General features: G+C 38.7%; 9 protein-coding genes, 1 long non-coding RNA gene and 1 pseudogene across 10 annotated transcripts in view; 5 read left to right on the forward strand and 6 right to left on the reverse strand.

Moving 5' to 3' along the window:
- Positions 1-3,072: 3,072 nt before the first annotated feature.
- Positions 3,073-5,776, forward strand: LOC122666988. Its single transcript, XM_043863129.1, has 4 exons — positions 3,073-3,385; positions 3,546-4,433; positions 4,917-4,923; positions 5,739-5,776. The coding sequence occupies exons 1-3, from the start codon at positions 3,335-3,337 to the stop codon at positions 4,920-4,922; spliced, it is 945 nt and encodes a 314-aa protein (XP_043719064.1). The 5' UTR covers positions 3,073-3,334; the 3' UTR covers position 4,923; positions 5,739-5,776.
- Positions 5,777-31,368: 25,592 nt separating this feature from the next.
- LOC122666822 (BTB/POZ domain and ankyrin repeat-containing protein NPR1-like) lies at positions 31,369-40,461 on the forward strand. Its single transcript, XM_043862899.1, has 2 exons — positions 31,369-31,565; positions 39,976-40,461. Exons 1-2 carry the CDS (start codon positions 31,394-31,396, stop codon positions 40,248-40,250), a joined length of 447 nt encoding a protein of 148 aa, XP_043718834.1. The 5' UTR covers positions 31,369-31,393; the 3' UTR covers positions 40,251-40,461.
- A 6,740-nt stretch (positions 40,462-47,201) lies between these two features.
- Positions 47,202-85,600, forward strand: LOC122669067. The gene is made up of 4 exons (XR_006333961.1): positions 47,202-47,278; positions 65,988-66,253; positions 72,843-72,849; positions 85,588-85,600. It is a non-coding gene; the product is annotated as an uncharacterized LOC122669067 (long non-coding RNA).
- Positions 53,773-55,168, reverse strand: LOC122669064 (heat shock factor protein HSF30-like). The gene is made up of 2 exons (XM_043865701.1): positions 54,833-55,168; positions 53,773-54,754 (listed from the first exon to the last, which is right to left on the reverse strand). The coding sequence occupies exons 1-2, from the start codon at positions 55,166-55,168 to the stop codon at positions 53,837-53,839; spliced, it is 1,254 nt and encodes a 417-aa protein (XP_043721636.1). The 3' UTR covers positions 53,773-53,836.
- LOC122669062 (DEAD-box ATP-dependent RNA helicase 47A) lies at positions 62,343-66,250 on the forward strand. Its single transcript, XM_043865699.1, has 2 exons — positions 62,343-62,536; positions 64,210-66,250. The coding sequence occupies exon 2, from the start codon at positions 64,262-64,264 to the stop codon at positions 65,930-65,932; it is 1,671 nt and encodes a 556-aa protein (XP_043721634.1). The 5' UTR covers positions 62,343-62,536; positions 64,210-64,261; the 3' UTR covers positions 65,933-66,250.
- LOC122669066 (5'-nucleotidase SurE-like) lies at positions 82,961-92,174 on the reverse strand. Its single transcript, XM_043865702.1, has 10 exons — positions 91,695-92,174; positions 91,461-91,555; positions 91,145-91,212; positions 91,016-91,059; positions 90,679-90,756; positions 90,430-90,583; positions 84,419-84,571; positions 84,113-84,220; positions 83,662-83,727; positions 82,961-83,579 (listed from the first exon to the last, which is right to left on the reverse strand). The coding sequence occupies exons 1-10, from the start codon at positions 91,982-91,984 to the stop codon at positions 83,481-83,483; spliced, it is 1,155 nt and encodes a 384-aa protein (XP_043721637.1). The 5' UTR covers positions 91,985-92,174; the 3' UTR covers positions 82,961-83,480.
- Positions 92,175-99,080: 6,906 nt separating this feature from the next.
- On the reverse strand, positions 99,081-101,887 carry LOC122668763 (annotated as a pseudogene).
- Positions 101,888-106,440: 4,553 nt separating this feature from the next.
- Positions 106,441-108,716, reverse strand: LOC122669063 (protein IQ-DOMAIN 6). Its single transcript, XM_043865700.1, has 5 exons — positions 108,510-108,716; positions 108,163-108,408; positions 107,455-107,682; positions 107,252-107,365; positions 106,441-107,160 (listed from the first exon to the last, which is right to left on the reverse strand). The coding sequence occupies exons 1-5, from the start codon at positions 108,573-108,575 to the stop codon at positions 106,465-106,467; spliced, it is 1,350 nt and encodes a 449-aa protein (XP_043721635.1). The 5' UTR covers positions 108,576-108,716; the 3' UTR covers positions 106,441-106,464.
- Positions 108,717-113,376: 4,660 nt separating this feature from the next.
- On the reverse strand, positions 113,377-116,441 carry LOC122666617 (IQ domain-containing protein IQM1-like). Its single transcript, XM_043862642.1, has 9 exons — positions 116,345-116,441; positions 115,592-116,166; positions 115,388-115,502; positions 115,229-115,294; positions 114,762-114,850; positions 114,557-114,644; positions 114,246-114,476; positions 114,041-114,142; positions 113,377-113,909 (listed from the first exon to the last, which is right to left on the reverse strand). The coding sequence occupies exons 2-9, from the start codon at positions 116,113-116,115 to the stop codon at positions 113,436-113,438; spliced, it is 1,689 nt and encodes a 562-aa protein (XP_043718577.1). The 5' UTR covers positions 116,116-116,166; positions 116,345-116,441; the 3' UTR covers positions 113,377-113,435.
- Positions 116,442-125,227: 8,786 nt separating this feature from the next.
- LOC122669753 lies at positions 125,228-126,506 on the forward strand. The gene is made up of 2 exons (XM_043866601.1): positions 125,228-125,349; positions 125,904-126,506. Exons 1-2 carry the CDS (start codon positions 125,310-125,312, stop codon positions 126,230-126,232), a joined length of 369 nt encoding a protein of 122 aa, XP_043722536.1. The 5' UTR covers positions 125,228-125,309; the 3' UTR covers positions 126,233-126,506.
- Positions 126,507-137,397: 10,891 nt separating this feature from the next.
- Positions 137,398-144,179, reverse strand: part of LOC122669752 (mitochondrial carrier protein CoAc1-like) — a 7,689-nt gene continuing 907 nt past the window's right edge. The window contains exons 2-7 of the mRNA XM_043866600.1: positions 143,753-143,838; positions 143,450-143,657; positions 142,561-142,693; positions 138,174-138,358; positions 137,620-137,751; positions 137,398-137,516 (exon numbers count right to left, since the gene is read on the reverse strand). Of these exons, the coding sequence (XP_043722535.1) occupies positions 137,418-137,516; positions 137,620-137,751; positions 138,174-138,358; positions 142,561-142,693; positions 143,450-143,657; positions 143,753-143,838 (843 nt within the window). The 3' untranslated portion in view covers positions 137,398-137,417. The remainder of the gene's footprint in view (positions 137,517-137,619; positions 137,752-138,173; positions 138,359-142,560; positions 142,694-143,449; positions 143,658-143,752; positions 143,839-144,179) is intronic.

Consider the following 144,179-nt stretch of genomic DNA (forward strand, 5'->3'; position numbering starts at 1 on the left):
AAGAAATTTAATTCACCCATCAAACTCATCTCAAATTCATTTTTCATACAGTTGCTAAATTATGATTCATCAGTAGCACAAAAAATGACATCATCTACATATATTTGAACTATAATCAAATTTGAGCTTTTATGTTTAACAAATATTGTTGTGTCTACCTTACCAATAGTAAAAATATCTTTAATCTATTATACCAAGCTCTAGGGGCTTGCTTGAGTCCATACAAGGCTTTCTTTAATTTGAAAACATGAGATGGAAAAGAAGGATTTTCAAAACCTGGGGGTTGAGAAACAAAAACTTCTTCAGCAATAAACCCATTCAAGAAAGCACTCTTGACATCCATTTGATAAAGCTTGAAATTTTTTATGATAAGAAAAGGCTAGTAGCATCCTTATGGCTTCTAATCGAGCAACAGGGGCATATATTTCGTCAAAGTCGATTCCCTCTTGTTGATTATAGCCTTGGGCAACTGGTCTTGCTTTGTTTCTAACAACAGTTCCATTTTCATCAAGCTTATTTCTAAAAACCCACTTAGTACCAAAGATAGATTTATTCTTGGGTTTTGGCACAAGTTCCCATACATCGTTTCTTTCGAATTGATGCAATTCCTCTTGCATAGCCAAAATCCAATCATTATCAAAGAATGCTTCTTTAGTACTCTTAGGTTCAGTTAATGATAAGAATGCGGCATAATTACAAATGTTTTGGATTCTGGATCTTGTTTGAACACCTGTCTCAAAGTCTCCAATGACTTGTTCTAAGGGATGGTCCCTTATAGGTCTGATTTCCTTAGGTAGTTCCATTAAGTTTTCCTGAGATGATTTTAGGGGAGAATTATCATTTTCTTCTAAGGGAATGGTCTCAACTCTTTTCATGATTTTGGATATAACATGCTCATCATCATCACCCAATGGTCTGTATTTTTCTTTGGGAGGGGATACATCAAATCTGATATTCATAGATTCCTCCATAACCAAGGTCATTTTGTTGAATACTCTATATAAGTACGACTATTACTAGAGTACTCAAGAAAAATGCCTTCATCAAATTTTTCATCAAACTTACTTTTGGAATTTTTAGTATTTAAAATAGAACATTTACATCAAAAAATCTATGAATAATCAACTTTTGGTTTCTTTTCAAAATACAATTCAGAGGGTGTTTTTGACAAATTTTTTCTGATCAAAACACGATTCAAGACATAGCAAGCTGTATTTACAGTTTCAGCCCAAAAGTATTTTGGTAGGGAATACTCACTAAGCATGGTTCGGGCAGTCTCTTGAAGGGATCTATTTTTCTCTTTACAACCCCATTAGATTGAGGAATTCGAGGGGCTGAGAAATTGTGAGTAATACCATCATCACCACAGAATTTCCCAAATTGATTTGGGTTATCAAACTCACCACCATGATCGCTTCTTATGGTAGTTTCCAAGTAACCTTTTTGGTTTTTAATTTTCTTGCATAGGGTCATAAACTCATTAAATGCATCATTTTTATGTCTAAGGAATAGAGTCCAAGTATATCTAGAATAGTCATCAATAATAACAAAAGTATATACTTTACCACTCAAACTTGGAGTAGGTATAGGACCAAAAAGATCTAAGTGAAACAATTCAAGAGGTCTATTTGTAGAAACAATATTTTTTAATGTATGAGACACTCTTACTTGTTTACCCTATTGACATGCATCACAAAAATAATTTTTGTCAAATTTTAATTTTGGTAAATTTCGAACTAATTCTTTAGATGCAATAGATTCAATTAATTTGATATTTATGTGACCAAGTTTTCTATGCCATATATTTGATTTATCATGTGAGACTAAGCATGTGTTGCTCATGTGTTGCTAGAGCTAGCTTCATCAATAACACAAGTGTATATGTTGTTTCTTCTAGATCCTTTCAACACTACTTTATCATTTGCTTCTACAACTAAGCAATGAGATACATCGAAGTTTACCTTGTAGCCAACACTACAGAGTTGACTAACACTGAGAAGATCGTAGGCAAGTTTGTTAACCAAACAAACATTTGAGTCACGGTTGTCGTTCCTACCAAGCCCATCAACAACAGAGGTGCCAATAGAGACTTCAGAGTCACCCATAATGCAGCAAAAAAAAAAAAAAAAAATCGCAAAGGAGGGCTCTGGTGACAAGAAACATAAGAAATCCTTCAAATTAAAGGCTGAAAATTGGTGAAGAATCCCCTTTCAATGTCACAAGATGTGTATCCAAAAATCAGCAGCATCAGACAAGTGTAGCCCCTAGATCGATTTTTTCAGGGTTTTGAAAAAAACTGAGATCGATGTAGGGAGAGAAGCCTGCAAAAAAACACTGGATTGAGCTGAAACTTGGCTCGAGTGTGGGTCTAGAAGAGACTGAGCACCCCTCCAAATATCAGCCCCAATAGAGGACAGCAACCCCTAGATCGATATTTGTCAGGGTTTTGAAAAAAACCCTGTTTTTTAGAGAAATCGTTCTAAGAGGTCTTCAAGGTAGATCTAAGATAGAAAAAGTATTCAACAAAGGAACCTGCTGCAGTTCTTGATCTTCAATAAGGGAGATTGGTTCCTTATAGTTGAGGTGGAATCAATCAAATATGTGAAGCTTCAAATATCGCAACCAAGGTGTTGTTGATATCGAAAAAATTTATTTAACCATGGAATGAGGTGAGAACGGGCAGTATGGATCACCTCATCAGTGCTGCCCTATTGAAAAATAGAAAACAAAAGAAGAAAAGAGAGAAGAGAAGAGGAGATCGAGAGAGAGAGAGAGAGAGAGAGAGAGAGAGAAGAGAAAGAAGGAGCTGAAAATAGAAGGTAGAGGACCCTAATTCAAAACCTGCTCTGATGCCATGTTAACAGATTTAGAATTAGAGTAAGGCTTGGATGATTAATGATCACCCCAAGCTCTTTATTTATATCCTTGAGAATAGAGGACAGAAATACAAATAAGCAATGTGAGACTAAAGCCCATATAACAGAAAAATAAAAAAAACAAAAAGAGGGTCCAAAATACCCCTACGGTTCTAACAGTTCTAACAGAGAGAGTACTATGACTAGTGAAGATCACTTGCTCTCTGCTCCTTCGTCTTCCCCTTGCCTTCTTGCCAAACAACTCTTGTCCATATACTTCCCTGCATCTTTCCATTGTGCATGCCCCATTGTTCAAATACTTGAAATTCTCATATATCATTCTAATTTGGATTAGCAACTTCTCTTTCTGAACCACTTGCTTATTGCAGCCTTGCAATTACTTTGCACGTGACTCATGCTTGAAAGGGGACGATTGTCCATTTGATCATGAACTCTCCAAGTACCCTTGTGACAATTACATGTCAAAAGGCTCTTGCATTAGAGGTGGTGAGTGCTTGTTTTCATACAAGTTAACTACTCTAGTTCTTAAAGTCCAGTAGCTTTGAGCAGATTTTTATGCTTGGCAGTGCTTGCCTTATTGTTCGTTTCTTCGTTTTATCAATAACCAGTTATCTAGGTCTTATATTGCATTTGATTATAATTAAATATTAATGTTTGTGTACATCCCAGATGCTACCCAAGGACGGTACCTCTACATCATTGAATGCTGACAAACCAGAGATGGAGTCATCAGCTCTGCTAAATAGTAGAGATTCGAGGAAGGAAGTGAATATTGATGGTCGCTCCTGTTGTACTGTCAACAACTTGTCTAAAGACACAGCTGTAAGGGTGCCATTCTCCACAGGAACAATCCCTCACAGAAAACCAGAGCAGACTGTGGTCGGGAAGAGATTGAATGCACTCGGTCAGGCACCCAAAGGAATTAGGTTTCTATTAAATAAAAACACACCATTAGATGATTCTAATAGGGAGCAACAAGGTGACTTGCCTTCCAATGGGGGTAATAGCACGGCAATGTGCAATCAAAAGAGCAAAAGTGCACCAGACAAACATCAAAATTTGAATGAGATGCAGCAGAGGGTGCCACCTGCAGTACCACCCAAAGGAATTAGCTTTCTCTCTATTGGAAAGTTGCCACTAAGTGATCCCAGTAAGAAACAAGGAGATCGTTTTCCTCCCAAACAAGATGCAGTTGAAATATGCAATTGGAAGAACCAAAGTGTATCACACAAGCTTCAAAATCCAAATGAAACTGCATTGAGGATGTCAAAACCCCCAGTTTCTAGTGGTCATTCAAGGACTCCATTAGCAGATGGGAATGGTAAATCCATCCAAAGCTCAGCTCAAAAGGCACTGTCCTCCACACTGGCATTTGCAGAAAAGTACGAGTCTAAAATGGGGTTGGGACATTCTATCTATCCCCCTGCTTTTTGTGCTGAGGTGAGTAAAGCATCAAGGGATAACAGTAACTTCAGCATTGGGAATTCCCAGAATGAACAAATGAAAGCTTCTACGATTTTGGAAGAATACTTATTTGGTGTGGATGATAATGGTAACTGATATGGATGGTAATGGTAACCGATAAGGTGAGGAAAATAACATCTTTGCTTAATAGTTGCTTTCTTTTGCATTTAAAATAATCTGGTCATTTCTTACATTTCTTATGAGCAAAAATAAAGCAATCTGCATGCGTTATTATTTTTGCAGCACCACATGTTCAAACTTCAATGTTCAAAGGGTTATCCTCCCAACTAGATTTTCAAGATGACATCTCTTAACCATATAACATCAAATCTTAAGCGCATGTCATGGTAGACATATCCAATGGGCTGGATCTACCTGAGCCTTTCCCTTTCCAATAAGCAGGATCTGCATGAGCTGTGTAACTAAGTAACAACAACCAATCTTTGATCCCATTTTTGGGGATGGAAATGGTTTGGACTTGAGTGCAGGTGTCACCGACACAAATCCAACCTTATGAGATGCTCCTGATTTCTGAAGGAAACTTAGATGGGAGCACGTCTGAATAAGTAAGGCCTGCAGTAAGAACAGTGTTTAGTCCGTGAGTGTTTTTTTTTTTATGAAAGTGTAATCACACAAACCACACACCAATCCCAAAAGGTTAACCGACTAGTCCGTGAGTGTTTACATTTACCTAATGCAATTATAGTTTAATTTTGATTTGTATTTCTCAATTGGCTCAATGGGACCAGACCATCACGATTGCAGTGGAGTTATTAAGGATTAGGAGCTCAAACTATGGAGGTTCCCTAATTCTGTTCTGTTTGCTTTGCTTGTGTTTATGTGTATTTTAGTTGTACTTTTTTTTGGATGAGGTAGGCATTAGACCCCCTCCTTGACCTCAGCTTTTCAACCTTTACCACTAAAGAATGCGTAATGAGGTTCCATTTCCATTTCTTGTTTACCTACAAATTGATAGACTTTTGAATGGAGGTAAAAGTAGACAGACAAATGATTTAGAGCCCTTCCTCCTACGCTCAAACACAGCTCAAACTGATATTAGGAATGCTCCGGTTAAGGTGGTATTCATGTTTCTCACTGAACCTGTGTCAGTGATCTGTGTGTGTGTGTGTGTGATATTTTCCAATGATGCAGGTAGTTTCAATCTGCAGAAACTGTTGGTCTGATATTTTCCAATAGATTCTACTCAGAAGATCAGTTCTATGTTTACGTCTCAGTCATCTGCTTATGTTATTTGAAACTGTTAATCCAGTCCATTTTGGTGGTGCTTTTCATTTCTACGATGCTAATTATGCTTCATGAAGGTTGTTTCCTTTGAAATTCTTATCAGTCATGAATATATTATTGATTGTCCAGTTTCCACTGATTGGTTTGGAAGAAGTGAAGAGGACAATGGAGAAGCTCACATAGCTGATCTGATTTGGTCTATTGTGGTAGTTTCACAATGCGCACCAAACTGATGCAAAAAGGTTTTGAATGAGCATACTGGTTCATTTTAGTTTAGATCAGCAGGGTCATATCTGTTATTGTTTGGAGGGTTGGATCTCTGGTGGTGATATGACGACAGATGGGTTAACAGCGAGGGTCATACATAATACTTTTGGGAAGAAACTGCAGAAAATTTCAATCCCCCCCACCTCCTTGCTGATGGTAAATATCTTGCACTTGTATGAAGTTAAAAAAATTCAGCCAATTCGGCAAGGAGGTGGTGGGTTCTCCAAATACAAGAGTTCTGTTGGGGTCATGGGAGGTTTATCCAATTCAAACATCTTACCCCCTGTCGGGTTTACTTGAAAGCCGCCTTACTGGGGTGCATGAACAAATAGCTGAATGGATTCTCTTGCAAAAATCGACAGCTGCCTCTGGTGTTATTTGAAGATATAGCAACAGAGATCCAATATGTGCCATGGCTGCTAGTATCGTAAAGAATTCTATCTTGTCACATGAATTACTGGGTGCTGCCCGTGTTAAGGAAACCATGAGGTATTTTGTGTGTAGTCAATATGTCCACTTTGTCTCGACCGTTTCATCCAAATACTTTGTTCGTATGACCTACGGTCATGGCATAGGTGGGGCTTGAGAGCTAGCCCGGGCATGGAGGTGGTGCCTAATGGCATTTTTGTAATTAAATTTCTCTGAGTATGATTTTTCAGAGGGGGTGCTGGAAGGTCATGTCTCCTTTTGGAAATCCATAAAGAGCATAAAAGTTACCTTGTAGGGGAGTGACAGGTTATCAAGGAGTGTAGCCTTTGGTTGTCTGCCCCTACACTGGTGGTATGAGGCCCATTGTCCTGCTACATATTTCGCCTAGTGATCCCCTTTAGAGAGCTAGGTTGTAATGCTTTGCTTTAATTAATAAAAGTGCTTTGATTCCCTTGCATCTGTGTGTCTTTGCTTTGCTTTCCTCTTTTCCCTTATGTGGCTTGTGTAGGCTTACTCGGTGGTTATGAGTAAGCCTAAACAAGCCACAAAAGGGAAAGGAGGGAAGCAAAGCAAAGACACTAATGCAACGAAATCAAAGCACTTTCATTAACTGAAGCAAAGCATTACAACCTAGCTCTTGAGGGGATCACCAGGCGAAGTGTGTAGCAAGACAATGGGCATAAGGCTACCAGTATAGGGGCAAGCAATCAAAGGGTACACTCCTTGCCAACCTGTCACTCCCTTACAAGGTAGCCTTTATGCTTTTTATGGATTTCCAGAAGGAGACAAGACACCCCCTGAAAAATCATATTCGTAGAAATTTAATTACAAAAATGCCATTAGGCACCACCCCGACGCCATGGCTAACTCTCAATCCTCACCTACGCCACGACCTAGGTCATACGAACGAAATGGTCGTGACAACTTGGCCTTGGAGTCCCAACTTCTCAAGAGGAGTTTCAATGTCTAATTTGTTTCTGAATGTCTTCTTGTGTGTCCAGGGAGACTAATATAGCTGTGGATATTCTGGCAATGCTCTGATAATTTCTTTATAAATACTTTACCTATCCATCCATTTACTGAATGTATTGGGTTTTTTTTAAATGTGTCAGAATCATCCTACTATATACAATTGTCACCCATGATTTGTAATTGAAAAGGTCTGTTGTGACAAAAAGCCCCTTTCATGGATGGTTATATCTGCCTCAGTTGGAAGGTACAGGTCAAGCTAAGGGAGCATTGCAGAGAACTCCACATAGGAGTATTCCTAGGGGACAGTCCAATAATGGGCTTTCGCTTCATTGAGCTTGTTTTTTGTTTCAATTACCTTTGCAATCCAATCCCGAGAGGGCTCCAAAGGATCATGCAACATTTGTATCAACTTCCCTTCTTGGTGGTTTGAATTGTATAGGAGGAACATCTTGTTCATTCTTCAACAATTTCTTTTCTCTAGTGAACCCCTTGCTTGGATTCAAATTCTTGATGAAGTCCTAACCATTTACGGGGCAGTTTCTTCTTGGTTTTTCTTTGTTACTTTGTTTGCTGCTTTCCAGTTTTTTATTATATTTTAGCATGTATAAGGCTCTGCTTGCTGTGCAGGTTGTTACCAACCAACTGGCACAACTATAGCTATTAAAGCTGCTCTTAGAAATCTTGCTACAAGAGCAGCTAGTGCTGATCAGCTACTAGTCTTTGAAAGGCAGTTACTACAGTGCATTGGCACGAAGGCCATCCATCTTCACTGCAAATGCCTACTCTTTAGCTGCCTAATAAGCTCCAACTAGTATGAAAGTGAGTTTTCATCCGCTTTGTGCTTCATGGTTCCTCTATTTGCACCTTTCTAAGTTTATAATCCTGTAGGTATCCTTTTAAAACAAGCCCATTTCAAGGTTTCAATCTACTTCTGTTGCCCTCCGATTTGATAACTAGGTTGAATGGATCACAAACCTCTCAAGCCAATAAAATGGGAAATTTTTTTCTCTCCCATAGAGAAGGGTTCACCCAAAATCCACACCCCACCCATTAGTTGAAGATCGAAATACTCTTCCCCTACTCTTCCCCTCATTATGACACTCATCCCTACCAAATACAAAGTATCTCCTTCATAATCCATTGGAAAGGTTTAAAAGTTATTTTTGGCAGAGTTTTTGTACATGGTTGTGCATGGTGTATGGCCGTGTCTACAATCGTTGGATGGGAATGAGAGGATGTGTATTGTATACGATCATGCCCATCCAACGGTTGAAAGCATGACCGTGCATATGTACAAAACCTTATACTTTTTTTTTTTATGAAAAAGGTTTAAAAGTTTCTTGCATACATACATATTTTTATGGAAAATTTTTTTCCATGATGCTGGTATACTATTGCTCTCTTAGGTTTATTTATTGTTTAATCTCTTCTGACATGACCACATGTGTCCCATGTGAATGAAGGATCCAGATCCTCTACTGCCGAGCTGCCCTGTTCTGCCGTGCTGCACAGACATAGCAAGGCGTGTAATGATCGCCTTACCCCTACCCAAGCGTCTTACCTGAGCAGGGGTAAGGCGGTCATTTCATGCCTTGCTGTGTCTGCACAGCACGGCAGGACGGGGCAGCTCGGCAGTAGAGGATCCAAATCCTGTGAATGATACCATTTAGCCCTCCTTGCATGGTTTTTATTAATTCTTTGAAGAGGGAGAAAAAATGCATAAAATATCTTTGAGAGGGGAAGAAGCTGATGGCTCAATCCAAGCACATACTGAGTTTTCAGGTTCAATGTTCTGAAAAACCATAGTCAAACACAAGATCTAAATAGGCAGGTCCATCAGAACTTTTGCTGGGTTTCGGGAAGTGTTTCTCCTATCTAAGTAACCCCCCCAACCGAAACAAAACACCCCCCCCTCTGCTACAGCTAGGAAGTGACCTTACCAGCTGAGTTAGCTGGCACCTCCAAACTATATTTAGGCATATGTACTCATAGAAAGAAGGGGTTGGAAGAAGGAGAGAGAGATAGAGCATGGTCCTAAGTACCGGTATTTGCCCATATCGGGTGATTGATACTGGTTTTGCACCTTGTCGATCATGATACTGTATGGATACAGTATCTGTGACACGGTGCGGACAATGGGTAAATCGGTCAAAAAATCAATTTTTAAAGGAGGATCAGAGGCACATTTGTCCGCTACGGCTGATCCTTGCTGATATTGATCCAATACCGTATAGGCTTTCGAGTTGACTGATACCCATTTCGATACTATGCACTATAACCATGAGAGAGAGAGAGAGAGAGAGTAGTTAATGCTAGATGTGAGCTAAAGCTTCTGACTTTAGGAGACTGGCCAAGAACAGTAGGATGCTTGTGGTCTGGTCCCCTTCTTGCTTCCCCCACATCCCCTGTTTCCCCCCCCCCCCCCTGGGGTGATAAAAGTAGAACAGAAAAACATGTGCATTGAAGTCCTTACAGTCCCACAAAAACCAACTAACAGCCCGTGACATGCATCTGCTGTACAAGAATCATTCCTCCTGCCTAAAAAGTTCTAAAGCCATAATGAAAAACAATCTAATCAAATGACCTAATTGATCATCAAGTGTAAACTCTCTTTACAAACCTTTGGAAAACTCCATATATACAGGTACCACTTTCTATTATTGCATTATAAGATCTGGACTGATCCAATAACATGTGATCTCCAATTCACTTAAAAGGGGAAAGAGATCTACTGTCTCTCTACATTTTATTTTTTTTGATAAACACTCTCTCTCTACATAATACAAAAGATATTGATTATGCCATAGAAAAAACAAGAGGATCAAGACACACAAGGAAAGAGATCTACTATCTCTCCCAGTGGCAGTAGTAGTTGTAGAACAAACACCAAATAAAATATGAACAAAAAACGAAAACAGAGCAAGGTGATACGGAGATTTAACGTGATTCACACACCAATATGGTGTGCTACGTCCACAGGCGAAGCTGAATATGTTTCACTATGTAAATTGGAGAAAGTTACAATAGAGATCTCTCAAGAACACCAAAAAACGGTGCTGCTGCTCTCTCCCAAAAACCCTAAATCGAAAACCCCAAATCTCACTCACTTTACAACAAAGCAGATAAAAATATAAGGGAAGTAGTTTTCAGTATGGGAGTGTGGCCTACGCCAGCACTCCAATGTGTCTATCTCTCTCCTCCTTAAAATAAGGGAACAAATGTGTCTTTTCACATGGGGAGGAAAGAGATAGACTCATGGGAGTGCTGGCATAGGCCACACTCCCGGACAGAGATCTTTTTCCCAAAATATAAATACTCCTCCATCGGATCGGGTCGCCACAAAAAAAAAATGTTGGAGTGGATCATTCTTCGAAGTGGGTACAAGAATTCGAAACATACATAACAGTAGTGTACCCATAGGTAATGCTTTGGAGTCCAGGTCCCCTCCCTTGCGGGAAACCACCCACCCCATCTCACACCGTCCATGGGGTAAGACTTCTCTTGATGTATACCTTGACGCTGCCCTTCCCTAACAGTTGGAGCTTTTAAGTGAGAGAGGGCGGAAATGGGTATCAACTATCAAGAGGATATTTTGAAACATACTAAAACCCTAGAAAGGGTTTGTGAACCTTAAGATGGTGGGTGAACTGTCCTCTATGGATGGAGGAAAACTTTGTTCATAAAACAATGGATAATCAAAAAAATGTCATAATTTCTCACCTTACCACTTTGGTTACAACAAGATGCACTCTTATCTAAAAAGTCTTTTGCCATTTTTGCAGATATGGACAGTAAGACCTTCGATTCAAATTCTCTCTGTAGTGAGTTCAGGAATGCTCCTGCAAAATCACTGACGGCCACACAAATCATTCTTTCAAAGAATGGCGATGAGCAGAATAATATCTGCTGTGGACCTGTAGTTGGTTGTTGATGGGTCAGTTTCTAATTAAACCAGAGAGGCCCCATACAGTTTTGGTTCCTAAAAGATTTCTTAAAGTGTTGGGTTGGTGATGGGGACCTTGAATCCCTTAAACCTCCACCTTTCTGTCACTGCATGATTGACCACTTAAGAACATATATATTTATTGATTAGAGATAGCGAGAGAGAGAGAGAGAAGCTGGCCATGAACTGACCCATTCAATGCATATACATGTATCAATGCATGTGACTTGGTGATTGCTTGTATGGGGTCCGAAGTGATAGCATTAGAATATACTCTTTCTGGTCCTCTTAATAACAACATTTTCCTTCAATGGGTATATCAATGCCGTTAGAAAAGTTTCAGATGTGAGTAGTGGCAGTGAAGGAGGAGGATTCTAAGGCTCCCTTTGCTGATCCGGATCTAATCATTGTCCCCTTTAGTTTCTGCCCGGTCCAATTGCCCCAATGTCTATAATAAGATGTGATGCAATGACCACCCTACCCTTATTCAAACACTCTATCTAGATGGGGTCCACTCCCTTTGTACAGACATTTGGGGGGAACTGTGCCAGACAGGGAATTGGAGGAGATAATTTTGCATCCAGATACCTATATAAATGGGATAGAAAGAAAATTCATTAATCGACAAAAGACAAAGTAGTCAAAGCTACAATAGAGTTCAGATAACCAAAAGGGTTATAGATCATGAACTTGTTAGGGTTTAGGGTTTAAGCACAAGGTTGCTTAAACCATTACACCCTGAGTATCAAGTTTGGAATACCCAGACTGCTGTCTCCAGTTAGTATTTATAGGAAAACTAGGGTTTAGATCAGATGGACTAATTACTAGATTGTCCCTCACAGCCTGAGTATTAATACAAGTAAGATTATATTAGAACATATGAAGAAATATTATATAAATAACCTTACCGAACTTTTCAAACAAAAAAAAAGAGTTTAATCTCATGACCCAAAACATTAATATATTGAGGTGTCTCTTGAGTCTTGCTAACTCTGAAAGTCTCAGACAGGGAATGAAAAGATTATTCCATTATCAGCAATCATACATTTTTTTTTTCTTGACTTTGAAACGAATCAATTGGAAAGTTGGCGGTACTAAGGTTACTTTTTTGTACATTTAGTTATTAATTACTTTTAAAAGCTTTACTTGAAAATGAAGCAAATGAAGACCCCCCCCCCCTCCTCCCTCACTCTTTGAGGTGAAAGGGGAGGGGTAGAGTCTACCACCTCATGCGGAGGAGACATCTCCAACAAATGAAAGGTAGTGTTTTAATCTCATTTTTTTTGGCTGCAAACTTAAGAATACATACATCTCAAAGCTGAGGCCTTGCGAGATTGACAAGAAAAAGAATCTGAAATATAGAAATAGAATGAGCAAGTTATGTGGTTTGTGGGATTTACGATTGTTTGTTGAGTTTTGCTTATCTTACACGAAATGTGAAGGGTGCGGCCTATATTTCTAATACAGAAACATCATACAAGATCTTTCGACATGGAATGTCTCCCCCCTTTGTATTCATCTTTATTGTTGTTCCATTTTAATAAAATCTTAGGGGCTGCCCCAGGTCCCAAGTAATATTTGGCTCAAAAAAAAAAAAAAAAAATTCTTTCGACATGATCGAAAAATCCTGTAAAATTGAGGATATGAAAATAAAAATAATTTTCTCAATAGTTGATTGGCTCTATAATTCGTGATTTTGTGAAATCAGCATTTTTCTTCATTTGGGGAGGGGGTGTAGTACTCAACTCATTTTCGAGAAGAAATGTATTCAGCCTATCCAACCAAGCCTTGGGTGTTTGCTTCAAGCCATATAGTGATTTATAAAGTTTGCAGACATGGTGTGGTAAGTGTTAATCAGTAAAGTCCAACGGTTGAGTGATGAAGACCTCTTCGATCATTTAGTATACCATAAAGAAAAACATTCTGAATGTCAAGTTAACGAATGGACCAAGACCGGGAGAGTGCACTGGAGAGCACGAGCTGAATCGTGGTGGGTATAACTATTGGACTAAAGGTCTCAGTGTAGTCTAGTCTGTCTCGCTAATTGTAACCTTTTTGCAACAAGACGAGCTTTGTACCTAGCAATTGAGCCAGTTGTCTTTCTCTTAATGTAAAACACCCATTTGCAACACACAATGTTCATCAATGGATGAGGGGGAACTAGTGTCCAAATACCATTTTTGAAGGGGGATTGAATTCATATATAGTCCATAGCCTTGTATCATTAAGGGGAGTGATTTGTCGAAGTGAAGGAGGATGGTTCAGAAGGCTTGGGAACTAATTTAGTGAGAGCTAGCATAAGTAACAGGTGAGTGGCAGGTTGGTGGTTTTCAACACTTAGTGAGGGGGAAGGGAGTAATGGTGGGGAGACTTGGGATGGGGAAGGTAACGGTAGGATGGGAGTGGGTGGAAGAGGGGAAGGATCAAGAAGGGAGGGTTGGGAAGTGGTGGCATGGGGGGTTGTAGTTTGATGTGCATTTTCCATTAAGGGAAAGCGATCCTCATCAAAATTGACATGTCGAGAGATAACAATTCTCTTTGATATATTTTCACGACATTTGTATCCTCAATGTGGGAGCTACATCCCAACAAAAAAAGGGTAGATTATACGTCATCTCCTGATTTTTGAAAAAACTTAAATCATCCCCTGGTTTAGACCCCAATATGACAAATTAGTCTCTACCATTAGTTTTATGCTGTTAAGTGATGAGGTCATCAAGTTAAATAAATTTAAATCCCTAAACTATCCTTGACCAATTTTGAAGATGAAGGTAGGGTAGTATTGTAAATTTAATTCTAATGTTTTAGTACAAGGATAAAATAGTCATTTCACACCAATAACTAATAGCAGACTAACACCGTCACTGTAGAGGGGGTGATTTGAGTTTTTTCAAAAACCAAGGAGTGATCTAAGTTTCGTTTGAAAACCAGGGGTGATGTGTAATTTACCCAAAAAATAAAATTATGCAAGTCAGATCGATAGTCCAATTTATGACGATTGAATGGACGTAAGATCGGATAGCAAACACTTCCAAAGACACACAACTGATCATAAGTGGGGTGTTTTTCAAAGAGTTCAAACATAAGTGAAACATTATTGAGCATTTGGGTTGGAAGTAGGTTAATGAAAACAAAAAATAGTAGTAACAAAAGCATGTTGCCAATATTACCATGAAAGGTACATATGCATAAGCAAGGAGGGTCAAACTAATTTTGACAATGTGTCGTTGGTGATGCTCGGCAGCCCCATTTTGCTCATGGGTGTGGGGGCATGAAATGCGGTGCTGAATGCCAGATTGCTCAATGTTTCCCAATCACTATAGAAACGATTGATTTTTCAACAAGGACTTTGAACTTTTAAAAAATACAAAACGCCTCAGATTTTTGTGTTAGAAGAAAAAACAAAATATTCTTGCTATAATCATCAATAAAAACTACATAAAATGGGTGTCCATCAGTGGAGGGGATGGGAGAGGGTCCTTAGACATCAATAAAATTAAATCAGGTGGCCTGGTCCAGTTGATTACGAGTCAGAATGACCAATAGAAGCTTATAACTTTTGCCTTGCTGAAATGAGCTACTAACAGCGAATCCTTTCTTGGAGGTGATAGGTGATTGAAATGTAGGGAGAACATGATGAATCATTCAGAGTTCCAAATGCCCTAATTGGTTGTGCCAATGGTGAAGAGAGGTACGTTCTCCTACGAGTGCCTATGGAGAACAATTATTGGTGGTAATAGAAATTTTATTCAGAACAAGCTAGTAGAGACCGTTCTTAGTTTTGCCTTGAAGAAGACATCTCTTCATGTTGCGATCCTTCACACAAAAATAATCAGGGTGGAACTCAGGAAAAAAAAAGCATGGGTTTTTGACAAATGCACCCATAAAAATGCTCATTTGTCCAAATGCCACCTACAATTTTTCTAATTATTTTCAAAACATTGTAGTATTTTGCTCCAATCCGTTAGAATGAGACGTTAGACGTTAGTTTTAGAGAATCTAATGATCAAAATGCCCATCTGATAAAAACCCATCAAAATTAAAGAATAAAATGACCAAATTGCCCTCATCTGCCCCCAAATCGTTTAGGGTTTGAAACTGAAATTTTTTTTCCCAAATCGGTTAGGATTTGAACCCATCTGGAAAGCAAGGGATCAGAAGAAAAAAACACCGAATAAGATCCGAGGATTTCGTTCGTGATTTTCGTAAGAGAAGACACCGAAAAAGAGCCAGAATAGTGTTTAAAGAGAATGGTGGTGCAAATCAAGGACGTGCACCACTATAAAAATAAAGAGATTATTGCAAATAATTGTTACAGCTAGGATCCTTATATTGTTTAACATCAGTGATCCTTCTTCTGATGTCTAGCAATATGAGATGTAAGTTAGTTGATTACGTTTCTCACAAAATAGATTCTATCTGAACGGTTGTGAGTTGTTTACGTACGCTTACATATGTAAACATTCCTTACACTCTTAACGATCTCACTAACAAGACTATCCTTTAAGCTGGCCAATGTAAGATTGGAGAGGAAGGATCAGTTTGAATCCGTGACACTAAGCCTCCATAATTCAATATTGTCATTATTGGATTGGTCCTCTATATCTATGTGAGAGAGAGAGAGAGAGAGAGAGAGAATTTGGAGACATTGAGTATGGAAGGTTTCATTCTCAACAGCCAAAAAAGAAAAACAAGGGAGGTTTTCAAACTAAAACTAGTACGGCCAATGCTACTTATATATAATTTCCTTCCCAAAACCCTTGAGGGTGATGAGATTAATTAGAAAGAGAACTTCATATAGGAGGTTGTCTAACTACAACTATGAATGTATGATTAGAATGGTTGGAAGTAGTAGATCCTATAAGGAACAACAACGAAAGAAATTACAAATGTGAAGTGACTGAAAAAGACTCATACCCACAACCCTTTTGACAATAAGAAACAAAGAAAATGTACCTGGATTCCTTCAATTTTTCTAGCTGTTTGTTTCCCGGGATTCCTTCAATTTCTTCCGGAAGAAACAAAATCCCTAAATTCCCTTCGACTCGACTGCCCACCAAATAAAGTAATGGGAATCTTCATGTTTTTAGTCTTTAAATCCTGCAAGCCAAATGGATTTACCCACTACTGTCCATTCCCCTCCCCCAAAAAAAAAATAAAAAATTGCTTTTCTTTGAAATTATCTTTCAATTTGTAAGTTTTTAATTAGGATCGTGAGTTCGAGTTCTTTTCACCTATGGTGAAAGAGATTTTCTATTTTTATTGTCGTCGGATGCGATTTTTAAAAAAGAGAATGAAACCTTTTGAAATTAGTGTATGGTTTGTGTGATATCATTATAAAAAATAAAATAAAATAGAAATGATAATGATGACCTTTGATTCTCTTCACCCATGACTTAGCTCTAAAAACAGATTTGTACAAAAGAAGAAAAAAAAAAAAAACTCACATGTGATAGAAAAATTTATATTTATTTTTCATATTTTAAGATCCATTTGTAATTAATAAACTGGGTTACTACTAGGGTTAATTTCTAGTCTTCCAAGATCATAATTGAAGCAAATCTCATTCTTTTTTATATAATACATTTTTTATTTTGAGGTGGGAGGATGCTGTCACTGATGTGAGCTAAATATTTTCACTTTTTGAAAGCATCCGATTAAGATGACACGAAGTACTTACTGTAATTGAAAACTTACTTCGTGGCTTAGTTTTTTCACATCAGAAGCAACACCTCTGGGCCCATGTGTACGGCCATTTGTGCTCTTTTGTTCCTTTTCATTTCTTGGGTTGAGGTTTTGTCCTGTCTAAAGCAATCCTAATCATGATTAGCTTCAACTTCACCTTAACCAGTCAAGTTAGCTTGCATCATCATTTTATCATGTTTATCTAATAAGAAAAATGGAGAACAAACGCTAACTGATCGCGTGCAGCATGCGTAAGGTTGTAAACGGATCGGATTCGGCTTGAATAATGCTATATCCACATCCGCATCCGATTAGCTATGGGACAGATTCGAATAGTGCTAAACGGATATGGACACGGATATTTTATCCGTTTACATGTAAATATAGTTTCTCGAATAGCTATAGCCTATCTGTATCTGCATCCGTTTAGCTTTTGGACAAATTCGGATAGTGCTAAACGGATACGGAAACGGATTTCGGCTATTCATTTATACCCCTAAGCATGCGGCCTTTGCGCCCAGACATAGGGTGGCATGAAATGACCGTCGTGCTCTCATTGAAAGGTTGAAGTCATTGGGGGCATGATGGTCATTTTGCATGGTCCTATTTCTAGGCATAAGGGTCGCGCATCGAGAGCTCTCTTTCCCCAAAAGAAAAAAAAATCGATGAATGGTTGTCATCCATCCGATTTGAGCCATGTAGTCTATTTTGACCGTTGAATAGCTAGGGAAATTCATCAAACATGTTTTTGTTTTATGGACTAATAGAACAGACACATATTAAGGGAGAATGTTCTTTGTACCGCAGTGCAAGGTGCGCCTAGGCACATGGGTCTGCTACTCAGGGGGTTAGGGTGGTCATTGCGCCCACCCCCATGTGCCTGGGCATAGCCTGTGCTACGACACAGAGAACAGTGCCCCACATATTAATATAATAAATAAAAGATCCACATACTGTCCGTATGTGGATTCTTTCGCACATCTTTTCACAAATTAAGGGCCCCACACATGTATCTTTTTTTTTCCTTTCATTTCGTCTATTTTGAAAACATGGGCTCCGTTTGGTTGCAAAGGGAATTAAAGGAAAGGAAAGTGAAATTTTCATTCTTTAAAAAAGAATTTTTGTAATCATTACCCCATGTGACAATATCACTAATTCCAAATCATTCCATATTTGGTTATTAAATTCAACTTTACTTTGCATCCAATTCCCTTTGATTTAAAATGTAAAACAAATATTACATGTAAAATGTATCATTACTAAATATGACAATAAATTTAAATAGTTTATACAATCACATAAGGTAATAATTACAAAAATTCCTTTTTTAGGTTTGAAAATTTTCCTTTCCCTTCCCTCCCTTTGATTCCCTTTGCAACCAAACGGAGCCATGGGTTCCACATGGTTTCTAGCCCGCAGCTTTTCTCAACCCATGTGAAGATTGAATCTCTTCATCCACCACATATCCTCTAGCTAGCTGGTAGAAGGGTAGTTCAAATCATGAAGAGTAGGGATGAGAGTAGGGTTTACAAAATTAGAATAGGACCAGTTCCATCGGTTGATTAAATCAGTATTGATTGAGTCGATTCTCGAATGATTCTAGGTGAGACCTAATCTCATTGTCGATTCTAAAGTGCTACGAACCTAATCCCATCGATGACATGATATTGTTCATTTTGACAGATGGGCTTCATAGCTTTAAAACTCATCATTCCAAATGAAGGAAGCTATAACATATATGCGAATTCCATGACACATCCTCAAGCGATGTGAAATTTTTTGTGGTTCTACATCCATGCTTCCATTGCAGATATATTCCTGATAGGCAAATCCATCCATGACTCTGTTACCAATGAAGTATCATAAACCCAATCCCATCGATGACATGATATTGTCTTCTTTGATAGGTGGATCTCATGGCTTTAAAACATGTCTTTCCAAGTAAGAAAGAATATAATACACATATATGTATTCCATGACACATTCCTAGGCGATGGTGGAATTATTTTTCATGATCGTATAGATTCCACGTCCATAAACTTAAAGTGAGAGTTAATGAAGAACCTAGATAGAATCCAATCAAGCGTGACATCACTCTTCACCCTTAACCCAATGTTTTAAAAGTGCTGATTTCCAAATTCCAAATTAAAGTGATGGAGAGTGACATCGAATATATTCGATTCCAAGAAGCTGCTTCCTACTTTCCTAGTTCCTACACTATAGGAGGAGGTGCTAGAGATAGACCTGCAATGTGATTTGCATGCGACAAATCCATTGTTGAGTTGGCCTGCGATGGATGACTCCAAGAGCCACTATGAATTCCTAAGGAATCAAACAAATCAACAAACCTGGAAGAGATTTATTTGGTTTGGACAATGAAATATTTAATTTGATTTGATTACCTACCAGCTTTTTTAAATTATTAATTTACTTTACAGTTGCAGAACCAAGTAGAATCAACAAACATATTAATATCTGAAAAATCCCAACTAATTGTTGTTGTATATTGGTCCTTCATCACGGGTACTGTACTAGTGATGTCAGTCAGTTAAATAAATTTAAATTTCTAAATTATTCTTGACCAATGTTGAAGATGAAGGAAAGATAATATTGTAAATTTAATTCTAATGTTTTAGTACAAAGGTAAAATAGTATTTTCACACCAATAATTAACAGTAGACTAACACCATTATTGTAGAGAGGGTGATTTGAGTTTTTTTCAAAAACCATGGGGTGATTTGAGTTTCATTTGAAAACTAGGGGCTGACGTGTAATTTATCCATTATCTTATTCACCTAATTTTTTTTTTAATTTTTTTTAAAGCAATTGCATCGTATAAGATCTCTTGTAATCACAGTCCTATTTAAGGAGAACTGGTGAGTGATTGGAGGAGTGATTGAGGAAAGAATTAATCCCTCTATACAAGGCAACATATTGCTGTTTACAACTGTGATTGATCCCTTTCAATTTTGAATTTGAATTTGAATTTGAATTTGAATTTGAATTTGAATTTGAATTGATCCAATTGATTTGCCTACTTTGCATCGAGTCTTTCCTTATCCTCTTGTCCAGTTGGTCCCTAGCAAATCTTCTATTAGTGTGAGATTCTCTCTCATACATCTATGTAATTATGAGTCTTTTCATAGTATTTAGAGATAACTATCCTCCATGCTAAACAGCACGAATGCTTCTACTTTGCCACCCATGAAGTTGTGGATTAAACACGAATGGCTTTGTAGAAAGACTAGAAGAGAAATTAAAAATAAAAACACGCATGGCAAACTAGTACACTTTTCAGGCCTAGCTTATATTGTCACCCCCCAAACCTGGGTAAAAGGTATGGGGGTTGGCCTTCACAGGCTGCCATGTGATAACGGCTGGTCTTCCATCTCTCACATTTATACTAAAGCGGAAATCTAAAATCATTAAATATAAGATGATGGTAAGATTAAAGACACAACACATTACACAAGATCGAATTTATTATAATCTAAATCTTTCCATTCACATGACATGTACAATCAAAAAGCATTGTGTCTAACTCATCATACTTTTTGTTACATCTTCATATTTATACAAATTTACATATCTATAATCAGTGTATTATCCCCAACATATTCCTCTATATTACATTTCATCAAAATCACAAAAAGAAGTTTATCCTATCTCTTCTCCATGATTCCTACTCGGAGGGTCGTATATTACTCCCTTTGCCCCCGCACGTACACTCGCACACATCAAAGACCGGAGATCGGTATGCTCAGAAAGAAATCATAAATAGAAGGATGAGCTCAACTAGCCCATGAGAAGAATACATACACGCTCAATAGATTAAATCATATACGTAAGAGTAAATCATCCTATACACATGCTTTACTTCATAAATCATATAAATCTGGATCATGACATGCTCATGCGTCTTTCTTAAATCGAAATGCTTGGTCAATGAAATGCAATGATAAAACATCATCTTAACTTTTACGTCCTAAGTCAAGTCATCATAGTGATCTACCGAAATACGCAACTGGAAGGTAAGGATACAACAGCTGGCACAACATGGGATCTACTCCTGTTTCCATTCATCGAAGCACTGGGGAGGACCTCTCTATGCGTACATAACCGACTCCTAATTCCAATCATCGAAGCATTGGGGAGGGCTATCTCTGAATACAATGTTTACCCCTGGTTCTGGTCACTGAAGCATTAAAGGGAACCTATATCTCTGTAAACATGTGATCTACTCCTGATTCCAGTCACCGAAGCATTAGGAAGGATCACACCCTAATCTTTGTATACATCATCCAGTACCTAATACCCTATTGAAAAGGGATGACAGTTGCAGGGTCTCATTATCATCTTTTTCATTATGTTCTTTGAGTCTATAACATTTTGTTATTTTCATTCTTATCATTCTTTGATTCCATGTCTCTTTCATTCGTTGATTACAATCATGTGTTCATGATATATATATGTTCTCTGTGCCGCAGTGCATCCTGCGCCCAGGCACATGGGTGTGGGTGCAATGACCACCCTGACCTCTACACAAGCTGCCCATGTGCCTGGGCGTAGGTTGCGCTACGGCACAGAGAACATTCTCCCATATATATATATATATATATATATATCAAAACATGCACAAACGTACTAAATCATAATGTACCATGAAAACATTAGCGATATAACAGAATTTCACTCACCTTTACTATTTTGGGCAACTGCAATTTCCAATGTCTGAAGTTACTCAAATCAACTAGGTTCCTACGTAAGTATTTCATAATCATTAGGGCTTTTATTGAGTAATCCTAGCCTAGTAGACGATACACCAAAATTCCAATTAAAACATCCTTAAAATTACCCCTTAGGGTCATTTGGATGAAGTATCTGGTCGACCGGATCTTGGGAAAATCCTACTCATGAATGGCAGTTTCACACATTTCTCCCCAAATTTCCACGAGGTTTCCACTACTCTCACTCATAAGTCATAACCATATTACTCTATCATCATACACCCATAGGACATCCGAATTATATTTAACATCATATCCGATTTCACTTACCTCAAGATGATCCAAACAACACTTCAAATCCCTTTTTGTTCTCTTTCCTTCTTTCAATTTCCTTCTCAACCCTTGATCTCGACGATGCAACCTCCGAATCAACACACCAACAACAATCCCTTTCCACTTTATCTTTCTTCTCTCTCTCTCTCTCTCTCTCCCTCCCTCCAAGTATGAAAATGAACCAAAACCCCCACTTAAAATTCTAACTCGAGTTCATCTCGGTTGTGATCCACGATGATCCGGTCGACTCAGCTTGTTGAACTGACATCAAGTTGGATCATCCATATGCATATTGGATGATAATACTTCATTCAGTTAAATGATTTGATCAACCAACAGACCATCAGGCCGAATCCAATTACTCTAAGGGAGTTCTGTTTGATGGCATCTGGTCGACTGGATCCTGTTTTCAGGATCTGATATTTTGACCTTTGCCTATTCAAATGGTCGTATCCCCTTGTTCAAACTCTGACTGTCCCAATTCTTCTTTCATTGAAAAGGTAATTCAAATTCCTTCATTGCTCATGTTTCGGGCAGTTCCAAATTCTAACTAGCAATTGTCATTTCTATCATTGAAGTGTTGAACCCCCCCCCCCCCTTGATGGTCCAACCTGATTCTAGGGAACTTAACTCATTTCTAGTCCTTAAACATTATGTTGGTTTCTCTAAATCACATAACACTAAATCATTCATACTAAAATCGCACATTGTCATTTCAATACAATCATAGTCCACATTTACCTGCAAGTGCTAACATATACCCCTCAATTGAACTAATATAAGCCGAGTTCCATCGGAAAAACTCATAAAGAACCTTTTAACAACAAATAACCTTCAATTAGTATTTTTTGGGATGATATGGCAATCTTATCATTGGATAGATACGGCATCATCTGGATTAGCTATGTATCAAATTTATAATAAAAATAATCACTACATTCCATAACGTGCACCCTCTCTCTAGTTCATATATTGGTTTATGCAGCACCCTCTTCTTAATCCTAGATTTTCAAAGCTTCTATTTTGGTACTTCAAAAAATATTTTTAGATAGGTAACAAAAAGAAATGAAAAGGATTTACGGACTAACAAATTATACAACAACCAGCGGAATCACCCAACTCCGAGATCCATAGGACATGTGCATGCAGTTCCATCAGACAACATGCCCCAATGGATCCTTCTGCAAAGGGAATCAGAGACAACACAACAAGCTAGCTAAAGTAGATATCCATACTATAGACCACACCCAAACACATTATAAAGGAATCTAATAAGGATGAACATCCCATTTCTCCGCCAAAAACAAGTTCCAAGGGATCTATTACCCTTAAGGGTCACTGGGCGGTACCGGTCTGCCACATCAACTCAAATGTTGTTGGATTTATTAAGGTTTGTCATTATTGTTGTCTTCCTTTTATTAAAATCCAAATTTTCATTTCCCTCTCTTTTTGAGTTGCACCTGTAAAGAACCCTAGGATGTTTAGTCCCACATTGATTAGTTTCAAAGATTTGAGCCTTTTTTATAAGTATTCTTGAATCCTTAATGGACATACAGTTCCTTAGAGAGAAGTGTCTATCTAAGCACCTTTAGGAGTATGTATATATACGTATACAGGGATTTTGCTTCTCAGTCATGTATTATTCAGAAAGTGTTGAGTATAGCTTTTGGACCCCTTTGTAATCGCAATAGGAGTGTTGCCTTTTGCGATTAATGGGTTGCTTTATCTTGGAGGTATAATCGCATATCAACCCGGTCTGCACAATTAGGGGTGATTAAAGACCTTAAGGAGAATATCACACCGATACGATTCAACCCAGCCTTGTTCGATTCCTACTACAACAAGAGAGATTTGGTTTTTAATTGTCGACATACAAGTAAGTACATTTTTATTTTATTACTGCCCGTATTCCTTTTATAACAAATGTCTCTAAGAATGGAAGGCCACGGTCTCATCATATTGTAGAATATAAGGAAATTTCTCTCCTTCCAAATGTGGGCTATAGTCGAGCAAAAAACCTAACTGGAGAACACAGCTTGAGGAAATCACCCCACACTTGAAAAGTGGAGCTACACTCAAAGAAGATGAGACCTTTAAAATCTACCTGTCTACACATATCTTACCCTCAAGGGTACTTCATCAACTTTGGTCATGCTGAAATCCGCAATGTGAACCGAAGACCTTTGAAATCTACCTATTCCCAAAATTTAGTTCTCATTTGATTTGTCACGTGGCAGATATTTTGGACGATTACATGTTAACCTCTCTCATTGGGCTAGACAGATGGCAAATATAAAATGATTGAAAAAAAAAAACCATTTTCATAGTATCTTTTGCTAACCACTTTTCTAGTACATTTTTCTTCACTTCCTATTTCTTTTTATGGAGTGATTCTAGTGGGTTTGACACTTAGATATGTCACCTGGCAGATCAAGTGGGACTGAAATTTTATGGACATATAGATCTCAACTCTTACTCACATTTTAAGTTTCAGCTTCATAGTAATTGGCCTTGGGACCAAATAAAGCATAAAAAAAAATCAATAACTATCAATAGGGTTCACAAGACTATTATTACAAGGGATGCATAAATAGTCATAAACGAGAGTAAATTAAAAAATAAATGATTGAATTTGAGGTTAAAATTTGACACATGTCATATTTAGATCATTTCTTAGGTTTTCAATTGCTAGAATTGCCACTTCACTCTCCCATGTGGCAAAATAACAATACCCACCCACCAATTTTATCTATGGGTGTAACAATCTACGAAACTTTAACCACCTTGTTATTTTGTTTTTCATCCTCTAAAAAATTGGGCAAGAAATTATTGTTTGATTGTGTAACGTTTGCATCAACGTGGGGGTGTGCTATGCTGATTGCAGCCTTGTTGTCGATTAGTACAACATCATAGGAAGACGAATAGGAACACCAAGACCTTGTAACAAACCTTTAAGCCAGAGTAACTCACAAATACCTTGTGTCATAGCTCGAAACTCAGCTTCGGCACTAGAACGAGCAACTACATTTTGCTTCTTGCTACGCCATGTGACAAGATTTCCACCTACAAAGGAGCAATACCTGAAATAGATTTGCGATCCGCGAACCAGCCCAATCAAGATCGTGTATGCTTCTATCCGAAGGTGACCATGTGCGACAAAAGAATTTCTTTTCCAGAGCCGACTTCAAATAGTGCAAGATACGAAGAACAACCTCTATATGAGAAGAGTAGGGATCATGCATAAACGGCTCACAGTACTCATGGAGACAAAGAATGTTAGGACGAGTGTGTGAGAGATAAATCAACTTCCCTACAAGTCTTTGGTACCGGCCTTTATCAACAAGCTCACCCTCTTTTTCCTTGAGCCGAACAGTAGAGTCCATAGGAGTATTTGAAGGATGGCAGCCTAACAACCTGGTTTCAGCCAATAAGTCTAGGACATACTTCCTTTGGGAGAGAAAAATGCCTTTAGAAGATCTGACCACTTCAATCCCAAGAAAGTATCGTAGTTTCCCTAGATCTTTAATCTCAAATTCTTGTCCAAGGAAGGTCTTCAACCGTCTGATCTCATTACCATCATTGCCAGTAACCACTATGTCATCAACGTAGACTATAAGAACAATGAGTTTTTCACCAGCCCTCTTTATAAAGAGTGTGTGATCAGCATTACTCTGCTTATAGCCCACAGAAATCATGGCCTTGTGGAACCGGCCAAACCATGCTCGAGGTGACTGTTTCAGCCCATATAGTGCATGCTTCAGCCTACACACTTTTCCTTGGTTTCTGTCACAAGAGAACCCTGGTGGAATGTCCATATACACCTCCTCATACAGTGCTCCATTTAGGAAGGCAGTTTTTACATCTAGCTGCTGCAAATCCCATCCAAGGTTAACTGCATAAGATAATAACACACGAACAGTATTTAACTTTGCAACAGGTGCAAAAGTTTCCTGGTAATCAATGCCGTATGTTTGAGTGAACCCCTTGGCCACAAGTCGTGCCTTATACCTATCCACAGTGCCATCCACCTTCTGTTTCACCACAAACACCCATTTACATCCAACGGTTTTCTTCCCAGGTGGAAGAACCATAAGCTCCCATGTGTTATTTTTCTTCAAGGCCTCCATTTTTTCCATCATAGCTGCCTTCCACTTTCCATCTGATAAAGCTTCCTGCCAAGTGTTAGGAATACGAACAGAAGAAAGAGAGGAAACAAAAGCACGAAAGGATGGGGAAAGGGAGTCATAAGAAACAACATGAGATATGGGATGTTGAGTGCAAGTCCTGACACCTTTGCGAAGAGCAATAAGCAATTTAGGAGAAGGAACATTACCAGGTGGAGAGGCAGGTTCTGGATCCGGGTTCGGCAATTGGATGGGTACTGGAGCAACAGCTGATTGAACCTGCTTATGTTTCCTTCCATAGGTCTTCACAGTACTGTCATCAATTCTCCTCTGAAATTCACTAATAGTCCTCTGGATAGGAGTCTGGACCGGGGTAGGTTGCTCCCCTTGAATAGAGATAGTATCCCCCTGTATAGGAACCTCTCCCCCTGACTCAGGGGGAGTACTAGGGGTAGGCCGAACTGGTTCAGACTCGTGGTAAACAGACTGAAGTGGAGGTGGAGAGTCAATAGTCAGCACATCTTCACTAACACTCTCCCCCTGAAGAGGTGGGGACACATAATATGAAACACTTTCATGAAAGACGACATCCATGCTGACAAAAGTCCGGCGGGATGGAGGGTAATAACATTTGTACCCCTTCTATGTAGCAGAGTATCCCAAGAAAATGCAGCGGAGACTACGGGGGTCAAGTTTACCAGGGGAGCTTATATCCCGGGCATAACAAACGCAGCCAAATACCTTAGGTGGGACTATAAAGGAAGAAGAGCCAACTAATAGCTCAATAGGGGTTTTGGAATGAAGAACCCGACTGGGCAGCCTATTAATTAAATAGGCTGCAGTAAGGACATCATCTCCCCAATAAAGGGAAGGGACATTGCGAGCAAACAGAAGAGCTCTAGCCACCTCCAAGAGGTGGCGGTTTTTCCTCTCAGCTACACCATTTTAGGCTGGAGTGTCGACACAGCTGGTCTGATGGAGGATTCCATGGGCAACAAGGTATTTTTGGAACTGACTTTCCATATACTCTGTCCCATTGTCACTCCTCAAAATTTGAAGAGTGACATTAAATTGGGTCTTAACCAACTGATGAAAGTGTTGAAAACATGAAAAAACTTTATTTTTTGTGTGCATGAGGTAGACCCAAGTGAACCTAGAATAGCAGTCAATAAAAGTGACATACCACCGATGACTGGAAAAGGAAGCTTTCCTACTAGGACCCCACACATCAGTATGAACAACATGAAATAAGGAAGAGGATCTTTTATTAGAAATATGATAAGTTGAACGTGTCTGTTTAGCCAAGACACAAGGCTCACAAAAAAAATCTTCCTTATTATAGTCTTTAACTAATGTTGGAAATAAAGTTGATAAAGTACCTAAAGTGGGATGGCCTAGCCTAGAGTGCCATTTGTGTAATTCAAAAGAGAAAGATGCCGGGTGACAGAGCCTAGAAGGTAAAGCCTGGGTAGGTGTAGGATCTCTATCAAGCAGGTACAATCCGCCATGCACTTTACCCGATCCAATCGTCTTCCCCGAGTCCAGTTCCTGAAAAACACAGTGAGTGGGAAAAAATGTCACTTTACAATTCAGGGATTTGGTGATACTGCTAATGGAAAGATGGTTAGTTGTAAATTTTGGAATATGCAACACAGATGACAGTGTAAGAGAAGGAGAACAACCAATGGATCCTTTCCCTGAGATGGAGGAGAGGGACCCATCAGCAATTTTGACTTTATCCTTACCAGAAGCAGGAGAATAAGTATTAAAAAGACTGGAAGAACCCGTCATGTGATCAGTAGCATTGGAGTCTATGATCCAAGGAGTGGAAACTACTGATGCACAATGACCAGCAAAGGAAATACCTGTACGAGCAAAGAAGGAACCTGTATTGGCAGCAGATGTAGTAGAGGCAGCAAATGTGTTCAATAGACGTCGGAGAGCCTAGAGTTCTTCTTGAGAGAAACCAGTGTCAGTAGTGGGAGTTGAAGCTACACTTTCAGTGTGATTGGCTTTGTTTTTAGACTTAGCATGACCACGTTTGGCCTCAAAATCAGCAGGCTTCCCATGTAATTTCCAACACTGAGCCTTAGTGTGATATGGTTTGTGACAATGATCACACTTCACTAGCTCTTTGGCAGTAGTAGTAGCAGCCAAGGATTTAAGTATCGGTATCGGGTATCGTATCGGTCGGGCGATTTTAAGAGACATATCGTATCGTATCGTGTCGGAGATACGTATCGATCGGTGCAGAAACGCATGAAAATGATCAAAATACACATGGAAATACACTTTTGGACAATAAAAACAATATAAACAATCAATTTGTGTCATATATCATGCATATATACTAAGAATTGTGAATAATCAATAACCAGACAAGTGCGGCACATTGAAATTGTTATAAAAGATTAAAAGATGAAATTTCTTACATGTAAAGTCACTCAATTGCCATGAAGAATGTCGGGGTGGATCAAAGTCATGTCTGTAAGGGTCTTCAACAATAGGAGTGACTATTGTGATAGATTTTAGGGTAAATATATAATCTTCTTGGAATGTGATAGATCTATACATAATATAGTACATATATTATATACATTAGCATTTGTTTTAAATTTTAGAAGAAAATAAAAAAAAAATCATTTTAAAGAAGCAATTTTCGGTTTTGGGTAAAAAATGCAAAGAAACATGGATTTTGAACTCAAATCTTTGTAAATGTATAAAAAGAATGCAATACTAAGTTAGTTTAACATATTCCCTTTGAATCATAGCAAAAAAAATACCAAAAATCAAAGATTTAAACAAAAGAATCAAGTTTTTTTCAAAAAACCTACCTTGCCCTTCAAGAACACCTTTTGATTTCGAATGTGGGCTGTTAGATGCAGCAAATGATGAGATTTCACCTCCTTTAGGATCGTTTTTGGCAAAGAAATCAAAGCCCTCAACAAATCTTTGGCAAAAACCAAGTTTAAAGATGTTTTTTTATGGTTTCTCAAAGCTGGAACTGTTTTTTTTCCGCCAGCCTGCTCCTGCTCGAGTTTTCTGTTTTGAGAAGACTTGGGCCCATGTGGTTTTTAAGTTGCCGATATGTATCGAGACGTCTCGGTATGTATCGATATGTATCGACCACGTCTCGATATGTATCGTTATTTCAAAATTAATAAAATAATGGTTTAAATCATGTCTCGTCTGTATCGATACGTATCGACCGTATCGTATCGTATCGATATGTATCGGTCGATACATACCGATACATTCGAGACATTTACATTTTAAAAAAAAAAGATACGTCTCGACCTGTCTCGTCTCGGCCATGACCGATACCGAGACGTATCGGCCGAGACGATACGATACGCTCCGATACTTAATTCCTTGGTAGCAGCAACACTGTCAGAAGAAGTATCTGAGGTGGAGCCAGTAGTGTCTAAGGCTGATCTCTCAACTTTGGGAGTAATCATCATGACAGCCCTTCGTGTCTCTTCACTGTGAACATAAGAAAAAGTCTCCTCTAAAGTGGGGAAAGGAATCCGACCAAGGACTTGTACCCGAATAGGATCATAATTATCATTAAGGCCAGCAATGAAATCATAGACCCGAAACTGATCAACATTAGAGTGATAGGCAGTAATGTCAGCAGTAGTAGTAGGTTGAAACTGAGCATAATGGTCCAATTGCCGCCATAAACACTTGAGGGCAGTATAGTACTTAGTGACAGACATCTCCTTCTGAGTAGTATTTTGAAGTGTCTTCCTGATTTCATAAACCTGAGCACCACTACCTGATCGACCATAAGTTCCCTTGACGGCAGTCCATATCTGAGTAGCAGTGTCAAGGAGGAGATACTGACTAGAGAGGTCAGTGGTCATAGAATTCAGAACAAATGACATCACCATAGCATCGTTGGCAGCCCATTTAGTACGGGCAGTGCCTTCTTCAGTAGGCTGTTTGGTGGTGCCAGTAAGATGGCCAGTGAGTCCCCTACCAGCCACAGTCAAGGACAATGATCTGGCCCAAATTAGATAATTTGTACCATCAAGTTTAATGGCAGCAACATAGGGAAGAAAGTCATTCCTAATCTGACCATCTCCTCCAGAAGTAGCAGTAGTCATCTCTGAGTCACCCATAATTCAGCCAAGCAGGAATCGATCCAATAATTAAGAAGAATTAGATCTTAAAAAAAAAACACTGCAGCAGATGAGGCTGATAAGCAGGTCGAGTGTAGCAATGTGATAGGGAAACAGTCCCTCAAAAAATCTCCCCCAACAAGTAGCCCAAAAACGGAAATCGATATGGTGTCAGGGTTTTAAAAAACCCTAACAGTTGAGATCGATAACAGAAAAGAGGGGCTGAAACTTGAGGGTCTTCAGAATATGCTGATGTAGCTGTGATAGGTGCTGTCCAGAGGTCTTCCAGCAGTGCTCCAAGATGAACAATCAACCTCCCATTCGATAGGGTTGATTTTCCAAAAAACAAGAGCAGTCCAAAATCGCAGGTAGATGAAGGCAGCAGCTATCGTGAACAGAGTTTAGAGCATAAAATTTGATGTGAGATGGAGGGCAGCAACTAGATCATAATGGGATCACCTCATTGGTGCTGCCCTTGAAGGATGGAAGAGGCCAAAGAAGAGAAGAGAGATCGATGGAGAAGGGTGGTGGAGAAGATCGATGGAGGGGGAAGGTTTTGAAAACCCTAGATCAGAGAAGAAGGCTCTGATACCATGTTACCAAAACCAGAACTGAATGAATGCTTGAATGACCAGAATCGATCATCCAGCCCCTTATTTATAATAACCACAAATCATAACCAAAGTATGAATGCCCCCCCTAGTCCTATTCCTATTAGGAATTCCCACTCCAATTAGGAATCCCAAATAGAGATCGGATAGAGGGAAAAATGCAGAAAAGAAATAAAAAATAAAACATAAAACAACTAAAACGATAGGACTAAATTACCCCTATCGGGTAAAGTAGCCCATCTCAACAGAAAGCTTGCCTTTTCTCCTTGTTTGTGAAGTTACAATCCTTTTCCTTAGTTAAGAAACTTGGGAATGTAACTGGAATACTGATGTAGGAAATGTTTACTGCTAGTTGACCAGGCTAGTGTGGAGAGTTGATCTTGTTTGTGTTTGTGACATTCCAAAATCAACATAACCGTAGTAGGTTCTTTTCCCTAAATTGTGGATTTCAGTGGCTTTTATTTATGTGGAACTCTGTTCTAGTTGATTCCTACTGTTACTTTTTCCTTGTTTTAGTCTGAGATTTCTATTGTTTTCATGATTATGATTATGTGTATTTCTTTTCAGTTGGTCTGGCAAAACTTTTGTTCCCCATGGAAGCAAAAGTTGCAATGGACATTGCTCAAGTGGATGGCACTTTTGAGTTCCCATTAACTATCCATTCCGGGAATGCACCTGGTGGCCAGAGGACTGTGGACTTAAATGAAGCACCTTTCAAAATTGAAGAGGAGCACCTCAATAGGATGAGAGCACTCTCGAAAACAGGTAAATATGAAGTATACACCTTGTCTCATTGGGAATATAGTTAGTTTTTATTGTCTATGTTAAATTGGTTCCAGTATGGTATGTATCAAGGAATTGGATCCACCTAACTCCCAAAAAAATAGGATACAGGGATATGTATCCAGAAGTGGGTGCGGGTATGGGGATGCCTGCTGAAATGTGTCCAGGAACTGTGGGATTCAAATGAGGTCTTTGATTATTTGTGTAGGGCTTAAAGATATGAAAGGGAATGATCCTTTTTAAATAGAGGGGCAGAAATGTAAAGAAAATAAAGTTTGAGGAGGAATTTATAAAAAAGAACAAACACATGGGGGTTTAAATGAAAATTAGCTAAGTTGTAAGGTCTTATATACCATAGTCTTAACACATCCAATTTAGGGTCTAGGCGGTTTCAAGTATTTGGATGGATCAAGAGGATCAGCCAATCTAGATTGGGATTGGTAGACACCAATCCATCCAATTGGGATTGCCAATACCTCATATTATGAACCTGAGATTGGGCAAGATTGGCCAACCCCTTGGACCAATCACAACTCAACTCAGCTTTATCCCTGCTAAATGGGGTTGACTACATGGATCCTTTTCCTCCAATCAGCTCTATTCAAAGCCATACTTGTTATTAGTCCTAAGTTATCATGTCTTTCCTCACTACTCCTATAGTCAATTTAGGCCTACCCTGGATCTTTTAGCTCCTTCAATTTGAATTAAATCACTCCTCCGTACTGGAGCATTTAAAGGCCTCTGTTGAACTTGTCCATGCCATCTCAATTGACTTTCTCGCAACTTATCATGTATCGGGGCTACTTCTAAATTAGTTCTAATTTTTTTCATCTCTTAATTTAATCCTTTCTAGTTTTACCACTCTTCCATCTCAGCATCCTCATTTCAGCTGCACTAAGTTGTTCTATTTGTTGTTTCTTCACTGCCCAATATTGAGCTCCATACATCATTGCTGGTTGTATAACTGTTCTATAAATTTTTTTATTCGAGTTTTAAAGGAATACATCCATCACACAACACTCAGAACGCACTCCTCCACTTCATCATCCTATTTTAATTCTTTGTGCAACATCATCATCTATTTCTCCTCCTTTATTTATGATTGAATCTAAGTAACTAAAATTTCACTTTGTTGTAACTCTCTATCATCATTTTTCACCACCTCACTTTCAGTCCTATTGTCACTAAAGTTACACATCATATCCCATGTTTTTGTTCTACTTATCTTAAAACCTTTTGATTCCAAAGTTAATCTTCATTATGCCAACTTGGCATGTATCCCTGCTTTTGTTTCACCAACCAAAACAATACCATCAGCAAAAGCATACTCCAAGGGATCTAATCTTGAATGTCTCTAGTCAACTCATCTATGATTAGCGCAAACAAATGTGGGTTTAAAGCTGATCCTTGATGTAATCCAATTGTATGGGAATTCATTACCTTGTGAGAATTCCGAGCCAGAAAAATCCAGTGAGAAACTAGTACTGACAGGATCACTAAATAGAGATAAACAAGGTTTTAAGTGTCGATTTTGAGGCCGGTTTCAACCAGCTACGAAACCGAGATATACCAGGTTTTAACCGAATACCTGGTAGATTTTCCCAGCCAACTTGAGATGATGGTTTCGAGGCCCAACTGACTGTTTTTTGGCCTGATTTTTTCTAGGCAGCCTATTTTTGACATTTTAAACATAATAATCCATTTAGTAGTTTCACAAAAAATAAAAAAATAATAAATGGTACTTGTGGTTTTTACCCAAGTTTGCTAGTGTACGTTGGATGATCTTGTACAGTGTATACTAGCCTTATTATAAATACATACTAAGTCAGCATATAGATAAACTGCTGGAAATGTAAATTTGCCATTTAAACAACTAAGATATACATTAGAATTGTTAAATAAGTATAAATGATGGATGATACAACACTCACCATTCAATTCCATGAGGAATTTCTTGGTGGGTCCAATCCACGAGTTGCGCACCACTGAAGATGTTGTAGTCATTCCTCATAATACAACACATATGTATCCCATGACATGTTTTGGGCCCAATAGTTTTAATAGTCCATTACTACCCATCTATAAGCCCCATCATCAACATGTCCGAGATATCCTAACTTAGGGAAGGGTTCACTGAGACCGTAAGAAGGTAGAGGCGACATACATGGTTGGGCCGGATACCCAAAGATGCTATCGATAAAAGATGACCCAGCACCTAACCCATCCCCATATCCAAATGAAGTAGAAGATGCACCATGGCAGTGGCTACCCCCATATCTAAATGAAGCAGAAGGATCCACCATGGCCACCACCATATCCAAATGAACCGTTGCTTTCAAACGATGGTCCACCAACATATCCACCATGCGGTCCATACCCAGCATGTGATGCTGATCTGAAGCTCTCGAAGCCATTATCACCATGATGTGCTGGACTGCAGCTCTCTTCTACGAAGGATGGCGCGTGTCAATGCCCAGATCCTCTACGCTCCTCCAAACTCTTAGCTTCCATTATGTTAGACAAGCTCGATATATTCATCCTAGCTGCCTCCTCAGGAGGTCTGAACCACTTACAAGGACCTCGAGTGTAGGTAGCCTCTCTAATGTAGCTCTAGATAGGAGAAGGATCCTACTAGAGGCCAAGCAACAGGATCTAAAAGGGGGCTGCTGGTTCGAATGGACAGAATTGTAGTTTTAGGTCAAAACTAGGGTTAGGTTTGGGGGAATGGGGGTAATTTTTATATAGTAGTGCTAGACAGGTCTAGGGGGAAGCTAACAGTGAAGGTTTGAACAAAATTTCAAATTTCAGAATTTTAGGGTTAGGGTTTCAGGTTTTGGGTTTTAGAATTTAGGTTAAAATTAGTGTTTTAATGGGAGTTTAGGGCTAGGATGGGGATCGAGTTTTCCAACTAGGGAGGGGAATGTTCGATCCAAATATGGGAGGTTTTTAATGGCTAGTTAGGTCTGAACAGGTTTTAGGTTGTTATAGGTTCTACAGAGAAGAGGGGGAATTAGGGTTTAGATGGTTGGATAGGACTGAGATGAATATCGATTAGAGGGGATGATGTAAAGGGGCTGCGACTGAATTATGATTGAGTTTTGATGGTTGGTTGAGGCTGTAAGAATGCAAGTAAAAATAAAAAGGAGCTGTAGAGTAGGCTGTAGAGGATTAGGAGAAGAAAGGAATTGCAGAAAATTAAGTACTTACTGGATTGAGCAATGGAGAAGGATAGAACCACCTTCAGAGAAGATCCTCCCAGCCGTCACGGCGTAAGGAGTCGTAGGAGATCCACCTACCCTTTTCACCTTGATAGAACCACAAGGATATTCACTCACAAAGAACAGCAGCAGCAACTAGGCAGCAATACGATTTTTTTAACTTCATAAGCTTGTGGGGGAGCCTCCCACGATTTCAATACTAATAATAAAAGGCCATAGGCCAAATCCCAATACAACTTAAACTCTTCCCTCACTTAAATCATGGAGGGGAGGGACCTAATTAAAACAACTTAAAATTAAAAGGTTAAAAGACCTATTTACCCCTAATAACTTAAAACAAAAGACACTTAATTAAATCACTTAAATTGAACCATGGTTTGAACTGGTTCAATTTAAGTTTACAAATAAATTGAAATAAAACTAAGTATAGAACCTACTAAATGTAAACCTAAGCTATGGCTCCAAACTAAGCCCTAATTTCAAGGCTATTTCTTCTTCTTCTTCTTCTTCCTTCGGGTGTGGCCACTTGGTGCTGCATCACTCTCCCGATACGTCCACTATGATCCTCATCCTGCGTGGCATGAGTGAACTCAGTCTCCCCTATAAATCTCTATGGCTCTGGTTCCAGCTCCGAAGTCCTCCTCGCGTAAGGCTGTTAATCTACCACCATCATCATAACCACCACCACCATCATCATCATCATCATCACCACCACCATCATGGCCCTGAGTCAGGGAAGGTGTGTGGGTGGTGTCCGAGGAACGGTACCATTCCTCATCAATCTCCACCACTACCAGGGAGGGCCTCAAATGGATGTGGGGTCTGTTAGTGAACTCTGCCTCTGCTGCCATATACTCCTCCACGTCAACACCCATCTATGAAGCAATCTCGTTGTTGGGCTGACCCCAGCCTCAGCTAACAAAGGCTCACCTCGATCCTTGACCCACTCATAAAGGGGATCCTCATGTTCTTCTGCCTGGAAGATTTCGGCCAACTCGATTGGGCTTGTATTGTTCTCCATGCCAAGGCATATATGCTCCTCTCTTAATCTCATATTATAATGCACATAGACCAAGTCCTCAAGCCACTTAGCACCCAATCGGTTTTGTCACTTGGAGTGGATGAGGTTGAACGTACTTTAGTTACGCTTGGACCCAATGGCAGAACATGTCTGGGAAAGCACGTTAACTGCTATCTTGTTTAGGTTGGGTGAATCTCTCTCATATTGCAACTACCATTCAACTGCATAAGTGTATTTTTAGATAATAGTAAATGATAATGCATACTTAAATATGATTATATGACTGACAAGACTAAGGTGATTGGACCAGCCAACAACAATGCCATCTAGAGCCGCAACAGCCAATGACAGACCGAACTCTCAGTGCCATCCCTGAATCCTTTCATCTATATCCATTTCAATTGTTGGCACCAGTGTTAGCATCAATACCAAAATTATAATTGCTTAAGTTCTTAACTACCAAACAATGCCCTACTCTCACCTCTTGATTGATAACTAACTAACGAGTTGAATCTGGCTCAAGCCTCGCGACCACTATGTGAACTGCTTCTATCAGATCTTGCATTACAAGTCTATGCTTGTATTGGTACTTAGGATTAAAAGTAGTATACTGAAAACAATGCAAAGTACCATAATAAAAACCTCATCTAACATGTTCTGATAGTATGGCCCTATAGTGGCATTGGCTGGAATGTTGTGGTAGAAAGCCCACTTAGAGAAAGCAATCCCCACTTTCTCCTTCACACTAGTCCACATTTGTTTCAATTTCTTTTGTTTTCGGTCTTGGCTTGGAAAGAGGCCAGGATCCGACTAAAGGACCCCAACAGCTGGGTCACGGGATAGGGGTAGGGGCCGTGGGGTTGGGGCCCTTACACTGTGGATCCTCCTAAAACGGATTCTCTAGGTCTCTATGTCTCGACTTCCTCCTCCGTTGTAGCTGTGGCTCTGGCTCATCTCTATCTTGTCTAGATGAATCCGCTCCCTTGGCCATTTGTATCAATCTTTCCCGGTCCATCCTAAAGGTCTCTTTGCTCTCTAACCTTGCCCTCGTCAGTTGTGCAGCCTTTGTCGGTGTTTGTACATTATCCCAATTTGGCTTCTCACTGTCATAGTCCTCCTCCCCTAACTCAGGCATTCTCTCTAGACATGCATCATCAAACTCATCTTTGGCTGCCCTCGTAGCTTCTACCCCGCCCCCTAGATGTGTTGCCATAGTCCTCTTTATATCACTTGGCACACTAGGGCAGCCCATGACACTCCTGTCACCACTAGCAAAATGCCACTTTAGTCTAGTGGCCCCACCTCCCCCAATTTTCTTCTTACAATAATTGCACTCAGATTTCTTCTTGTCAGCTGAAAGGGGTCTCCCATGCAGCCATGCAATGTAAACGCCCCCCCTCCCCGCCTTGGCCAACCATTATGCAGCACTAGTTGGTGCACTGCTGCAACAAGAAGTCAAGAACACAAAGATTATTAACATACACTTCAAATATGGCTCCTAAACAACAACAAAGCATATTCTAAATTTTCTCATAAATATAATATTTTTGCCTTTTTTAAAAATCCTTTTTAATTATTTTAATAATTACTAATTAATTAATCACCATCAATTAATTAAAGAATATCACATAATCAAATACGGCTGAAAACATAGTTCCTATACTTTCATTAATTTTCTTCATTTTCAAACTAAAATAGAATATTCCTCTTATTTATTTTCTTCTTCTTCTTTCTTTTTTTCTTTTTTTTCTTTTTTCCCTTTTTTTTTTTTTTTTTTTTTTTTTGGGTGCATTTCAACAATTAATTTTTCAATAATCCGAAAACTAAAAAAAAAAATTTCAACGCCATCCTGCCTTAGATCGGCCAATGGTGTCTAACATACATTAAATAAGCTTCCATCCATCATATCTAACCCTTATTTTTTTCAAAATTTTGGTGGAAAAATGCATCTTTTTTTTAACAGAAAATGAAAAAAAAATTAATAATTGAACTACTCACGACTCCATAGAGTCGTATATCAAGCCATTCTAGCTAACATATAAAAACTTGAAAGAAACCTACCATGTATTGTAGTATATTGTAAACAAAATTTGAGTTTGGGGAAAAAATACTGTTATCTTTAAGCTTCAAGCACCAAATGAGTGTCTAGCAAGGTTGATTGACTTGAGAATGCAAGAAAATATGTGTTAGATGTTGAACTGAGGCCAAAAAGTGCAGTTTTCTTTCAAAAATGGTCACTTAGTCGAAACATGTGAAACTAGAGAGCTTTCGGTTGAAACTTGTCGAAATAAGCCAGTTTCGATCGAGTTGAGGTATTCTATAAGCAATGGTCCAACCAAGTCTCAGTCAAAACTTGGTCAAAACCAGTAACATTTTGGTATCGACCCATGGTTTCGTACCTGAAACCCATGAAACCGAGATTTAGAACCATGAAGATAAAGCAACAAGGATATGGAGAAAGTTTATATCTCACAGCAGAGTAATTAGGTAGGGCTAAAATTCAGGTTGAATGCTCTATTCTGGAAGAAGAATAGATCTGCATAAATTTGGTAGGATTTTGATAACAAAATTACAAGTTACAGAGAAAGTCCTAATGTGTTTAGGATTCTTAACCAGTTAACTAGAACTTCAGATTTCAGAACTAATACTAGAATGCTACCAGATTACTGGAGAACTACTAAAATAGTGATCTGATATGAAATTTCAGATTAATCTGAGCAGTTCTTGATGAGATACATCAATTAGAAGTTGGTTGGAATGTTGGTAGAAAATAGAATATGCAGGTTTAAGGAAACAGAGAGACTGACCTGTTGAATCTGCTAGAATTATATAAGATATTAGATGAAGAACATAAAAGAGATAACCAGGCTAGGAATCCACCTAAGCCCCACTTGCAATCCACCAAGCACACTATTAAATCCACGGCAGCAATATTCAGAAAAACTAAGCTGATACATTTCATAAATTTGTGTGTGAGACTGCCTATATATATGTTTCATAGTCCTAAACTAACTTGGAATTCAAACTACTACTTGGAATAGTTAAAACTACTACTTGGAATAGTTAAAGAAGACTCAAACTAGGACTTTAGAAATATGACATAGATTGAAAATGAATCTGGGCTCAAATTCCTAATAATTCTAGGACTTAGTTTACTTCTAACATAAAAGAGGACTCAAATAACCCCACAATTTTGGACTATACTAATCCTACCTGACTAGTCTCGGGTTCGTAGCTTCTACCCATAATTTTAGGCCCCATTAAAATGGCCTATTACGATGAAAACCGAAGACCCAACAAGTATAGAACACAGCCCAAAGCTTATTTCCACTAAATAAGCCCACTTTTGTGATATATCTGCATCATCTTCTCTCTTTTACTGAGTTTTAAATCCTTGGATCACTTGGTGGTCAATATGGAGCTAGAATTCAACTTTTTACGGAGTGGAAGAAGATGGTGAACCAATTTCCAGGTACAGACCTGACTCCCAACTCCTCCTTTTGCTTTGGGGGTTGGCGTTCAATTACATGGAGAGCCAAAGATGATGACAAGAGAAACCAAACAAGCTTCCAGTACCTTCTCCTCCTGCTCTCCCCTCCCCCCCCCAAAAAAAAGAAGTCTTAATTTTGGAAAAGTTTAGATCACCAAACCCTCTCTCTCTCTCTCTGTTTGGAGCAAACAGTGTGCCAATTCCAAGTGATCGGGGAGGGCTCCGGCAATCCGTACTTGTCTCCATACCCTTGTCATGTTGACGGAGTGCTTCAGGGTAAAAACATGTGCCTGTGTAACAGAGTTTCTTCCTCTTTCCCCTTCCCCCTCTTTTTGTTTCACTGCATTGTTGTATCCTGCACAACTTCTCAATACCACGAAAGGTCCCATGGCTTGGTATGAAGGGGAGTTAAAGTTACAAATGTCCTTGTGTAGGATGTAATAGCCAACAAATATGCTGGTTTTGCATTTTCGGTTGCTGGATTTCAGCATCTATTTCAGCCATCAGGTTATACGGTTTGGTTTGGATCACCCATCAGAGATCAACTGGTTATTTAAGTCCTGACTAATTTGCATTTATGCTACATGCACAACTAAATGTCTTAAAAGTTGTTCACAACCATTCATGAAAGCCTAATTTGCCTGTTTGTTTTTGTAAATCCAGTGGAGCTTGGGAAACGCTTTTTCCCTCGTTGCTCAGAGGTACTCAATAATATTATGGATGCTGATAACTTACAAGAGCTTGCATACCGGGGGAATGATATCCCAGAGGAACGTGTACTGAAGAAGAAAAGGTACATGGAACTCCAAGAGATCCTGACTAAAGCATTCCATGAGGACAAAGAGGAATTTGAGAAGTCTGCTGCCGTGTCGTCATCGCTGTCTAAAACTTCCATTAGAGCAGCAAGATCTAGTAATAAGCTCACGTTTAACAAGTAAAATAGTACACTGAGACAGACGCATACTTCATGTTGTATGTTGTATTCATATGATTCTTTCTTCTTTTTCCCATTTTCTAAATTTTGTTCTCTTTCTCAGTTCTTGTCTGTAACATATTTTTGATCATCTTGGGGTTTAAAGAAGGGAATTTTGTTGTTAGTTTCCTGTTCTGATAGCAATTTAGATAGCAGGCCTCACTTGTTTGTACTCATTAAATGTTTCACAAGTCAAGAATTGTTTATAGAATCCACCCACCTCTTTGTGATTTGTGAGCATATAACAAATTGTTGCCACTTTTCTTTTATTCATGGATTGATTGATGTGTATCTTGAAGATTGCAAAATAACCAAATTATAAGCACAATAGCAGAGGATGAGCAGGACTTCACCAGTCTTATTCTTCATTGGATGATCATAATGTTGGGGAAGCAACGTTCTGTTTCCGATGTGAGCAATACACGAAATCATGTATAATACACAAAACTATATATGTCCACAGAACTGTGTACGCCACAAAAACATATATGCATGAAGAACAATCACAATCATATGAAATAGAACAAGCATTTATACACAAGAGATGAGATTTACAGGGTTTGGCAATAACATCTATATCCACAGAGCGAGATCTAACTTCCACTAAGAACAAGAGAAGAGATACATTACAATCCTTGCAATTTAATCCTAATACATAAAATCTTTTGTACACCCCTCTCTCTTCCCCTTTCTCACTTGGTCACCCACTCTCTGTCTACCTTGGTGTCTCTCCACTTTTGGCTTCTCACTGTCGTTTTCCTAGGTAGACACATCTCTCCATTTTATAAATTCCTCTTCTTCCACACTTTGGAAGGCTCCACTCTCTTGGAGACTCCATCTCTACACGTCTCTCATTTTTATAAATTCCTCTTCTTCCACACTTGGAAGACTCCGCTCTCTTGGAGATTCCATCTCTTGGAAAACTCCACTTTCCTGGGAATCTCTACATCTTCCACTTTGAAGACTCTACCTCTTCCACTTCCTTAGAAGTCTCTTCTACTTTCCATTAGAAGCCCCCCAATACGCAACCCATCAAAGCCTTTGACCCAAACCCGTCAACTGGTCTAGATAAAAGACACCAAACCCAACTCAACCATTAAGATTTATGGACAAATCCATCCTCCATCCTCAGACTTGTTCCTTATGAGGACTTTTTGTTGGGTTTTTATTAGCTCTCTAAAAAGAGGAACATCCTTGCTTGAGCAGTTTAGAATTGAGACTAGCATCGTCTTCAATTTTTCTTGGTATAGAATGAAAATGGATTGATTCAACAGGTAACCATACTAATCTTACACCTTATACTGGTTCTCATAGTGTCATGGTTGGTAATGGAGATTATTTTACTTGTTACTCATATCGGTGATGGAAAGCTTGTGCATGGAAAAACCACATCGCCATTAAAGGATGTCCTGCTAGTTCCATCAATCAAAAAAACCACATCGCAAAACTGGGTCCACTATGTTTGCCTATTGATGAAAGTGGCGTTTAATAAGGAATCCACTTCCCGTGTTGGGAGAATATCTCAAGAGAGAATCTTGAACTTGATTGAACGAAATTCCAAGTTTAGTGTATTATTTGTAAAATGTTTACCAAAGATTTTATAAACTTACTATTATTTAACAAAATATTTTATAAACATTTAATCATGTTGTTTCGTTGTCCAATCAGTGGTCATGATACTTTGTACTAGTTGTTCAATGGACTGAGGCAGTGATAATAATCTAATTTGATGCCTTGAGGTCCATTGTGAGATGTTATTAAGAGGAATGACCTACACGTAATGTTTTCTATCACTTATGGGTTTTCTAGTTATTACCAAAACCAATGTGCACTTGTGTGTAACTTACTCGATTGTGTGTGACTCAGTATAGGCTACCTTGGTGTACAACCCAATAGAATCACATCATTTGTCACTAGCAATCCTAAGAAGGAAAGGAATCAGGGTTTAGCTATATAATAACCTTAAGGGAAACAAAGAGAGCACACTTTATATTGCTCATTATTTTTTAGAGAAAAGAGTTTCTCCCAAAATCCAAACACACGCGCTCTCGAGCACATTTTACATTGCTCATTAATTTTTAGAGAAAAGAGTTTCTACCAAAATTCAGACTCTCTCTCTCTCTCTCTCTACAAGAGTTGGTGATTGTCATTGTCCGATGGAGGATTCTGGACCATTCTTCTCCATCAAAGTATGGAGTGGAGATTGATTCATACTTATACAGGTTTAGTGTTCAAGTATTGTGAACCAATAGAGGTACTTCAATTGAGACACTCAAGAGGTAACCCTAAACCCTTATTGTATTGTTTGTTTCGAATACCATATACTACGTGAGGATCGATCCATTGTATCAAATAGGAAAAATTTCGATTCAGCATCATTCTCTCCTTCACATATACCATTGGATTATCTTTCACCTATTAACTTAAGCTTTTAACTTGGACCCCTAAGTGGTATTTCATAGGTCTTCTCATTTTATTTAACATGGTATTAGAACCCAAGTGGTGTTATTTCATGTGTTTTTACATTTTATTCAACATGGTATTAGAGTCCAAATCCTTTAGTTTTGATTGCTTTGTGTATTTGAGAAACTCTCTCCCCCTAATAGCTAAAGCTTTTGAGTTGAACCCCTAAGTGGTAGTTTGTGGGTTATCTTATAGTATCAAAGCTAGGGCCATTTATTATCCTCCATATATATATATATATATATATTCATGTGTATGCCCAAACTACATATGTAGTTTGGGCAGTATTGAGTTTATCTCCATCTAATAGTTTAGCTTTTGGGATAGACCCCAAGAGATATTTTGTGGGCTATCTCACTTTATTTAACATATTCATGTGTATGTCCAAACTGCATGTGAGGGGCAGTGTTCAGATGTATATTTTCATCTCATGGATTAAGTTTTTGGATTGGACGAGTATTTTGTGGGATATCCCACTTTATTTAACATAATAAGAGCATAGGAGCTACACCTCAACAATGTGGGTGCAACCATTGAGTTGGACTCAGTATTCACCATAAATTTAAAAACTAAATTGAAACAGTACTAAAACCAGAAAACCAAAATCACCTTAAAAACCCAAAATTGGGGCTTTTGGATCCAACATCTAGTCTAGCTATAAAAACCATGGCGATAGGGATGTAAATAGATAGTTGAAAATCCAAATTTGATTCACATCCATATCCAATTAAGGGTATCCATACTGTAATGCCCCATTCACATAAAAATATTTAATACTGAATTTTGATGACTAACAAGTGCTTGACAGGTTTGTTTTGAGGGAATTTGGTTCGAGTCAGCTCAACAGACAACATTGACAGTACAGATAAATATGAAATTTCATTATTTACAAGCATTGAGTGGGTTAGAATGGCCCTAAGTATGGTGTGGACCCTATCGATATTCCACAGTAAAGAGAAAAGACTGCTTGTAGTATGGTTGAGGTGAAGCAACAACTTATGTGAGTTTTAAAGGACCATAATGTTAGAATTTGGGAAAGCCCAAAATACGAAAAAAAAATCAAGGGTAATCGAATTAGATATCAAAGGAAAAAAAATTAGAGCATTTGGACTTGAATTGACTAAGATGCAACTGATTTAGTAATCAGAGGTCGATCAATGGGTTTCAAGTAAGTAGGAATCGATCGATCTGATTGATTCTAGTAGCTCACTCGGATTGACCCGATTGGGAATCGGTCAAACCGGTTCTAACAACCATTCAGAAATTCTCTGAACGGTCATCGACCAGTTGACCTTAGTAATAGGTCAGTTGTTCAACCAGTCAACCAATTGTGCCGAAAAAGGGTTATTAATGAGACAAATCAGCTCATTTCATGTGTTCTAACACTTCGAAATTAGAGAGGAAATAGAGGGAAAGAAAGAGAGAGAATAGAGCCCAACAGCTTGAAGATTCAAGCCTTGATTGCTAACAAAGACTCTTGGATCGAAGGGAAACTAGAAGAACTAAGGAAAAAGCTCTCCAATTAGGGTTTTGAGCTTCAAAAGGTAAACTCTAAGCATCTTTTCGACTAATTGAGTGTTTTATGGTGATTTAATCCACTAAAAAGTTCATTAATAACATTATTAAGATGTTTAAACTGATCAACAGAAAAAGGGGATGAAATCCCATAAAATATTGAGGAAAAATGTAGTAAAAACCTATTTTAGGGCTTAGATTTCCTATGTTTGTCTATCGGTTTGACCAAACGATTGACCGGTGGTACCCAAATACCCAAGTAGGGTTATAGAGACAACTTTAGTTAAGTATGGATGGTGGAGGACCTTACCCACTATTCCAAGATGTTGGTGTTCTTGGTAGTGTTGTCATTGTTGGCTACAAGGTTTGGCAGTGGTGTGGTTGTGAAGACAGTATTCAGTGGACCGAAAATGCATCTCATTGGTCCAAAGGGTATCTTTTGGAATTGTATATATATTTTCGTTAAAGGATCGAAAACGCATCTCTGGAGCCCTAGTGAAGAAGGAAATCGAGGAGAAGTCGTCTTCTACCATTCTAACATGATTTGAGAGCAGAGGCGCGAAGGAAATCGTCAGAAAACGTCGATTTGGTCATTATCGATGGATTCGAGTGCTTGATTCGTCCCATTGAAGATCTTACAGCATTCGTTTGGAGTTGGGAGCTTTCCTTTGAGAAGGTAAACGTGTTCACAAACCATTGTCTCTGTGTAATCTGTTAAGGGTTGGGTTTGTGATTGAAATCTGATTATTGGGTTGATTGATTGTAAGGCTGAGGGCATTTTATATTGGGGATTGAAGTCCTTGCCCTCACTGAGGTGAGAGGTTGAAGCAGGGTAAGGAGTATCCTGGCCGTAGGGGCGGCTAATTGTACTGTTGTTGAGTATTGGGCATATACGAAACCCTGAGGGGTATTGCTCTGTGGACGTAGCCTTCACATACTGTGAGGTGAACCACATAAATCATGTCTATGTGTCTACTTTTATTTGTTGGAGGCTAATCCCTGTTTTGTAGAGTGGGTTTACAGTCTTGGTAGACTTGGCCACATTCTGGTGGTGCGAGGTGAGACTGTAAGTGACTGTGTAGTTTGCAGAAGACGCCGTAAAGTTTAAAGGAACTGATTCACCCCCCCCCCTCTCATTTTGATCCGGCTTTCACACGAGTATAAAAGAGAAGCCTAATGTGAATGAAATGATATGTAAGGATCTAGTTTGATCCAAAAATGACAGAGAAGTACCAGATACACTGTTGAGGACTATAGAGAGATAATATAGCACAAATACAGACAGGTGAGGGGGATTCGGGCATATCCTTGCATGTCTAGTACCATTACAATATCACTGCCTCTGAGATTCTTATGTTTTATAGAGAAATAAAATGATGTTTTTTTATGAATTGTTTAGCATAGTGAGGCATGATAAGTAAAAGACCAGTAAAGCATAGTAAAGAACTGAAACTAAAGGTTTCAACAATGTTTGCTTCAACAAAAAAAATGAATGGGATAATGGGGTCCCCCAATATCCACCCCACTAGTATGAGAGATAGTAGGGATTCCATCAATATCCCGTTCATCCTAGAGTTGAAGTAGGTAGTGTATATGGACTGGAAGTGGAGGTTAATAAAGAGAGATAAGAGCACTAGAGGCTCAAGAAAAGAAAAGTAATGACCAGAATAGTAAAATCCTATGACTGTCAACCCTTTCTAATAGGGGTTTAGGTACTAGATGAGGCATAGATAGATCTCCCTTCCAGCATGCGATGACGAAACGTAACGGGTATATTGGGAGCTTGCAACGGCAATATGTAACGACACGAGAGACGTGTCTAGTGTGAGATGGCGATACATAACGATACAGCAGGGATGGCTATTAGGGCGCAACAATGATATGTTACAGCACTGCTGATAGCGAGATAAAATCGCCTTTATGAGATACATTGTGGCATGCCACTGAGACAACTAACCAATCATAGAAATAAAGTAAAAGATAAGTTAAGTATGCATTGTTTTTAATGCCACACATGACAGTTAATATGATCAGATATCATATTCCAGATTTATAGTTATTATAGTAGTATGTTCATACCCTGATTTTCCAGCATATTATGATTTATATATTCATGAGCATAATATGTACTGTATCCTTTCTCAATAAGCTACTTAGCTCACCCCGTAGTTATGATTTTTAAAAGCATGTACATATGGAGTGCCAGTGTGCTGATCACACAAGGAGAGCCAAGGGAAGGATGTCAGACCCTCTGAGTAGTTGATCGAAGAGATCACAAATTAGAGATTTTGATGTTTATTCACATTTGATGTATAGAGTAGAGTTATGACCTTTTAATATAAATAACAGTAAAAGTTTGTAGAGATGTAATAGAAGATGAATGTATAGTGATATATCTGATACCAAATACAAATGTTTATAGAAATGTTTAAAATATTTCCATTGTGATATTTGATGTCTCTAATATATGTTTATGTTTCCACATTTAAATGTAACAAAAATGAAAGACCATCCAATACTTAACAGCGGCCCATGAAGGTCTACACCCATATCTTTAGATTTGGGGATGCTACACATATTCAGAGAGTAACTGGATTCAAATTTGAATAGTGCAAAACATAATCTATCCAATTCAAGTAGATATCCAATAATAGTAAAAAAAAATTAATTAATTTAGGGAAAATTACACTGTCACTCTCTGAGGTTTATATTAAATACAGTGTGACCCCTGTGTTTTCAAAATATGCACCCAACACCCTTTAAGTGGACGGTGTTAAATATAAAATTTAAATGACAATTTTACCTTTCAATTAAAATAATCCTATTCTAATTTGTTATTTTTCTAACATAAAAAAATGAGACCCACCACTATTTCTTCTTTTCTTCTTTGTTCTTCTTCTTCAACCACCGCCCCACCATTGTAAACTGAGCATACGGTGCAGTGTTATCCGGGAATGCTGTCAGGGAGAGAATCATTGGGGCATCTTGGTTGAAGAGCAAAAGATTGTGAAGAAGGTATTGAAGATCCAGAAAGCCAAGGAAAAGCAAGCCCTCAAAAGCTGAGATTGTGAGAAGGGGGGAAAAAATCAAGGAATGATTTTCTGATTTCAGTCTTAAGTCTATTAAAAGAAAGTGCAAGACAGAAAGAAGAAAAAAAAAACCCATTAAAGATTTGAGACCATCTTCAGTTTGAATAACCATTACAGGACATCTGAACATGGATGGTAGTTGAGTGGGAAATAAGGGTTCGCCAGAGTTTTTTAAAGCCATTGACACTGCTCCGCCACAGAGATCGCAGCTGGGAAATAAGGGGTTCACCGGAATTTTATAGCTGCAGGGTTTTCGGCCGCCGTTCTATGCTCCTCCCTTTCCATAGGCCAATCTTGTTAAGAAGAGAATCTCTGTAGTTTGTAATCGATGGGCATCATTTCTTGTTAAGAAGAGAATCGATCGAACACATGGGTATGAGCTTGGCCAGTTGGGAACATAAACAAATGCACCCAACCCAGCAACAACAACCACGCACATTCTGGTCATTAGGCTTTGGGATTAGATTCAGAAACCTCATCACCTGGTTCCTCCTCATCCTCTCCTTGCTTTACATCATCTACTCCTCCAATCTTCTCCTAACCAACGAACACCGGAACTTGAATTGCTACACCACTCATCTCTCCTCTTCTTCTCAATTCCTTCCCATTTCTAATTCCAACACCAATTCCAATTCCTTTACAACAATATCAACAGCAGTAAAGCCCACGGAGCTCAAATGAGAAGTTGAAATTAGAAAATCATCTTCCGTTCTCTTTGATAAGAAATCAAATGAGAAGTTGAAAACCTATTAAAGACAATGACCATCTTTCGGCTCTGTTTGATTAGAGACCAATGAAGACAGAGAGAAGTAATGTGGAATTATCTACGAACATAGATAGGGTCCCTCTTTTGAGGCTCTGCAATGGAGTAATCGCAGTAGAAAGTTGCGGATCCAGGGGCGTCGTTGTTGCACGGAGAAGAACCAGAAGGAGGAACGTAGCCTTTGGGGAGCATGACAGAGAAGGGCCTTGAACCGAAATTCTTGGACTTTCTTCTCTTCTTCCTCTTCTGCTTCTTCGTGAATTCTTCATTCAAGAAGAAAGACATTGTCCGTATGCAGAGTACCAATGAGGGGGTTAGAGCTTCTTCAGCTTCTGTTACTCTCATGTTCAAAAGCCCAAATCAAGATAAGATTGCAGGTTTTGAGATGAAGCCAATGGACATAGACAGTGAGCATCTTGGAATCCCCGAAGCAGAGTACCAAGCCATTGTCTGTATGCCTTCGTCTGAGTTTGTCGTAGGTCGTCAGTGATGGCCTCAGCAGATCACCGTAGAAGGAAGCTGAGGCAGGTCGTCGGTGATGGGCTTGAAGATGGCCTGAGGAAGGGGGTGTGAAGTTTGGGCTGCCCTATGGGCAAAATGGTAAGCTCACACCCCATTAAGGATATATTTGTCATTTTAAGGCATCAATGGCCAACACATCAGCAACTAACATGAATGTTCTAACGGAGTGGGACTGAGTGTAACAAGTACCCTAAATTCAGGGAGATAGGGTGTATATTTTGAAAACACAGGGGGTCACACTATATTTAGTATAAACCTCAGGGGGTGACAGTGTAATTTTCCCATTAATTTATGATCTTGAACCTTGGTTCTTAAAGATTTGACAAGAGAGCGAGAGGAAGAACTAAAACCATTGAGACACACGCATTGAGAGCAAATCGTATCTCCCTCCGGAAGAAAATTTGGATTAGACAAACCAGGAATGTAAATGAATAGTCGAAAAATCCAAATTTGATTCGATACACAGTCATATCTGTTTAGGGCATCCATATTTCCATTGAGGAATATTCATATCCAGTTAAGGGATATCCGGATGGATCTGATCTTAGTCTTGTTACATCTTTACATGACATATACATCATTTATTTTTTAGTAAACCTCCTCTGAGGGTGTATATTTAACTTCGTAGTCAATGAACTTCTTACTCAACTAAATGGTTTGTTTTTTTAACAAAAAAAAAAATGGTTTGTTCAGTTTTTCCATCTTTTTTATGTAATACCAACATTGCCCCCATGACCGTGTCCATTAGCAAGGACTTGCCTAATATTGATGGAACCAATACTAGTAGATTTGTCAAATATTTTTGGGTAATTTACACATACCACCCCTGAGGTTTAACGAAAGTATAATTTTACCCCTCATTTTTGGATAATTCTGCGTACCCCCTGAGGTTTACAAATGTTAACACATACACCAATTCCATCAGTTTATGACTAACAGTGTTAAAATCAAGGGGGTAAAGTTACAAAAATACCCTTGCAAGAAAAAAAACCTGCAACTCATCTTCCCCAAATCATTTAGGGTTTGAGAAAAAGGGAAGATGAATTGCAGGAAACATCATCTACCAATTCACCAATCGATTGGGTCAACACCACACTTGTAATCTGAATTCAGAACATCATTGATTTTCCATTTTTGGGGAGGAAATAGTGCAGTTCTGTTTATATCAAGTGGGATCTTATAAACCTGTAATTGGAAGATAGCTTTACAGATCGAACCCCTGATTCCAATTCCATGGTCTTCAATTCCCCAAGTCTTTCCGACGCCAAGAAGAACTTCAATTCCATCATCGTCTCTTCCCCTGCGCAGCATCTCGATATCCATTTTCACAATGCACTCCTCCAATCCTTCTCCCAGGTTCCCACTCCTCAAGATTCCCTCTCCTTCTTTCACCACATGACCAAAACCCACCCCTCCTTCATCCCTAATCGCGCCACCTACAATATCCATCTCTCCCACTCTTGCAAGTCCCCCGTCGATTCCGACCTCTCCTTACTCTGCAATACCCTCGATCTCATGGCCCAAAACGGCTTTCCTCCCGACCAGAGCTCCGTCAACCTCGTCGTTCGTTCTCTCTGCTCTGTTAGTCACGAAGACAAAGCTGTCGAATTGGTCAAGGAATTCTCGCTCAAATACTCTCCACCCGATTCCTTCACCCTGAGGACACTCTGTTTGTTGGGCTTCTTACAGGCACTGACATTTCAATCTCTAAATTTCAATTACAAGAGGGAGCATACTTCGCACTCGTTTGAAACAGAAGGATCAAGAAATTCTCCCCAGCAAAGAGTTGCCCGGTTCAAATTCTGGCAAGACTGGTTACATTTCGCAAGGGAAGTATGAAATTCCTCCTAGCCTTTGTCAAGAGCAACGCCATTCTTCCTCTGGAAGGTAGCAGCAATGTTCTACCTCTGAAAGGGCCGTCGTTGCAGAGCAACAGAGTTTGAAACAAGACACAATCAAGAAACTCTTCCCAGTAAAGAGTTAACTCGTTCAAATTTGTTGAATGCTGGTCCTATTTTGCAAGGAAAGATTGGAATTTCTCCAAGATACAGCGAAGTACAGACATGTTCTACATTGGAAAGGGCTACTGTTGTTATGCAAGGGAAGTGTGAAAATGATCCAAAGCCCATCGAAAAACAAACTTGTTCTACATCTAGAAGACTAGGTGTACAAGCTTTAGACATTGCTGAGGGGTTTTAAGTTCCGTTTACTGTGGCTTTAGCATTAACCGTCTTTAATCTTTAATAATGATCTATTAGTTAGCTAGCATCGGTAAGTTATACCTGCAATTCATTTTCCCTTTTTTTCAAACCCTAAACTATTTGGGGAAGATCAGTTGCAGGTTTTTTTTTTTTTTTCTTGTAAGGGTATTTTTGTAACTTTACCCCCTTGATTTTAATACTATTAGTCATAAACTAACGGAATGGGTGTATGTGTTAACGTTTATAAACCTCAGGGAATACGTAGAATTATCCAAAACTGGGAGGTAAAATTATACTTTTGTTAAACCTAAGGGGTGGTATGTATAAATTACCCAATATTTTTTTATTTTCTTAAAGACCATTTAACACTGCTATTTCCATTCTTATGATTCTTCTTTCTTGAGCAGTTTGCATATCGGCTCGCACATCCTTGTCACCTAAGAATAGATAAAAATCTACTTAGAAAATATATACCAAACACAACCTTAGGCTCCGTTTGGTTGCAAGGGGAATTAAAGGGAAGGGAAGTGAAATTTTCTAACTTAAAAAAGGAATTTTTTTAATTATTACCCCATGTGACAACATGTGACAATATATGTAACTCCAAATCATTCCATATTTGGTTATTAAATTTCATGTTACTTTGCATCAATTTCCTTTTGGTTTAAAATGTAAAATAAATATTATATATAAAATGTATCTTTATTAGATATGGTAAGAAACTTAAGTAGTTTATACAATTACATGGGGTAATGATTATAAAAATTTCTTTTTTAGGTTTGAAAATTTTTCCTTCCCTTCCCTTTAATTCCCCTTGCAATCAAACGGAGCCTTAGTGTTGCAGTTGCACAACTGAAACTTGACATAGAACAAAACATGTTCTGGACAACGAAAATTTTTCCTAATGCAATGGATGAAAAAAACAAAATACACCCATCTAGGATCATAAATGCTCCACCCCTACCATTCGAGCTCTCGATAAAGGAATGAAGAAAAACTTCCTCCATTTGGTCAATTGGTCAATTCTTCTTTAAGTTATTAGACAGGAAAAAAAAATCCTTTTGCAATGCACCGATCTAATGATGTATTGCAATGCGGGCTTTAGAGCTCAACTCGTAGATGATGCTTCATCCAATGGTGCGAACTCAATCGACCCAATTTATTTTTTCTTTCTCAAGCTTGGCACCATTAGATGTCACACCGATCCACGTATCAAGCTCTCAAGTCTGAGGATTTTTTTCGATTAGTCATTCGTAATTATTTCGCAAAGAATGAAAGTTTTCCTTCACCACGTGGTGAAACCGTGAAAGTTCACTATTTTAGTAAAGCATGGGAAATATTTCCCCAATTCAGATCCTCTACGGCACAGTTGCCCTAGCGGCCTGAGCAGTGCAAGCACAGCCACACGCATAATGACCACCTTACCCCGCCTGAGCGGAGATAAGGCGGTCATTACACGCACACCCCTAGGGCAGCTGCATCGTAGAAGATCTGGATCCTTTCATATTTTCCTCTCAAACCTCCCCCCAAAGAGAAAGAGAGAGAGTGTGTGTGTGTGTGTGTGAATATTTATGAAACACAACAAGCAATGCAAAATTAGTAAAAACTTAGTCTGTGGAACAATATCTTTAGCAATCTAAAAGATAAAGCCATAACAAAATGATTTTCTCTGTTTTCATCATCAAACATCTTTTGCTATTTCATATGGATTCACAGAAACAAAGTTCTATTTTAGAAGGATAAGCCGGATCTATTATGGATCATGACTATAGCTAACAAATGGCTCTGTGAGCTTTCGGTTAAGCCACCTTCTTGTGATCCCATTGAATCTTCAACATGCTACACGAATGGGCTCAATAGCTTGTCATCTTTGGATAATCTTCCAATCTTTAATTTCTCAATTTTGCTATGCACAGGGGTTGTTATCTCAAAACTAAACAAATCTGATTGGACCTTTACAGTTCTGCTACAAGGAGAACTTATGTTTCTTTCTGCAGGTTTTTTGGGTACTAACAATGTTCTAGAAACAGAATTATTTGACATTACTCAAGGGATGAAGTTTGCTACCAGACAAGGATACGACATCAAGGAATTGTGGTGCAACAAGAAGGAGATCTTGGAATTAGTCAATAATCCCTACAAACCAATCCGCCAACTACCATTATTATATTCTAATCTTACAGCCCACATAGCCTCGAACTCTAGATTTTTTGTTTTCAATCATGTTCCAATCTTCTCTTCACGTTGTGCTCTTACTAAATATATGTATGTTCACCAAGAGCAGCTACAGTTATCAAACAATATTATACAGTCGTTATCTTTTATTACTTAATATATATTTTCTTTTAAATCAAAAAACAAAAAGGACAGTATCTTTAGCGAACAGAGTGTAAAGAGAAAGAAGCTGAGCACGAAAAGAGGGAGAGGGAGAGGGAACAGAGTGTAAAGAGAAAGAAGCTGAGCACGAAAAGAGGGAGAGGGAGAGGGAGAGGGAGAGGGAGAGGGAGGGGGAGGGGGGGAAGAAACGATTGGAATAAACATCGACAGCTGAGACTATCACAACTACGCTCCATTCTACCTAAAACGGTAGAGCACACCTTGGTTCAGAGACATTAGTTGAAGCTATATAGGAATCCTACAGAACACCACAAACACCACAGAATCAGCAATTTCATTCATTAACCAAGCAAAACGGTGCAATACGTAGAACAAAATTGCAAACAAAAAAAAAACAGACCTTTTGACATTTATACAGAAAGAAAGAAACCCATCTCTCTTGATTCCTCCTGTATCTTCAACCCTTTTCCCTGCTTTTGCTGCTGTAGAGGAAGTCTTGTACTAGATCAGTTCACACACAAGGCAGATTCATATATAATATAAACAAGGATACATAAATGAATTTCTAAGGGCAACACAACAGTAACTGTGACACATTGAGGTTCCAATCAACGTACCCCAACAGATATTGGAAGCACAGAAGAAGATGGAAATGCTGACATCAAGACCAGGAACCTGCAATCTGCAATCCATCCAATCCAACCTCGTTTGAGGTTTTATTTGACACCAGATATCCCATTTGTTCCACTAAGTCTTCCACATTTCCACCCCAATTGGCCGGTTGGACAACCAATTCCTCAACTTCCACATCAATTTCGGATGGATTATTCCCTAATTCTATTTCTTCTCCTCCTCCTCCTGCAATCAGATCCTCATTCAGCAATTCCTCCCACGCTAAATCAGTAGCACCTGTACCCAAATCCGGATCGCTATAACTGGGGTTGACATCAACCTTCACGCCCTTAATTGCTCTGTTCGGCCCATTTTCAATGGCTGCAGAGAACAAAGTCTCGATATCTGATTCAACGGTGGGCACTTCTTCCTGGGCTCGACCGATGAAACTCGGAAATTGGGGAGAACTTATGGCTTCTGCTGCTACAATCGCTGATGCAGTCTCGTCCTGTAAGTTTTCGGTGCTCCGGCTTGGAGGTAGTCTTCGTTTCCTACCAATGCCGCCGTTTCTAAGCTCTCCGTCCTGCTCGTTTAGCTGAATAAGTTGTTGCACAAAAGCTGGGTTCTTGAGAGCCCTACACAGGAAAGCCATCATATGTTGCTGCTTCCTCTCTGTACCTTGCAGACGTTCTTCGATGGTAACGATTTTATCTCTGGAGGACTGTTGCTGCTGCCTTAGCTTCACAATTTCCAGCATGAGTAGGTTACGGTCCCTCTTCAATCTCTCTTTTTCGGCTTCGAGACCGTACCTGCCCAATTCAACACAAGATCCTAGTCCTCCTTCTTGATGTTGGATGTTCTGATTGACATGTCTCCTTCTCTTGATGGTCTTCAACAAATGCTTCTGTCCTCCAAGGAACCCTTCGCTGGCGAATTCCCATCTATCAGGATCAACCTTTCTGAAACCCTGCAGAGAAGGAGAGAATCAAAATCATCGAAGAAGGGGGAAAATAAAAGAATGATGGAATTTGAGACAACTACATACATAAGTGTTGAGCTGACGAATAAAACTGGAGAAATTGCTGTGCTTGAAGTATTTGGGGAGGAGAGTACTGGAGAACATGTGGGAATCCCAAACGACGAAGCTATTTCCAGCTCTGCTCCAGGACACGATGGAATCAGTGGATGGATCTTCCACCATTTCGAATGTCTTGGTTAGGAAAGGAGGAGGTCCAGTGTCATGCAAACCCTCCATTGGTTGAGGTGGAAACGCCGGAGATGATAACGAAGACGATGAAGGCGACGAACCACCGCCATCGCCACCGCCGACAATCACCACTTCCTCCTCCTCCTCTTCTTCTTCAACCTTTATCCGTTCCATGGCGTTGTTTCTTCTCTTCTCTTGCAACGACCGACGACGAAAGGTTATGATGAAGAAGACCAGCTCAGAGCGTGAGTGAATCAGAGAGAGAGAGAGAGAGAAAAAGAGGCGTTTTGTTTTCAGTCAATTTGGCGAGGGAAGAAGATCGATTAGGTGGAGTGGATTGGTACCAGTGAATTTAATTGAATAAAGGGGTTAGAAAAGAATAGTTGTTGGAAGGGAAAGAGGGAGAGAGAATGCGTTTATATACAGATGGAATCGAAATTTCTGGACACTTGGCCTTGGGAGTGAGAGAGTGAGAGACTGAGAGAGTGAGAGAGATATTTTAGAGTGAGAGAGTGAGAGAGTGAGAGAGTGAGAGAGTGAGAGAGTGAGAGAGTGAGAGAGTGAGAGAGATATTTTAGAGTGAGAGAGAATAGGAGCGAGAGACGAGGCCACATTACCCTTTTTCTCAGAAATTTCTGCCACTTGTATGGCCTTTTCTCTTCCCAAATCAAATCTTCTTCCCCCAGTACACACTTTACCAGATTGTCCCTTCTCCCATGAGGATGACACTTTCTAGAAACTTCTTGACACCGCAACTCCCCCTGGGACCCATCGGGCTAGCTCTCAAGTTTCCAGCATGTACGGGTCCGGACCTTGGTTTGAGGAATTGGTATAGGATTGGCCAAATCCGTCAATTCCATGGGTATGACTATTTGTTGATCCTTTATTGGTGGATTGGTATAAATAAGGGTAAAAATATTTTTTTAAAAATTATGTTTTAAAAAATAAATAAGGGTAAAAATCGATCCGAATCAATATCAACCACGTCTGGATTTTTGAAGATCCACCTGAAGGCGTAAAAATTCATTGGATGTAAATAGATTTTCAAGAGAAAGAGAAGTGTGGATAGAAAAGTGAAACATTTCAAAACAAAATTGATGACTAAGGGATACACTTAGAAAAATAGTATTAATTATGATGAGACTTTCTAATTAGTGATAATGATTGAATCCATCTGTATTCTATTATCGATGATGGATTCAATCATCGATCATTACATACTATGATTATGAGATATGACAGATGGATGTACATACCGTTTTTCTTATAGACATCTAGATAAAGTTATATACATGGATCAATCAGAAAGTTTTTTTTTTTTTTTTTTTCTCCTTAGAGGAAGAAACACAAGGTGTGTAGATTGTTGAAGTCCATTTATGAACTGAAACATACTGTTAGGAGTTGAAATATTCGTTTTAATCAAACAGTCAAAAAATTTGAGTTTGAACAAAACATTAATAAATCATTCATTTACAAGAAAATCTGTGGGAATAGTGTGTGTTTCTTTATCCTTTATGTAAATGATATATTGCTCATTGGGAATAATATTGGAATTACTTTCATTTGAAAAAAGTATGGTTATATCCAAGGCATTTTCAATAAAAGATCTAGGTAAAGCCAATTACATCCTAGAATAAAGCTTGTGAGAAATCGACCGAGTCCTGCTCTGGACTCTGAACTTTGGCCTTTCAGTTTTAAGCCTCCATCAAAGATGTAGTAGTTCACGGTATTGGCATCGGTATCGATTGTCACCAATACTAAATATTGATATCGAAATGATATTATTGCGTGCTTGTTATAATTCATGATTTCTAATGTTTTTCTTATTATTTTTTTTGTTTTGTTTGTTTACTTCATTGTAAATTTTCTTATGAGAAAATAATTATTAACTTTTTTTTATAAATTTTATTTTATTGAACATTTCTGATTAGTATATTTGAATATTATTGAGTGAGGAAAATAATCCAACCATAAGATGGAGTGGAGTCCTCAATGGATATACTATGATTACCAATACTTAAAATACTATTACTATATTGGTAAAACAAAAATCATGAATTTTGCAATGGATGTTTTTCAATATTTTGTATCAATAAAATATATATTTTTTCTTTCTAATTGTTTAGATAAACTTCTATTGTAATATTTGGAAGTTTATTTCATAAATTCTCATCATCTATTAATGAATGTCTAAAATACCCTTCTCAATACTTGTTTCATTCGTTGATTCCTCTTCTTCAAGTTTGTTTGAACTTCCAAAGGAAGACCAGTCCACAATGCCAAAATGCAACAGTACTAGGTCTTGGTGTGTATCACACATTATATATTTTTTATTACCTTACCAATATGCGCATGACACGTATGCTTAAACCTAAGCATAACCTAAACCACCTGTCTGGTATTTTTTTCCACACCTTTCCCCTTTTTCATGGCTCCATTCCCCACCCCCACATCACATTCATCTAACCTTTTTAAAATAAATTGCAAGCATGTGTTTCATATTTGGGCTTTTTTTTAGGATCTTCAAAGAGGTTGATCATATTGTCGGTCGGTTTCACCTTCAATGCGTGATGGATAATTGACTTAAAGTCACTGATAGGGTTGAGCCGGACCTTTTAAAATCCCAGTTTAATCTTGAGTCCTCTTAATTAGCTGGGCCAGGCCCAACCAGTCATGTTTTAGGGCAAAAAATATCCAACTTTGACCTGCCCTCAGAATCAGACCGGGCTGACGTTGATTGGCCTTGATTATGGGGCCGGATTTTTTAAAACCCCAGGTCAATCCTACGTCCTCTTAACTCAGCCCAAGCCCAACTTCTTTTTCTCTATCCAATAGTATCTTTAGGCTTTGTGATTCCCTGTTAGTCTATCTTTCTCTCTCCTCCTTTGATAGGGATTATTATCTGCTTCATTTCTCTACCCTGTCCATTTTCCTAAGTTCCTCTAATAGGGGGGGGGGAGAAATGACCACCCTACCTCCTGTTCGAACTCACTGCCCAGGTGGGGTCCACTCCCCTATTAGAGGGACTTGGGAAAATAGACCGGACAGGAAATGGAGCAGATAATTTTCCCCTTTGATAGCACCTTGAATTTTTTTTTTTTGCATGTCGATAATAAAAAGTGAGATTGTTCTATCTTGTATCTGTATCGGATAAATACAAATCAATCGTATTAAATACGTATCGTATCAATATCAAACGCATTTATACTTTAATTGTGTTGGATTTTTTTTTTTTATGAACCAGGAGATACTGGGGCCCTATGTTTATCAGGGAGTTTCCTCTCACGCGAGTGGCCCCAAGGGGGGTAGGCGTTGAACTCAAGACCTTCAGCTTCCTTAAGCTTGTGTTGGATTTTTTATAAGTATTGTTATCTTTCTAGAGTTCTAGTTTGGGTAAATTGCATAGACACCCCCTGTAAGTATTCAATATGCCACGGACATATCATACTTGGTCAAAATATCGACCTTCCCCCTGATGTTAAGCAGGGTTACCACCCAGAGTTGAAATGTCTATTTTACCCCCTTAGTTATTTAAATAAAGGGTTTTTATCAAATGCCCCCCTAAAAATGCCCATTTGTCCAAATGCCCCCTTACAACTTTTCTAATTGTAAACTCTCTCCTACTTTCAAAACATTGTAGCACTTTGGTCCAATCCGTTAGTCTGAGACGTTAAAGGTTAGTTTTAGGGAATCTAATGACCAGAATGCCCTTCTAATAAAAAATTCATCAAATTGTAAGAATAAAATGACCAAATTGCCCTCACCTTCCCCAAATGTTTAGGGTTTGAAACTGAATTTTTTTTCCCAAATCGTTTAGGGTTTGAACCCATCTGGAAAGCAAGAGATTAGATAATCAATTTCCATCCTGTATGGGCAGTTGGTGATTCCAATGTCATATCCTCTTATCCTTCTTTATCTTCTTCTATTCTTCTTCTTCGTTATCTATTCAGCAAACCAGGTCAGTAATCAAAATTCAGTGCATACTCTATATAATTGAATCTGGTTTTTCTTTTCCATTAACCAGAGATTTCAGATCTGGTTTCATACCTAGCAATCGCACCTTGTGTCCCATAGCATTTTGTTATCAAAATCTGATTTTGCTGTTGAACAGCGAGAGAAGCAAGTCCCAACTGAGTGAAAAGACTCCACTTCTTTATCCTCATGTTTATTATCTTCTACTTGCAGAAGAAACCCTACCAGATGTCATAACAAATTTGAATCCCATGAGTCAAGTTTTATTTATACATAACGCGCAGTGATTCTGCTCCAGATTTCAAACTCTTTACCTCTCTTCTCATCGTTCCTTCCAAAGATTCCCAGGTTCTCTTCGATCTCATGCCATTATTTCTGATTCCGTCTCTGTTTTCTGTCAAATTCGTAGTCTGGTGGGTTCAATCTTCGTTTTCCCTTTGTGACATGATTTATTTTCATATATATTTTTTCCTTTTCGTAGTAGTCTTTTCTTCCATCTTCGGGAGATTTTATGCTACAATTAGATGCTAAAACCCAGAAGAAATCCGATTAAATATATATGTAATGTAGTGGCTGGAGTCACCTTTAACTTGAAATTTCTCAGTTGATTTTAAAATCTAGGTTCTTGTGATTTTGAAGCAGAAACCCTGATTTTTCTTCCTGTTTGGTTTTGCTATTGGAAACTTATATTTTGATAAACTTTGGCCAAGCTTTGGTCCATTAACTTAAATAGCTTGAGGATAATGTGATTTGTGGAAACAAAGGTGATTGGGATTGATTGAAATAGAACTTTGGCCAAGCTTTGATCCTCTTTCTTGCAGCAGAAGGATCTGGTTGTGCTGCTTACAGATCTGAGAATCCAGGACGACGATGAGTCTGAATTCTTAAACCCTAAGAGTTTCTGGGTTTGAGCGTAGGAAAGAGATGATTTGGAATCCAGTGCCCTAATTGCTGAAGATATGTTGTTGAGAGCTGCAAATGATCTTGCAGACGCCATTGATGGTGGAGCAAGAAAAAGGGTCAAAGTGGGAAAGGAAATGGAAGATAACTGAGGGGTAGTTTGGTCATTATATCCTGTCAAGGGTAGAATGGTCAAAAAAATCCAGCCGTTTGCACCTAACGTTCCATTCTAATGGATTGGACCAAAATGCTACAATGTTTTGAAAGTAGGAGGAATTTACAATTAGAAAAATTGTAAGGGGCATTTTCAGGGGGCACTTGACAAAAACCCTTAAATAAAAAACCCTAATTCCATCATCTTCTCTATTCTACCGAATACCACCGTCTTCTTTTCAGGAAATGAAACCCAGAAATGTTCATTCTTTCTTTCGTTTTTCTAAAATCAAATTAAGGATCTTAAAAGTTACTCTTATTTCTTATACCGAATTACCTCATTGTACATCAAGATCGATGGCATAAACATCAAATAGCTGAAACGATGGAGCGATTATTTATCCAAAGAACGAATGCAATTATACACAACTTAAAGATTCTTTTGTAGCGAAAAAAGCACAGGAACTTTATAGATTAACAATACATACCATTGAAGCTAGAGTTCTCGTTTTAGATTTTATCTAGTAAAACAGCAACAAGAAGAAATAGAAGAAGAGAGACAGAGAGAGAGAGAGAGAGAGAGAGAGAGATTGTGATTGAAAAAATACAGGGACCTGTGAAGTAGAATCTAAATTTATCTATTACAAGTTACAATAAACGATTTGGAACCAAGTATGGGATGTCCGTGACATATTGCATACTTAGGGATGTTCGTGAAATTTCTCTTTTTTTTTTTGAGTAAATTACTTGTCCCTCCCCTCGACTATGTTCTAATGATAAACCCCTCCCCTGGGTATTGAGTAATAATTCTCCTCTCCCCTGCATTAACAAGATTCTATCAACTGTATCCATTCCGTTAATAATGACTGTTAAGTGATGACATCACCTTAAATATATTCATTTAAACCCCAAACTACCCTTATATTTGTGATATTATAATAATACCTTTGAGCGAGAGGACAGGCTCACAGCACCATCATCTTCTTCCCCATTTCTCGATTCTTCTTCCTTCGTCTTCTTCATTCAGTTTTCTTCCAAAAAACACAGAGAGAGGGAGGGAGAGAAAGAAAGAGAGATGGATACAAAGGGGTTTGAAATCGGCTTCTCTGGTTTTCAAAAGCAAGTAACGTTTTCAGAGTTTGCCCAAAAAATAAAAAGGGTTTTCAGACAGCATGTTTCTTCTTCGTTTGAAGAAGAAAGAGAATGAAGCAGTGAGAGCATAAGAGATCCAAAAACTCAGAGGCTTTGGGATTTGCTATTTAGGATTTCTCCCATATCCTCATTGAACCCTTCTCAAAACAACAATCTATGTTGTAGGAAGAGATGAATGAGAACCACAATCACTGCTCATTCCTCCTATTTTTTTGTAATTTCTTCCTTTCTTAGGGTTTCAAACCCAATTCGGTGAAGAGGAATTTGGATTCAGTAACCTCTTGCATGTTTTGACTTGGGATTCCTATGTTGATAGAGGTTAAAGCCATGATTCCCTCCTTTTGAATCTCAAAAAATTGCAATTTTTTTGTCATTTTTTTTTATTAATGTCTCTGCTTCCGTTACAAGAGTTTTTCCTTTACATTCTGGACACTTTGCCTCTATCTGATGAAAACCTTCTTGGGTTTTCAGTTATTGTGGACGATTTCAACAATGGGGTTTGATTCGTTTGAAGCGGCTTATGGTGCGCAAATGCTTGAAGTTGAGTGGGATGATTCTTCTTTGAATCCATCAAAGAACATGGAAATAGCCTCACGACACAAGTTCTCTAAGAGGTAGCTGATTCTATCAGAATTTGTTCACTTTATCTCTTCTTTTTTTATTTAATTTTGGAAGTATTTCGTTTTGGGTTTGCAGGTTTTGGGGAAACATCTGGGGAAGGTGAGGTCTAGCTCTGTGGGTTGCTTCGGTTGCGATCTTGATTGGGGTTGGTGGGTTTATGATATTTAAGATTTGGAGGAGGAAGGAGGAAGGGCATCGGATATTCAAGAAGAAGGAATAGGGGCTGTTTCAGCTCATCATCTTCAGTCTCTCTTGTCTGAAGGTTGCAGACGATAGAGCAAGGGGAGAGAAGTTAGAATATTTTTAGACAAACTATGAAAGGGTAATATAGTCTTTTCCCATCACTTAACAACCATTTTTAACGGAATGAATACGGTTGATAAAATCTTGTTAATGCAGGGGAGGCGAAAGTTATTACTCAATACCGGGGGAGGGGTTTGTCATTAGAGCATAATCGAGGGGAGGGGGGAGTAATTTACTCTCTTTTTTTTTCCGTACCCGAACCAACCCGACAGTCGGGTTCAAGCGTTCCTCTGTATGAGCCGGTGAGGCTGGGAATGGATAGGTTTTCCTTATTTTTGTCTGTATAGGAGCCTCGGCCTCTCTTACAGACTTCGTCTTCAAAGCAATTGGAGTCGTAGGTTTCAGAAGATGTTGAACCACGTTTGATTCAAGGATTCCATCTTTCTTTCTCTTTCTCTAAGGAGGCGAAAAGAAATTCTGGGTAAGCCACCACGTAACTAGGTCAATCTGGACTCTCGATTACTCTGTTTTGTCCCTCTTTTTCATGGTGGAAAGTGTTTTGAAGAGATTTTCTAACATGTAATTATTATTATTATTATTTTTTTTCATTTTTTCTTGTGTTTTATCCACAGCTCCTGTTATCTTAATCTGTACAGAAGCTGTTCTGCGGCTGTCTCCTTTGTGCTAAACTAGGCAACCTACAAATTGGATCATTTCTCTATTGTTATTTATCATATTCAAAAGCTAACTTGGCTAAAATGTTGGCCTTCTTTTCCACTCTTTGTCAGGTGTTGGTTTTAACAAATTCAAGGTTTACAGTGGACATTGTATTATATTCAAAAGTTCCTATTTTCTGACTTGATCATAGACTGTTGAAACTCTGTACCGTTTAGTGTTAAACTATAGAAACAATAATTTTGATGGTTTCTGTTTGAATTGGTATTGCTGTTATTTTCAGAGATTGTTATGATTTTTCTTCAATGGTAATTGTAACTTTGCTGTAGGTCTCTTAACTTAATGTGAAACTTTTATCTTTTCAATACATTGGCTGACAACAACTTAGGGCACCTTTCCTATTACTTGAGGTAATAAAATAATGGTTTTAGGCTTTCGTTGGGGAAAAAAAAATGGATTGGACCATTTCGCATTTGAGATGTTTCACAATCCCCCACCCCTTCTGTTATTGGTGCTTGTTTGTATTATGGCAAATCATTGTGTGAGATACTTTGAGTTCCCTCAACTCATGCTACCATTGAAGTATTATAGAATTTTTCTTGTTTCATTCTGTAAATCTAAAGTGTACTCCTGTTAGAAGTTAAACACATCGTGAAGTTATGGTTACAATAAGAGAATGTAACCCCCTTTTCTATGGAAGTTGGAAACTTTTTTGAAAACAAAATCCTTGTTATCGATCATCTGATCTCTTGAGGGTGACAGATTGCCAATAGGTTCAGTCTGTGAAAGGAACTTGAATTTGTGAGACATCTTTGAGCTTTTCTTTTCTATCCTTTCCTTTCACTATGGCTGTTTGCAGCCCAGTATTATGCAGGTTTAAGCAATCTTGGACATGTTGAGAGACCCTTCTTGTATGATTCAACTTGTTATATCTATGGAATTATCAAGAATTCAAAATCAATATGGAGCATCTCTCCAGCGGTGGTGAGCTGCAGATTTTGAAGGAAAGCATTCATAGGAATTTAGAGGGTGTCAAGCCCTCATGGACCAACTTGTCATCAAGAATTGAAGACCTTGTTTTGGGGGCTTCTATTGTTTGTTAATGCTGGTCCAATTGAGCTGAGATTAAATGGAATTTAGCCTCTGGATATAATCAGCAAGGGTGGTTATTTTTATAATGCAAGCCTCTTTGCCTCTTTTCCTTTTATTAATTTGTGCGAAATTTAACCATTTCATGGATGGAATTTGAACTGTATCTACTGATTCCTGAGTTTGGTTTTGAGTTATTGAACATGATAAACATTTTAATGGTTTCTGTTCTACTTGTCTTTATGAATATGTTTGTGTGTGGATTGAAAGCACTTGCTTATTGCATTACTAACTATGGCATATCATCTCCTTTTCTTTTGTAACTTCTTTTGCAGTTTGAAGTGGAATCTGTTCACCTTGCTTGATTAAGGGGTTCCTCTTAGGCACTGACTTCCTTTCATTACTTGTAGGAACTCTTATGAACAAGTTATGTAAAGACTAATTGGGTGAAGCCAAGGAAAAATGCCCATGTTGATATCAACACGGTTAGTCCTTTTTGTTGGAGATTCTCTACCATTAAACAAATTACAATGTATCTCAAGGACAGCTAGGATTCATTCTAGTCTGCAGCTCCAGAGACGGGTTGATCATGACAATGGGCCCCTCACTCTTGCAAGCCTTGGATTTAAGTGTGAAGTTGAGACAGCAAAGAAAGATGAGACCAACAAACTTGGGGAGACAAGTCTTCAAGCCTATAAGAGTCAAGTAAAGGCAGTGAGAAACAGTGTAAATAAAGATGTCAGGGTGAAAAATCCACTTGAAATTGAGGCTGCTCCCTTTTCTGCCAAGACATTTTCCATGTTGGGTTTGTCACCTTTGGTGATTGAGCGGTTAGAGAAGGAAGGCCTTACTGTTCCGACTGAGGTTCAGTCCACAGCAATTCCCACCATTTCAAAGAATCATGATGTCATAATTCAATCATACACAGGTTCAGGAAAGACATTAGCATATCTCCTCCCCATACTTTCAGAAGTTGGTCCATTGAAGAAGAAGTTTGATTATGAAGAAGAACCTGTTAAGAAAACTGGTATAGAAGCAGTAATTGTGGCACCTTCCAGGGAACTAGGTATGCAAATTGTGAGAGAAGTTGAGAAACTGTTGGGACCTGGAGACAAGAAGGGAGTTCAGCAGCTGGTTGGTGGTGCCAACAGATCAAGACAGGAAGAAGCTCTGAAGAAAAATAAGCCTGCAATAGTTGTTGGAACACCTGGACGGATTGCAGAGATCAGTGCGGCTGGAAAGCTGCATACCCATGGCTGCCGTTTTCTTGTCTTCGATGAAGTTGATCAGCTCCTTTCCTTCAATTTTCGTGAGGACATGCATAGGATATTGGAACATGTGGGTAGGAGATCTGTTCCGGACCCATCCAGTGGCCCACAAAGCCCAATGTCTAGGCGGTCTGAGCGTCAGACTATTATGGTGTCAGCCACAGTGCCATTTTCAGTGATACGAGCAGCCAGAAGCTGGGGAAGGGACCCTCTGCTCGTCCGAGCCAAACGTGTTGTACCACTTGAGTCTGTTGCTGCTTCTGGACCTGTTCCTTTGTCTGGGCCTACTTCCAGTTCCACATCAAACACTGTAACTCAAGGAGTAGTGGAGAGCTTACCACCAGGCCTGAAGCACTATTACTGTGTAACAAAGTCGCAGCATAAGGTTGATACCTTGAGGAGATGTGTCCATGCACTCGATGCCAAATCTGTCATTGTTTTCATGAATCACACCAAGCAGCTCAAGGATTCTGTTTTCAAGCTAGAGGCTCGTGGGATGAAGGCTGCAGAGCTTCATGGGGATCTGGGCAAGCTTGCCAGGTCAACAACTTTGAAGAAATTTAAGGCTGGCGAGGTAAGAGTGCTAGTGACGAATGAGCTGTCAGCGAGAGGGTTGGATGTGGCAGAATGTGATCTTGTGGTTAATCTGGATCTGCCCACTGATTCAGTTCATTACGCACATCGGGCTGGCCGGACAGGTCGGCTTGGACGAAAAGGAAATGTTGTAACTATATGTGAGGAGCCAGAGGTGTTTGTTGTGAAGAAACTGCAGAGGCAACTTGGTGCTCCAATTTTTTGTTGTGAGTTTACAGAGGGCAAGCTTGTTGTGTCCAAAGAAGGAGAAGAAGATACCTTGAAGAGGTAGTTCTTTGATGAGACCTTTCATGTTTCCTTCTCAAAATTTATATATGTTGGCAAAGACTATGTTCTCTCCTTTTCTCATACGGAGGTCTCATATCATCTATGGTGCAAGCTCACTGCAGTCTAGATGACATACCATTGGCCTAGAATCAATTTCTGATGAAGCAAGGTGCGTATTTCTCTCCAACTTGTTTTAGGTTGCTTCTTGGAGAAAAATGTGAAGTATATGCGGAGTACATGTTACTTGGAAACGGTTTTCAGTCTTCTAATGTATCAGGGGAAGCAAGAAACTGCAACAAGGTTTTCAGTTTTTAAATGTACACATGTTGGTGGCCCTTATTGAAGGAAATGGTCAGTACACCATTGTGTAATGCTGTTGCATACCACATATACGAATGCATCTGCATAGGTAGCACAGATCGATTCTGCGCACTCTGATTTTCAGTCCTCACATGTATGCATGGTATTATATTAGTGGCTCTACTGAATATTCAGTACACTGCAAGATTCTCTTGCAGAATACATGTACAACTGCTTTTGCATTGGTGGCCTAGGTTGAATCTTTAAGGCTTACCAGGCAGTATTACATGTTCATTCAACTATGATTAAGGTGCACATAGCCAGTACTCTTCCACAATCAGAGTCCACACATGATTTACTAAACATCAGATCTAATCTTAGTGTAGGTAGTTGGACACTGCAGTTGGCCTAGCTTGTAGGAATGGTGTGGGCAACCATATTAGAAGTGAAGGTGGGATTCAATGACCTGACTACCGTTAATAACGTATTTGGTGCTATCTTCTAGAATTCAAACTTTCATATTGAACTCCTTTTTTTTTTTTTTTTTGTGTGTGTGTGTGTGGGGGGGGTTGGGTTTGCTATACTACTTGTGTATATAGTTGATGTTTGAGTTCCCAACTACCATATTCCCATCTTTACTTGTCACAGTAACATTTAGAAGTTTCAGCTTGTAACACCACAAGGATTTTAAACTCAGACACCACCAGTGCCTTGAACTTAAATGGAAGCCAAACATTTTTAGTGTAGGTCTGCTTCCATACATGGCTCGGGTGAAAATCTTATTTTTTAAAAGGAGTCCTGTGATCCCAACAATGAGGATCAGGAACTGAGCTGGAGACAGTTTTGAGGTTGCTGTCAAATTCAAGTTGCATTTTCTCTGCTCCTCTCATGGCCGGATTCTTCACTGGAAAATACAGTTCAGCCAAGGATGCAGTGTTCTTTCCATCCTCAGATCCTGAAGCCAGAGTTTCCTAGTTATACAGGTACCCTTTTCCCACTCCACCTGAACTAGTACTCACTAACCCTAATGTTCTTCCTAGTTTCATTCCACCGAAACTTTAAAACCCATCTGGCCACTTATCCCCATTAGAAGAGGGGGAACTGCCTAATAATAGCAGTGCAAAGGAGCTTTTGGCTTCTAATGAGCTTGATATTGGTCCTCTTAATGTCAAACCAATCACTCAGCTCCCTCTCCCCTTTATTAATTTGGATGATTATGAGGATTTGAGTTTTGCCCCGTTGTTTGGACCTCAGGTCCTCTGCCTCCTCTTCTTTGTATGTGTTTGATCCTCAGCAGACACTTTGGTAAAAGCATTAAAGATCCTATTGGTCAGAAGTTCAACCAGAATCTTAGCATGGCCTCTGTTTTAACTCTCCTTCCGCTGTCCGAGAACATCATCTCCTCAACTCTGAAACCCAGACAGGCTGTAAGAGAAAGAAGAGAGAAGAACTTGCTGTTGATCACCAGGAGTCCTCTGAGTGAGACGTTTCGTCATTTCTGCCTTGACCTCATTTCCCAATCTAAGGACCCAGAAGACCTTGGAGCAAACATGAAAACCTGGGTGTGTGAGATGACAGCAGAGGAGTACCATAATACTTCCCTCACTAAACATATGGTTTGCGCTGGGGAGCATGGTGGTTCAAGCTTCAGGCAGAGGGAACCCTCCCTTTATCAGAATCAGGCTAACCAATTCCTATTATCATTTCTCTGTTTACAATTTCTTTATTGTCTTTTTAACTGTATTCATTAGTGTCTCTACAATTATATAATCTAATAGGAAAGCCCTTCTTCGGGAATCCAAGTATGCTCATCTGAGAAGATTATCCTCAGTTGGAATGTGAGAGGGATTCAGAGTTGGTGAAAGCTTGAGGTCAGAATTCCACCTTAAAATGTTTTGCAAGATTACATAGGAACTGGGTTTTGAGTGAAGAAAGTTCATTTAATTTCTATGATTCCATATGAAATATATAGAATTTGCTATTAACTCCAAAGAACCAATTACGATCCCACTAAGCAACAGAGCCAGATTCAAGCAAAGATAAAAACAGGTCAATCTAGGAGTTACAAGAAAGGAACTCAGTTCTCAAACCAAGAGGCACTGTAGACCATATTCTCTTAGTAAATTCACAAGGAAAAATAAAAAATTCCAAATGGAAACCGAATAATCTGTAAACTGATAAACCAAATAAAATTTGAATCAAAAGTTATAACACACGTAAAACTCTTTGATTTCGAGGTTAGATTTCTAATGTGTTTATATGGTGTCGAATATATTTGTAGTTTAAGCCTTTAAGGCATCTCAATGGTTTTATAAATTTTCGGATCTAATTTAGTTTTGATTATACCTAATCATCAGGAACCAAACTAAAACTCAAATCATTTAGTCAGAACCGAACCAATAAACAAATGTAGAGAGGTTTCTTTCCATAGGACAGTTAATTTAATTCTGCCACTTGGTAAGATGATATGACAATTTTCAATCCATGTATTGTCATGCATGTGTACTGCACTTTCCCATTTTTTGGATTTTTAATCCCTATTTTGCCACTTGACAAACTCTGTTTAGGTTTAAACTTTACATGTCGACTTAGTATTAACCTACTCACAAAATTTGGGCTACATCGAACTACCACATGGCGGGTCTAGGTCACATATATATAAGAGGGGACATTTACACGGCCGTGAATTTTAACACTCATTTTAAAAATTTTAGAACGATGGGGTAAATTCTTTTGGTTTAGGTGTCTAATCTATTAAAATTTGGAATGTGTGTAATTGTGCTCGAATGCTTATGTTTGACAAATGCAAACTAGTGAAAGAATATTGAGATAAAAAAAAAAAAATCACCATTCAATAAGATTCCTTTTGTTTCAACAAAAAACATGTATATGCATTGTTGGGAGAAGAAAAATCTATGGAGATGAGAAGGTTTGTGACAATCTTGAGTCAAAACAACTCTTCCAAATCCTATCATTGACCAATGTAATACAAAAAAAATTCAAGGAAAACAAAGACGTTCAATTTTTTTTACTTACCTTATTAGTAGACATTTATCTATGATATATAGAAAATAAATGTCTTATTAAGTTAAGAAAAATCACAAATTCTTATGGACCTTTAATATTTTTTTAAAAGCGAAAGAAAATCATTTTCTCTAGAAAGAGATAAACAATGCCCAAAAAGCATTACAGACGATTCACAGAAGCCGTCTCGCATCAACAAAACAGTCTTTCACTCGTCTCCAAGCCAAATCCGGATCTGGTGATAACCGCTTCTCAGGTTAATCTTTGAAAACACGTTAGCACCAGCCAAGTGAGATTCAGTATGTAAGTAATGTAAGTGCCACTATCCACAAAGGAGGATGAACAGCTACTCTAAGTACGATTTTTTTTTTCCTTTTTAGAATACTCAAATTTGAGTTCAAAATTAGGGTTTTTATTTTGGAAATCATGTGGCAACATGGACACAACATTTCCCTACCCATTTTGCCCTCATGGCTAATGGTGTGGCATCTTCCAACTGTATGAACTGGTAAGGTCCCTCATGGATTAGAAAAATGCCAATTTTCTGTGTTCAAATTCAATTATATGCCCTGCTAGTGTTTAATTCCTATGGTTTTTTAATGTCCCATAATTTTTGGATCTTATCTTTAACCTCTTAAGCATATTTTGACCTTTTTCTCTTGAAAAAAAAACTTAAAACTGTGCTGAAATTTTATGCGTAGACAGGTAATGGTAGATTGGTAGGCCTACTCGTGCATCAAATTTGAAGGCCAAGTAAAGTACATGGTAGATGTCAAGTGGGACGTGTTGCTAACTTGGCAACCCGCATTTTCCCCCAATCCTTTTTGGTGTTAGTACTACTTGATATAGGTTGTGTTTGGTATGCATTCTTGGAATGCATTTCAAGTTGATTTCGCACTCTCAGACGATAAAAACAATTATTTTTATCATACAAGAATGCGAAATTGACCTGGAATGCATGTCAAACACAACCATACTAAGTATCCTTAAATTTTGAAAAACAACAAAAAATCTCACATAACCCATCACGAAAAGCAATTCACCTTTTCTGAGGTGAAGACTTCTTCTGGTAAAAAAAATTAACCCATTGGATAATTGGAAGTCCTCTTGGATTAACCCCATGTTAATTATGATTTGAGCCCATCATTATTATTATTATTTTTTTTGATGAAAATTGAGCCCATCGTTATTGTATCTTAAAAGATTAAACCAAAGTCGCTAAAGCTGAATTCTCAATCAATTCATGGAGTTTTTCTACCAAAAAAAAAACAATTCATGGAGTTTATGGCTCCACATATGGATATATAGATAAGGAAGTGGACAATGTGCCTACAAAATTTGGCTTCCATAGAGATGCCATGTTGAAGATATCAGAATACTTTTACACACTATTGGCCTTCGTTTGTTCAGAAGGGACTTAGGTGCGGTAGAAGAATTGAGGTGAGAAAATGCTGATGTGGCATTTTAAAATCTCACCCTAACCTTGTTTGGTTATCTTGGGAAGGTGAACTTACATAAACTTAGGGAACATCAGTAAATACTTCGTCTGTATTGATGTGACACTTGAAAATCCCACCCCTAGGTTATTCGAAGTCACATGAGTTACTATTCACAAGAAAATTAACTTTACCTTATCATTTCCATCCAACAAAACCCCTTCAACATGTGGATCTCATCTTCCCAACAATCCCACCCCACCTTCCCCTCTAAACAAGCAACACCTTAACGAAAACTTTTTACTTCCTTATAGCAATTTCTATAAAGGGACATTACACGAGAATTATATGAAAAATCACTTACTTTATGTGTGTGTAGAGAGAGATGCTTTATCAATAACTAACAGTCTCACCATGCATTGTGTGTATTATAAGTTGGAATGCATGATTCATTTAACATTAAATCAGTTTGAATTGCATTTTATATATTCATATAGGTTCAATCCAAATCATTATTTTCAGAATTTCTTACTTATAGCAAATAGGCGTGGTTTTAGTAACCCAAATAAATTACAATCTCAACCTTATGGTTTATCTGAAGATAGTCAAATACATGATGTTCATGGACTTCCTTACCATTTAATCTTTTAAAGAAGCAATGAGAGATTCTAATATAAGATATGAGATATTGGAAGAAATTGAAAAAATCAAAATCTTTCTAGAATTTATGTGGTGGATGGTAAGCCATTATTGCATTCTGTTTGATTTGTAAATCTACTAGGTTTCTCTTAACCCAAACTCGGCTCAAAGATCTAAAAGGTCGTGTATCATTTTTTGGACTATACATTTAGTCCATCTTAGCTATGCTTAGACCAATATAGATATTAAAATTCGATTTGATTTAGTTTAAAATATTGAAAAATATTATCAAAAGTTTGAATTCGATAATAAATAGTTGCATCTTTAACATTATGAAGTTAATTAAATATTAGGATCTATAAAAGCTATTTGTATCTAGCTTTTCCATCCATTTCAAGACCATAATTTCAATCTCCTCTTATTTAAAACTCTAACTGAGGTTCTGATCGAATTTCATTAGTTTCTTTTTTTATATGGGATATAGTTTTCTGTCTAGGAGTGTGGTCTACGCCAGCACTCCCATGTGTCTCTCTCTCTCCTCTTTAAAAAAAGGGGATAAAGGTGTCATATTCTTCTTCTAAGGACGTGTATCTTTGAAACATTTGTTTGAAGAAACAAAAACTTCTATTATAATGATGTTTGGAAAGTTGTTTTTCGACGATAGTTTTTACCACCCGGTCATCCATGGTGATTTGACGCTTGGTTGGACTCCTAGAATAGCAAGTTTCAACATAAACTCTTGCCCTATTGAAGAAGGTCCAAAATATCCTTCCTTAATCGAATCAAAGAGTCTGACCCATGGCTGAAGAGATTCTCTTTCACCAGTGGTCAAAGAAAACTTTATCTTTATTTCATACTTTGATTCCTCTCCCTCAGTTTTCGATTTGTTTGAACTTCCAAAGAAGACCGTGTCATGACTTTTATTTCCAACTTTTACTTTTTCCATATCCTCCATCTCACCTAATCTTAAATAAATTGAAAGCATATGTTTTTAAAGTTTGGGTTTGTTTTTTTTGGATCTTCAACAATATTGAACAGGTCGGTAGGTTTCAACTTCACCGCGTGATGGATGATGGACTCAAAAGCATTGATAGATATGGAACATTTAATAGAGGAAGGGAGAATGGGTATCTACAGGAATCTGTATGAATATCAAACTGATCCTCTTATACTTTCCTCCATTCATCCTCTTTTACATCATGATCATTTTATTATTCATTTTGATGGAGCATCGATTTCTAATAGTAGTACGTTGTGGTGGCAGGGGTGCTATAATACATGATTCTTATCGGGTTTCTATAGCAGCAAAGTGCAAAGCACGGTGTAGCTTTTCTGCTACTGATGGAAGCTGAAGCATATAGGAATGACACTCTTTTGGCTTAAAGTCTCTCCTTCGCAAGATTCAATGTTGCTCTTATTCTCTTGGGCTCATTGCACGCTTGAATAGTGTTAGAGGGAATAATGATCCTTAATTTTATTCATAGTCCCAAAAGGGATATATATACATGGCATAAGATTGAGTGTAAACAAGGTAACCCAATATTGGGTGATACAAAGAATGGGAAACCAATATTAGATGACTGAAATAGAATGAGTAGAATCCGCATATGATAACCTTCCAATTGTGTTACTAAAGATAGCTGGATCCATATCACATGTGATGATAATCCGAGAAAGGCAGGTAAATATTCCAGTGATCTTCCTCTCAATACACCCCCTCAAGGTGGAGAGTTGGGTAACCGAATCTTCAGCTTGTCCCTTAGCGATTCAAATCTGGAATGTGCCAACGGTTTTGTTAAGGTGTTCACCAGTTGATCTTGTGATGAGATGAACTGGACTTGTAATTGTTTCTTGGCCACTCGATCTCGAACAAAGTGGAAATCCACCTCCACATGTTTGGTACGGGTATGGAATACAGAGTTGGCGGAGAGATACGTCGCTCTTAGATTGTCACACCATAGAATCGGTGGGCCAGAGATTGGATGGCCGAGCTCAAGTAGTAGTGATTCCAGCCAAACAAGTTTGGTTGATGCATCAGCAAGGGCTTTATACTCTGCCTCTGTTGAAGAACAGGCCACACAGTACGCTGCTTTCGAGAGACCTAGGAGATAAGGTTTGGGCCAAGAAAAATTGCGAAACCCCCAGTAGACTTGCGATCAGACCCATCTCCAGCCCAATCTACATCTGTGAAGGCTTGGAGAGAGTGGGATGGGGACCACTCAAGAAGTAATCAGGCTGAGTGCGTGCTCTTCAGATATCGAATAATCCTCTTAACTAATTGACAATGTTCTTCCATTGGTGAATGCATGAACTAGCAGGCCCGATTAACTGCAAAAGACACGTCCGGACGTGTTAGTGTAACGTACTGCAAGGCACCCACCACTGAACGATACTTGGTGGGATCGGACAGTGGTGCACCCCTTGAATCAGAGAACTTTGTAGTGGAAGCCATGGGGGTCTTGACGGGCTTGCAGTCTACCATTCCTGTACGCTGAAGCAGATCTGAAATATAGCATGACTGGGACAATAGAATGCCCTTTAGATGGTGTTTTACCTCAATGCCTAGGAAGAAATGTAGATCTCCAAGATCTTTGATGGAAAATTCACTGGAAAGCCACTGAAGTAAGGTGTAAATCATGGATGAATCGATGCCTGTGACAATTATGTCATCCACATAAATTAAAATGTAGCAAACATGAGCCCCGAAGCGACGAATAAAGAGAGACGTGTCAGTCTTAGATCCAATAAAGCCCAAACTAATAAAAAATTCAGAAAGTCGATGAAACCAAGCACGTGGTGCTTGTTTGAGACCATATAGAGATTTATGGAGTTTGCACACATAATTTGGGAATGATGAATCAATAAAGCCCTAGGGCTGAGACATGTACACTTCTTCATCCTACGAGCCATGAAGAAAAGCATTCTGAAAGTCCAATTGTCTTATTGGCCAGCCCTAGGAAACTGCAATCGATAAAACACATCAGATGGTTGTCGGTTTGACAACAGGACTGAAAGTCTCACTGTAATCCAACCCATGTTGTTGGTGGAACCTTTTTGCCACAAGACGTACTTTATAGCGCTCAAGGGAACCATTAGCCTTCCTTTTGATTCGATAGACCCATTTATTTCCAATGAGATTTATTGCACCGGTGCGCGGTATGAGAGACCATGTACCATTTTGAAGTAATGCATTAAACTCTTCTGCCATCGCGGTACGCCACTCAAGGATCTTATTAGCCTGCGAAAAATAAGATGGTTCAGTAATAACTGCAGTAGAAGTAAGTGCTTGGGGCTGGTTGCGGTGGGATCGAAACCGCATCGGGTGCACCGATGGGGCAGGTGGGTTTGGTTGTGGCAATGGGTTTGGTTGGGCTGGACTTGGGGTGGTGGAGGTGCAGCTGGTGCGATGTGCGGCTGATAGAGGTCAAGGATGGGATGGGTTCTCAAGGGAGGTGATAGTGGGGATGCGTCTAGGCTGGTAACAGATGAACCCAGTGGGGTTTGGATGGGATGATCATGGCGCACGGGTGAGGAAGTAGATGAGGGTGCAGGGGAGGGCTCTAGGGGAGTACCCATAGGAGCCGATTGCACAGGTAATGGTAATGGAGCACATGGTGGGGTAAGAGAGGATGACGCCGAAGGAATGGATTTTCTCAGTGGTGGAGAAGTGGCGGGTGATGGTAAGACAACCGAGAAAGGAAAAGAGGTCTCATCAAATCGAACATGACGTGCAATGATCAACTTGTGAGTCTGTAAATCAAGACAGTGATAGCCCATATGTGAAGGACTGTAACCAAGAAAAACACAGGCAGAGGACCGATAATCCATTTTGTGGCGATTGAATGGCCATAGATAGGGGTAGCACAGGCAGCCAAAGACTTTTAGGAAACTATAGTCCGTGGTTTTGTGAAAAACCAGTTGAAAAGGAGAAATGCAAAGGGACACAGAAGAGGGCATTCTGTTAATTAAAAACACGGCAGTTTCAAAGGCAAAGTGCCAGTATTTCTGTGGCACAGACCCATGAGCAAGAAGGGAGAGACCCGTCTCAACAATATGTCGGTGTCGTCTCTCAACAACACCTTGCTGCTCATGGGTGTGTGGTGTAGAAAGCCGATGTGTAATGCCAAGTTTTGAAAAATAGATAGGTAGAGACCGAAATTCGCCACCCCAGTCAGATTGCAGGGCTTTGATTTTTCTACCAAATAATCTTTCCACTAATGCTTGAAATTGTGGAAAAATCACAAAGACATCAGATTTGCGGACTAGCGGGTAAAACCATATGAATTTTGTATTGTCGTCCACAAATATCACATAATACCAGCGATGAGAAATAGAGGGAGTGGGTGAAGACCCCCAAACATCAGTATAAATGAGATCCAAGGGAAACGTACTTGTACTACTAGAAGTGGAAAGTGAAAGTCGACTGGCCTTGCTAAGTTGACAAGCCTTACACAAAGAACTTAAACGAAAATTGGTAGATGGTAAATTATTTAATTGAATCATATTTTTAAGAAGACGTTCATTCGGATGTCCAAGGCAATGATGCCAGATATCAAAGGAACTACGAACAATAGAATGCGCAGACAGGGAAGGAGAGGAATACAACTCATATAGGCCATCTTTACTCGGTCCTGAAAGCAGTGTTGCCTTGGTTACCTGATCCTTCACAAGAAAATGGGAGGGGTGAAACTCAAAGAAAACATTGTTATCTTTGGAAAAATTTTGTACAGACAAAAGAGACTTTGAGAGGGAAGGGACATGCAAAATATTATGTAAATAAAAGGAACGACATGACAAAGAGGGAAGGGAAGATGAACCAATATGTGAAATTTGTAATCCCTTACCATTACCAATGTGCAATTGATCTGGCCCAGTGTACTCATCATACTGGGAGAGGGACTGAAGATCCAGAGTTACATGGTGAGATGGACCAGTGTCAGGGTACCAAGGTAATGCAGTGGATGGATGGGGAGTGGGTAAAAGTGGCGGATTCGGATGAGGATAAGAGGGGAAGTGGGTGGTTAGGTTGGGGTATGTGTGGTGGGCGGATGGTGGGGAGTTGGTGGGATATGGGTAGGGAGAAGTGTTAGGGAAACCAACTTGGGGGCGGTAAAAACACCTATCAGTAGAGTGATTGGTGCGCCTGCATATGGAGCACCAAAATCTGCCATAGCCTACAGGGGATCCATAGCCACGACCACCACCTCGGCCTCCTCGACCCCACCGGCCTCCTCGACTACCATGGTTTGGTGGGGAGGAGCCAGAGGGGCTGGAGGAAGAAGAGCGTTGAACATTATTTGCAGTTATTGGAGTAGCAGGGACAGCGGCATCTGCGATTGCAAGTTTCTTTAGAGAGGAACCATAGAGGAATTCGTGGCTCAGTAGCATCGCGTGCAAGTCATCATAGCCCATCGGATCTGTCCTAGTAAGAAGAGAAGACACCATGGTTTTAAACTCAGGCTTAAGTCCCCGATAGATGTGCAAGTTGAACGCTCCAGGACGCAAGGGATGACCTGCAACAGATAGTTCATCAGCAATGGACTTGGCTCGCAGCAAGAAGAGGGACACAGACTCATCTGGCTTTTGTTCAAGGTCAGTCAATGCCATGTTTAAGGACATCAATCGACTCTTAGAGGGAGTGGAGAATGCAGTTGTCAGAGTGAGCCAGATATCACGATTGGTTCGTTTACCAACAACCAGTGGAAAGACTTCTTCAGAAAGGGAGGAAACAAGCATACTGCGGATAAGAGAGTCTTGACGTCGCCAAGCCGCAGCCTCAGTAGGATCGGTGGGACATGGGGTGGAGCCATCAATATGGCCAAACAAATTTTGTCCATCAAGGAACGGTTCCACTTGTGTTTGCCAAAGTATAAAGTTTTTAGATGTGAGTTTTAGAGAGATGTAATGGTGAGCATGGTTCAAAGAGGGAGGAGAGATAAATGGTGAAAGGGGAAGCGGGGTGGTTGATTCGTTGGTTGCATCAAGAGAGCTGCCATCGGCAACAACGCTATGTCCTTCGGCCATGAGAAGAAAAAAAAAAAAAAAAAAAATCAATGATAGCTCAATGGAGCTTGTCTGGCTCTAGATACCATGTTAGAGGGAATAATGATCCTTAATTTTATTCATAGTCCCAAAAGGGATATATATACATGGCATACAATTGAGAGTAAACAAGGTAACCCAATATTGGGTGATACAAAGAAAAGATTGTTGGATCCATATCACATGTGATGATACTTTGAGAAAGGCAGGTAAATATTCCAGTGATCTTTCTCTCAATAAATAGATGTGCAACTAATCCGGATTGAGCAACTAACATTTAGTTGATGACATTCTTTTTTTTCTGTAATAGCTTTGAGTTTGTTTGTTTTTTGTTTCGTTTCGTTCTTTGACATGTGCAGCCCATGTCTTAGCAAAGAGGGCTTCTCTTGTTCATCTGTCGAAGGTTTCATGGGTTGAGCCACCAAGTTTCCTTGTCCAATCTGCTATTGATATTCTTTCGACTCTTTAAACAAATTCGCTTGGTGGAGACGTTTATACACCTTCTATGATAAAATTTAAAAAAAAAAAACAGATATGGACCATTCCTCTTTGACTATGAGATTCAGAGAGCTTCAACTGAAATCCGAAAGACACTACACACTCAAGCGTAGGAAAAACATTTTAATGGATAGGGCTATGTTTTATGCGAGAACTGAGCTGGTGTGGGTTCAAACAATCCCACCTATTTAGCCACCTCATCCATCCTCTCCCATGGTTTGTCTACTATAACCAGAAATAGTGGGACTAAGTTGTGCGGCTCGTGCCATCAGTCACTCTCCTTAAGGATGTAGATGCACCCTACGATGCAATTCACATTATGAAAATCAACCTGTAAAATGGTACAACCTTGTAAAACCTTCCAATAGTTGTTGCACTCACTGGGTCACGTTGGGACACACTCAGGTTATGCTTAATCAACAAGAAGAATAAAATGTAGAATATTTCTCCAAAAACAATAAGCCAAGAGTCAAAACAAGAAGAGTGAATATGAGAAATTATGTGAGTGAAAGAAAATGAATTGAAAAACACTTAGAATACCTCTTTTAAATGTCAAGGATGTCCCTTATATATGGAGGAGAGACACCCCATGGAAACATCTGTTCAAAAGGGGCCCAAAAGGTGTGCCTCTTAGAGATAGAGAAAAAGAGCCGTTGTCGACATCCAATACATCCTGAACGACATGCAACATAAAATCACCAACGTCGGCGATGCATCAGACGACACTCATCCTACCCAATGTCAATAAAAACTCATTAAACGTCAAATAGAGTAATACATGTCGTAACGTTTCTAATAAAACCCAACTTGGAGTATTAGCACCTTGCCATGCCACAACCCAACTTGGCGTGTACATGGGTGTATGAAAATAAACTCTGAACTCCCCGGAGATGAGAATATAGTTAGTATTTCTTTCATGTAACTGTACCCTTATCTTTCACATATATCATATGTTAAAAAACTGGGATAAAAAAGGAAGAGGACAAAAAGATGGTCTGAGTCGTTCTGTCCTTAAGACAGTATTTGCACCCTTTTATTCCTGCAAAGGGTTGCAGCAAACCTGCCTCCCAAGATAAATCAAGCTGGTCTGTTACTGGTTGCAAAGGCAGTAACCATTGAAGCTATCAGAGATTTTTTTTTTTTAATGTCTGGACTGAGAGAATTCGTGGCCCATTTATAGGCCCACAGGGCCTGTTCGGATGGGTCACACCCATTGGCTCATATGGCTTGACCCCTGACAGGTCATGTCTATTGGGCTGGGCTCTCATGGTTGTACGTGTGGGCTGCAACCATTGGGCTCAACGTTGAACTAAGGGTTGCACCCCCCCCCTTTGATCAGCCACCGATCCAACGGTTGGATCAAACCTAAGCACCCTTTGATCAGACACCGTCGATCTTGAAAAGATTAAGGCGACATGCGAAGTGCAAAGTGTGCCATCAAAGCGTCACATTACGCCTTGCGCACGTGCTCGGACAATCGCCGTCCTCGTGTGCAAGTGCACCGTACAATCTCTTCTAAGCATAACATGTGATAATAACAACCACTAACACATATACACCCAATGAGCTTTTCTTTCATAGCCGAAAAGTCCCACATCAATATTTTAAAAATTCCAACCTCATATAAACCTCATTTCATTCTCTTCCAAAACCAATAGAAGACTAAAAAGATTTTCCAATTCTTTACTTTGGGTTTGGGTGGATACATGATGATACGATTGAAAGAACTCACCCTCATAAACCGGTATACAAGGGGAGAGAACCCAATATTATATATGTCCACATCCAATCCCTTATGGGATCGATGTGGGACTATTGTACATAACACATGAATGCCAATTTTTTTTATGCAAAGCAAAGAAACATTAAGAAAAAAATAACAATATGTAAAAGAATACATATTGTTATACCGAATTGAGTTTCCATACCCAAATCCATTTTTAAGAAGAAAATTTCATTAATAATAGCCTTTACAATATGGGGGCCGGGAACTATGCAATAGAAATGGATTGCCGCCAAAAACTCCACGACAAACCAACTGTTTAAGTAACAGAAAGACCTTAGATAAAATATGAACCTTTCCTATCTAAAGTAGATTAATTGATCAAACAATGAACAGGTGGGAACATCACTAGCCATAAGGATCCGAGCCTATATATAAAGCCTGAGGTTGAGAGAAAAAAAATTGTAAACTCCTAAAACCTGGCCCACCAAGGTACTTAATTTGGATTACATCCTTGTTTAGTTTCCTTGGTTTTCCTTAGGACTGGTGTAACATGGTTTTCAATCTTATCTCTTAATTTTACCTCGTAGTCCATGTTTATTTATTATAGCCATTGAAGTGCTTTCCCACCTTCTTCTTATCTATCGAGACATGGGAATGTTCAAGGAATTAAGGAATCTAGAAATGCCCCTGAAATCTCTCATCTTCTTTTTATGACAATATTTTTATTTTTTGTCGTGCATGTGATGAAGACTTTCTTACTAGTAAGTCTATTCATGACTCTTTTTTTCCTGGATTTGTCTGGTCATGAAATTAATTTTGGTAAAAGTGAATTGTGTTTTAATAGGAATGTTTCCCATACTGACTGACTGCAAGAGACTTTCTTCTCTGATTGGTATAAAAGAAATGTCCCTGGATTCTCGTTATCTGGGTTCCAAACTGCTTCATTCTAGATCCAAATCTAAGGATTTGGAGTTTATTGTGAATAGAGTTAAGAATAGATTATCTTCTTGGAAATCTAATTCTCTTTCTTTTGCAAGAAGATGGATTCTTATTCAATCTGTTTTTGCCTCCATTCCTACTTATCTTATGTCTTGTTTTCTGTTTTCTCTTAATACTTGTAGGACATTGGATTCTATTAGTCTTAATTTTTGGAAGGGAAATTATCAGCGCCACCCCCTAACGTTTGCCTATATTTTAAATCACACCCACTAACTACCATAATATCAACTGTTACCCATTTTTAAATGGTGTTAACCTTTGAAATTCCTTTGACCAAAATACCCTTTACACTAAAACATAATGACATCATTTCTGTGTTTCTTCATAAGCTCGCTCATACTTCCAACCCAGTACCTCATGGCATTCACAGCAGGAGACATCTGCAACAGTGTGGAGGCCAATAATGAGCAGTATGTCTTCTTTAGGCCTCACAATGATGTTCATCGCATGAGAGAATAGAAATGCTCGCTCGTTTCTCCCCTAAAGATGTTTTCGAAGAACATTGGAACAAAAATGCATCGTTCAGCAAAGACACAACTCATAGTAGTCCCTACAAATTTAAAGAAAAAATCCCTCCTCCCCCCAACCCCCCCCCAAAAAAAATAATAAATTAGTGGATCCAAGGGGGAAAACTTAGAGCATAGATTATAATTTGGCTGGAAAAATCAACTTTTTATTTTGGGCGAATTAATGAAAAAATCCTATCTTTATTTTCCTCCAACTCTCTGCATCACAAACACAGAAGGAAAAAAGGAGGAAAAAAAAAAAACACTTAAATCTAAACCCCATGGAGTTTTGGAGTGGCTGCTCTTGATCTCACAGGGAATCCTTAGTTGTTGTGAATGTTTTCATCGTCTCCCTCCTTTCTACTCCATAAATATTTCCAGAGGGAAGTGAGAAAGTTTCACCTGAAAAGCTTTAGAAATGATGTCCCCATGAAAGGAAACATAATGACATCATTTCTCTGAAAAACAAGAAATGTGCTTATGGTTTTGAGAACAGAATCAGATGCAAAATGAAGCCTTCAATCTTCAGCCTTCATCTATTTCTCATAAGAAGGCAAGAAATAAACTGAACTGAGGAATACCATGTATCATCCATACCATCATCCTATAGCTTAATAAATTTTATGCACCTTCTGCCCGTGGAGTTACATACAACTTTAGAGCTGGAAATCACCCTCTCCCTTAAGTGGGTGAGCACCGTTGAGCACCGTTGAGGAAAGTGGACTTGAGTACGGTGATTAGATGGCTTTTTTGTTTTTTTGGTAGAAGGTGATTGGATGGCTTGGTTCTTCTACTGGTGGGTTTTTGGAGATACATGCACTTGGTTGGGGGTGTCTACTGTACTCGCCGGATTGAGGAAGATGGTCGTCGGGGCCTTATAGAGCTTCGTCGGTTGATGTCAGGCTACTTTGGTCGCCACAGTAGGTCTCTTCCTCAGAAGACGGTAGGTTGCAGTGGACATTCTCCAAGGTCATCGTCTGAGTGTGAGGAAGAAGAAGGGTTTGTGGGTATTTTAATTGAAAGGGTACATTAGGTAGGTACATCGCCCACTAAGAGGGGCAGAATTGTATTTTAAAAAATAGGATTTTTAACAAATGCCCTCCCTAAAAATGCCCATTTGTCCAAATGCCCCCTACAATTTTTTTAAATGCAAACTCCCCCCCTGCTTCCAAAACAATGTGACATTTTAATCCAATCCGTTAATTTGGAATGTTAGATGACAGTTTCAGGTAACTAATGACCAAATGCCCTTCTAATAAAAACCCACCAAAATTAAAAAATAAAATGATCAAATTACCCTCATCTTCTCCAAATGGTTTAAGATTTGAAACTGAAAATCAAACCCTAAAACCTTTTGGGAAGATGAACCCTAAAATCAAACCTCCAAAATTGAAGTTCCAATGAAGAAATATCTTTTGTTCCCTCATTTTTAAAATGCTAAGAGAAACTTCATTAACATGTAACTTTTCTATCTTCTTCCTAATCATGTGAGTTTTTTGTGTACCTATTGCAAAGCTGTCCTTCCCATACACTCATTAGTTTGGCGTTATTGTTTAACAAAGCAAAATCAACAACTGAATCTACCTCCAATGATTTTAATCCCAGTTTTGTTAGAATCGGCGTAAACCCTAAAAAACCTAATTTGCTAATATTATAATAGAGAAAAGTTCTCTATCAAGGAACGCAGGGGTTACGCTCAGACATAGTGGGTGGACAAAATGACTGTCTGCCCCTTCAAAAATCCCGCTCCCAAGATGCCAGTACGTGCTCTCATTGGCTGCCACATGCGCATGACCCCTGCACTTCCCCATAAATATATTTGTTTTAGACCCACAACCTAAAAAAAATTTTAAAAAATAATAAAATAAACATGGGGAATTAAAAAGATAGAAGGGGAAATTAAGTACAGATATAAAATATTTCCTTGCTTTCCAGTAAGAAACTGAATAAAATACAACATAAATGTCAACAAAAATTGCACTTTTGAGCAAAGCCCAATATTAGGGAGAGGGGGGAGGAAGGGAAAAATGTAGAACCAGCTACACTATTCATCCATAGCTACAAACAAACCAACTCACCTCATCAGGACTAAAACAGGAACACCACACTTGCTTTAAACTGAACCAAACATTTCTCATGGGGAGAAAAAAAAAATGACCAACTGACTGGAGATGTTACATCATACTCAACATGTAAGTAAACAGCGAAGCATGGGCTTCAGATACACGCAAGATAAAAAGAACAGAGAGGGAGGGAGGCAAAGTAAGGGACACCAGAAATCAGAACAAATTTGTAAGTTAAATTGATAACTTAAAAAGGAAAAGAAAATAATCCCACTTCCAAATGTACACCTAATTACCAACCATGTCAATCCAACAAGCCTTATTGGTCTCCAGCAAGAACAGCAGCAATCCATTCACAAGCAGATGCTTGAGTTTCTGATACAACATTTGATGATAAAGATAGGGGAGTAATCGCAACCTGTTGTACAACAGGAAATCCAAATCAGTCAGATGACAGGAAGATTAGGTATAAAAATTATACAAATTCACTTTGAACTCACAAAGCCATTTTCAATTGCTCGGAAATCAAGATCATCATCTGTTTCTTCTTGCTCACTCTCTAAAAACTGCAGTTACAAAAATAACAAACACTCAAACAACTCAAATAGGTTTAATTTGTGGCAGACTACAAAAGTTTATATTACAAGAAAATAATAATAATGAAAATAACAATAATCCTTATCCAATCTTAAACCATATACACTAAGTTGCTGTGCTACTTAATAGAATTGTTATTGATTTAAAAAAATGGCACATAAAAAAAAAAATAAACTGGGAAAAAAATGCTAAGAAACAACAACCAGTAGCAAGAACAGAAAACAGCACCACTCCCATGAACTAACACATAAAAGAGAAAGGGCCATGGGTAAGAAAGAGAACTGCAGTTTCCTATTGCATTGCGCCTCCTTCCAACATGGCTGTTCGATCCTTCAGTAGAGATGTAAAATATACCTCTAAACGGAAATACTTCTTCACTCGTTGGGAATCAGATTTTCCAGCAGCCCCAACTGATTCAATTTCCACATTCTTTCTTTGTGTGCCCATGCGTCGTGCTGCACCCTGTGGACCAATGACAGTGGAACATTTCAAGGGCTGACTTATGCACCACACACAAGTTTTTTTTTTTTTTTTTTTCTTGGCTTGTGGGGTGGGAGGTGCAGATGCGGGTGTGGGTGTGGGTGCAGGTGGAGAGTGGGGGAAGATCGTAATCTCTCAGATCCAGATGTCTGAAATCTTAACCCCATGAAAGACACTTACAGCTGCAGATGCATCTCGGCTGAGCTGAGCAAGCTGGATGCCAAGACTCTGTTGATTGGACATGAAATGCCCACCAGATGGATGTCTGTTCGCTGACACAGCTTGCCAACTTGGAATGAACCTCCATAGGCTCTGTCTGGTGACTTTGAAGCCCTGCCAAACAAGTATGAAATAAATACAGTTTAATCATGAAAAAGAATAATTGAAATCAACTAAGAGAGATCAGAGCCCAATTGCATCGAATGAACACCACATTGTAAACAAATACAATTTGGTATGATCATCACTTTCACCGAAGTCGCAAAGAATCACTGGCCCCAAGCAAAATGCCACATCATTACATTCAGGACACTAACAGAAAGTGGAAAAATTCTAACAAATAGAAGGAAAAAAAAAAAAGAATGGATCAAAATTATCTAAATGATTCATGATGATTGTATTTAGTTGGGATGAGGCTGAGTTGAGTTAAGTTGATCACAAGACTATATTCTGCAACCACATCAATGCATGAAACCCACTTTCCAAACCTTCGTGCTTCCAATCATTCATCATGGGATTATAGTTTCTAAAAGACGAGAAAGAAGAGAACTGCACCTATAAGTCTTATGTGGAATTTCTTTTTCTTTTTTTTTTTTGGAGTTGGGGGGGGGGGGGGGGCAAGGGGGAGGAGCTACATTCAAAATAGTGAGCATCAAGACAACAACAATAACATAGCCTTATCCCAACAAAATGGGGTCGGCCACATGGATCATTGCTCTCCAATCAGCTCTATGCGAAGTCATAGTAGGTACAAGGCCTAGGCTATGCATGTCTTTCCTCACCACATTTCCTAGGGATATTGAAAATAGTGAGTATCAAGGTTGATGAAAATAGTGAGCAGCCACAGCCCGCAGAGGTATCTTACATGTCATAACAAGAATTCAAGTAAGCAACTATGGGAAGAACTGTGATCCACAGCCACAGCATCATCTGATTTAACAAATTATATCCAAGTCCTCATATGAGCAAAATGCATGGAGGAACTGAATAGTTGAGACCTAAAAGGAATAATCTCTGAAGGAGTCTAGAAAAAACCAGCTCGACATTTGGGATCATCCCGTTCTTGTGTCATCTTGACATAGCGATACAGTTCAAGGTTACTGTTCATGTGGTACTGTTTATATGAACAGTGGTGTGGGCCCATATGGACAGCTTGCATGGTAGATATTTCAGAAATAGTTGTTGCCTAGCATGGGGATAATTTCTAGAAGATCTTGTGGGCCCCAATTGGAGATACCAAGTGGAGGAAGATCAGATTTTATTTGTCATCTAGTTTCTAATTACAGTTTTAGAAAGTAGATTTTCTTTTATTGTAATGACACTAGTTCGTTAGGTAGTTTTCATTCTATTTTCAGAAGTTTACTGTAAACAGATACATTATATGTGTGGAACTTTTATTAAGAAGTTTCTATTTTCTTTCTTTCCTTTTAGAAGTAGCACATTGCTCTATATACTTGTAAGAGACTTAGTGCTCAGGGACAAATTAGTGAATGAAAAAGAACTTGGTTATCAGCCATAGTTCCAGTGAGAGGCTTGGGTGAGAGTGAGAGACTCAAACCATTTATCGCCTTCTTCCCCTTCTCTATTTTCTGTTTTATTATTCATCTTCTCTTTTATTGTTCAGTGGATAACCTGTTGCTGAGTAAAATTCAAAGTCCTGGAAGTATTGTCGGACTTGCTGTTCAGACCATTGAAGATCTGGCCATCAAGTTCCAGTTGAGAAGAAGACTTGAAGATCAGATATCCTTGCGCTTCTCTGTTATTGAAGAATCCTGCAGAGATTTTCAAGTGGCTCTAACTCTTGTTCCAGCCAACCAATCCAGCCCACGTTTTGTCAGAATAATACCATCATTGAACCTTTCCTTCGATGGTAAATTGAGTCCAATCCATTGGTCAGGTTTGATTATTTCTGTGAGTTTCTAAATCTGAATTTAACCTTCTAATTCTGAGACCTATTGATATATCAGTATCCAACCATTGATCTTGGCTGAAATTTTGAAGGAGTGTTCCAACCATACCCCTACCTTCAATTGGAACATCAGTTCCATCCTAGCAACCTAGTTGTTATTATCATCATTTCCGGTACCTATCACTCTATTGGGTGAAATGACAGAAGATTGTTGCTCATGGAACAACTTCACACAAAGCACAAGCTTACAGAATCTCCAAAGAAATGCTTAAGCCATTGACCTTGCTTACTGAAACTCCAGAAAATCTAACTACAATATGACAATTTATACCCACCCCTTCCCTCTCTAATAAGTTCCATTCTTATGGAGTCAAGAAATCTTTCATGGATTTCAAACGCTTTAATGAAAATTGAAGCATCCTTATTGCTCCTCAATATACGAATTGATGGAACCAAATAAGATAAAGATGTGTATGCTAGACAAGCAAAGTGATTCATTCACAGGGATTTCTTCCATGTTTTGGTTGAAATTTACCAAAAGATTCCGTTAACCATACATAACAATAATAAGTAAATGTTTCGATCAAAATCCTGACATTCCACAATATTTAGGCCATGAACCAATACAAACAACATACAAGATGCTCAACATTTCAATTGACAATAAGAATACATAAGAAAAGGGAGATAAACAAATCATGTGTAGAAACCCCCCCCCCCCCTTCCTTTTTATTTTATTTACAAGAAAAAATTTCTTTCCGATGGAATTCAACTACTTCATTTAATTCATTTTGCATCAGGATCCTGGAACCAAGAGTCAATATCAACCCTTCACCCATGAAAAACTAATCACTTATGTACATATGTCACTATATCATAGTTTCTGCAATGTCTAAAGTCCAAATGCATCATCTACTGACACTTTTGTGCAATGATAGGTAGATCTAGTGACCATTTAACAATGAAAATGTTTGAAAAAGAGAAAAGGGAAAACCCATATTCCCAAAACATTTAAATGAAACATTAAATTCAGAACAAATTTCTTCCCTTTCTGTTGAAGTATCTTGTATGTGCAACGAAGTAAAGATGGGGAATCTTCAAGTTGCCTGTATATGAATGCATTGTTTTGCTATGTTGTGTTTTGACTTCTTATTAATCTCATGTTATTTTGATAACTGGATTAATGTTATTGGGTATATGGCCAACATATGAAGAATATATGTAGTGCCAAAAGAGGGTGCACTGTGCTGCACAAACTTTTTGTTTTTATCATTAAACCAATACAGATGGTTGTCTTTCTTAGGAAAGTTTATTCTTTACTGCATATTGGTGCTAATTTTATCACTTTCCAAAGAATTATCAAAATATTTCCATCAAGACCTTGATTTCAACAATATCTCCATTATATTAAAATATTTCCAGAAAACATTGAATTTAGAAACATGATTTGTGATAAAAATTTGGGAAAAAGAATCTCAACTACAAACTGTTTCCTATCATCCCAAGTCGAAAAGTGGCCTTACAATTTGGATTTTAACAAGATTGAAACCCAAGTCCCCTACCATACACTTAAACCACCTCCCCACCATGGCTATTGTACTTCATACTAATCTTTAAAATACATATTGAATTCATAATTTAAAGATAAATTGCACACACACAAGTACAAACGTTCAAATGTTCATACACTAAAAGGTTACGACCATATATTCAGTCCAAATGACAATTTCTGTTTCTTTCACTAACAAAATGACCACTCAAATGAAATTTGCAAGTAAGATCCAAATCTTGTGATTTCAAATCAGAAAAGGATAAAAGAATCAGACTTTTTTGTTTTGGAGGAGGAATACATGTAGCCCCTACGAACCAACTTTCCACCCCTGTTCGGCAATGTCAATCAAACAAAGCTGGCAAAAGTTGACTCAGCTCTATATCTTCATTTTGTTTTCGCTAATCAATGTATTGAACCAACATATTCAACAAATAATATCTGGACAAGTTGGTTTTCAGCACTTTTTGGCTCAATACTGACATATAGGTCCCTCATAATCCAATACCAGGAACCTAACAAAGATTTATGTGGGATCATCTGAGAATACGTTCCAGCTACCTTGTTCTATCTTAAATCAACATGCCAATTAGAGATTGAATAAACCATTTAGTACAATTGATAAAGAAACAAAACTCCCACAGGCCACAACTGGAAAATAGAGAATGTACAAATCTAGATAGAACACCCTCATGGCTTCTTTCAATCAAACAGCTCATTAAATTAAAGTTTTCAATGTGAGACAACATTGAGATGGTTAGGGTTTTGAGTTTTATCACAGTTGTCATGGCATCTAGGAGACCCATGGTGTTGGAGGGGGCCTATATGCAATGTGAAACCAACAAGGCGAGCAAGGCGTCTGGATGCCTAGGCAACACCTTGACAACTATGGCTTTGTAATGTAAGACTAGAACCATAATAGGTCTAATCCCAGGCAGGATCAAATAGAAAACCTCCTGAGAACAATAAAGAGAACAATGGGATCTCAAATTTGTTATGGCTTTGTAACGTAAGACTAGAACCATAATAGGTCTAATCCCAGGCAGGATCAAACAGAAAACCTCCAGAGAACAATGGGATCTCAAATTTGTTATGGCTTTGTAATGTAAGACTAGAACAATAATAGGTCTAATCCCATGCAGGATCAAATAGAAAACCTCCAGAGAACCAAGAAAAAGAACAATGGGATCTCAAATTTGTTCAAGGAGAATGAAGAGATCTCAACTTGATAACCACAAAAAGTATAATCCACAAATTAATAACATGTTGAAGTTGAATGATCTCTTAAAGAATTAAGTTGATTTCCCCAATATAAGAAACCAATCAGAACAAGAGAAACTGAGATCAAGCAGCACTTAGGGTTTTCTGAAAACCCTAGATTGTCCTAGATCGAGGTTTGGGTTGCTCCTGCTGACTCGGTTGATGGAGATGTACTCTGGCAGCAATGATCTTGACGTAGTAATCTTCAAGAAGTCGATCTAACAATCAGTTGAAGGAAATCCCAGAAGCCTGTAGCACTCTTGAACTCGATTTGACTGAAACTAGGGTTTGGAATCAAGGAACCGTTGGAAGGGAATGGGCATCTCACCCTAGGTCTCTCACCTATCCTATCTGAGAATTTTCACAAAGGCTCAAGCCAATATTTCACTAAACAAATTCGTGCACAGTGTTGGCCCCCCTTACAAATTTATATAGAAGACTAAAAAATAGACACTAAAAAGGAAAGGTCTAACCCAATCCTTAACTAATAAGGTAACCTAAATTGTTGTCAGCCCCTCCCTCTTCTTGTCCTGACACCCTTACAAATTTATATAGAAGACTCAAAAATAGACACTAAAAAGGAAAGGCCTAACCCAATCCTTAACTAATAAGGTAACCTAAATTGCCATCAACCCCTCCCTCTTCTTGTCTTGACACCTCAAGGAACAGGCTCATTGTTGTATCCTGAGGTCTCTCCTCTGTTTCTTTTGTTGGCCCAGCCTCCTCTTAGTTGTGGCCTTGGATTGCTTGTTTGTTGCTACCTCTAAGGGGCTCATGTATTCTTGTTTCTCTTAGTAATTTCATTCTTCTATTCACCCAAAAAAAAAAAAAAAAAACCTCTAAATAGAACTCTAACTAAACTGATGAAGTAAATCCCGTTTTCCAACTTTTTACCCATATTGTAGGCTTATCAAATTGGCTGATTACAAAGTAAACTCATGGGATCAAAGGCCCAACACATACATAACCCAACCTAAGGCTTATTTCCAATAAAATAAGCCCTCTAAGTGACTTATCTACATCATTTTGACATAGCATAATATAAGGCACTGACCTGGTCAAAATGACAGACTACAAATGAAATCACTGACCTGGTCAAAGAAAGATCACCATTACATTAAAGGCAGAATAAAAATATAAAGATCATATCTTTTTAAACTGTATTAGCATCATGGCTTGCAGGTATTTTAATTCTTGTATCAAATGATATTCAGCACCCTGAACAAACTTTAAATTATGGTTGAAAATGCAAACCTTGTTTGTCAAGGGAGAAATGGGAATCTCTATATTCAGCAAGCAACTTTTGGGGAATAGTCCTTTCTCAATATCTCTTATGGCTGCATGTATCAATGGTAAGCACACATCAACTGCATCTTTGAACTCATTTTCACGGCTTTCATCTGTCTTCCTATCAATAGATTACAAGGAAGCAGCTTATAACATATTTATACAAATAAATTAAATAAAAAAAAAGTACCCAAAAACAAATAAACATGCACTAACCAGTTCAATGATATCGAAAGAGATGCTGTACCATAGAGCAAAGCTTCCCTTGCCCCAGCAACAGCTCCTGAGTATAAGCTGTAGGGGAGTTCCAAGTAGATTAAACTTCCAAAAAAAAGCAAGAAGAGATAGAAGGGAACGAATAAACATGAAAACTATCAAACCAAGTCCAGCAACAAATTCATAAATTGGAAATACAACATGGTTCAGGGAGATCTAAATGGATCTACCTCTTTTAATGTCTAAAGGCAAAGCCAACTACACAAATTACAGTGGCAGGAAGAGACTAGCATCCAAGAATATGTTTATAATATAAAAGGACCAGTATGCTACTTACATTTGATGACCACAGCTTGATCCCCTGTTAATTCCGCTGATGACCTGAAAATCAAACTCAAAACTTTATATAATAAAATTGATGATTTCAAAGCCACTAAGTCATATGAAGAGGGGGGGAAAATCATACCAGCACTGGCTTTGACCAAGAAAACAATGCACCCGACAAGGCTAAAGAGACACAATCCGCAGGAGTTCCTGTTCAAAGAATCAAATCTCAAAAGGCAAATACAATTAAAATGATGACCAAAATGGCAAAACGAAAATGAGATTAGAACTACATTTTACAAGCATAACATCCAAAGCCCCTCAATCCAGTAAACCCAACAATATTCAGGTGAATCAAACTATCCCACAATTCCAGTAAACCCAATTTTCATTTTAAATTGGAAAGGAAAAAACGAGTATGGGTGGACATGGGGAAAAACCGAAAACGTAGCACTTACCAGAAACTTCGTACGCTGTGGCCCCGCCAATTTCAGCAGAACTTACAGCAAGCGTCTCACGGAGCGTGACCGAGTGACCCGAAACAGATTTATCCCTACACCAAACAATAACAACTGAGTAATTGAACTCAATACACAGAGATCAACCATAATCAAAGAAAGAACTCAACATTACCCAGATAGAAGTAGTTAAGAAATTTCAAAAAAATTTAATTAGAATGAGAAAGAACCCACGATTGAGGAGCACAGACGTGAACACTACATTGTCCTTCCCGGACGAGAGCCTCAACAAGGAAGAGAAGACCGGGAGATTCAATTCCATCCCCATTGGTAACCAGAACAATGGGTTTGGAGCAATCGGTGACCTCCACCGTATCCAAAGAAGAAGATGAAGAAGGAGCTTCAGTGGATTCATCGGGCTTCTTGGAGGGTTCTTCTTCGTCGCCCTTTCTGCTAATTAGAACCTCTCGAAGATTAGAAACCAGTGAAGGGGGTAAGAAGTTGTTCCTCACCGAAGTCGTCATCAAGTTATGGATCCAAACTCCAAAACCAAAGAAAAGAAATGATGTTCTGCTCTGTTACAGACAGAGAGAGAGAGAGAGAGAGAGATGAAGATGAGAGATGACAGGTTTGGGAGGGTAAGTGTTCAAAACTTAATCCAAAGAAAAAGAAAAAGGAAAAACCCTAATAAAGACTGGAAAGACAGTCCGGGAAAAGAGGTCCCCTCCAGAACAGAGAGACAGATTAGACCGAGTCTAATGGCGATTTTCAGAAATCACGCGCAGAGAGAGAGAGACAGAGAGAGAGCGAGGAGATTGCTTGTTCAGATTGAAGGGGAAAGGATAACATTTTTTTTGGAAAATTTACGAATACCCCCCTGAGGTAAAGACTTATTATCAATGCATCCATCTTTACGCACTGTTTCCACGTACATCCCCTACTTTTCATAATTATTGATAAGTTAATCCAGGCCATTAACTTGTTTAAAAAAACGTTAGACTTTTTATTATCACCTTAGACTTTTTATTATACTGACCATATTATCCTTTATTATATACAAAACCCATCTTCCATTCTTTTCACTTTGAAACTTTTCCAAACCGAAAGGAGAAGGACGAAGAAGCCCTAATAGGTCTACTGCACGGCTATCAAGAATTCAAACTTGGAGGAACGAGCGACTATAACCCTATTCAATAATCAAGTACACCTTTTAAGGACTATATGTATATTTCGGTAAATTTTTTATATAGGGTTTCGCTATAAATTTGTAGTGAGAGTTCTTTCTCTGTAATTGAAAGTTTGAGAAAGGTGTGAGGAACGAGAGACTGTAACCCTATTCTCCATTGATAGTGAAACAGATCTCATCTCACCGTGGACGTAGGCAATCTTGCCGAACCACGTAAATCTTTATGCGCATTATGTGATTGTGTTTGCAATTTCCATTCTTCTCTGCATCGTGTTAGGTTTTACACAACTCTCACTCTTCATTTTGAATTTGAATTTGAATATTTCAAGTAGTTTGGTAACTATCTACAATCTCCTACACCACCTTCCCACTTTGTTGTTCAAATTCAAAAAAAAATCTCTTTGATAGCAACATGTAATGCACGGCCTTAAAGTATTAACAGTGTTTCGGTCAATGACCGAAAGTAAGGTGCGAAATTTGTAAAAATAGGATGTAATCAATTTTCCTTTTTTTTTCCCACTTCCTTTGCAACCAAACGGATTATTAAATTTCCATTTCCTTATGAAGCTCAATTTTTAAAATAAAGTAGGAGAAAGTTTTTCCCTTCCTCACTTTTGTTTACGAATTTTGGACGTTAGATACTAGACCTTAGTATAAAACTATCAATCTCTACATTTATTTCTAATGAAACAAACTTCAGATTTAAAATTTTTTGCAACGTCGATCCAGGACTTGCCCTAGTGGTTCGCTACTCCTTTGGGAGAACTACGTCTGGTGCTTGATCGGTGGTTCAAGTCTCCTTAGCAACACCTAGTCCACATTTAATTGCTTTCCAAGAAGTAGAGCCTTTGGGTACCATATTTGACCTCTTGTGGGTCCCCTCATTGCCTCCTTGTGGGGTCCTGTTGAGGTTGATGGTCGGTGGGCCCTTGAATTGCACAAAAAATAAATAAATAATTTTTTGCAACCTTTTTACCAAAAAAAAATTTTTTTTTTGCATCCCTTCCTTCTATCAGTATTACCTTTAAACAAATGAGCTTAGAAATTAAGCCATTACTTTTCTATAAAATATATGAAAAAAAGAACTCTGACTAGGAGTGTGGCCTAAGCCAACTCTCTCATGAGTCTATCTCTCTCCTCCCCATATGAAAAGACATCTCTGCCCCTTGTTTTGAGGAGAAGAAAGATACACACATTAGAGTGCTAGTGTAGGCGACACTCCCGGATAGAAAACTACTACTCAAAGTATATATCCCAACCATATGTGTCAATCATGTCCTCCATCATTTCCTTTTTCCCTGAGAAGTTAATTTCTCATCTTCTTTTCTCTTTGGTTTTTGGTTGAGAGGATTTGGTAGGTTGAGTCCAACACATAGTAAATCATTGAGTTGGAGTGGACCACAAAACTCAATATATGATGTATTGAAGTGTGTTTTGATATAAATGTTTATGAAAACAATACAACAACAACAATTGCAAAGGTATTAGAATAGTTAAACCTCAATACAGTCCCACCTTCTTTTAACTTCTAGTCCTACCTTCTTTCATCAACTAAAGAAGGACGTTTGTTGTCCTCAGTACACCTTTCTAACTTTAATGTTTTGAGTCTCGAAATAAATATATAGAAAAAAAATTTCTCCGATGATACCATTCTTCATGTCGTCATTAGTGTGATGTGGGAGATTCTACCCATATTGGCGGCATGCGAAACCCTCTTTCTAAATGTAAAATATGTAAAATTTGATCAAGTTAGCATGTCAAAAGATGAGTTACTTTTGAACAATCAAATGACCAATCTTGAACAAAAGCCTGACCAGTCCCATGTGAATCAACTAAGTTCTTATCTCACTTAGTTTTGAAAAAATGTCACAATTTTTCTTCACGGGCTTAACTTAAAAGAGCAACAATCATGTGGATAGGTTTATTTATTATATTGATTCCATCCAAAGTGAGCACTAAGTTGGATTCTAGGTTCATGAATCAAACTCATCTTTTACTACCATTTAAACCACATCTCTCTCTCTCTCTCAAAAGAAGAAGCAAATTTAGCATGAATTATAGATAATTGGTTCGGGCTTTCTTTCACCCACAATGAAAAGATAACCTCTTAATCCATGAGATCTGATCTTTATTCCTATGAGAAAGGAAATTTCAGACCTTTGCAAATAGGGGACGAGAGTTTGTGATGACATTTACTATGTATTTCAGAAATTCAATCATAACGTCAAATCACCTTGGATGGAGAGATTCTCTCCTCACTCTAATTGTAGATAACTTTTTCTTAGATAATATGACTTTATAAATTTAGATTTGCACTTTGCTTTGCTTATAAATTTAACTGAGCATTCAAATGTTTGGAGTGAACAAATTAAAAAATAATAAATAAATAAATAAAAGTTTCATATGTCAATTATCATATTTAGAAAGTAAGTTTCATTTTAAAACAAGGCAGAAGGTCTTTTGTACGACCGCATATAGTGTAAAATTTACATGCAAGACCTTGGATGGGGACAAAAGCCTCCATCGAATTGACAAATGCACCCCTCCCCTATTTGATGAATCGGCGTTGCACGGAATCCTTCCCCTTAAAACAATATACACACATGAAATTAAAAAAAAAAAAAAATCATAATGATTATCTTCAAACTAAGTTTGAAGAATTGAAAAAACAAATTGGAAAAAATAAGGTTCAATTTTAGAGCTTCAATCAAGGATAGCTTCCTACAGTGGATGGTCAACAATTGTAGTATGATGCATCCGTAATCAAAGGAGGGATATGATGACTCATATCGGTACTGTTTGAAAAAGTATTTAAATTTAAATTAAAGTAGAATCACACTTTTTTTTTCCTTTTTTTTGGATATTCATGAAAATGAATGAGCAAGCAAACAAACTACCTTATCTAACTTCTCTTTGGATATTCAAATTTTCAAAACAATCTCTTCTTGTTGGTTAGCTACTCATTACTTAGCTTCACAAATCATATTTAATGATAGATATATTTAGGTCTTTACTTCCAACCATCTCTCTTCTCCTTATCTAATTTAAAATCTTCTAATGTCTTTAATTATTTTCTTTTGGTGAACTTCGTTGGTAATAGAATATGTGTCGCAATGCTCGCCTTTCAACCATCGATTTGAACATTTTTCAATCACCACCTTCCATTGTCTACATGCGCAATTCCAAAAGTGGTCTTCCAAATCCAGCTCACTGTTCAGATTGAAGGGAAAAGGATAACATTTTTTTTGGGAAATTTATGAATACCCCCCTGAGGTATGGATTTATTATCAATGCATCCATCTTTACACACTATTTACGCATACATCCCCTACTTTTCATAATAATTGATCAGTTAATCTAGGCCGTTAACTTGTTTAGAAAAACATTAGACTTTTTATTATACTAACCATATTGCCTTTCATTAAATACAAAACCCATCTTCCATTCTTTTCACTTTGAACCCTTCCCAAATCAAAAGGAGAAGAACGAAGAAGCCCTAATAGGTCTACTTCACGGCTCTCGGAGAATCTAAACTCTAGAGGAACGAGCAACTGTAACCCTATTCGATAATCAAGCACACCCTTTAAGGACTATATGGGTATTTTGATAAATTTATTGTATAGGGTTTCGCTATAAATTTGTAGCGAGAGTTCTTTCTCTATAATTGAAAGTCTGAAAGAGGTGTGAGGAACGAGTGACTGTAACCCTATTCTCCATTGATAGTGAAACATATCTCATCTCACCGTGGACGTAGACAACCTTGCCGAACCACGTAAATCTTTGTGTGCATTGTGTGATTGTGTTTGCGATTTCCATTCTTCTTTGCATCGTGTTAGGTTTTACACAACTCCCACTCCTCATTTTGAATTTGAATTTGAATATTCCAAATAGTTTGGTAACTACCTACAATCTCCTGCACCACCTTCCCACTTTGTTATTCAAATTCAAAAAGGAATCTCTTTGATAGCAACATGCAATGCACGACCTTAAAGCATTTATAGTGTTTCGGTCAATGACCGAAAGTAGGGTACGAAATTTGTAAAAATAGTGTGTAATCAATTTTCCTTTTTTTTTTTTTTCTCACTTCCTTTGCAACTAAACGGATTATTAAATTTCCATTTCCTTATGAAGCTCAATTTTTAAAATAAAGTAGGAGAAAGTTTTTCCCTTCCTCACTTTTGTTTACGATTTTTGGACATTAGAGACTAGACCTTAGTGTAAAACTATCAATCCCTACATTTATTTCTAATGAAACAAACTTCAGATTTAAAAATTTTTGCAACCCTTTTCCCCAAAAAAAATAATTTTGCATCCCTTCTTTCTATCAGTTTTTTATTTTTTGGGTAGAAACCTTCTATCAGTTTTACCTTTAAACAAATGAGCTTAGAAATTAAGCCATAACTTTTCTATAAAATATATGGAAAAAAGAACTCTGACTAGGAGTGTGGCCTACGCCAACTCTCCCATGAGTCTATCTCTCTCCTCCCCATATGAAAAGACACCTCTGCCCCCTTGTTTTGAGGAGGAGAAAAATAGACACAAGGGAGTGCTGGTGTAGGCGAGACTCCCGGATAGAAAACTGCTATCCAAAGTATATATCCCAACCATATGTGTCAATTATTTCCTTTTTCCCTGAGAACTTAATTTCTCATCTTCTTTTTTCTTTGGTTTTTGGTTGAGAGGATTTGGTAGGTTGAGTCCAACACATAGTAAATCATTGAGTTGGAGTGGACCATAAAACTCAATATATGGTGTATTAAAGTGTGTTTTGACATAAATGTTAATGAAAACAGTACAACAACAACAATTGCAAAGGTATTAGAATAGTTAAACCTCATTACAGTCCCACCTTCTTTTAACTTCTAGTCCTACCTTCTTTTTTTTTTTTTTTTTAGTAGAAAGAAAATTCATTGATAATCAGAGTCATTACAAGCAGAGACCTCTTTCTCACAGAGATTCAGAAGCCACTAAGAGGAAACGGGCCAATCAATCGGTGACTCAACCGACTGGGCCGACCGGGCCAAGGAGTCTGCGACAGCATTAGACTACCTTGGAATGAAACGAAACAAACAGGAAACAAAAGAACTTTGGAGCTGGAGGATATCAAAGCCCACACCATTAATCTCAAAGCCGAAGCTTCTCGAATTGATTTGATGAATCAGGCTAGAACAATCCGATTCCACCACAATATGAGATAACCAGAGCTTAGCAGCTTGGAGAAGACCAGTTCTGATAGCAAGAGCTTCGGCATAAAGACTAGAATCACAGGTGAAACCCGAGGAGTAGGCATGTAGAAGGTTCCTTCGATGATCCCTGATGATGATCCCTAAACCTCCTTTACAAGAGTGTTTTACCCACGCTACATCACAATTGATTTTTAGGAAGGGTTCATGAGGGGGAGACCAAAGAAGGGCGTTTGTTGTCCTCAATACACTTTCCTAACTTTAATGTTTTGAGTCTCGAAATAAATATATGGGAAAAAATTTCCCACACAGGCGATATATCGTACACCCTCTTATAATGGAATTTTTTGTTATTTTCTTTAGGGTAAATTACACTGCCACCCCTTGAGGTTTGTATTAAATACAGAGCGATCCCCTGTGTTTCTAAATTATACAGCCACAACCCCTGAGGTTTGGTTAGTTGTTACAGATAGCCCCACTCTGTTATATGACTCCCGTTAAGTGGTACTGTGTTGGTAATTCATGATTTAAAATGACTAATATATCCCTAATTCTCAATTTTTATCTTTTTACTAATTTTACTCTTGAAACAAACTTAATGGGACCCACCATCCCTCCTCCTCCTTCTTCTTCTTCTCTGCAACCCCACTGGCCCCACCACCTGCTGCAACTCAATCCCACCCGCCCTACCCCCCTGCAACCTAACAACACCACACCCCACCCTCCTTGATGATCAATTCAACTAACTACTACTATTGGTAGCAGAAGACTCAAAGTCTCTGCGAGATTTGCAGGTTCAGATTAAAGGTGAGTTTCCGTTCCTCATCTTCTCCACCATCACGCATGGTCGAAAGCGGTGAGTTTCTGTTCCTCATATTCTCCACCATCTCCGGCGGCAATTCCCTGATCGGCCTACACTCGTAGGTGTCATAATCCACTTCCCAGAGCCCCAGTCTGTGCAAGTCCTCAGGTTCCCCCATTAGCCCCACCAGAACCAGCCGGTCGTCAAAAACGATGAGCGTTACTCCCTCCAGGAATCCATAGACCCCCAATACGTGGAAACTGGAAAGCATTTAAACAATGTTGGAGAAAAAGCTAAGCCATTATACAAATAAAATACAAGAATATAAAATTCAAGGCGAAGGAATGATGAGAGTGAATAATGGGCAAATGAAAAAAATTTTAAAAAAAGGGTCGTGACAAGCGAGCAAGAACAACCAGAGGTAAGAGTCCTGGCCTTTTTTTTTTTCTGGTGGTCAGCTCTGCGTGGAACCGAGGCGGTCCAGACTCGAAGGATCGGCGGTGGGTGCAGCGCCACCGGCGACGGAAAGCAGTTGAGTGAGGGTGGTCATGGCTCTGACCTGCATCTCCAAGGCTGCTATGTAATCTGTGGCTTCCTCGAGAAGATCAGGGAAGGGGAGTTTTCGGCATCCTGGAACTAAGCTTCCGAGGACACGCACCTTCCGTTGAACTATCGGCAACCTCTTGTCTTTCTTCAAGGCAAGGAAGCTAATCCCCCCCTCGTCTCTTGGATCTACAGTTGTCGGGGATAGCTACTCTCTGCTTCCTCTTCTTCTTGAACTTCAATTTGAGTCTGTTTGTCAGGATCGCTCGACTCCATCTCGTTCGTCCCTTGGCTGCTACGGCTAAGACCCTGTCTGCTGCTTCTCTCACGGCACGGCCCCCGCACGGGATAGATTCCGTTGGACAAGGAGAATCAGAAGTGGAAGAAGAAGAAGATGCCGGTGCTAGTGAAGGTGAAGGATTAAGGCGAACTTGACGCAGAGCTTCGATGAGCTTGGAGGAATAACTCTATTGTTCGGCAAGGGATTTCCATCTCGTCTGGTTCTGATTCTGGCTCGGATTCGAAGGTTTCTTCTTCCTCTTCTTTTTGGACTCTCGAGATCTCTCGGTGTTGGTTTCGGGATTCAAGATCAGGGGCGACGCCACGGCGCTTTCACATGGTGCCAATTCAAGTGGAAGGGATCGAAGGAGAAAGAGAATCTGGTGGAGTGGGACGAAGGTTGCAGCGGTGGTGGTTGAAGAAGAACAAGAAAGAAGAAGAAGTAGTAGTGGTGGGTCCCACTTTTTTATGTTAGAAAAAGAAAAAATTAGAATAAGGTTATTTTTATTGAAGGGTAAAGTTGGTATTTAAAATATATTATTTAACACCGTTCACTCACCGTCCACTTAGGGGGTCTAATTGTATATTTTAGAAACATAGGGGGTTGTTCTGTATTTTGTATAAACCTTAGGGGGTGACACTGTAATTTTTCCTTTTCTTTACTCTTCTTCTAACCATGTAGATCCCATCACCCATGTAAATGATACCATTCTTCATGCCGTCATTGGTGTGATATGGGAGATTCCATCCATTATTGGCGACATGCAAAACCTCTCTCTAAATGTAAAATATATAAAATTTGATCAAGTTAGCAAGTCAAAAGATGAGTTACTTTTGGATAATCAAATGATCAATCTTTAACAAAAGCCTGATCAGTCCCAATCATATGGATATGCCTATTTATTATATTGATTCCATCCAAAGTGATCACTAAGTTGGATTCTAGGTTCATGAATCAAACTCATCTTTTACTGTCATTTAAACCACATTTCTCTCTCTCTCTCAAAAGAAAAGCTAAATTTAGAATGAATTATAGAAAATTGGATCGGGTTTTCTTTCACCCACAGTGAAAAGATAACTTCCAATCCATGAGATATGATCTTTATTCTTATGAGAAAGGATATTTCAGACTTTTACAAATAGGGGATGAGAGTTTGTGATGATATTCATTATGTACTTCAGAAGTTCAATCATAATGTCAAATCACCTTTGATGAAGAGATTCGCTCCTCACTCTAGTTGTAGAAAACTTTTTCATAGATAATATGACTTTGTAAATTTAAGTTTGCACTTTGCTTTGTTTAAAAAGTTAACCGAGCATTAAATGTTCTCAGTGAACAAATTAGAAAAAAAAAAATTTCCATGTGCTAATTATCATATTTAGAAAGTACGTTTCATTTTAAAACTAAGCAAAAGGTCTTTTGTACGACCATGTATAGTGAACAATTCACGTGCAAGACCTTGGATGGGGGAACAAAAGGCTCCATCGAACCGACAAATGCACCCCTCTCCTATTTGATAAATCGTCGTTGCACGGAATCCTTCCCCTTAAAACAATATACACATACAAATTAAAAAAAAATATCATAATGATTATCTTCAAACTAAGTTTGAAGAATTGAAAAAACCAAATTGGAAAGAATAAGGTTCAATTCTAGAGCTTCAATCAAGGATGGATTCCTACATTGGAAGGAGAAGTGGATGGTCAACAAGTGTAGTATGATGCTTCCGTAATCAAAGGAGGGATATGATGACTCATATAGGTACTGTTTGGAAAAGTATTCAAATTTAAATTAAAGTAGAAATCACACTATTTTTTTAGTTTTTTGCATATTCATGGAAATGAATGAGCAACCTAACAAACTACCTTATCTAACTTGTCTTTGGACATTCAAATTTTCAAAACAACCTCTTTTTGTTGGTTTTTTTTTTTTTGGTAAACGGGGAATTTATTGATGAAAGGGGGGAGTACAACTAGCAGCTTCAGTTACACAGAACTCCTGAAGTCATCAAATGAAATGTGGCCAATCTGTCACTTACCCAAGAGACAGGGCCTTCCTGGCTAGGGCATTCGAAACACCATTCATATCCCTAGAAACAAAGGAAAAAGCAATGGAATCAAACGAAGGTATCAATCTAACCACATCAGCAACTAGATTCTCCATCTCCCAAACCGGGGTCTTCTTTCCTTCGATACACAAAATAGCATCTTTGCTATCCGATTCCACCAAGAGATTGACAAACCCAAGCTCCAAAGCATAGGTCAGAGCACTACGAATAGCCAAGATCTCCCCTTGAATGATCGAGCCAAACATCTGAGGGAGGGATCGAGCTTTCATTAACCTCCCAGCATGGTCTCTAAAGACCACACCCAGACCACCTTTCACAGCATCCTTAGTGAGCGTAGCGTCACAATTTGCCTTAATAATACCCATCGGGGGGGGGGGGAGACCAATGAAGGCAAACACGAGGGGTACTACTCCCAATCGCAGGCGAACGATCAACAGGCTTAAGCACAGTACTGAAGAATTCCAAAAATGTATCGGCCATTTGGAGAACCTCAGGGGGAGACCAAGCCTTCCCATTGAAAGCCAATTCATTGCGAGCCCACCAAAGATACCAACAAATGAAGGAGGCTTTAGAGAGAGCAACACGAGCAAACTTCTTATCCTGCTTGAACCACACATCCCAGCTCCGAACCCACTCAACCAGACGCGGCATATCAAGGGGGGAGAACTGCAGGGGACTACCAAACCACACATTATGGGCAAAAGAGCAATCGAAGAGAATATGATCTCCAGACTCAGGAGAGGCACCACATCTGCAGCAGCTCGGGTCTATAGTAACATGTAATCCAGCGCCTGAAGCAATAGCTTCGTTACACACTCGCCACAGGAAAGCCTTAATCTTTGGGAGGGTTTGGATGGACCATATACGGTTCCAAACCTCATCAAGAGCACGCTCCCACTGCCGAGATCTAGACTACGACGCCCTAGCCTTAATCTGACCTCTTCTTGTTGGTTAGCTATTCATTACTTAGGCTCTCTTTGGTATAGTTTTTCTTTTTTATTTTTACCTATTTAATAAAAATCATTAATGAAAACCATTTTTTGTCAAAACATAAAAATCGTTTGGAAATCACTACACAGAATAGATTGTAAACAAAGAAATATGTTTGGCATACCTATATGCATAATAGGTTTTTTGAAGTGAGTGGGTGGAGAGATGCCACATTTACCCATCTTCCTTCCCTAAGCATAAACTCATAACTGAGACTCGGTCGTTTCCATGCCTTGAGTCGGGCAGAACCAGTGGAGAACAGGAGAGGTTACGAGTTCGACCACCAGAAATTTCCAAGCAGCAGAGTCAATCAAGCCGAGATTAGGGCCTTGAATTGCTTATCGAAATCCTTTAAAATCCAAGCACTGTCCCAATGAACAGCCTTCAAATCATCAAGGGAAACTACCTGGTTTCGTTTCTGGTGATGTAATTGGAACCAACAGTAATTTCTAGTCTCGACCTCACAGCCCTTGGTGTATTTCGGTCTGAAAATAAGATGGGGAAATTGCCCTGTAGTGTCAGATCTTTCGATCCAATTTTCAGGTAGAACTGGACAGGATAATTAGAGTTTGGTTCAGATCTGGTAGGTTGCAGGTGTCGCTGGAAATAGGTATTAATATCACACGAAGAGAGTGAGAAGATAGGAGTATGGGAGAAAAGAGAGAGACGATCAGAGGAGGAAAGGTTGCACACACAGCTCTTGGCAGCACCGGTAAACACTTCTTTCAATTTCAGTCAAAACAATTCAACCTCCATCGTTGGGTACAGCCAAGTATTTAAAGGAAAATCAACTCCTAACCTACCTTGAAACTCAAATAAAGAGTGGCGAATGGGATTGCAGGAGAAGAAGAAGAAGTTGTTGGACTAGGAGGATCGATATTTCTATTTAAACAATGAAATGACACTCTTACCCTTCTATTTTGAGACCAATGAACCCATGCTCATTAAAATCCCGCATAAATGATCAAAAGTGATTTTTGGCCAATAACCATAAATGACTTTTGATCTATTTTCGGTTTTTGGTTTTTTTCAATATTTTTTAAATAGAAACAGGCTCCATAAAAGATACCAAACGCAACCAAAATCGTTTTTTAAGACAAAAATAAAAATTATACCAAAGATGGCCTTAGCTTCACAAATCATATTTAATGATAGTTATATTCAAGTCTTTACTTCCGACCATCTCTCTTCTCCTTATTTAATTTAAAATCTTCTAATGTCTTTAATTATTTTTTTTGGTGAACTTCATCAGTAATAGAATATGTGTTACAATGCTCACTTTTCAGCCGTCGATTCGAACATTTTTCAATCACCACCTTCCATTGTCTACATGCGTAATTCTAAAAGTGGTTTTCCAAATCCAGCTCACTATTTTGGTTCTTTGACCGAAATTCGTAATTAAATGCCTTTTTTAGAATCTTCGTTGCTTAAATTATTTTTTTTTGTAAATAAATAAATAAATAGAATAAAAATAAAAGAATAGAATTATTTAACTTGAGGTCCTCCCGTGAGGAACTCTTCTCTTCACCACCATTAAGAGTTTCCCTTATAAATGAAGGGGAAAGGAAGTACAAGTTATTAGAGTATAGTCGTATACAATGCAATAGGAAATTTGTGGTCCTTGCCCAACCCAACATCATCAAAGAAAGTTATTACCTCTTTCGATTCAGATGGACATAAAATCATATTAAAACTAGTAATATTTGGAAAAGCTTAATTTGTGTCCTAGTCCCTCTAAGCTTTGTAGCATCGACCCCCTCCTCCCAAAGAATTTTTTGTGGGATTTGCTATTCTCACAAAATTTGTGAGCAATGCCAGTCACAATTTCAATACAAACATGTTATATAGGATTTTTTTTTTAAAATTCACGTGGAACCCATGATACAGGGAGGATAGAAAATAAAAAATTATCTTCCTAATACTTGAATTTTTAAATGAAATTTCGTAGAAGTTGATTGAATGTGACCATTGGCAACTTTGTGAAGTTAGTGTTTTCGCTTTCGTGGGATAGTATGCTAATAGTATGGTTAAGTATTTATCAATTAAAAATTTTCATAATGAAAAAATAAAAATAAAAACAAGAGAAAGAAATACACCTTATCATAGTCTTTCTTCATTGAATATATGTGTTCCTTTTTTCTCTCTTTTTCTTAAATATATTTTTCGTAATTTACTATTGACTTAGCTTGTAAGATGCCAAATAAGCGGGCAACGCATAGATCCCTCCCCTAAAAACAATTGATTATGAGAAGTCTCAACCACTTCACTTGATTTCTTAAGTCAAGTACAAAAGATTTTAATGGTAATGACACTCATTGGCCACAACATGGATGGTATGAATTTCAGTTGATTTAGTTAATCTGTTGAAGGTAATAGACTAGTAGTGTTTGATATGATGTAATATTAGGGGTGTCAAACGGTCGGGTTGAATCGGGTTTCGGTCTCGGAATGGTGAGACCATAACCAAACCGTTAAGAAACTTTGGTTTTCGGTCGGTTTCGGTTTATTTTGAGTTTTCAATATCGGGTTAATACCGGTTTAGATCAGTTTGCTTTCGGGTTTGAGCTACAATGAAATCTTTAATTCATAATTTGTAGTGAGGAAAGATTCAATGAAAACACTTCAATTCACCTTCCCAAGTAAAAAACAAAGTATATAACCAAAAATAAGAAAAATGGTTTGATATGTTCATCAGTTCATGTTATAATTCAAACAAAGAGAAATAAATTTTATGGGGAAGAATAGAAGATAATTAATATTCAAATCAATGGATAAATAAAGTTTGTAGCGAAATCATTGTTACAAATCATATAGTTATTTATCATTAATTGTAAGGAGAAGGTAATTAAAATTGAAATCAATGAATAATCACTCTGAAGATAATTAATATTGAAATCACAAAAAGAATCCTACTATCAAATCATTTTGGATAACCAACTAATTTTATATGATAAACAAGGAGATCAATGGAAGAAGCATGGTTACAAATCAATTTCCTTTTTTTCAACCTCATGCTCATTGATTTGTAGCAATTCCCTTTACAATCAGAAAATTGCTCACTAATATTGAAATCAATGGGTAATCAATCCACCTATTCATAACCTTATACTCTATGTTTTTTTATCGTTTTCATTCGATTCAATTTTCGGTTTGTTATCGGTCGGTCTGGTGCAGTCTGATTTTCGGCCAGTCTCGCAATACCCCAGCCCAAAACCAATCCAATAAAGGATCGGTTCGGTTCGATCCAGGTTTTTTCGGTCGGTTTCGGTAGATCTTAACAGTTCGGGTTAGGTTTTGACACCCTTATGTAATATAATCCAAAACCATAAGGGTAGAAGCTTAATTTAAGTGTTTTGATTAACAACAGAAGATTGAGTTAAGGCCCAATATATCCCAGACACATTTAGGTCATTTGATCAACCCCAAGGACCCAAGTTGACAAGCCCACAGCAACATAAAGAATTGCCTGAAGAACTAGTTCTACAAAACCCATTTCACCTTACAGTTTCCAAATACTGCAGTTACAGACATTGTATTAAACCATGGTTGGCAACTTTTGCCAATAATCTGTTTGATTGTATTAGCAATATTCAGATAAAAGATACAATCCAACATCATCCCTTCATATGAAAACTACTGAAAAGTATCAAAACATAAATTACAGTATATGCATATATAAGAACTCCCAGTAAACAATCTTGAACAGATTCACAAAAGCCTTTTACCATTTCTTCAAGCAATGGACCCTAGGGCTAATAGACTCACTTACAATAATTAGTGTGTGAAATTCCACAACAACAATTTCTCTCTGAAATTTTCAAAGCTACACCTGAGTTTCAAGCATAAACCAAATGATGAACACTCTTAAATTACAACTTAAAACGGGTTTCTTGACTATGCAGGACAACAAGATGTTGAGCTCTGTAAATAAACACAAAGAAACCCAAATTTCTCAATCATAATAACAGTTCTCCCTTTCCCTTGCTCTCATGGTGTTCTTATCCAACCGGGTCGACAAGTTGATTGACTTAGACAAATTGATTGAAGGAGGATTAGATCCAGCACTGCTCTTGCTATCCATACTACAAAGTAGAGCTGATTTCTTATGAAACTGAAAATCATCCATGGACTGCCTCTGTATTCTTTGTGAAGAATAATTCCAACTTCTCTGCTTAGCCTTGGTCGATTCTGTCAAGTTCATGTAATTGGGCCTACTGTGATTGCTCTCCTCTGTTCTCTCAGATGCCAACATGGTATTTCCAGAAACAGGAGTCATAGACGTGCAGATTGAGGAAGATGATGCCGAGCTCTCATCGTACATACATTCAGAACTTGGCCCCGACGATGAACGAGGAGGCTTTGCAGAAATCCTGGTGCTGACATTGTTCTTCCTAACTTTAACTGTACTGGGTTCCAACAGTTTTGGCCGGCCGCCACCGCCGACCGAATAATCCTCACATTTCTTAGGTGGAGTCATCTCTGAGGGATCACCAGGGACCTTTTCCATCAATCTATTTTCCCATGGCCTGGCTGCCATCCAACGTTCTAACCAGCTCCACCCCCAGCTGTTCTTATCTACTTCAAACTGCTTGAAAGAGGCCAAATATGAATTAGAATTTGTCTTCGAGTTCAAGGTTGATCTCCATTGCTGTAACAAAGAAATTTTCAATCGTTTCATTAGACAAATGACACAATAACTGCATACTGCTTCTTAATTTCCAACCAATTCACACAAATACCTGTTGAGCAATAGAATATACAATTGCTCTCTCCCTCTTGATAGCCCCCTCTTGCCTCATTTGAAGCTTTGCTCTAACTTCATCTAGTGTTCCTCGGCTATCACACCAACCTTCCTATAAATTCAAAATGAAAACCAAGTAAGAAATGCAACAGATGAAAAAACATCACTTCAATGGTGATTCCACTGGAGGGTTTATCATACCTCAGCTTGTTTCAAGATATCAACTTTGTTACGGTGTTCATTCAGTAGCTCCTGCACAGCTTGCCCCTCCATGGACATCCTTACACGCCGGGCCCTCACTCTGGCCTGAACACGAACAAGTGCTTGCATGCACTTCAATGTCACTGCAGCTTGCTTCCTCACTTGCCGGCCACGGACAAGAGCTTGAATCCTTACCACACCTTTCAAAGCCCTTAATGCCCTCCTTGCCTTCAATCAATCCATCACAGAAACTAAGTTTTTTCTGAAGAAATAATGCACTACTTCTGAAACATAAAATTACCCAATTTGTTTCACATGCCATAGCTAAGAACTACTAATCAGAGTTAAAACAAGTTAAGCTTTAATGCTTCAAGCACCAATATGGTCAGGTTTTGGAATCAGAACCATCTATACGAGAGCATAAACATGGAAGCAAGGAAAACTGAAGATTTAACTAAAGGGTTGCGATCGACGAGGTAGAACTCGCAGGACCAAATCTAGGGATACCAATTAGCTCGAAGAATACACTTCAAGCCAGTACAAGCAAGCCAGACCCAAGGGCAACGTTGGATCTAACTAGTTAGCCTATCGATTGGTTCTCAGATCTCAATCTCTCGCTCTTTACTCTAACATCTCTATATCTTGTCTGATTAAACAACTGCAAAATGAGTAAAGAAACAGAGTATGGAGCAAATGAAACCTATTTACCAGAAACCCACGAAACGCTGTCTGTATCCGGATTGCAGCCCATTCTTGCCTTACAACCTTGAAATCCTTTGGTGGAGCCCTAACGACAGTAGCAACTGCAGCACTAAACACGTCAGGCACGGATGAAGAATCGGAAGTCTCTGATGCTGCTTTCTGCCCACCTTGAAAACCCTTCCTTGAAGATCCAAGATCCGCAGAAGAGCTTCTCCATAGCTTCCATTTCCCTTTCTTCCCACTGACCTTTTCCTTCAGAAATCCCCCAAAAAACAAAACAATCTATTAAAAAGGAGAAAATATTTGGAAGGGGAAAAAAAAAACCCAGAACGTTAATGGAGATATGGGATTACATTATCATCCTTGTCGAGCTTTTTATGGCCTATTAATACTTTCAACCACTTCCCAGAAGCACCCATTACTACTGATGAGCTCTTGTTCAAGAGGAACAGAGCTAACAGAACTAGTATAACCTCAGATACACTATATTTCTTGAAGAAATAAAGCTCCAGGGAGCTGAAAATAGGTGGTTTCAGTAAGACAGAGACTCGGAATAAGCAAAATCTGGAACAGTGAGCAAGAGAACGAAAGAGAAAGATAGAGAAGCGTGACTCGTTTTGTTGCCTAGTCGAGGCAGTCCTCGAAGAAGTAGCCGTTCAAGTTTTGAAATTCAAAAAAATAAACAATGGGGAAGGAAGTCTAGTCTCCCGCTCGATATGCCTCGGGTGATGAGATCATGCGACCACTATGCTCAATTGGCTCTGTGATAATATTACTAAACTACCCCCCAACTGATTTATTTTTTCAAATTATACAAAAAGACAGAGCACTTTCGTACCATGGAAAGATACAAAAGCTGACTCATGAAAATCTGTGAAGTCAAGTTTTGTACAGATCTGAATGCTCTCCAATAGGAGATAGCCACTTGGCTACCGAGCCCCACTTGCCAGAGTAAGTGATTCCATGCGTTTCAGCACTTTTATCTAGGTAAGCTTCTGAATCGCAGGTCATTGGATATGGGATCGGCCATCGTCAATTTCAATTCAAATCGGATCAAAATTGAATGGGGAAAAACAAAGATTTTCACGTGAAATTGATCCAGAAGATTTATATAGATTTTGTTAACTAAGTTTTGGGGCAAGAGATCGCTGTCTGATCATGTGGTCCCTAAGGTAGGGCGGGGCATGTTTGAGGAATCGGTATTGGATTGATCAGATTGGTTGATTTATATTGATATTGGTGGAGGCAATAACGACCTTGGTGTGGGGGCAATGAAAGTATGAAGGGGCTACAAGCATCAATATAGATGAGATTTTTTATTTCATTGGGTGTAGGATGATAATTTCATGTGCTCTTTCTTGGCACAAGGCCACACAACCCAACATCGTTCTTTGTTTTGAGGAGGAGAGAGATAGACACAAGGGAGTGCTGGCGTAGACCACACTTTCGGACAGAAAACTATTTCTCTTAATTTATATACGGTGAGATATAAAATAATATCTAAATGAAAGGAGGAATTTTTGAGTTTTATGATCCCTCAAAGGGTACAAGGCAAGATTGTTCGTTGAGTCTGTACATTTTCATCCTTGCCATGGAAGGTCTTTCTTGGTTTCTAGAAGTTTACCGTAGTTTAAACATGTTTAGGGGTACCAAAGTAACTAGATCTACCCATGAGATATCTCATTTGCGTTTTGTAGATATTATATTCATTTTCTGTAGGGTTAGTCTAGATGATATTTGTAAAATTCAAGCCATTCTTCACCTCTTTGAGTACCTAGTTGGACAACACTTTTTTTTTTTCTCTGGTAAACGTTGGACAACACATTAATATCAATAAAAATAAACTCTTTTTGGGTAAAAATACCAATCCAAATTTACGAAGGCAGATTTGTCGGGTATGAAAGAGATGCCTTTGTCATATATTTACTTAGGTTCTCGTCTCCTTACTACCAAGAATAAAATGAATTCATTATCAAAAGTAGTCTATAGAATGTTCAGAATGATTTTATGTTTTACCACCTATCAAAAAATGGTTTGTTATCAACAAAGGTAGCAACGAGTTTTCTTTCAACTAAAACGTTACACAGTGAACCATTGGAGCAATGTCGTAGGCCTTTCTGGAAGTTGTTTTGGATAGCCAATCTATACCCGAAATTTAGATTATTTTTATGGAAATTGTTAAATGGGATTGTAAACACTAGGGCAAGGCTAAGTCAGTTTCTTTAGGTTGATGATACTTGTGTCCTCTGTTCTAAGGAGAGGCCGAGGGGGTAACAAATTGGCATTTATTGATTTTATTCTTATATTTCCTTTTTCCAAAAGAATTTAGGCAGCTCAGTTATTAGGTTTAAGATCTGAATGGATCCAATCTTCATCCTTATATGATCTTATGTGCAATCTTCTTTGTTTTAATGACTCCCAGTTTGACATAACCATTTTCTCTTGATATTCTCTATCACTAGTTACTTTATTTGGCATATCAGGAATCCATGCCTCATCGATCATTGCAGTCCAAATCCTCTCGGAATCATTACTATCTATCGGTGGATAGGAGACCAAAATTTGCTTGAAGCTGATCTTATACCTACAGTAGAACCTTTCATAGTGTCAACTTTGTCCTTGCAGGATATCATGGAATCTACTAAACTGACCATACCATTGTGATTTGTGATGGGAGTTTTTAACATGGCACCAAAGAAGTAGGATGGGCATTCATTATTATTACTAATTGGAGGATCTCTATTTGCACCTATGATTTCGGTTATGTAGGGAGTGTCTTGGAAGCTAAAGCAAGGGGAGTGCTTAAGGGTTTGCAACAAGCAAGGTCATCAGGAGCTGAGCATGTAGACATTTGGACAGACAATCAGACTTCAGCAGAGTGGATAACATAAGAATCAACAATGGCCCCCGGGAAATCTTTACAGTAGCCAATTAGAGTGCATTTCAAATAAAATAAAATAAAATAATTTGACTAAGTCAAACATACTGGGATAAAGTGCTACTATCTCTTTTTTTTTTTTTTTTTGTTGGTTTCAAATGGTGACTCTCCACCATTAAAATAAAAAAAGAATATTCATTTGGGCAAATGGTTTCTACACACATCATTCTCAGACACTCAATTTCTTTAGTCTTATCAAGTTTCAAAGCTTAATTCAATCAAATACCCTCTACGGTGTTGTCAGGAGCCCACTTATAAGTTCTTGCCCACCAATGGTAGTTTAACCACTATTATGTACTCTTCCAAAGCCCAAGAGTTTTGAATTCCTGTTTTGACATGTTAATAGGAACCTAGGAGTCTAGTTGTCAAAAAAAGGAACCTAGGGGCTTAATTGTCCACAAAATTTAGGGCACATATGATTTGCCACATGACAAGTGCTAACCTATAATGTGGGCACGTAGGAAAGGATTCCTACCACCCGACTGTAGCTACTAGGCTCCCTTACCTTCCTCTCCCCAGCCCCCACCCCCTTAAAATTCTTCACCAACCATGTCTAATTTTTTTTTTTGATGGGAAGACAAATTTATTAAATTAAAGAAAAAAGAGTTTGTACAATATTTTTGAGAACAATAACAGCTCCTGATTCAAACAAACATAATTTATCACGCTAGTAAAGAGGTTTAGAATAGACGCATCTGGTATGGAATGAAACAAAATTGTATTAGAAAACATATTGGCTCTGAGAAGAAACTGGAGGATAGGCCAATATAAAACAGACGTTGTTGGGTTTTGTATCATCTCCACAATTGTCTTGTTGCTGCACCAAACCTCCATGATGGGATAACCTTCTCTTGTAGCAAAATTCAAACCCTGGTTGATACCAAAAAGTTTTGATTCCATGAGACTGTAGTTACCAAAAAACGTGCATGGTTTGCACGTTTTACCAACCATATCTAAATTGTATTGTCAACTTCCACATCAGTGAAATAGCACAGCCGCGTGGTTAGGGGTGTCAATTCCAGGCCCGGCCCGGCAGGCCCTACCGAGCCCGATCCGGACCGGATCGATTTTTAAACATGTCGGGCTTAAGCCCGACACGTTTAATAATAGGGCGGTCCCGGTGTGGGGTCCTAGCCCTTTGGGCGCCCGATCGGACCGACCGTTTTCAAGCCCAACCTAGCCCGCCCAGCTACAGCCCGACCCTTTAAGCAAACCACCCTCCATTAATCCATTTAGCCCACCTGATAACTCTCTCTCTTTTCCTATTTAACTCCTTAAAATGATTAGCCCATAAGCACTTCATACATTTGAGTTAATTATAATTACAAAAAGAAACAAATCAGTAAATAAAAACTAATAAACATAAATTCTTCCTTTTTTTTGGTAGAAACTAATAAACATAAGTTCAGGAAAAGATTATGATTTGAAAAATTGGGTTTGGATTTGGGTCTTGAATGTGTTTTGGTGGAAACCCATTTCTTTTCTCTTTATTTTTTCAAGTAGGAATTTAATTCTGTAAAGGTCCGATTAAGACCCGGGTAAGGTCCGATGAAGAGTTAAACAAGCCCACAACCCGGTTAAGACCCGATTAAAGCCCGATTTTAGTACCCGATTAAAGACCGACACCGACCGAACCCCGATCGCCCAACATGGCCCTGACCGAATACTTAAATGGTCGGACACGGTGCAGCCTGCATAATTGGTGAGGCCCAGCTAGGCCCGACCGAACCCGACCGAGCCCAACCGGTTGACACCCCTACGCGTGGTCCATACTAAGGGTGTGTTTGGCATTCATTTTTGGAATAGATTGTGTGTCTAGAACATATTTTGAAACCCAATTCTTCTCTATTCTCACTTCAAAATATGTTCTACACCGAGAATCTATTCAGAGAATGCATACCAAACACAGCCTAAGTTCGTATTCATTAATGATATTGTGTAGAGAATGAATCCTACATCACTATCTCAAAGAGAAATTTAAAATAACAAAGATTTCCTTAAATGAAAAACTGTCTTACACATTACATAAGAACAGCATGATTTACATTACAATAAGAGTTACAGAATTCTACCAAAAAAAAAAAGTTACAGAAAGATTGAAAGAATGGGTTAAAAGCCCAGTGCAAGAGAAGGAATATTACAAGGGCAGATTGTTAAGCCCATGTAGGGATGAAGCTGTAATTATTTGTTATTGGAAAAAGGGTAAGAAAAAACAAAAGAATATAAAAAGAAGATCTCTCATTCAAGTCTCTCAGAGTCAAGGGTCAGGGCATGAGATGGACCCTTAGACACACGGAATCCAAAGAGAATAGGTCCATTAGGCCTTTATTGAAGTTCCTATTTAGTGAGCAATACTGATCTTAGAAAGGATAGGAGGGCTGGGGAGGCCCATGTAAGCAAGCCTAGGAGAGAGTCTAACAGTTGGGCTGGGCCGTGGTGAAGGTATGGGCCCACAGCCCCAAGCTGGTCCAGGTGTGAGCCTTGGAGAAAGGTTGACGTGCTCAAGTGCCCTGCATTGAAGCTCTGCTGGGTAGTCCCTCACGCACCCTATACGCGGCCCTGTTCCTGTGCTCCATTTGCACGACAAACGCTTCCCCAGATCAAACACCCCTTCTTGTCCAACTCTAACTCCCACTTCCATGTCTTCTTCTTCTTCTTCCTCTTGAAGATCATCAATAGAAGTTTCATGGGTGGAACCATTAACATCAGTTGTAGCTTTAGCTGTAACGGGCTCTTCTTCCTCTGTTGACTCTGGCTTAGTTTCTTCATCTGCTGCAAGTAGGAAAGATGAGCTATCGTCGTCTATTGCGAACCTCTGTTAAAAGAGCAAATATAAACGTAAGGTAATGATCAAAGCTTTGAATCAGTAAATTTAGGGAGGATTCTTGCGGAAGATGTATAATTTGGAGTTGCAGACTCTATACGTAATGGCAAAAAGTATATTACCTTGACATTAGCGAGGTCTACATGTTGTTCTTGAAGAAAGCTAATGAATTCTTTGAAGTTCTCCTCTGTTGGATGATAGTGCCCACTGTAAGGCCATATAGCCTATATGTAGCAAGAAGAAAAAGAAGAAATTAATTAGAAGAGCTTGCAAAAGAGAGAGCTTGGAACAGGAAATCGATGAAAGGGTTGTAATGGAAATGGGTACCTCAAGAACACCATCGTGAGCTACTAATCTTCCGGCGGCGGTGGTTGCCGCTCCAGCTAGAAAGCTGGAGTGCTGGAAGACGCCTTTCTTCTTCTGGCCTACGTACAGTGCCCTTCCCGTACTCAGCACGAATATCCACTTGGACCTTTCATCTGTGTCCACATGTGTCCCCTTCTGTTTGTACACTAGCCTCCCATTCTCCACTATCACTTCGTATGATTCCCTCTCTTTCTGCAAACAGAAACAACATCTTCGATCAATCTCCATTATTTTTCATGTCTGACCTCAGTAGCTAAACAATTTTTACTTACCGGTCCAAGGTATTTGATGCATTGACGCTGTAGATCCACCCTCGGGCACTTGTCCAGATTTGCTTCTTTACCGTTTCCCACATCCAACCTTCATATTTTTTTGCAGAAAAGATAAAATTCAGTCAAGATTAAAGACCATGGGTGATGGGTTTGTGAGAACAGTATTAATTAATTGGGAATTTTTGGTCAGGTATAGCAGGTATACCAGTAGAAGAAAGGTTGAGTACTCTCGCTATCGAACCAGAGATCGTAATATAAGTGTAGATTGTGTCCATAACGATGTCGCGGATCAATCTGCACAATAAACTTTATCATTAGATTAGGAAATCCAGGAAATACGACCTTCGTCTTAACCAGCTCTAATGGAACTTTCATGGCAATCTCCATTAAAGGAGGCACACGGATGGGTATGGCTTTTTTGACTTGTCAATTGGATAAGTGGAGAAGATGACCCACCCAAAAGCAGGCAAAAGGAGAAAAAAAAAAAAACAGGAAGAGAAAAGACGAAACCCCTCTGCAGTATCTTGTCAGTCAGAAAATTCAACACTGAAGCTAAAATAGGACTAACAAAAAGAACTCGGCCACTAGTGTTTGATGTTTTGCCCCAGTGAAAATCAAATCAGATTTTACGAGTTATAGCACAAATGATTGAAGAGGTACTAGAAGGCTTACAGCTTCAAGCCAATGTTGTAGTGCTAGCTTCTGAGCTTTCTCATCCTTGGACAAACCTTTACCCACCTGAACACCCACACAGTGAATTAATCATCAGTTTCTTCATCACAGAGCCATCAGCACTTTAAAGACCAAGAGAAATAAAAATTATGGTTTTACCTTGGCAGCCCTTGTCCTGGCCCTTGCCCACCGGGAACTAGCAGTTTCGGGTTTCTTGATGTCAAAGAATGATACAGAACTCCGCTTTAGAGCTGCGAAGTCTAATGCTTTCCACCTATAAATTACAACCCAATCAGATCAAACAATCCAATCCAATCCAATAAATCAGAACAGGAAAAATTTTGTTGACAAAGGGAGACGAACCAGAGCTCCTCTACTACAACGGCACAATCTGCAAGGTTCCTTCGGGTCCTGTAACTCTTATAGACTTTCTGAAGCTTAACCGCAGCTGCATCAAGCTCGCTCACCGGCCTTGGAGAAAAAACTATCGATGGTTTTGGTTTAGGAAGAAATATCTTCGGTTTCTGTATTCGGATTATGTCATTATCTTTGCTCCTCGGTGGAGCTGAACCCACCATGCCGTCGCCGTTTAGAACTATATCCTTGAACGAAACCGTTGCTTCAAATTTCATTTTCTGGGTTGTTTCCCCGTTCTTGAAGCTTATCGACTCTTCAATTACCATCTTATCAGACCCATCAGATTTCGAAACGGTATCTGAATCTTCTTTCTTGAAGCTAACTGTTCTGATCAGAGTCATCTCTCTGTCCTTCCCATCGAAGCTTATAGATCTCACTGTAACTTTCTCAACAGTGTCTGTCAATCGAAACACTCTGTTCTTCAGAATTACAATCCAGGCCGATGCTAGCAAGGAATGCGATAATCCCATCGAATCTCCAGCAGTAACAGAACTCCTAATTGTGATTAAAGAACGATCAAGCTGTTTAATAAGAGGAAGTGGAAGAACAGTAAGTACTAGCAACAAAGCCCAATTAATAAAAAAAACGCAAAACGTCTTTCTGGCCATAATCAAACCTTATCTAAGAAAATCATGAAAACCCAGAATCAATTTCATACTAAAAAGACAATCCCACCGGAAAAACAAAGAAAGTCCTTACCTGTAAACCCAAGTAGAACAACCTTCACAAGGTCTACCTTCCAAGCAAACAATTTTATATTGAAAGATCGTTGAGTATCATATTGCTGCCCAGTGCCCTGATTTATATATGGCAAGTAGTTGCAGAAAAGGAGGTCAAGAAAATGGATAGTCCACTGAACCTTCAAATACGTTCCAGATAAAGATTGAGAAAAACAACAAAATTAGAAAAACTGAAGCCCACGAGGAATTTGAAGGATTCAAAGCTTATAAAAATGTTTGATTACAATTAAAAACTCAAAATGGTTTGTGGGTTCTTCAATTCTCTTTCCCAAGGCAAAGAAGAATTGAAACAGAAGATGGGTAGTCAAAATTAAACAAAATTATTTTGCCTTCCTAGATTTCAAAGTTCGAAGGTTGTAGAATTGTAGTTTTATAGACTCTCTGGCTTTGATTCGAGTTAATACTTATACTTGAATGGGGATCAGTTGGTTTAGTTTTCCCGAACAGTCAACACTTCTTTCAGAATCGTGACTCATGCGCACACCCCTTTGAAATTTAAAAAAATACTTGTCATGTCTGAAAACTTTCTCCAAAAAACTATATAATCTACGGCTCTCACACTCTATTTTCTTAAATGGGCATTTGTTTCAAATATGAAATCGTCATTTTTACTTTAAATTTCGGATCCAGATACTCTATGGCGCGTTGCCCAAATGCCTTGCCCGAGCAGAGGTAAGTCGATCATTGTGCACGCAACCTAGTCTACACCACACAAACCGCTACGAGCAGCTGGGCCTTTGAGGATTTGTGTTATTAAATTTCCTGTAAATTTCTGGCCGAAATTAGCTGGTTACAGCAGAACCAACCTATTCTGTGCATTAAAATATATGATGTAGATGCTGTTAGGAGTGGGGGATACCCTCTTCAACTTGATGAAGAGATAGCCCACCTCCTCTTAATAATAAATGCATGAAGCCTTAGGAGTGGACCCGATTGGGTTTATCAATAATGGTGCACCACAGTATTCCTTTACTACCCCTGACCCAAATTGGGTTTGCAATGGTGTGGCTTCTCTCCAGTCAATGGTAAGTACTGGAGAAACAAAATTGATGGGAGAGCCACAGGGTCCAACATATGGGTGTTAAGTTGTAGCCCAAACTGGTTGGATAGACCTAAACCAACCGGTCAGTCTCAATCGAATCGAACCAAATGTTTACCGATTTGACATTGGTTTGGGTTTTTTTCAAACCGAAAACAATCGGACTAATCGAAATGGCCTATTGAAATGTAAGAACGACCAAACCCAAAACCAAACCGATAGAAAATCGAAAAGGAAAAACAAGCCAATTGTTTCATTATTTGTGTCAATATATGTGCAAAGCGAAACGAAACCAGACCAAAACCGTTATCAAATAAATACAAGTATGTTAAAATTTTGATAAAATCGGATAAAATCAGATCGAAACCAAAATTTCTCTTATTGGTTTGGCTTTGCCTAGCCCCAATTCCAGAGTGTAATCGATTCAGTCCGCTGAAACCGGATCGAATTGACCGATTTGACGCCCCTAATCCAATGGATCCCATACTCTACAGTCCCCCACTCTTGTTTCACCTGTGCTTTCGAGAGATCCATGGCCTGCAATAAACCAAAGTATGGTAACCACGATTTAAGAGGGGTAGGGTCCACCCCCTCCCCTATTATAGGCACTAGGGAATTGGACATTTGAATCGAGCAGGGAATTGAAGATTTGCAGGAGATAATTTTCCGGAGGCGTGGATGGTCGACTAAAATAGGTAACATTCCTATCATTTATTAGGAATTCTATGTTTTACCGTAAACGGGGTAAGGCTATTTCGGTGAAATCAGATTTCCATTGCCTTTATCTATTTCAATTGTACGGCATGACGTGTCGTTTATAATAATAATAATAAGGGAGTGCTGGATTTGAGATTTTGGTCAAATCACTCGAGATTCGTGAATCACCCAAGTAGAGATCTTCCAGGTTGCTTTTACCCTTCCTGATACGAACCCAATGCACTTATTTTCCAATTTTCTCCCGCTGGATTGGAATCCTTTGATGGTCTTCATTTGACATCTCACACGTCTAACGTCCGCACCCGCAGCAACTCTTTCCTTGTCGGGTAAAAAGGGTTCTTAGACAGACCTGCCGGGCACTAACAACATTTAAAAGGTTGATTTGGAATATCTATAACTTGGAATTGACTTAAAACAGACTAACAAATTCAACATCAAATTATCTCGTGGGAAGAAAAAAGAAAGAAGTACACGATGCGTGATTGCATTATTCAAGGTTTGAAGAATTGGTATCGTATCGGTATCGGTATCGATACAGATTAGAAACCAATATTGATCCTATATTAGTGGATCTATACAAACAAGTGTAAAATTGAAAGAAGTAAAAAAAGCAATTTTTTGATGAAAACAAAGCTGATATCATGAATCGTTATCCTCTGTTGTCCGCTGCTTGAACAGTAGAGTGTTGTTCACTCACATGGGCATGAAATGACTATTTAACCACCCTGCTCGAACACACTGCCCGAGGGGTGGTTAAATCATCATTTCAAGCCCATGTAAGAGGACAACACTCTGCTGTCCAGGCAATGGACAGCAGAGGATAAAAATTCATTGCTGATTCAAATTGGTATCGGCAGAGACTGATACTGATTACTAAAACCTTGCACGTGAATGCAGAATATATGGATGAATCATGGGACCTAGAGGGGTCAACCGGTTGGTTCGATTGATTTTGAGTAGGCCTAATAGGTCCCTACCAATTTAAGGTTGTACATTATTATCGCATCATTTGGTTAATCGAGTCTTGTAAGCATGGTTTCAAATTTGAAATCGATCGTTCCAATTGATGATTTGGATCAGAAGCGGCATTGACCAATTCGATCATGGATTCCATGTTTTGAAACGTTGCTCATAAGCTACGCATGGACATATGTATATTTGACTAGTTTGTTTTCGTTTTGTAATCGGTTCAAGTTGATCAAGTTATTATCAATCTTAAATATGCTATTTGGGCTAATCAAGTTGTAAAGGGGTCACAGAGGAATTCATCAAGCTATAAATGAGCTAATCGTACAATAATGAAGTATAAACACTCATCTCAATCGATTACCAATGTCGGTTGGTGCTTGTGGGGCTCCCATTGGGCTACAGCTAAGCATCATGAATGTCTGAATAATAATCGGCCTAAACTTGTCACCAGATCATTTACTAATAGATCATTTTTTGATGGACCTATTGGTGCGCCCAACATTTTGACACCCCTATTGGAACCTACACTGACACATTCTCTTTTGTTCTAACGTATGTGAGCTCCGTATAGATGATCTCATTATTTACGCAACTATTGATTTGGCATACAAATTCCTCACACTAGCATTGTGGAGAACGTCTCCCTACCCTTATTTATTGCCTTCGTCAAATTTTTAAATGGTCTTTTTCATCACTTGGTAAACACCATTTTGGATAAAACTTAGATACATGATTAGCATGGCTTTAGGAATCAAGATTCAGGTTCCTCTGCCTTGCGGATAAGCACCCCACTCTATCTCACACCATCCATGGGGTGTGGACCCCACACCCCAGAGGTGATCCTCACACCTCATGGATGGTGTGAGATAGGGTGGGGTGGTTACCTACAATGGAGGGGATCCAATTTTAGAGTGGATATCGGATGCGTCTTATCGGTATCAACAATGACTTATACCAATAACGACATCTTTAAAAAAAAAATGATGTTTTGATATAGAAAAGAAAGTATAGGCTTTTGAATGAATGTGAGAGGACATGCATAAAAATAACACAGTCATGAGAACTTTTGTTTTCCCCAAAATCCTAATAGATATTTGGGGAAATATGTGTTTAAATGCATATTATTGGAATCTAAACATGTTCTCTTGATGTATTACCATGTGAATAGCATGGTTTGACTACCTAGGGACGGAATTCTTTAGTTAAGACACATATCAAATTTGATGGTTAACTTCAATGATAGAGTTTACTATGTATGGGGTTTATCTAGTCGGTTCTATTTCAATGATTCTTATTAAACATCTCAAAACCTTATTAAACTGTATTATAAAAACAAATTATATATATTTAATACATATAATTAGATGATAATATTGACAATATGTTTAAATTTTGAATATTAATCTGATTACGATATTACATTTTAAAACAGGCACATCATAAAGAAATCCATTAGAAACATGTGTCCAACAACGTGTCCCTCCTCTCTCTCGTAGCCACCATTGTCATGGTTGACATAAATGACTAAAGCTCTCATTTAGATTTTTTTATTTTTTCATTTTTTTAAAATCTCTTAGAGATATGCAATTGTTTCATATTAAAATAAAATAAAATTTGGGAATCATATGAGCTAAGGAAAGCCCAAGCTATCAATCCATAGGCTAATAAAATATGATTGAAAATTCACCAAAAAAAAAAAATTGATTGAAAAAAGAGTATACAAATGGATAGTTAAGGTCGGTAGTCAATAAGCATGTTCGCAAGTTCTGAGATGTCAACAAAATTATCCTTGTGATAACATAAACTTTTAAAACTTTCTTAATGCTTCAATTGTTAAGATTGATTTTTCAATAAATAAAAATAAAAGGAATAGATTCTTTGAGAAAGCGACAAAAGATATGTCATAGAAGGAAAGAAGTGTGTATTACAACTAAGGATGTTAAACAATTTGGTTTCGTTTAAATGGTGTGGTTCGACTTAAATCATTTAATTAAATAGTCTTAATTTTAAAATCATAATTGAACCATTTATTTAAATGTTTCACGATTTTGATTTTAAATAGTTTAGTTTCGGTAAACGCTTTTTTGCTTGTTTTTTACATATTTATGTACATTTTAGAGTGTTAAACGGTTTATTGGGTTAAATGGTCTAGTTTGGTTTAAACCATTTAATTAAATGGTCTCAATTTTAAAACATAACTGAATCATTTATTAAATGGTTTTACAATTTCGTCTTAAACGGTTAGGTTCAGTTTTGATAAACAATTTTGGTTTGATTTTGACACCCTTAATTACAACTATCCCCGCAATAATATATGGGGAAATTTTCATGTACCTCCCCAGACGTATTACATAATTACAACAATATCCGTTAATTTTAAAAAATTATGCATGCCTTCCTACATTTGTCAAAAGTTAATAAATACACTCATTCCATTAAACAAAGACTAACAAATTAACAATGTTAAAATTAACACGTAAATTGATCAAATTGCCCTTGCGAGAAAAAAACACCAAAAGAAAAAGCCACAACTCGTCTTCCCAAATCGTTTAGGGTTTGAACAAAAAAGGGCAGGATGAGTTGGGCTTACCTGGCCACCACCTCCTCTTCCCTTGCCTCTGCTCCCGCCGTTGGTTCTCTCAGTACAACCGATTCAAGAAGCTTCCCCTCTCTTTTCAGCTCCCGTTCTTCAGTTTCTAGATTCAAATCCTCCCTAGTTGAGCCTCCATCACTTCGTACGTATCTGCTAACGCTCATTTCTCTCTTTTCCTTCCAAGTTCCAATATTTATATTTGCTCGAATTTTTTTTTCTTCTAGCGTATGATATCGCAGAGTTCGTTGAGGCTTCAAAGATTGGAAACCTTGTACCGCTCTTCTGTTGCATATTCTCATATCACCTGACTCCGTTTTCGCTTACCAATGTCTCGTGAAAGAAGATGATTGGGAAACTCCGAGCTTACTGTTCGATTCGTTTGGGTATGGTTAGGGGTGTCAATCGGTCGGATTTAGCTGGGCCTCACCAATTGTATAGGTTGCACCGTGTCCGACCGTTTAGGCATTCAGACTTGCCTTGGACGGGCATAGTACTATTTCATTTCGGTCGGTCGGTGTTCGATCTTTAATTGAGGCAGCCTTATTCGGGCTAAACGGGCCTAAACCGGGTCCAAAACGGGCTAATAAACCGTTTAACTCTAAACGATGTGGGCTTACTAATTGACATGCTACCAAAATTTTAAGTTCAAACCATCACCTTGTTGGGCAGTCACGGTACACCTCAACTCAAAGTCAAATAAAGCTTATCTCAACTAAAATAGCAGCACAACACCAAATAGAAGCATAGCTAACAAAGTAAATAGAGGAAAAAATAATAGCAACACAACACCGAATAGAAACACATCTAACAAAGTAAGTAGAGAGGAATAAAAAAATAGCAGCACAACACTGAATAGAAGCACATCTAACAAAGTAAGATCTAACCAATAATTGTCAAAGACCAACAAAGAAACAAACAAAACAAGGAAATTTGGAGGGATGAGGAGGGGATGTTTATAAGTTAAAGGGTCGGACTGGGTCGGGTTGTAACTGGGCGGTCTAGGTCGGGCCTAGAATCGATCAATCTGGTCGGACGTCCGAAGGGCTAGGACCCCACACCGGGACCACCTGATTACTAAGCCCGACACATTTAGTAATCGGGCCGGCCCGAACTTTAACCGGGTGGGCTCGATCGAGCCTGGAACACCCCTAATGGTTACCAAGCTTTGATTTTGGTAACAGTAACACGTGCTTTTAAGATCAAACGACATTTTTATTGGGTTGTGTTGTGTCATCAACTTCAATTCTTTTTGATGTTTTCAATTAATTCTATTTAGGGACGTTACAGTCAAGGATGTAAATGAATAGTCAAAATCCGTTTCCGTATCTTTATCCGTATCTGTTTAGCACTATCCGAATCCGTCTGAAAGCTAAACGGATACGGATACGGATAGGCTATAGCTATCCTAAAAAAACTATATTTACATGTAAACGGATAAAATATCCAATCCGAATCCGTTTAGCATTATCCGAATCCGTCCAAAAGCTAATCGGATGTGGATGCGGATGCGGATATATCACTATCCGAGCCGAATCTGATCCGCTTACATCCCTAGTTACAGTGTGGTGGGGTATAAGCCGTCGTTGGAGATTGTGACGAAGGAGAGGCGGATGATCATAATGGACCATCGGGAAGGGTGGAGGATCCGATGAGGATTCCTGTGGTATGGAGGTGAGAGAAGAACCAATGGTACTTGAACTGGTTGTATAGACAAAATCGGTGGCGGGGTGGAGGCAAGGGAAGAGGAGGTGTCGCCGGTGAGGATATTGTTGATGGCACTGCTGGAGGAGATGGAGAAGGAAGCCCAACTCAACTTCCCTTTTTTCAAACCCTAAACGATTTAGGGAAGATGAGTTACAAGTTTTTTTTCTCCGAAGGGCAATTTGATCAATTTTTACCCTTTAATTTGAATGTTGTTAGTCCCTGTTTAACGGAATGGGTGCCAAAAATAGAGGGCACGCGTAATTTTTCAAAACTGACATATTTTTATAATTACGTGATACCTCAGGGGAGGTACATGAAAATTTCCCATAATATATGTTACCTTAAGACTTTTTTATAGCCAAAATACTTCCTCAACATCAACAACCCAACTTAATTTACTTGAAATCTGTTCATATTGATTCTTAACTTTAGGTGTAGCATGTTTAACTTCTAACAAGCATTAGATTTCTAAAAGTCTCTTTATTCCACTTCCTTAGAAAGAAAGCAAGCCTATTCTGTTTACAGCTTAAGTTAAGAGATGACATAGAACCTCATCTACTTCTCCAAAGGATCATAAATCCAGGATGGTCAAGACATGCTGTCTGAAAATGAAATAACTTCTAAAAGTGGACAATAGTTAAAGGCCTTAAAGATGATAAGACTTTCAGAAAAGCTTTGTCCCAACGAGATAACCATAGATGATTAGCTATAGCTCTATCATATATTTCTTTAACCAAATATGAAGGTTTCTGTCTATTAGACCAGGTGAATTTAGGCCTACATGAAGGTATATCAATGAATAAAAAATTATTAATAATTTTAATAACTCCTTGACATGCTGAACGCGATGGTCATGGAGATAAAGAATTTTGTTAAATCGCCCACAATGAAGAAAGGACAATATAAAATCATCAAAATATCAAAAAATCATTCCATGTGGTTCAAATAAAATGGATCATCCGTCCTATGTGGGGTCGTATGGTCAATAAGGTGGACGTATCATGGTCATTCGATAAGGGTGTCAATTAGGTTCATAATACAATATGTATAAACAAAAAAACAAAACCGAAATATCTCAAAATTGAAACCGATCCAAATCGATTCGTGTTTATTCAGATTGTAAACAATCTCAATAATTCAATTAAGATTCAATTTAAGTGGAAATAAATTGCTAAACCAAATACAATTAGGAAGAAACCAAGATATAGTCCCACACTATTAAATGTAGTATCTTTCAACTCTTTTTCTACAATTTACGTTTTATTTTATTTGATTCAACTGATAGTTTTTAGTCTAAAATTGAAACCGAAATTAAATTGAATACAATTTTAATTTTCAAAATTAAAATCGAATCAAATCATTTCGATGGATTCGAAACGGAACCAATTCGATTCTGAACCGCGGTTTGGATCCGATTCTAAATTTCTAATCGACACTCTTACCATGGGCCTTTATCACCTCCAGTTGACTGCCCGGCCCAGTTCCCCAGTTTCTCTAACAAAGGGGGACTGAAATGATCTCTCTACCCATGCCCAAACACTCTACCCGAGTGGGATCCACCATCCCCCTATTAGAGGAACTGGGACATGGGCCGGTCAGCAAACTGGAGGTGATAATTTCCCCCCTTACCATCGGCATGTGCCTAATCACTACTCTCATAACAACATTCACGCGAGCGCTGACAACACGAGGTGCTCGCGCGAAACGACCGGCTGAGATCTCGCCTGCGCAGTAAATCCCACATCCGTACATGGGTGTGTTCTTCGTTGGTACCTTTCCATGTTCTCATTGAATCGTCGTGTTCGGTTTGGAGTTGGACTTATACGGCCCACTTCTGCCTGCGTTCGTAAGGATTAGATTGTAAGGAACGAGAATCGCTGTGAACAGTGAAACACTCCATTAATGGCGGAACCAAAACCAGAGCGAATTGACTCCTTGTCGGGTATTTGTTTCTTCTGTCGTTCTCAAATGTCTTTTTTTTTTCTTCCAATTCGAATGTTCGCAATTCTCAATGGATTTTCCTTTTTTTTCTTTTTTTCTTTTACTTTCCTCTGATTGATATACGATGGAATGGTCGTAAAGGGGTTGGATTGAGAAAACGAATCAGTGGAGGATTCCAATAACATTTCATGGCTACTAGATTTCTTCTCTCTAATTTTCTTCCCCTGTTTAGTCATTGGTGGTATGCTGTGATTGTAACAATCTCTTCCATTTTCTGTACTGGTTTCATTGCCAAGACCCGGAAGGAACCCCAAAAACACAAAAAACAAAATACAAGATTGGGAAACAGAAGCAAGCCCTTATGATGTTACCGATCAGATTGCAATTTTCTTGATAAAGTTCAAGAGCTAATGATATTGTTGTATTGCCTTATTAGGGGAAAGAAATGATTCTTTGCTTGTTAGATTTTCCTGTTGGTCTGGATCCTGATTCTTTGCTTGTTCGATTGAAATGTAGAATGAAGTTTTTATCAACATTGTGTTTTTAAAATGGCAGAGAAAAATGTAAAAGCACCCAATCCAATCCAAAGAGCAAAGGAAGAGATTGAAGCAATCGTGCATACTAAAAAGAGATCACCGCACCATCACAAGGAAACTCATGGTAAAAGTGATGACATTGATGAGAACACCCCAATAAGTGAAGTCAAAGGTCCAAGTGTATTTCAACGGGCTAAGGAAGAGATCGAGGCCATCGTAGATGCTGTTCACCCAAAGAAAGAATCTGATCACCACAGTAGTACCTCGAAGAAGGAAGGTGGATTCTGGGCATCCTTGGGAAGAAGCTTTGAGAAATTCTGCTGTCCATGGAGTAAGAAAATGAATTAAAAATACATTTAAGGAGGTTCGATTGCTTCAGCTTCTATTTAATTGGTGACAATGTAACTTTCTTTACGGCACAAAACATTATTGCAATTTGTTTGATGAGTGTAATTACTTCTTTGTGCTCATATTTTTTTCTTGTTTGTCAAAAATTGTTAAAAGGTGGGTTGTATTGTATCTCTTTATTTGTATATTGTTGGTTCTGTCTTTGTTCAAGAATTTATACCCGACTTGATTCAACCAAGTTCTACATTTGAGTCATTGTTTATGCTCTGGGGAAATGCTTCTAAAGTACAATTGTCTGCATTTAAGTGGGTATGCCAATCATCTGGTTCTTGGATATTCTAAACACGAATGGGTCCCTTTTTCCGGGGAAAGGGAATTTGGTATTTGTAGAAAAGGGATAAATAAAATTTACAGGCAATCATAATACACTCTCTAGCGTCTGCAATTGAACTGATGCCATCTTTGCAATTGATTTATAAAATGCCCCAGTGGGTTATTGGGGTGCTCTAAACACTGACAGGAATCTCCATGGGTAAAAAGGAATCTTTTATTAAGAGGAAAGCGGTAAAAAATTGTCAAACACTAATATCTACACCTTCTAGCACAAGCCATTCACTCAAGCAAATGTCATCTCATATCCTTTGGTTAGAGAGGGGGTTGGGAGGTTGAAGATTTTCTGCATTGCTAGTTTAGTGAGCAAGTTTTCACTGGCCAACAATATTATATTTTGTTGACCAAACATCCCCTCTACTCTGTTTGACCCTTCACCCGACTTATGTGGAAAGTTTACCTGATAAGTTGCTGCTACATAGCTGAAGAGTTATCATGGAAGAGAAGGGAGTAATGCAAAGAAAGAAAAAAACTTTCATATGAGAGTGTCTGTTGTATTTCTCCTGTTATTATTAGAAGCCTAGATATGTATCAAGTTTAATGTCCTTAATAAAGATAGTATTTTTCTAGTTTAGTATATTTTATATTATCTTTAGAAGTTATAATAAATGAATCTATATAGAATGCTGGAGCATCTCCTTTGACATTTCTCAGCTTTTGATTTATGAAAGAGCTCAGTGTTTGTTATTGCACATGGGATTACAATACTACTGTTGGTTGGTCATATGGGAAGAGAACTAAGATTTGTATTTAATTGTAATGTATGACAGGGTATCTCTGTTTGAGAGGGTGCGAGTCTAGTTATTTATTAGTTGAGTCTTGGATAAGATATGGTTTACTAAAAAAGATCTCATAATTCACTATTTCGTTAGTGTGAAAGAGTTTGGGGTGTGAGTTATTTATATTTCCAACATTTATCTCTTGCAGTGCCTTAATTTTCTACGTATCCTGGATCAAATTCATATCCCTAGTGTTTATTGTTTCCAACACCCTTGGACTTCTTTATAGTTCACCATCAATTTGAAATTAATAGTTTGCTACATAATGATTAGTTTAAGAAGGTTTTTTATTTTATTTTACTATGGTGGAAGCTAGTTACATCCATTTTAGAGTTTCTTAGGAATCAGCTGGTTATGGTGGCTAGTTTCCTTCTCTTTGTTTCTCACCTATTGACCACCTGTAGTATCATGGAAGCTAGAGCTACGTGGGACAATTTGTCTCTGTACAACATGTTGGGATTGGTAGGTATTTCCATTGAGAATGATATTCAGTTGTAAGGTAAGCTAGCATTTCTCATTGGTGCACATGTTCAGAGAGAATAATACAATAGCAGATAGTCTTCGTAGCTGGGTCAGTGAAACAAGAAGAACCACCATTTCTTTCCATCTTACTATGCTATGAAGGGAGGGCTGCTCTTTTGCATGGCAAAAGTGGGTTTATTATATTTTTGGAGTAGAAATTTCTCTACAACTCTGGGTGTCCTATGTTTTGGAAATGCTTGTCCTATTTTCCTTGAAACTGACCTTTCTCAATGGGTAAGTCATATGTTTCACCTCTTATTAGTAAGCTGGGTAGCAGATCAGCTTCTTGACCTTGTAGTTAGACTTACCAATCATTCTAATCACATTGATGATGGTAGCATTTGAACCATGGGCGATAAAGGCTTGTTTTCCATTAGATCCTCTTTCTAATGGGTAGGAGGTGTGACAGTGGACATCTACGTATTGCTTCACCTGGAAGTTGGTTTTCTTATGTGGAAAGTGTATCCTCACAAGTTTCTTTTAGAAGGACCATGTTGCCACTTGGGCCGTGAAATAGTTTTGTCCACTTGGCAAGGAACAGAACCAACAGATTTTCGAGAACAAGTTCAATTCTGTTGATCCTTTGGAAACATCATGAACCTGCCTGCTCTTTGTGGTCTTCTATATGGAAGGATTTTAATCTGGATAAGATTTGTACGTTCTGTATCATCTTAATTCCGTCATATGTGTGAGTTTTCTTTGTGTACTATAATTTCTAATTCAGCATTTTTGTGATCTTTGCTATTTCTCACCTCTCCCCCCCCCCCCCCGCCCCCCCATAAAAATAAATAAATCTTCTATCCTGCTTTGTGTAGCCTCCCCCTGTAGTGACACTACAGTCTCAGGTTTACAGCTTTGACTCTACTTTATCTGTGTTCACCTGCAATAGTTAGAAGTGATGCACACAAGCATCTTGCTGGTAAGTGGGCTACAAAGCCTACAATTATGCCATCATACGGTCCCTGTTTTCTGTGCTTTACTTAGTCTTATGTTTAGCAATTTTTTGTAGTGTTCTTTTAGGGGCATACATTTGCCCCTCCTAGACCCTGCAGTTGCGGGAGCCTCATGCACTAGGATGTTCTTTATTATTATTTTTTTTAATGGTGTCATTAACATACAAAAATATAATGAGATGTGAAACCCTCAGATAGTACTGTTCTAAATATGTATGCTACACAAGGAAAGGAATGTTTCATATTCATTCATGTTTCCTTGGTAATGCAAGGACATGGCATAATAGTGCAACTTAATCTTTGATAAATGTAGTGTTGCGCACGAGAGTATGATACCCATGTTTCATGTTTGGCTGACAAGAGGTTAAGATGTAAGCAAAGAGTGGATATGGAGTTGGTGGATAAATTACTATAACAAACTGCTGAAGGAAATGAATATCATTTATGTTTATACAGGTTGGCTGGGTAATGAACTCCTTGAGATGTCATGGGACAATATAGGATCTTAAGACCCTATTCTGGCTTATTTATGAATTGCCTTCACTTAATCTTGTATCAAATCCTGCTTATGATACTTGGTTTACTCTGGATGGGGATTGTTAGATTATTGGATGAATTTATTGCAGTGCTTTTTCTCATTTGTCATATCCAATGACTTGTCTAGTTTATTGTCACTTTTAAGGTGGATTATGTGAGATATGGTTCTGAAATATGCAAGTCATTTGTCTCATTGTTGGTCTCCTCTAAAACACCCAATAGTTGTTGAATTGGAACCAAGCATGTGGAATTTTTACCAATCCTATTCTTTGTGGTTGTTTTCATTGCAAGGCAACTGGAGAAGGAGACGTTAATTTTTAATCTGAGTCATTAGCCCATGGTTAGTATTGTGAATATTTGTCTGATGCATCCCTTTTAGCTTAATTTCTCTTGTGACATCCTATCATAATCTGGCAGCAAACAATCATGTTGTGCTTTTTGTCGGTAAGAACCTGAATTGGGTACTTTGGAGTTCCTGAGCACAACCTGAGCCTCATGAACTTGACCAAAGGTCAGAGGGAGGTTGAGATTAATGATCATCCAAGATGATTTGGTATTCAAAGGATTGAAATTGGCTTAAGTTAGCGGCCCAGATTGCTGATCAGTTAGTTGGCAGGCAAAAACAGATTATGTGTACAGTAATCTGCAAATGATAAGGTGTTAATTCATTCTGGGATTGCAATTCAAGAAATAGTATAGCAGTCCATTATTTCTCTCCAAGTGCTTAGCTATACATATGGCACTACTGAAGTACTTTGAACTCTCAATTTTGTTGCAATGTTGGGATTACTTCTGCAATTAACTTTAAGATATTTTTGGTCTGAAGTTGTTTAATGAATCCATTATATTCTTTCTAATGGCAGTATTACGTTAGGGCCCTTCCCTTCTGCCCAGTGGTTTAAAAGGCACTTTGGGGGAAACCACCACTTAGAATCATGACTTTTGTGATAATAAGAAGCTATGTTTTCTATTCATGACTTGTGTAAGTATGAAAGTCTGCACTATGGTTTGTTTAACCACTTGAAATTAGCGCCCTGCCCCCATGAAAGGCGGAAATCCTGCCCCCCCCCCCCCCCACTGCCAACGTGGGCGTGTTCATTGGCTGCCGCACACGTGTGGCCCCTGCACTCCCCCGCAGAGAATGATCTCCAATGCAACAAACTTAGGATGGTTTGCAAAGAATCCTTAGCCTAGTCGTTAAGTTGTGATTCAATTCAACTTAGATGAATACCCAAAAAACAAAGATTGCAAAGAATCCTTACCCTAGTCTTTAAGTTGTGATTCAATTCAACCTAGATGAATACCCAAAAGACAAAGAAAATAACAATGGAAAGCCATTTTTTCTCAAAGACAAGTGAAAGGGTTCGTTTTCCCAAGAAAGGAAGGACCACCAGTGGGAATGCTGAGTCACATCAATGGAGTCTGACCTCCAGTCTCCACTGGTAAGTTGAATGGTCAAGAGTCAAACCTAGATCTTATACTTGGGGGGACCAAAGGACCATGCTCCAAGCCACGAGTTTCTGTTCATGTCCGGTCGATTCCAGTATAAAACACTACATTTTGATCATATCGGTGATATACGATTTTGTGTTAGTACTGATCACTGTCGATACGGATTCGGCCGGTATCCGGTTTCATATTATTACTGATCATTGTTGAGGCAAATACGGCCGATCTGAATACCTAAATCCGTGGAAGGAAGACTAATCCTGAGACCTAGTTTTACAAACTGTAGACATAAAGACATTAGAGAGTTGAAGCATTCAACTTCAACAACATTGAATTCTTTCTTTCTAATTTCATGTGGAAGATTCAGATTTTAGCCTCTCTTTCTCCTTCCCTTACCTGCATCAAACCATCATGTTTCATTCATAATAAGGCTTGGTCTGATAGGCATTGGCATCATCGAATGAGTATAGGACCCGAGGATATTAAACTCAAAATCAGGATCAGGTCCAGCAAATTCCAAGTCAGCTGGTATCAATTTTGGCTGAAATCAGTCTAAAGCCTTGAACCCCAGCATGGATCAGCTGCTCCAGTTCGGCCAGAATCAGGATCGGATTTGATCGATTCAATCTGAATCGGCTAAATGGAATTGGCTAAGATTCCAAATATGGGTTTTGAGGCCGGTTTTGATCTTGGCTGAAACCGAGATTTCCTAGGTTTCGATTGAAACCTGATTTTTTGAGGCATAATTTGGCATGTCATGGATTAGTCAAAACTAGATTAATCGAAATTGGTTCATATTGATCGAAACTTGGTATTTTTTTTTATCGAAATAGTATTACATGTAAGTTTTGTCTCGAAAACTTGAGAAACCGAGATATCTTGACCAAATTTGTGAACCATAGAATTAGCTGTCATTCTGATTCTTAAACCCTAGATAAGAGGTAAGACCCAATCCATTATAATCCTACTCACTCTCTCTCTCTCTCTCTCATATATTCCCAAATTAGGCCAATTCCACCTCTAATGTTTGACACTCAATTATCTCCTTCAGTTCCGTACCAGGCCTAGTTCCTCAATGCCTCTAATAAGGGGGTGGATCCCACTCAAATAGAGTGTTCGGTCAGAGGTGGAATGGTCATTGCGCCCCTAATAGGGGCACTAGAAACCGGCCAGATAAGGAGGGGGTAAAGATCCTTGCTTATGAGACATGAGAGAGGTGATGACATGGCCTTAAATTGGAAAGAACAGAGACTACACCTCAATGAATAATCACATCATTCAATCCCCATGTCTATTCCCCCTCTCCCCACCCCAAAAAAAATAAATAAACTTATTTTTTTGCGTTCCATGGCAATGAAAAGTATTTCTTCCAGAGCCCAATCAGTTTCTTCAATTATATTCTGTTAATCTTCCACTAAAACCTTTTGTTACTAATTACAGTTACTATATTAACAACCCATAAATCCTCCTGCTTGTAATCTTCCAAAGCAGACCTTTTCAGTCTCATTATCTTTTTGCAAGAAGAGAGAGACCACAAATCCCCTCTAGGGATTTCCTTCCCTGAAGGTTTTCTTAATAAAATCTCTTAAATTAAACAAAAGAAGAGAGAGAGAGAGAGTCCATCGGATCAAGAGATACAGATGGAAAATGAGACATAGCAGACTGTGCAGAAGCAATAAAGTCCAATTTTTCCTTTCTTCTCCTTATATTTTTTGTCCTTTCACTCTCTGCTCCTCGCTCTTTCCTTTCTGTAGAGTCTTTGGACTCTGCACATTGGGGGTTGTGCTGCGTGGGTTCTGAGATTGCTGCAGTTTACATAAATAATAGTCTTTCTTGGTAATCTTCTTCTCTCTTTATTTCCCTTTCATTCATTTATTTTCGTTTGTTGACTACTGCTGATCACAACAAATTCCCAGTAATACCCAGAAAAAAGATCACGGGTGATCGAATGGAACTCGTTTTCCGGTTCAATTTCTTACAATTTACAGAAGCAGCTTTACTCTTTTTCCTTAAGATAAACATCCCATTATGGATGTTTTGGAGTTTGGATTAAAACCCTTCTCAATCTCAACGTTTTCTTAGCTCAACAAAAGAAAAATTTTGCTCTCTTAAGCTTATATTCTGAGAAAATAAGTTCTTTTTCGAAGCACTTACAATTGTAGCAATTTGAATGCAGTCAAAGTAATTTCCATTCTTAGCAGGGATTACTTCACTGGGTTTTATCCAAATTAAAAGAGATAGCCATTAATGCCAATCTGTACTTAACATGAAAAGGAAAGAAAAAAATGACAGAAGAAACTGAATCTAGTGAAGAGATGGGATCAACAAACCCCAAATGAGTTATCCTTCACATTTATCTAAATTGTCAGGCAGAGCAGGAGGACCCACATATTCCCTGAATCACCTTTCTCATCTCTCAGAAGCAGATTGTCAAACAGAGGTAGGTGCCAATGGATGATAAGAGGTACAGTACAGGTTGAATTTTAGCTGTCATTGCCAGTTCACACACACCAAACCCTATATAGAAATTGACTTGTGGCAGTGAGGCAGAGAGACTGATTCAGTCTCAGTAACTGTTCACTTCAAGCTAAGCTTGATAGCAGTATCTACCAAACCTTGCTTTTAAATGTCATGTTTCTTTCTTTCTGAAATGGGTTTCTGCATTTCTCAGTCTTTCATTTTTCTGTCAGGCTCTGCAGACAATGCAACCTAAGATTTCTCAACTGATAGAAGATTATAGGAAGTGTTTTAGGTTTTAAGACTCAAAAATAGCCTCCTTTTGCTGACCCAATCAGACCCAAAAGATTTCTATGTATAGATATGGGGTTGGTTTTTGTTTTAAAGGTAAGAGTAAGACAGAAGAGACCAGTGAGGGAGACAGTGAAGAGGTACTGAAAACGGATTAATCATATGGTTTTCAAGTGAGTTGTCAATTGAGAGGCAGAGAGGTATTCTGATTTCTGGATGTTTTTCAGGTTTTGAAGTCGTTGACAAGAAAGAAGAATCACTTTCACTTCTTTGTGAAGCAAAGTCTCTTCTTCTCACTCAAGAGAGACTCAAGAACAAGTATTTAAAAAGGAGTGATAAATAGGGGTCATCATCTCCTCTTATAAGTGTTAGTGAGAGGGATTCAACGAGACATCTTCTTGTTTCTCTCTCATCATCATCAATTCATCATGATGTGTGCTTCGGCTGGACAAAGGAGAAGACTCTGGTTTACTGTGATAAGCTTCCTGCAAATACTGAGTTGGGTTTCTGCATCAAGAAGGCTTTCTGCTCCATTTGTTGGTAAGGCTGTGTTCTTTATCCACTGTTTTAACCATAGCTTTTACTACCACTGAAATTAGCCTTTACAGTTTCCTTGATTGATCAACTGCAGCAGGCCAAAGCCCAGAATCCTTACCAGTACCAACTCCATTGGACAACAAACAGGTATTTATTTGTTGTTGACTGTTGAGAGCTCATAAGGTTTGGCCTTTTTCTTCCTGATTGAAGTTTGATCCTTTCTTCTTCTTCTTTGTTTAAGGATTTAAAAAGCTTAGGAGGGTTTGTGGTGAATGAAGAAGCATATAAAGGATTGAGCACACTTGGGTCCAGACCACCAAGCTGTGAACACAAATGTGGAGAATGCAGTCCTTGTGAAGCCATTCAAGTGCCCACAAATACTGACCATATGGGTGTCCAATATGCTAACTATGAACCAGAAGGATGGAAGTGCAGGTGTGGGACTTCTTTCTTCAACCCTTGAACACTGCTACTACTATACAATTTGGACCAGCAGAAGAGACTTAAATCACTGCAACCCATTCTCTTATAAATATTTTTATGACTCCATATCCTCTTCCCACTGTAGAAACTTCAAAGCTTTTGAAGCCTTAAACCACAAATCCATTCTTTCCAGCTTTGTTGTTTTTTAAACGCTCAGTGCTTTTCTTTTGGTCTCAATGCGGGTACTTCTCAATTAAGATCACTGAGAAATAACAGAATTGTTTGTGTTGGAATTGTGTGTCCATCAAACCCAGGTCTTGCTCAATAAGGATGAGTTCCTCAGTGTTCGGATTAAATTCAAAACACTCTCACAGATTGGATTCCATCTGAACGGTTGTGAGACGTTCACGTACGTTCACTTATGTGAAGATTCTCCGCTCACACATAAATAGAAGGTGGAAAATAAAAATTATTTTTCCGATTTCTATTTGTTTATGGAGAAAGAAGGCACGTCCCTTCACAGAAATGGTTTTAAATAACGGTATCTGATTGCGTGTATTGGCTGATCCATATCAGCATCATTAGTATCAGCCGAACAATTCCTATGAGTGGGAGCGATATGGATCTATTTCTAAAACTATGCTTGGAAGCTTTTGATCTTATCTCTTCATTTAAGAAGTGGGTTTCTTTGAGTATTCACTAAAACTCTTTTTTTCCTCTAGGTGTATATGATAATACAACTCTCATCACCCTTGTGAATCTTCCATTAGAGTGATTCTTTAATTGATGTTTTGTCGTGAAACATTTCCTCCAAATTATCTTCCACCCATTTAACCTAAATTTATTAAACAAGTAATATAATGGTTATCTAAGGTGTGGTGGAACCGTTTTCATACGTACCTTATCCCATAATAATAAATAGGGAAAGGGATGGGTATGCTATCATATGCTAACATCCTACATGTCTATCTCTCTCTCTCTTCTTCCCATTTGAAATGACTTCCTTACCCCTCAAAGGGAGGAAGAAAGATATACATGTCGATGCACATAGGATGCTAGCATACCCAATCTTTTCCTTAATAAATAACTAAATAGTTCTAGGGAGGTAGTTTTCTGTCTAGGAGTGTTGGTGTAGGCCACACTCCCATGTGTTTATCTCTCTTCTTTTCAAAACAAGGGGCAAGAGGTGTCTTTTCAAATGAGGAGAAAAGAGAGACTCATAGGAGTGCTGGCATAGGCCACACTACCAGACTGAAAACTTTCTCCCATAGTTCTAGTTGAGAATCATACCCTTCTGTTTGACATTTTAATTTCAGACTAAATGAGAGCAAATAAAAGAAACCATGAGATTCTTACCTCTAAAATCGTGGGTGACAGCATCACTGTCAGTAATACAGAAACAACATTTGGGAAGTTGGGATTGTGGATCAACCAGCAGAAAGAAAAAGAACGTCAAGGTTACAGAAAATCTGAAACAATCATAATAACGGATGGAATAGAGATACAACCAGAAGTAGGGGAAGGGTGGGGGACAGACATGTAGAGGGCAAGGGCTACCAAAGATCGCAGTAGAAAGGGCTAAGATGTGGAAGTTTTTTATTTTTTATTTTTTTTATTTTGGGTTGGGGGGGGGGGTGTGGAGGAGAATTGGAAAAGAAGTTACGGGTAGAGGAGTTTGAGTAATTACAGGACAAAAATTGGAGGCTGACAAAAATTATCCCTTACACAAATTCGCAAAATAGAAAATACACTTTAAGAAGGCACGTTTTGCTGCTAAGTCGTTTTCCAAACTTGTTGGCTCCCTTTGGCTCCAGTACTCACTCAACCCAGAAGCAAAATTAGGATGAAATATGTTTGTTTTGTTAGGATTTCTCCGAAATGCGATGAGTATGAACTTAATTAATTATCAGATCGATCATTGATGGGGATCAAAAAATACAAGGGATAACATGACTGCTACTATTTTATTGAGATGGACTTGACCGACCTGGCTCATTGTGAAAGTGAGTTAGAATTGGAGAGTATTATAAATACTTCTGATGAGAGGTCCCTGCAGTCGCTATTCTCTTTTCTCTTTTTTCCACAAGAAAGGGAGCTGTGGGAGAGTTTAGGAGGCGACAGAAGATCTCTATCGCAGATTACATTCATTTTCTGACAGATCGATACTGCTTATAGAGGCATTCTTATCTGTTCTTCATCAGCATACGTGAGTACCAGATACACTTTGCTTTCCTTATTTATTTTGATTCAATCGTGTTCTAAGGATCTGTATGGGGACGGATTCGGATTTGACAAAACCCTTGAATGTTCTAACATGTTTGGCTACTATGTTTGAGCAAGAAAGAACAGAATCATAATCTAAACAGAAGAAACAAAATTATTCACTTTTCTCTTGATTCTATAGCAGACAAAAAAAAACAGAATTCTAACCATGGGGAAATTGGTAATTTGTGAATGATCTAAAGCTCTAGTTCCATAACAAAAGGATTTTAAACCCATCAAGTAACTTGTCAATGGAAACTAATAGTTTGTAATTTTCATTGCATGGAAACATGGAACAACAGAAGATTAGACAGCATATTTGCTCACAAGACTAGAGATATTGACATTAAATTCACTGTCATAGTGAGGCCACTTAAATTCTATGGATAGCATTCAATACTCTGGTGCCCTGGAACTAAATTCACCCTCCTTCCAAGTCCTTGTAAAATAAAATTCATCTCAATTCTCATCGTTGATTGTCATCAGCATTGATGGCCAAAAGTCATAGTACTTGTAGAGGATCCTCCGGGACAAGGCTCATCACACATCTTACAATTAAGTATCCAATAATCTCCATCAACTTCATCAAGTTGATACAGATTGAGATTTTTGACGCGGTGGAACTCGTAACCAAGCCTTCATCACATCGTATGCTGTGAAACCAATGGCCACAGAAGGGACAATCTGCAGCAAGTGGCATACCATCATTTTCAGCAAATATCAGATAAGCATACATTCTTGTGTATGCAGGTGCAACAGATAGGGGCAAAGGAATTTCTTGTAATACCTTTAGGTAGTTAATGCTTAGACCAGCAAACAATTGTCTCCATCCTTGATTCTTGATGATGGTAGTAAGCCCTTCCATTGTGCTCTTGTATCCAGGATCTCCTCGTTGGATGGATGGTTTCAGGCCTTGGACCTGGAAGTATCATCGAGTCCAGGAACCCAAGTATCATAGATAAGGTACAAACTATGGTGTTTATTATAAAATGTGTGGAGGGAGGGGAAAAAAGGTACACCTATGTTGCTGGATAGCTCAGAGGATGGATGGTTAACCAACCACATTGCAATTTTATGTACACAAACAGACTAGTGTGAGCCATCAAATATTCAAATGTATGCAATAAACTGATCACAGTTTCTTGGAGACGAGAATACCAGATCACATTAGCCAACATGCAAGCACATGTACCGGTGTATCATTGATACCCCATCCTTCAAGTCTAACCAGCAATATTACTACTCAAACTCAGATGATGTAGGCAATGAATTCAGTCCTTCATAGATACACAAAGCAACACATTTAACCTCTAAACACATAAAAATGAACAGGGGCCCTACCTGCATCTGCCTCCTAACTACGTCCAGTGGGTATGTGAAAGTCTGTCCAAATAGCCCAGCTAAAGCTCCACAGGAGAGGCGGACTACAATAGATTTTTTTTGTTCTTCAGGGACCTGCTCCTTCAGCACCTCGTATATGTAGAACTTCAGGCCAGCATAAGGGAGAATACCAATAAGTGTTGGACCTGCATAAAAAAACCTCATTCATTACTACAGAATATATTCAAGTATTGACTCTTTGACAATCTAGGTCACATATTCCAACCCCCCCCCCCCAAATGAAGAGCAACAAAATTTAAAAGAGATTTCAAATGGTCATTTTTCCAATAAAGCAACAATCTGACAACACCAGTTCTTCTAAACAAGTTAAGCTATTGAACCGCAAACAAAAAGTGTCTGATAAAAAAACCAAAGAGAAAATTTCATGTACCTCCCCTGGAACTTGCCCGAAAGTCATGCCACCCCAACGATTTGAAAAAACTACAACTGCACCCCTCTTCACTAACGGTGTTAACTTAAAACTTAAAACAAAAGAAAAAGACCCTTTTAACCCTGTTTTCTCCTCCTTCCCCTCTCTCTTTCTTGAAGACCTGCAATGCCATGCAGCCAAAAAAGGGGGTGGTCAGCTCCCAAACTGTCGGCGAGCGACGATCTTCCACCGGCGACCACAAGGCCAGCGCCATATGCCGCCAAAGCTGAACGGCGACAGAGATTGAGAGGTAAAAAAATTCATCATGGGTTGTATCTGCATGAGGTGCTGCTGCATTATTTATGTGGTTCTGAACTATAGCCCAGGGAATAAGTGTACAGGAATAGGCTAGAAGCTCAAAGAGAAAACAAAAAGAACAGCAGCTAGTGTTTAATCAGACAAAGTTCCCCCTGAGAAACAGAGTAATTGACACCAGAAAGTAAACCCTTTAGACTCTAGATATTCTGCTGTTTGAAAGTTTGAATTATTTCATTTGCTGCTGTCCGATCTAAAAGCCACTCCAGCAGCCACGGGCTATTGAATTGAGATCTAATGTCATTCAATTCTTCAAGAAAGCCTGAGAGTCACTGCATTTACATTTATTTCTGCAACGAATTCCAGTGCAAGAACTGGAACTAGAATAGAGAGAGAGGAGAGGAAATGAAGGACACTTGGGCTGAAGTACCGCCCAGACACAGTTCGATGAACAGACCTCTCAAGAACTGAAACAGGAAGTAGTAAGAAGAACAGAAGATATCAGGAAGAAGGATTTAATTAAGACAGGAACGAGGGGAGGAACTGTTGTTACACTTGCATCCATGGTCGTGAACCCTCCCCCTTTTTTATTTCATCATATCGATTATCTTCACAGGGAGTACTAGCCAGTGCTGCCGTTGATGCCTACGGCTGCAGAGTTGCATTACCGGAGTGATGGACTGGCTTACGATAGGAGTGAAACCAATAGCAGCAGCCATGGCTATGGCCATGCCCGAGATCTGGATTTTTTTTTTAATGTTGCGTTTGTACAATAGCAAAATGCAGTAAATGCTGTACCCAATGCACAAGGCTCTACTGAAGTATTCGTCAGTAGAGCCTTAAAGATTTTTACATCATGTTAGATTAATTCGCAAAAAATGCTGTACCCAATGCACGAGGCTTCTGCCACTGCGAGGTCTGGGGAGGGTCATGGAGAGGCTGTTTCCCGACTCGAACCTACGACCACTAGGTCACAATGGAGCAACCTTACCATGGCGCCGAGGCCCACCCTCTTAGATAATTCATAAACTTGCTTCAAAATTAAATTGTTCCATTCAATGTAAGCTATGGACAGTCAATATGACCACGGATGATTTAGCAGAACAAGGGATGTTTCAATCTTGTATCCGCTTTGGAAACGACGTTCCTTTTTTTTTTGGTAGTTGTCATGTGTGCTTTTTAGATTGTATTGGAGTTTTGTGGCTCTATGGACCTTTCTTCCTCCTCTGAGGATATTTCTCATTCTAATAAAATCAGTACTTAAGATATATCATACAAAAAATAATATAAAGATTTATTCTGAACTGTACCATGCACAATGAATTAATTGATTCTTGGTATCTTCCTAAAATTCTCAGTTAAAAAAAAATCCCTCTCCACATTTTTCAGTATTTTTAAAAAATCAAATAGATGACATACTCAGGCTTACCCTCCAAATTACTTGCCCAAATTATTATTAGGGAAAATTACACTGCCAACCCCTCAGGTTTGTATTAAATACAGAGCGACCCCCTGTGTTTCTAAATCATACAGCCACACCCCCTGAGTGGACGGTAAGTGGACGGTGTTAAATAATACATTTTAAATACCAACTTTGCCCTCTTCTAATATCCTGTTAATACTCAATGGGAAATTCCAACTTTACCCTTTTACCCTTATGTACAAAACCCTCTTTCTTCTCCAGAAACCACTGTCCTCTCCGGCGATCTGCAAGGGAGGAACTATCGACTTTCATTTTACTTCTTAAACAAAAACCCTTCTTATTCAACATTCTTCTTCAACCTTCGTCTTCAAATTCCGACAGAGGTGTCTCGGCCAAAAAGGGGGAGGGTGGGGGTTCAGAGTATGATCTGGTGAAGGTTCTGGTCAGATCTGGAAATTCTCTGTAAACATAGACTCCTTGGTTTAATTGAATCAGATTTTTTTGAGATCTGGATTCCTAAATTTTAGGGTTATTTCCCTTAATTGGAATAAGATCTTGGTAAGGGTTAGCTAGATCTAGAAATCCCTCTGCAAGCAGAGACCTTTTGGTTGTTAAATCCTCAAATGAGTAATTGAGAGATGAAATGGTTAAAGTTTTCAGGCAATTTTCCTTTGATTTATATCAAGAGATGGGTTCAGGTCAGATTTCAAAAGCCTATGCAAACAGAGATTGTCCGTGTTGTCCAAGATAAGTTTTCAGAAGTCAATCTTTAAACGCTTATGAAATATGGTCACTCTCTCTCTCTATGTGCTCCAAGCTTCAAACAAAGAGAAGGAGAGATGAACTACTCCAAAGGTTTTCAGTCGCTTCTTGTTTCTTCTCGTAAGTGGTCTTCTCATCCTCATCGTCACTCGATCACCTGCAACTCCCTCCGACAAGGCAGAGCTCTTCGACTGTGCCTACTACTTCCCTAAGTACATATCCAGGTCTCAATTCCATGCCAAATCCGATCTTGTCAAGGCCATTGCAGAGAGATGGAAGAAACCCAACCTTATGGCCCAAGTCCCTCTCCACCCACTCAACCCTCTCACTATACAAGAAATCAACTAGGCACGAACCATCCTGTCCTCCCACTCACCTTTCTCTTCTTCCTCCTTCACTATCCACTCTCTTTAAACGCTTAGGAATCAGAATCATCAATCTTTAAACGCTTGCACCTCCCACTTCTCTTCATCAATGCTTGAGATCTTGTGAGTCAGAGTATGATCTGGTGAAGGTTTTGGTCGGATCTGGAAAATTCTGTAAACGGAGACTCCTAGGTTTAATTAGATCAGATTTTTCTGAGATCTGGATTTAATAAATTTTAGGGTTGTTTCTTTCTCTTAATTGGAATAAGATCTTGGAAAGGGTTAGCTAGATCAAGAGGAGTTGCAGGAGAGGAGTGGGAAATTTTAGGTTGAAGATGAAGGTTGGGTAGTATTGTAACTTTAATTCTAATGTTTTTGGGGATTAGTAGGAAATAAGGCTTGCAGAGCTCAAGCAATAGCCTCAGCTCTCTCTGTTCCATCTTCAATCGATCTCTTTACATCATGTATACCCTCTCTCTCTCTCTCTCTCTGTGTGTGTGTGTGTTTGTTCTTCAAGAGTTGAGCCCTAGCACTTATGCATAACCCATGGGAGGGTGTAATTTCATCTTTTTTGTTCAAGCAAATTCAAGCTGGGAGGGGAGGATGGGGTGTGGTGGTGGTGGTGGTGTTAGGTTGCAGGGGGTAGGGGCGGGTGGGTTGGGTTGCAGAAGGTGGTGGGGCCAGTGGGGTTGCAGAGAAGAAGAAGAAGAAGAAGAAGGGATGGTGATGGGTCCCATTAAGTCTATTTCAAGGGTAAAATTAGAAAAAAGGAAAAAATTGAGCAATTAGGGGTATATTAGTCATTTTAAGTCATGAATTACCAACACCGTACCACTTAACGGGAATGATATAACGGAGTGGGGCTGTCTGTAACAACTAACCAAACCTCAGGGGGTGTGGCTGTATAATTTAGAAACACAGGGGGTCGCTCTGTATTTAATACAAACCTCAAGGGGGGTAGTGTAATTTTCCCTTATTATTATTATTTTACTTTTTTTTTGGGGGAGGGGGGGGTGTTTGGTAACAGATGGTGAATAAAGAATCCTGGTTTCCAAAAAATGAATGGAATTCAGTATACGTAGAGGGAACAAGAGTAATTTGCCAAGCACATACCCACACCCCGATATAAAGCACGCACTCCACCTTCCTTGTAAACACTTCTGAAAACATCTTTTATACCATGATATGCAGGCTGAATATGGTAATTACTCCCACCATTCCTGAAACTTCCTCTAGTGTCTGTCACCTAAAACCATTAAAAAACCCAAAAGTTAAGGAAAAGAAAACAATATTCAACCACCATGCATTGAAATTTTAGACAATTATCTAGATAATCAAGGAGTTTTGTAACAGTAAAGCCACTTATTTCCAAATTAAGATAAAATTGGCTAGCTCTTGATATAGTAATCAAGCACTTAGTCATAAATCAGAAGCTTAAAAGGTCAATAAGAAAAAGCCACTTACCTGTGGCTTTCTGCTTATTGCTCATGGATTTTTTGAAAAATGCATTGGGCATCATGCGTTAAATGTTGAATTAACAAGGAACATCTTCTTCCTAATACGTCAGGGATAACTATGTCTTCTAAACATTTTCAATCGTGAAGATACAAAAAAACAGGACGTACCCAGTGCACGAGGCTCCCGCCACTACGGGGTCTTGGTGGATCATAATGTACGCAGCCTTACCTCTGTTTCGTGGAGAGGCTGTTTCCCAATTCGAACCCACAACCACTAGGTCGCAATGGAGCAACCTTACCGTTGCACCAAGGCCTGCCCCTCTTCTGAATGTATGCATTTTACCACCTAGTGCCGACTCAATTGATATGAAATGCATAAATTAAGCTTTCTGGACTCACATCCAACCAACATAGAGTAATAGAACAATAAACTCATCAGCAGTAAAGATCCCACACCAGTACCATGAATTAGTTCAGTGTAATGGTTTATATTGCTCAAGTAGCCAGATACAAATGATAAAAGCAAGTTTGTGTGAACATCTTACCTGGTAAGCAAGTTTCGTTCGAACCAAGTCTAAGGGATAAGTGCACAATACTGCTGTCCCTCCAGCTGCTGAACCAGCCAATAGATCTATAAAAGGTCCGGTTCCAAGAGCAGAATAGTTGTTCAATATCCAACATCGATATTGCTCATATGTCATGAAATGTAGAGCCGCATATGGGACAATCCGAAGAATGCTAGCACCGTTTCCTCTAAAGAAGAGACAAGCTTGCATAAGTACATCTATTTCAAGAGACCTAAGACTCTCGGAAAACAGAAATGAAAACTCCAAGAATCTGAGACTCACTTATAAAATCCTAAAACACCTTCTTGCTTCAGTAACTTCTTTAGGGATTGATAGACACTGAGAGAATGAAATCCTTCGGTTCTTGTCTGTAGGAGTTCAGAATAAAATAATTAAAAATATCTAAAATAAAACGTGTCATTGATGAGAAACATTGAGAAAAGAATTTGAAGAACTGCAGCGTTGAACAAGCAATATAACTAATGAACATCCAATAAACATCATGCATAATCCCTCATTAATAATCCAATTTAGCAGAAGAACAATGCAATTAGACATATTCTGTTACTCCAATGAAAGATTGAGAATGTGGGATCAGATTGAAATTTTTGAGATTCTGAACAGCGAGGGGGAGAGTTGGGACCCTAAATTAATACCAAAATATAATCAGACCAAAAAACTAATTTACCTTCCATAAGTTCCACAAGGA

Source organism: Telopea speciosissima, chromosome 7 (assembly GCF_018873765.1).
Source record: "Telopea speciosissima isolate NSW1024214 ecotype Mountain lineage chromosome 7, Tspe_v1, whole genome shotgun sequence".
Classification (NCBI taxonomy): domain Eukaryota; kingdom Viridiplantae; phylum Streptophyta; class Magnoliopsida; order Proteales; family Proteaceae; genus Telopea; species Telopea speciosissima.

What these genes read in the sequence shown, in the direction of transcription:
- LOC122666988 (XM_043863129.1), top strand. Translation starts at nt 3,335, where the DNA reads ATGTCAAAAGGCTCTTGCATTAGAGGTGGTGAGTGCTTGTTTTCATAC. An exon ending in AGTGCTTGTTTTCATACAAG is followed by an intron (nt 3,386 to 3,545) that starts TTAACTACTCTA and finishes TGTACATCCCAG; the next exon opens with ATGCTACCCAAGGACGGTAC.
- LOC122666822 (XM_043862899.1), top strand. Translation starts at nt 31,394, where the DNA reads ATGGAAGCAAAAGTTGCAATGGACATTGCTCAAGTGGATGGCACTTTT. An exon ending in GAGAGCACTCTCGAAAACAG is followed by an intron (nt 31,566 to 39,975) that starts GTAAATATGAAG and finishes TTGTAAATCCAG; the next exon opens with TGGAGCTTGGGAAACGCTTT.
- LOC122669064 (XM_043865701.1), bottom strand. Translation starts at nt 55,168, where the DNA reads ATGGAACGGATAAAGGTTGAAGAAGAAGAGGAGGAGGAGGAAGTGGTG. An exon ending in TTCGTCAGCTCAACACTTAT is followed by an intron (nt 54,755 to 54,832) that starts GTATGTAGTTGT and finishes CCTTCTCTGCAG; the next exon opens with GGTTTCAGAAAGGTTGATCC.
- LOC122669062 (XM_043865699.1), top strand. Translation starts at nt 64,262, where the DNA reads ATGCCCATGTTGATATCAACACGGTTAGTCCTTTTTGTTGGAGATTCT.
- LOC122669066 (XM_043865702.1), bottom strand. Translation starts at nt 91,984, where the DNA reads ATGACGACTTCGGTGAGGAACAACTTCTTACCCCCTTCACTGGTTTCT. An exon ending in CACAGCGTACGAAGTTTCTG is followed by an intron (nt 91,213 to 91,460) that starts GTAAGTGCTACG and finishes TTCTTTGAACAG; the next exon opens with GAACTCCTGCGGATTGTGTC. An exon ending in CTTGGTCAAAGCCAGTGCTG is followed by an intron (nt 91,060 to 91,144) that starts GTATGATTTTCC and finishes TTTGATTTTCAG; the next exon opens with GTCATCAGCGGAATTAACAG.
- LOC122669063 (XM_043865700.1), bottom strand. Translation starts at nt 108,575, where the DNA reads ATGGGTGCTTCTGGGAAGTGGTTGAAAGTATTAATAGGCCATAAAAAG. An exon ending in AGCTCGACAAGGATGATAAT is followed by an intron (nt 108,409 to 108,509) that starts GTAATCCCATAT and finishes GGATTTCTGAAG; the next exon opens with GAAAAGGTCAGTGGGAAGAA. An exon ending in ATATCTTGAAACAAGCTGAG is followed by an intron (nt 107,366 to 107,454) that starts GTATGATAAACC and finishes TTGAATTTATAG; the next exon opens with GAAGGTTGGTGTGATAGCCG.
- LOC122666617 (XM_043862642.1), bottom strand. Translation starts at nt 116,115, where the DNA reads ATGGGATTATCGCATTCCTTGCTAGCATCGGCCTGGATTGTAATTCTG. An exon ending in GTTGTAGTAGAGGAGCTCTG is followed by an intron (nt 115,503 to 115,591) that starts GTTCGTCTCCCT and finishes TGTAATTTATAG; the next exon opens with GTGGAAAGCATTAGACTTCG. An exon ending in CCAGGACAAGGGCTGCCAAG is followed by an intron (nt 115,295 to 115,387) that starts GTAAAACCATAA and finishes GTGGGTGTTCAG; the next exon opens with GTGGGTAAAGGTTTGTCCAA.
- LOC122669753 (XM_043866601.1), top strand. Translation starts at nt 125,310, where the DNA reads ATGGCGGAACCAAAACCAGAGCGAATTGACTCCTTGTCGG. An exon ending in GCGAATTGACTCCTTGTCGG is followed by an intron (nt 125,350 to 125,903) that starts GTATTTGTTTCT and finishes TTAAAATGGCAG; the next exon opens with AGAAAAATGTAAAAGCACCC.